The following is a 144,179-nucleotide window of genomic DNA, read 5'->3' on the forward strand; positions in this document are numbered from 1 at the left end:
ATGACTTATTTTTATATATGTTTGCACTTACAGGGATGCATGTAGTAATGGTTAGTAAATATCTTAATAAATAGTCTATATAAACTCACACATTTCTTCTCCAACCAACATCTTTTAAGGAGTTATTAATATGGGAATTCATTATTGCAGGTAGTTACGAAGTACTTACTACATATTTATTAAGTATATGGTGTGAGCTTCTATAAAGTGTGTACTATCTACACCTTATAAAGCATTTACAAATAATACTTAAAAGTTGGAAATACCTAAAGATTCACAAAAGTGTCTGTTATTCAAACAAAGTAAAGACAACAAGTTGGAATATCACACAAAATGCATCAATATTTATTGGTACTTGTCAGAATGAAGAGTATAGATCAGTAAATACTTATCAACAGCAACAACAGATTTTCAAGAAATTTCAAGTAGTACTAACTATAGGAAGTACAAAGTACAAATAAGATCTTTGTTTAAAAATACATCATTTTTAGCATCATAAATAATGAAAAAGCGAGTGTCGTAACTTATTAAAAATGTCATAAATGATATAAAAGACATATAAAAATTTAACATTACATAAAAATAATTGTAAAAAAATAAGCTGAGATATGGCTACAGTACTGCTGCTCATCCTGGTTGTGGCTCGGCTGAAGATTTTACTCCCTGTTAAAAGCGAGTTTTTGCTCCCCACTGTCTCCTGCTGCTTTGTGCAAAATAAAGACATTATACGAAATCTTATAGTTTCCATAGTATGTAGAAGGTTGTTTCTTTAAATTATATAACTTTTACAAACACAGTCATTATAAATTAAACTAATTATGAAATCAAGTTTATTTAATAAGTTCAAAAAGTGGGTTTAAAAGTGATTTTAATTTGATTAAATATTGTTCACAAAGGACCAACTACATTTTATTCTTTATCAGGTTCACCTGTTCAATTAACGCAAATATCTCATCAGCCAATCACGTGACAGCAGATCAACACATGTAGTCGTGTAGACGGGACGAAGACGTCTTGCTGAAGTTCAATCTGAGCAACAGAATGAGAAAAAATAAGATTTTAGAGACTTTGAACGTTGCATGGTTTTCCCACACAACCATCTCCAGGGTTTCCAGAGAAGGTCTGAAGAAGAGAAAATATCCAACAAGCAGCAGATTGTCTGGACCAGAATGTCTGGTTGATGTCAGAGGAGAATGGACAGACTGGTTGGAGATGATGGAAAGACAACAGGAAGTCCAGTAAGAACTGGTTCCAACCAAGATCTGCAGAACATCATCTCTGAACACGTCCAGCCTGGAAGCAGATGGTCTCCAGCAGCAGAAGACCACAGCGGGTTCCCTCCTGTCAGTAAGAACAGGAAACTGAGGCTACAATTCACACAGACTCACCAGAACTGGACAATAGAAGATGGAGAAACGTTGCTGGTCTGATGAGTCTCCAGTTCAGCTCCACATTCACATGGTAGGATCAGAATCTGCTGGAAACATCATGACAACATGGATCCATCCTGCCGTCAGGATCAAGGCTTCAGGCTGCTGCTGGTGTGATGGTGGGGGGAGGTTTTCTTGTCCCACTTTGGTCCCCTTAGTACCAGCATGACATGGTTTAACCAGCACAGCCTACCTGAGTCCTGCTGCTGACCATGTCCATCCCTTTCTGAGCACAGTGGAGCATCTTCTGATGGCGGTTCTGAAGGTAAAAAGGAACTAGAAGGTGGATCTGTACATCATGGTGTTAAGCCGGATGAACATATGCAAAAATACAAAGGAAAAGGTTTTTATTTCTAAGCTGCAAACGTGTTAAAAAACAAAACTATGACACTGAGAAGCTGCAACATGATGAAGAGGAGTTGCTGGCTGGATTCATTACTCAACACACACAGTGACTGGTGCTTTTCTGCTCAACGATCTTCACCACTGTGTGCTGTTGTCTCTGTCTTCCCTCGCCCATTATTTTCTCTCATACACACTGTTCACTGTCAGTACATGGTCTCACACACGGTGTGTATCTGTGTGTGTGTGTGCAGGGTTCGGACCGCTCTTCTGATCATGCTGGCTCTGTGTAAACAGAGGACAAATTGTGCATCCAGTGAAAATTTAATGGCTGAGCGTTGCATTGCTGCAGTTTATCACACGGGAAGCAGGAGTGTGTGTTTGCAGCACAAGGATGATGATGGCGTTGCTGTAATTGTTGGAGGGCAGCGCGGCTGCATCGGTGGGGGTGGACGTGGCTGTGATCATCGCCTTGGCTCGCTAAATGTGCCGTGCTGGTCGGCTCTGCCTGCTGGTTGCATAAGCAGTCTGGGATTCAGTCAGCTGGGGGCCCTGGTTCTGTTTCCACACAGCCTGAAACCTGGTGGCGAAGAGTGCTGGGAGGAAGCAGGGGGGGGCGTTGGAGTGGATTTGTAGTCTACTGAAAGGAACATGGTGTATTTTGTGTGTTTTTGCAGGTGGAAGTAAACAGCTCTGAGGAGAGGTGATGTTAGCGTTTCGTAGGTAAACGCCCCAAAACTGAAGGAAACATGAAACTTCCAGTTTAGTCACAAAAACCAAAGAGCAAATATATGAAGAGGCTTCAGTCCCATGACTGCATGTCAGCCCCCCCAGATATAAAACTAAGGAACAAAGTCTCTCAGCGTCTGCTCAGCATCTGTGCATGATGAAAAATTTAAACAGTCAATTAGTTGAATTGTTAATGAGACGTTTTAAGTGCAATTTGTAAATGAATAACTTACTTTAACACTAATGCAAACAATGACACTCTTCACCTTTTAATTCACCAGATAATCTGCTGCATTTTTTAAAAATTTTTTATCTGAGAATCTTTTAATTTTACTTTTACGGTTAGCCCACCACTAAGTTCATTCATTTGTTATCCAATACGCTTAGTCCGATTAGGGGCCTTGGCGGAGCGGGAGCCGATCCCAGCAGTCTTTGGGTGTGAGATAGGGTACATTCTGGAAAGGTCGCCATCATGTATGTGTGTACAGCCTCATCATGGACATCCGGTTTTTTTGGGGGAAAAAAAGAGACAGATCCAGGTAAGGGTACATCATTGTTGATATCTCTATATATAAAGTGCAGAATTCTAATGTAAGAAGTCTCCTCTATGCTGCTCATGGCCCATACCCAAACAATGTGTTTTAGATTTATGAAGAGATAACAACATTGATGTGCTCTTACCCGATACATTATGAGGCTGTACACACATGCACACACAGCAGAGGGATTTGTAATGTTAATGCTAATATAAGTTGCATTTACTGCAACTAAAAGTGTTCACCGCAACTTTTAAAGCAAATGAAACCACGTAAACATGCATGTCTGAATCATAGACTGTGTATAAAAAGATGGACAGCACCTCCGTGATGTCACCCATAGGTTTCTGAAGAGCTGAATTGAAGCTCGGTGGGCGGTTCCTACCGTCGCCATCTTGGCAGGGGCATGCGTGTCGTCTTACCCGGAAAATACAAATATGGGCAAAGAGGTGGAGCTGAGAGGGGGGCTGTGAACGTCATGGTGGATGATTGACATCGAGTGAACTCCGAGCTTTCTGTAGCTAAGAGCTAACCGAGCTAACCTGGAGATAACAGGAGCTAACCAGCTAACGGAGGTAAGTAGGCTAAAGCTAAGTCACGTTGTTAACCAGCTAAAAACCGCAGTTGTTCTCTGTTCTTCTTGAAGCGGGAGATCGGGTACCTGTCAATCAAAATGACACGCCCCTAAATATGCCAAATTTAGATATAAAATTACTTCGAAACTGAGGAGGTAGAAAAAAAAGATTCACTCCCCCCACAGTTGTCATGAAGGTAAACCTGACTTATTAAACCATAAATGGATTTTTGAACCAGACTGTAAACATGTTTATTTCTGCTGTGAAGTTGGTCTTTTTAACATGGGAGTCTATGGGGATTCGCTCTGTTTTGCAGCCCCTAGTGGATGAAGGGGGAACTGCAGTTTTATGCACTTCCACATAGGCTTCACTTTTAACCCCGGAGGCTCCGTCCATCTTTCATATACGGTCTATGGTCTGTACCAACGAGCTTCTCTCTGTGTCGCGCTGTTGGAGCTTTGCTAGGATTGGAGACCAGAACAGACGTTTGGTTTTTCCTCCAAACCAAACAATAACCTGCAGAACTTCCTTCTTCTTCATGCTGTATCGTAGTTGGAAGACATCTCTTTCTGTTTGGTCACAGGATAGCACGTTTGTAAGGGAATCAACACCCCCGCTTTCAAGCAAACCAGAACGCACTTCTTTGGTTCGCATCGGAATCATGCAAATCCTAGAAGCGGATCACGGTCCGTGGAAGGCGGAGCAACAGCAGCGGTGTGAACGTGCCCTTACCGTCCAGATGTCGGTGTACACGCAGGATGACGGTGAAGGCTGGTTACAGAACTCTGTCAAAGTTCTGTCATCTGGCTGCAAGAACAAAAGTTATTCCTGTTGCAAAACAAGAACACACACATACACACACTAATACACACAGCTGGTCCTGCAGACACCCTCTCCACATGAGGAGCCGACGATCATCCTGACCTGATGATTCACTCAGTGAGTCATCACGTCCAGTGAGTCCAACAATCATACATTATGAGGCTGTACACACATGCACACACAGCAGAGGGATTTGTAATGTTAATGCTAATATAAGTTGCATTTACTGCAACTAAAAGTGTTCACCGCAACTTTTAAAGCAAATGAAACCACGTAAACATGCATGTCTGAACCATAGACTGTATATAAAAAGATGCATATCTATGTATGGTAAACACACACACACAAACACACACACACACACACACACGCAGATTTCCACCGTCAGACCTGACCATCAGTTTAATGTTAGAAATCCTCCATCAGCAGGGCGGAAACCTAAATATCAGTGATGTTAAAGTCACTGAAGTTTGTTTTGCTCGTTGAGCATAAAAACATATGAAGGAATTAAATTAAACAAATATCTGTCATTAAAGAAAGAAATTTCATTAAATTGATATTTATTTCTAAAAATAGTTTACTGTATATGAATAACCCTTAATCAGACTACGTGGAACAGATAATGAATGAATGAATGAATTTAATATAAAAATATGATCTTCTGAATGTACATTTTTTCTGAAATAATAAAAAACTCGGGCTGCACGGTGGAATAGTGATTAACACTGTGGCCTCACAGCAAGAAGGTTCAATCCTCGGCTGGGGAGGGGTTTGGTCAGTGGCCTTTCTGTGTGGAGTTTGCATGTTCTCTCCGTGTATGCGTGGGTTCTCTCCGGGTTCTCTGGCTTCCTCCCACCATCCAGAGACATGCATGTTAGGTTGACTGGTCACCCTAGATTGCCGATAGGAGTGTGTGTGTTTGTTAGAGGTTGTTTGTCTCTGTGTGGCCCTGTGATGGACTGGCGAGCTGTCCAGGGTGCACCCTGCCTTTCGCCCAAAGACAGCTGGGATAGGCTCCAGCTCCCCCGTGACCCTGAATTGGAATAAGCAGTTAGGATAATGAATGAATGAAAGAATAAAAAAAACTCTGCGCATGAAAACAGTGATGCAAAGCGGACGGAGTGTGTGTCCATTATATAAATCAGTTGAACAGCGAGTAGGTGTGTTAATCTGGTTGTGTTTGGAGTGATTAAAAGCTTAATGTTGTTAAACTTCATCCAGAATTCGGCACTTTGTGAGTAAAACCGCAGCACAGTGGAAACACATGGACTCCACATCGCTCCTTATTCAGATTCTTTCCATTTAAACTCAGTTTATCGGACTGGTTTCCACTAATTCCCAGTTTAAATCATCTCAGGATGAACTGATTCAGTAGAATCCAGTTAAAGATTCGGGTTCCATTTATTCTAATCCCGTTCAGACTGAATAAGTTTTATTTTACTGATTCAAAAGTCAGATGAAGATTTTCATAACTTTCACTTTCAGGTTGGATTCACAGCAGGATCGTCCGCTAGACTCGGTGAGATCCAGGACTCGGTTCGATCCGGGACTCGATTTGGTCCGGGACTCGGTTCGGTCCGGGACTCGATTCGGTCCAGGACTCGGTTCGGTCCGGGACTCGGTTCAGTCCGGGACTCGGTTCAATCCAGGACTCGGTTCAGTCCGGGACTCGATTCGGTCCGGGACTCGGTTCGGTCCGGGACTCGGTTCGGTCCGGGACTCGGTTCAATCCAGGATTCGGTTCGGTCCGGGACTCGGTTCGATCCGGGACTCGGTTCGGTCCGGGACTCGGTTCGATCCGGGACTCGGTTCGACCCGGGACTCGGTTCGGTCCGGGACTCGGTTCGATCCGGGACTCGGTTCGGTCCGGGACTCGGTTCGATCCGGGACTCGGTTCGGTCCGGGACTCGGTTCGGTCCGGTACTCGGTTCGATCCGGGACTCGGTTCGGTCCGGGACTCGGTTCGATCCGGGACTCGGTTCGGTCCGGGACTCGGTTCGGTCCGGGACTCGGTTCGGTCCGGGACTCGGTTAGGTCCGGGACTCTGTTCGATCCGGGACTCGGTTCGGTCCGGGACTCGGTTCGGTCCGGGACTCGGTTCGATCCGGGACTCGGTTCGGTCCGGGATTCGGTTCGGTCCGGGACTCGGTTCGGTCCGGGACTCGGTTCGATCCGGGACTCGGTTTGGTCCGGGACTCGGTTCGGTCCGGGACTCGGTTCGGTCCGGGACTCTGTTCGATCCGGGACTCGGTTCGGTCCGGGACTCTGTTCGATCCGGGACTCGGTTCGGTCCGGGACTCGGTTCGATCCGGGACTCGGTTCGATCCGGGACTCGGTTCGGTCCGGGACTCGGTTCGATCCGGGACTCGGTTCGACCCGGGACTCGGTTCGGTCCGGGACTCGGTTCGGTCCGGGACTCGGTTCGATCCGGGACTCGGTTCGGTCCGGGACTCGGTTCGGTCCGGGACTCGGTTCGATCCGGGACTCGGTTCGGTCCGGGACTCGGTTCGGTCCGGGACTCGGTTCGGTCCGGGACTCTGTTCGGTCCGGTACTCGGTTCGGTCCGGGACTCTGTTCGGTCCCGGACTCGGTTCGGTCCGGTACTCGGTTCGGTCCGGGACTCGGTTCGGTCCGGGACTCGGTTCGATCCGGGACTCGGTTTGACCCGGGACTCGGTTCGGTCCGGGACTCGGTTCGGTCCGGGACTCGGTTCGATCCGGGACTCGGTTCGGTCCGGGACTCGGTTCGGTCCGGGACTCGGTTCGATCCGGGACTCGGTTCGGTCCGGGACTCGGTTCGGTCCGGGACTCGGTTCGGTCCGGGACTCTGTTCGGTCCGGTACTCGGTTCGGTCCGGGACTCTGTTCGGTCCCGGACTCGGTTCGGTCCGGTACTCGGTTCGGTCCGGGACTCGGTTCGATCCGGGACTCGGTTTGGTCACAAATGCCACAAGCATCACAAATCCAAACAATGCATTTTAGATTTATTCAGAGGTATCAACATTGATTCGATTTTCACAGCCCTAATAAAAACTTCACATGGTAATAAATGGTAAATATCTGTAAAAAATGTTGGTACTTTTTAATTGACATTCTGTTAAAGGGACAAATAAAGACTACATTTAGGAAATGTATTGTAATGTATCATTGGTTATTTTTTTCACCATTTACTTGCACTTGATGATCATTTTTTTCCCCTAGTTTTTAGCCTGTTTTTTTTTTTTTTTTTTTTACTTATGTAAACATTTAAACTAAATTCTGAGTGTAATATGAACATTTTCTACTTACCTACAGGTTATTAAGACACTTTGGCATCGCTACAAAAAGATACCAAAACGATCCATCAGCTTTAATTTAATGATTTTCTTTACAGCTTTCAAAGTCATTTTACGGAGCTTTTAAAGATAAAGTCCAATTCATTGTAGTCCAGTTAGAGTCCAGTAAAACATGGTCCACTTTTACTGTCTTCATATAAACCAGATGAATAATGAATAATGATCTAAAGAAACGAGCCGTTCATCCTGAGAGACTGGAGACAGTGGAGAGAAAAACCGTCATCAGAACCAGAACCAGGAAGCATCTATCCCAGCTAGTGGGCCGAACCAGTCGTTGAAGGAACTGATCTCTCTCTTGATCCAAAATAGAAAAAAAATCTTACAAATCTTAATTTGTAGCATAGTTGTCAGGTTTTCTGAGACCAGTGTCTTTCGATCTTTAACTTATCAGCGTGTTTCGAACAGACGTCACAAATGAAATGTTTACGTGCATCCTGGACAGCTCGCCGGTCCATCGCAGGGCCCCTTTTGGATTCAGAAAATGTAAATAAATACATTCAGTACAGTTAGTTTCAGTAATACTTTCTCAACAAAACAATAATAATTAATCCACAAACCATCTTAAAGAGTCATCACGTGAGACAGTGATGATCTTTCCAGCTGCTTGTTGTTGAAGCAGAGCTGAAGAAGCCTCTGACTGAAGAACCTGTTGTTAAAGTTAAAGTGTTGTAAAGAGGATGTGTCGTCCATTGTGTTTATAACTTGTGAATTTATTTTGTACCACCAGCTTTAGGGATACATTTCTAGATCCAGCATAAGGTTATTTTCCTTTATATTAGTTTTAATCTTTTAAGACTGAAAACCAGATTATTTACGACTTCCTCCTTGTGTCGTAAAGTTTCAGGTTACATTTCTGTGTACATTGTATATTAACTGAAAATGGTTTTCCTAGGTGCTGCCGAGGCCATGTGGCCATTGATCACAGTGTCACACTGGTTTCACATGCAGTGTTGCCTGAGAGCCTGGAGATCACATGGATGGATCCTCCAGTAGTTTCTGTCCTTGGTTCCTAAATGCACTGGGATTTTCCAGACTGCCTGTATCTTTTTACAATACTATGAATTGTATTTGCTGGACTGAAGTTCTTTGCAGTCTCGCACTGATAAAACCTTTGTAAGTAAGTTTGACACAATGTGTGGCGCTACAACCCAGTCTTTTTTTGGAGAATCTGAGCTTTTAGTATAAAAAGAAATTAAATTAAATGACATTAAACTGATGTACTTTGATGCACAAAACAAATTCAAACATTTTCAAATTTGTGAAACTTTATCATTAAAATAAAGTTGTTTTTAATTTAATCTTTGTTTATTCACAAAGGGGATGAAAAAAATTACCTAATTCAATTTCATATGGGAAATCGTAAATTATCAAATAAAAAATTTTACACTCCGAGTGATAAAATCACTTTTACACGCTATCCTGACACCCAGTCACCACATTTAATCAGCCGACTGGAGAATCTTTCAGAATTTTATTATTTGGAGATTTTATCTGTGATTTTCCATCTTTCATTACATTTTTCTTCCAACTTTTGATGGTGTGTTGCAAATATCAATTTATAAATTGAAAAGCAAAACGACACTGATAAAGACATCTAAAATGAGTTTACTGACACTTTCTAATAAAATACAGTTTGTATGTTCATGGTACGTGGTATATATAGTGATATATACAAATATATATCTATATATCTATATATCTATATATATCTCTCTATATATAGAGATATATAGAGATATATATATTAGGGGTGGGAAAATCAAATTGAAAAAATCGAAAATCTGGATTTTCTTTTGCTTCACAAATAATTTTTTTTGTTAAAAATCTTTTTTTTTCAGATAAATAAAAATAATCCATTATAATTTTTTTGTCATTTTATTGCTATTATTGATCTTTTAACTTGTCTCGTGGGATGAGGCAGCCCCACTTGGGCATTATAGCAGTAGAATGATGGTCTGGCTACTGTGTTGTTTTTTTCCTATTCTAAATCAAGAAAAATGACAAGCAGACAAAAAAAAGTATTACATTTATTTTGTTTATAATCTACAAAAATCAGCAATTTTGAAGAATTGTAAGAATGCGATTTAAATCAAATAGGCACCCAAAAAATCGGAATCGAATCGAAAAGCATAGCATCACAGCCCTTACATATATATATATACATATGTATATATATATATATATATATATATATATATATATATATATATATATATATATATATATATATATATATATATATATATATATATATATATATATATATATATACATACATATAAATATATATATATATATATATATACATACATACATATATATATATATATATATATATATATATATATATATATATATATATACATACATATAAATATATATATATATATATATATACATACATATATATATATATATATATATATATATATATATATATATATATATATATATATATATATATATATATATATAGTGATCCCATTCTCTCTTTATTTACCAAAGCACCCAGGATTATTATTTTATCCTTAGTGTACACATGCACACACAGTGTGCTGCATGCATTCTGCAGTGCTGCTAAAGTCAGCATTTCTGATCTCAGACAGAAACAATCGGTGCTCTGTGCTCCTTGCTTCATGTCCTGTGTGAGTGTTTATCTCATGTGTCAGAGATAAAGTACATCCTCTCTGTGCTCCCATCATCACACACACACACTGACTCATCCCACCTCACCTGCTGCTGGCAGCCTCCTTCCCATTTCTCACATAAAAAAATGATTCCACACCCACCATGTAACACAGAGGCCTGTGGAGGGGATGACGGGGCACTTAAACTGGTATTTTATTCACATAGTTGATGGTTTAATGTGGGATGAAGCTTCCAGTTTGCTTTGTTTCCGTCTGAACGTTGAAGCATCGTCCATGGTGATTGGCAGCAGTATGTGTTGATGATATGGAAGGTGGTGTAAATATGAGCTGGTGGGGTTATGTAATGAGTGTGTGGATGTGTGTGTTGCTGTGTTTCCACCTCATATATCTGGATCTACAGAGCGGGTCAGGACTTGGCAGGTCCGGCCACTCAGGAAGGAGAAAAAAACCAAAGCAATCGCTAAGAATAATCACACTGCAGCAGGGAATGGATCTGCAGGAAAAGACTGTTATTGGCTGGGAGTGTGTGTGTGTGTGTGTTTATGTGTGTGTGGGCTCACAGCATCCCCCCCTTGGCGAGTAGCATTTAGAATTACTTAAGCCTTCACTGCAGATAATTAGCATTTTCAGTGACGATGGCACTGCAGATCCGAGCAGCAGACTGGGAGCTGAACATCACCAGCACTGACCTTGAAAACCAAAAATAAATACCACAAACACATTTACATCCCGTCCATGTTTCGGCATTTTCAGGTTTCCTTCCTTCACTGAAAGATTGTTTGGTGCATGAATGTATACCCACAGACTGGTGGCTACTGTTGTCGTTTGGAATCAGAAACACACATTTGTAGCAGATTCATAGACTTATAGAGTACAAGCCTCGACCTTTTTTATTTTCCCGTTAAAACAAGTGAAGATGTTTATGGTCAAACATGGATGTAAAGACAGTATATGAAGCATAAGAGGGCGCTTAGAGGTCAGTATCCACAGTCGGAACCCTGTTAGACGAGTTGTAGAGGCCATTTATGTTTTCTTTTATAAGAAATGATTGTTATGTAAGTTAAATTATTTTTGTATTATATTTTAATATATTAGGTGATATTACACAGATAGATTTTAATTTAAAGTCTGTTATTTAGCTTTTTGATGAGTGTGAGAACGGTGAGGGGTGATGGTTTTATTTTTTTGGTTGGAAATCAGTGTCAGGTGGTGTGAGACAGGATGAGATCATTTTTAGACCACTTTCAGGCGTTTTGTTGGTTTTTGTTAACTGGAACAGATAAATAATGGTCCACGCTTATTCTTTTTTTTTTTTTTTTTGTTTAAAGAAAAATGAATTATTTATACTTTCTAAATGCTATCCCTTTTTATTTTATTCGGGTTTTGGAAGTGCGTACAAAAACCTGACAGTCCATGCTGCCACCGCCTTTAAAAGAAACGTGGAAAAGGCTGGTACACCAGTCTTCTGTCCTTCCTGTATGCTGCGGCTGCCTGCTAATTCTGATAGCCTTCACCTGGGATCAATTGCTCCTTCAAAACTCTGTTTGCTGCCTCCTGGCTTGGATTGGTCCTACCCGTCATATGCTCATCTCCTCCCTGATCATTGGATGATTGGAGATCCAATCTCAGCTGATTCCACTAATGGCCTGGACTTAAAACAAAACACCTGGAGTCCTTCACTCAATGGCAACCACTGGCTCAGTAGTGGTCTGCCCCAAGCTTGCTGTGGTGTTTGGACGTTGAGCTTTGTTATTTCCAGTGGACATTGATAGAGCAGCATTGTTTTCTCTTGTTTAGTTTTTTTTTTGGAATTGTGAAATCCTGTTGTTTGTGGGTGTGACACTAGGAGTGTTACTGCTGTTAGTTTTGTTGTTATGGTTAAACCGGTGCTGCTTTTGTTTGGGGAAAAAACACTTTATATGCCTGTTTTCCTTTTGCTTTGGCTATTTTGAAGCCTTTTGTGGTTTTTAAGCAGCTCATTCTTACCATATTACCATTTCTGGTCTATTCTTGCCTCATCTCCCCCATTGAACAATAAATCCACTAATGGATTTAGTGGATTGCCACACCTTTGGCAAGGTGTGCGTGTGAACACCTTGCCACAGATCTTTGTTTTGTTCGGCTCAGTTGCCCTAGCAGAGTTTGGGTCGTAACACTGTAGGTCCTGTCCTCCAGCTGTCCTGCAGGTTTTGGATGTTTCCTGCTGCAACTCAATCAGATTAATGTATCAACATGCTTGAGTAGAACTTGTCAACAAGCAGTTGATTAAAGTCGTTTAATTTGAATCAAGTGTGTTGGAGCAGGAAAACATCTAAAACCTGCAGGACTGCAGCCCTCGAGGACCAGAACTGGACTGCTCTAAGTGGTCTATGGGAACAGTTCTCCAGACTTTCTGAAGGACTTTCCAACCTGCTTGCTGTATGTTTCTTCCTTTAGTTCTGTTTATCGTCCAGATAATCCACAACCGTTGCGTTTCCATTTCACACAGAATTACGCAAAAACAAAATATCTCATTAAAAAAAATCGCTAAAGGAAACACCCACATCTCGAAAAATGTCTCAAATATCACTGAAAAGTTTTGACGCTCTCTTGAAGTGGTTCGACATATACATGGCAGAAGTGTAATGGAAACTTTTTTCGCATTTATGTGTCCCTGGACGTAACGTGGGGCGTCGAGACCAGTTCAGATAGCACGTGTGGAACAAACAACAGCAAAATTGAGTTTTAGAAAAGAAAGTGAGGGAGAAAATATTCAAAAAGCCGTAGCAGCAAGTAGAAATGCCCAGAATAGTTCTACGTGGCTAGTCCGCAGTTCTCGTAAACTCGCATCAGATGAACGAGATTTTACGAGAACCGAGGCTGATGTTACTAAACAATGTTCATTGGAAACACCTGCAAATTGCCATTTTTCTCAAAACTTAGAAATATTGCGTTTATTTTGCGACAAAATGTGAAGGAAACGCAGCTACTGTCTCAGTAACGGTGAGGTCGGGGCTCTGGGAAGGATCCGGTAGCGATTGTTTCCAGCTCTGACATGCTTTGACTCCTTCTGATCCTGAAAGACCATTTTCTTTACACCCGGTCATAAAATCTAGGTCTCAATCTCCCTTTTTTAATCACTTCTATGGGGAACTCTGGAGTAAGCCATTTTAATGCTTGAATGACTCATAAGTCAGCAGGTTAATAAATAAAAACACATATTTCCTCTGAAAATGACCAGATGAAGAAATGTTCAGATGCTGTTCTTCAATGCTCAGAAGATTATGAATAAAATGTTTGCTGTGAAAATGAACTGATTTGAAATAAAGAAGCTTTTGATAAAATAAGAAATGTTAATATGTTTCTTCTCGTCTTCTTGCAGTGACGCCAGCTGTTAGCTGCTGCACCTGCCACTGCATCCGTCCGCCATTTTCTTCCCCCCAGTCCGTTATCTGAAGCAGTCCCCAGCATGAGTTCCTCTCCACTGGTTTCTCGAGCCAACATGGACATCCTGGATGAGCTGCAGCTGATTGCTGCCCAAAACCTGGAGAGACTGGAGGTCAACAAGTACTACGAGGTGATCAGGGAGCTGGGCAAGGGCACCTACGGGAAGGTGGACCTGGTCATCCACAAGATCAGAGGTGAGGGGTCGCGTATGTTCAGAGTATACAAGCAACATTATACAAAGCCCAGATCCAACAGGACAGAAAATCTCCTCTGTCTTTTTCTGAAGGAACCAAAATGGCCCTGAAGTTCCTGAAGAAGAAGACGACCAAGCTGAAGTCATTTATTCGGGAGTACAGCATCTCTCTCTACCTGTCCCCCTGCCCCTTCATCATCAACATGTTTGGCATCGCCTTCGAGACAGACGAGTACTACGTTTTCGCACAAGAGTACGCGCTAGCTGGCGATCTCTTCGACATCATTCCCCCACAGGTAGAAAACGACCAAGGACGTTCTGATATTTGGTTTTTACTCAAGCAGCAACCTCTGGCGGTTAAAAGTGAAGCCTGTGTGGAAATGCATAAAACTGCAGTTCCCCTTTCATCCGCTAGGGGCTCCAAAACAGAGCCAATCCCCAAAGACTCCCATGTTAAAAAGACCAACTTCACAGCAGAAATAAACATGTTTACAGCCTGGTTCAAAAATCCATTCTTGGTTTAATAAGGTCATGGTTTACCTTCGTGACAACTGTGGAGGAAGTGGCATCATGTTGGACGATTGACATAGAGGGAACTCTGAGCTTTCTGTAGCTAAGAGCTAACTGAGCTAACCTGGAGCTAACAGAAGCTAACCAGCTAACGGAGGGAAACCGGCTAAAGCTAAGTCACGTTGTTAACCGGCTGAAAACCGTAGTTATTCTACGTTCTTCTGACTTGAAGCAGGAGATCAGATGCCTGTCATTCAAAAGGACACGCCCCTAAATATGCCGAGTTTAGAGCTAAAATTACTTTTAAATGGGCGAGTTAGAAAAAAATCCACTCCCCCCCAAGGTAAACCTGACCTATTAAACCAGGGGTAGGCAACTCTGGTCCCTGAGTGCCACAGTCCTGCAATTGTTAGGAGTTTCCCTGCTGCAACACACCTGGCACACATCAGACCTAATTAGCAGACTTGTGCAGAGCTTGACATCAAACTCTGCACAAGTCTGCTAATAAGCCATTGATTCGAATCAATGTGTTGCAGCAGGGAAACTCCTAACATTTGCAGGACTGTGGCATTCGAGGACCGGAGTTGCCTACCACTGTATTAAACTGAAAATGGATTTTTGAACCAGGCTGTAAACATGTTTATTTCTGCTGTGAAGTTGGTCTTTTGGGACCAGCATGGGAGTCTATGGGGGTTTGCTCTGTTTTGGAGCCCCTAGTGGATGAAGGGGGAACTGCAGTTTTATGCACTTCCGCATAGGCTTCACTTTTAATCAATCAATCAATCAATTAAACTTTTCCAACATAAAATATGTAACTCAAAGCGCTTTACAGTTTGAAATCAGACATTAAGGAAACACACAGACAGACACATTATATAAAAAGATATTTTAGCAGGTAGCTGCTTGGTTGCACCATGTTTTACCAACCGCTTGGCTCTAACATGTCGTCTTCCCGTCCCTAAAGGTTGGTCTTCCTGAAGCAGTCGCAAAGCGATGCGTCCACCAAGTCGCCATTGCTCTGGACTATTTGCACTGTAAGAAGCTGGTCCACAGAGACATCAAGCCTGAAAACATTCTCATTTTCGACCGAGAGTGCCGCAAAGTCAAGCTGTCCGACTTCGGTATGACCCGTCGTGCTGGCTCGCCGGTTAAAAGAGTGAGTAACTTCTCCAAGTTCAAGCTCGGTCCTACTCGCACTGTCACGTCGCCACGCTCACGAGCTTTCTGCGTTCTCCTCCAGGTGAGCGGAACCATCCCCTACACGGCTCCGGAGCTCTGCGACGTGTCCCGTCACGAGGGTTTCTGCGTGGACTACAGCACGGACGTCTGGGCTTTTGGGGTTCTGCTTTTCTGCATGCTGACTGGAAACTTCCCCTGGGAGAAAGCGCTTCCCTCCGATTTATTCTACCAGGAGTTCATCCGCTGGCAGAAGAGGAGGACGAACATGGTGCCGTCGCAGTGGAGGCGCTTCACCGAGCAGGCGCTCCGAATGTTCCGCCGACTGCTCTCGGTGGAGCAGGACCGACGCTGCTCTGTCAAAGAGGTGTTCGGCTACTTCAGCCACTCCTGGATGCTGGACGCAGAAAACAACAACAACAATGGCAACGCAGGAGGTGGAGGTGGTGGGGAGAGGGTTGGCAATGGTGGAGGAGGAGGAGGAGGAGGAGGAGGAGGAGGAGGAGGAGGAGGGAGTCCACGAGGAGATGTGGAAGGCACGATTTCAACGTCTTCATCCGGAGAAGAAGACGAGGAGCTCCTGGTGGAGAGGATGAAGCAGCAGACTCTGTCGCCTCGCTCCCCGATGTCCCCCCACTCTCCCATGTCACCCATGGTGGTGGAGAGGGGGAGCGGCGGCAGTGGGGCCAAAGGAGGGATGATGGAGCAAGGCGGTGGTCACCACTTTGTGTCTGTCTCCACTAACAGCTCCGTGTCGTCCACCAACAGCTACGACCGAATCCCACGAGAAAACAGCTCTCCGGGGGGGCGCATGCTGGTGGCAACGCCCATAGAAATCTGCGTCTGAGCTCCGCAGAACGCCTTCGCGCTACACTTTTATACCTCCCATCCTAGTTGTGCATGCATTGAAAAAGAAGCAGACTAAGTACTAACACGTGTCCCGTTTCGCGTCCAACACACATTCCTCCACGCCGACAGAAGCGCCGTTAAGACTTCAGATGTGTTCGTTGGCAGATCCTGATGTTAAATAGAGAAAAAAAAAATCTTCCTGTCACTAAAACCATCGGGACTGAAAACCAAAACGTACCTTCTAAAGCAATACTTCAGCAAAAAAAGGACAAATGGTGGCAGAGTGAAGCGCAAAGACGCGGAGGATTCGTTGTTTACGGCAACAAGCGCTGGTTTCAAGTGTAACATAAACGTGGAAGTGTGAGTGTGTTGGTGTGTGTTGTGTATGTATGAATCTAACAGAAGTGGATTTCTTTAAGAGTTTTATTATTTATTTCAATCTAAAATGACTACAAACTATTTTTTCTATTGTGTTTTTTTTTTTCTTTTTGTAAAGCAGCTTTCTTTGTTTTCCCTTCGACTGGAAGTTGTGACATGATGTTTCAAAGCGTGAGATGATAAAAAGATGTCAGATTGAAGATGCAGCAACTCCCGGCGCAGTCCTGAGCGACCGAGGGAAGGATTATGATGTCATTATGCTCCAACTACAAAAATTTTGGGGCTCTGAGTAAAATGTAAATGAAGCAGAACATTATTATTTACAAATCTCTTAAACTCATATTTTATTTCCTACAGAACATAAAACAACATAAAGGATGTTTACACAAAGACATTTAAAGATTTCATGGAAAATATGACTTGTGTGGAAAGTATTTGGTCCAAATAAAAAACTTGAGGAGCATTTGACAACTAATCAGATTAACTGGCAAGTGATATGGAATAAAAGGAGCATTTCAGAGAGGCAGAGTCTCTCGGAAGTACAAATCTTCACCAATCTGAGACTAAATGGGTCTAAAAATTCTGGAATAATTTAATTAAAATGTTAGGGTTAGGGTTAGGGTTTGACTTTGAAGATCCCACCATCTGCAGTGTATAATATCAAACAACTCATAGAATCAGAAGGAATCTCTGTGTGAAGAGGACAAGGCGAAAGGTCTGAACTGGATGATCTTTGGCAATAAAAGCAGACATGAGTCTCGACTGGAAATCACTGCAAGGACTCTAGAAAACTTCCAGAAGTTCAGCCTGAAATCCTCACATGCAGGTTAAAGCTCCCTCAAATGTGAACAGGATCCAGAAACACGTCGTATTCTCTGGACCTGAATGCTGAAAAGTAAGGTCTGCTCCCATCCAGACAACGTCTCTTTCAGGGAAGACCTTGCAGATTTCAGCAGGACCATGCTGAACCACATCCTGCATCCATCACAGCAGCAATGGTGGACCAGGAGAACTGGTCTGCTGCAGTCCAGACCTTTCAGTACAAAACATCTGGAGTATCATGAAGGCAAATTCGCAATCAGCTCATATTGTCCATGAAACAGTAAAATGTCTCAGTTTCAATCTTTTTATGTTTATGTACTATTTAGAATAAGATGTGGGTTTATGAGATTTGGAAATAATTTAATTCTGCTTAAATTTTGCCCAACATCCCAACTATTGAAGGAATTGGGGTTGTGTTTATTTTTTACTCCTGAATTTCTGTTTTATTTGTCTTTCTTCCAAAGTTTTTCAGGAAAAAGTCTCCATTGCTTTTGTTATCGTTGTAATTTTTACAGAAAGTTGAACTTTTTTTTTTTTTTTTAAAACCTTTAGCTTAAAAATATCCAAAAAGAGGGAAAGGATCACTTCCAGCTCAGTTTAAAAGAAGAAAATTCATTTAAGAGCCAACTTTTATAAACTGCATGATGAGTAGCTCACACTTCACCAACAATCTGAACTGGCTTTAAAGAAAAAAAAGGACAAAAAGAAATGTAAAATGTGATGTGAATTTTTTTGCAGTAGCACAAATTCTAGCATTTTGTCCGAGAGCGAATACCTGAGTTTTATCTCTTGAGACATCCTAGGGCTAAAAAAAACCCCCCAAAAAACATAAAAAACCTGAACGATAATTAGTTTGTATTCTGTGTGATGTATTTGTACTATTGTTGTGTAATCATCTCACCAACTTAAAAAAAAAATTAAGCATGAAGACAAAGAGCGAGAGGCTTGAGTTTTTATTACAAGTATGATCTGATGAAATTAGCATCTAAAAGGCCTTTAATGCGATGGTGAAGCGTGAAAGTTTTTATTTTTCTACCAAGTTACAAATATTAGCTAGAAAGCTACCCATCCCTTGCAGACGCTTTGTGAATATCTTGGATCATTTTGGAAAAAAAAAAACACAAACAACTGATGCTTTCCAGACATAAACCTGCATGAACGTGTATGTGGTTAAAAAAAAATCTGATGTAAAACCTGCTCAGTGTTTCTTCTGTCACAAGCCGTCGTTCTCAGTAGACGTAGCTTAGCTGCAACGCGTTTCTTTGGTAGTAGCAGTAGCCTTAGCATGGCTGAGGATCAGCTAAACTCAGCTGCACGGAGCATTTTCATCATCTTCCTCAGTAGCTGCAGCCCCCGGATCAGGCAGAATGCAAATGACTACATCTTGTGACAATCTCTGACCTCATCCGCAGCCTTCTGACTCAGAACAAAAGACGGTCCTCATGCAGACATGCTCGAGTTGTTTCCCTGCTAGCCAGCTGCAAGCAGCGCTGGCTCCGCAGCCTTTACGGTGTGTGAGATTGAGCACATGAGATTCACATGAGCCTGTACATGACCTCATCGTGTCATCTGCAGTATTCACCATGAAAACCTTGAATCACTTCAGATCTGGTGATGTCATGCTAACTGCTATGTAGCACTTGTGAGCTGCTTGGTTTTTATGGAGGCTGTGTTAGCATCCTAGCTTCCTCATCTTTGCATCAACTTGTGCTGCTGAATCCAGAGTACTGGAACATGATTAAACTTTCCATCAATGAATTTTACAACCTTTTTTGTTTGAGCAAACAGAACCACGTTAGCTTAATGTTGCAAAGGAGTGCTGTGCTTTTACAGACAGGATGTTTCTGCTTTTCTCTCTCTATCTTTTATTTGAGTTTTTGTGTATCAATTGTGAAGCTAACCCTGATGAATGAAGGTTTAAGAGCTGATTTGTTTTTCTGTTGATGTGAAAGAATGACATTTCAAGCTTCTCTGCCTGATTTGAGTTGCAAATGGTGTTGCTAAGTTTTTACAGTGTAGCTAAACTTTGTCCCAAACAAACCAAAAGAATGAATGTTGGGTGCATGCAACTAGATCCTGACGCCATAGTGGAAACTTTCTCCTCTGTGATGGCGCTAACGTTTGTCCTAAAAGTTACTATTTTTTTTAGTTGCTAGTTGCTCTGAGTGACTCCCAAGAAAGAAAGAGGAAAAAAAAAAAAGCTGAGCGGTATTGAAAAGAATCACATTACCAAACTTGGCAACAGTGGTGGAAGTTTATTCAATCACAAACACAAAACAATGTTGCTTTCTAAATGCTTATTCGTAAAAAAGTGCTAACAGAATACAACAAATTATATTTACGCTCATTTACGTATCTGTTTGCGTAGCTCTCAGCGTCTTCACAGTGAGGGATTCTGGGTAACTTACACCAAACAAACAAAGGTCTAAACAGCTAGCAGCGACATGTTTCAATTGTAATTCTGATTGGTTTATAGTAAATGACGCCATTATCAAACAAATTTTTGTTTAGCATTCCCGTGTTCAACCTCCAATAAAGCCAGTTTGTGAGTATCTGTCGTTATAAATCAGAAAATTACAAACCAATTGCAAAACTTTGAGGATTCCAGACAATTTTGGCGGTAAATCATATATTTACTGAATATTTAACAAACAATCCCGCCTTAATTATCAATTACAACTATTTAACCTTAAAACTCAATGGACTCAAATCCTGTTAGGAATCAATTCATTCAACAATGGACTACAGGAACAGATTTCTTTAATTTCCAGAATATCTGGGTTCTCTAATAATAATAATAATAATGAATTTTATTTATAACGCACTTTACATTTGATACCAAGCTTCAAAGTGTTACAGAGTAAAAAGCAGAATAAAAAGAAACAACAATAAACAACAATAAAATACAGAAAATTAACAATTAAAATCTTTTCCAAAAAGAAAGCTTTTTTGTCCTTTTTAAGAGTCCTTTGTCTGTGGGGCCCTAAGGTGTTACAAAGTCTTTGTTCAGAAAAACAAGGTTACTTTGTCATTTCTGCTTTAAAATTTATTCAGCCAAAACTTCAGCAAACTATAACAAAACAGAATCCACAGGTGACTCTGCTTAGACTGAATGCTGATTGGCTGAAAGTTAACACAACCCAGGAAGCCTCAATAAAAGGATAAAACACCATAAATGCCGTAAACATTCTCAAATGGCGATCCATACATTTAAGAACTTATGAACACTTTCCTGTTTCAGAGTAAAAAGAACAACTGAAACAAACAAAATTGAGCAGCTGCATTTCAAGCTGTTTTGTGTTTTGAGCAGCGCCCCCCTTTGTGGCCGTAATAAGCTATAACATGCAGCCACATGTCAGTTTAGCTCCACTAAACAGAGGTATATTCCAGGAGGAACTTGGAAAAGGAAAGTAAACCTCTGGATAGTTCACATCCTGCACATGATGGCTGAGTCAGTGACATTTTATCAGCTTCTCGTCCATAACATCTAGCATATAGGAGAACTTTAGCTTCTATGAAGCTGAACAACAATGTTTAGGAAACATTAAAACAAGACAAACTAAATGTTTCCATCTGGGGAGGAATGAAACCACCAGAGGATCATCGAGCAATTCGATATGAAGTAACCTGGGATTTGGTTAAATTAGAGAAGATATTTTATTAACACAGAAATATTGACAGTAAACCTATATAAATGATTTGTCACTGAAGATGCAGGGGAAGAGCTAGAGGGGGGACCAAAGGGGCAGTGGCCACCTCTAAAATCTGATTGGACACCTGAGATAACTAACAGGTCCTGCAGATGAAGAATAAAAACATCTTTGCAGACCTGCATGGATAATCTGTATCACTACACCAGTTGATGTGAAGCATAAAGCAGTTTCCTGATTATTGATTACAAATATTAACATCTGGCTTCACATTATAAAAGACATTTTTCCCTGTGCAAGCACAACTACAAATGTTATGTAAAACCAATAACCTGATGTTAGCTAATTTAAACAGGAAGCTAGCAAGACTGCTCTGCGGGTTCATTTCAAAGTAGCTACAGCCTAAAAATGCGAACAGTTTAGTTTTATATCTTATTGTGTAAACAAAGATATAAGAATCAAGAGAGATGTTGAGAATTTTCTGTTTATATTAAGGACACAAATCAGACCCCATGTTAGCAGTTAGCAGTTAGCAGCTAGCAGCGTGAAGCTAGCTACACAAGTTTCTGCGATCAGACACCAGGATCCAGTCGACCACCACCAGACAGTAAACCAGACCTGATCTACCACATCAAGCTCTACCTACTGCACCCAAAACAATTAACTTTCTACGGACCGTAATAAGCTAATTATCTGGATTATCAACATAAATATCTTTTATTTCTCATGTTTCTAATGTGACCACAGTTATAACAGCAGCGGATGTTAGAGATGGATACGCCATCACACCATTTTTCTCTTTTACTACGTGACTTTTACTAGCCCTTCCTCCCTACACACACACACACACACACACACCTCTGAATTCCATGTGTCTAGCTCTGCTACAGTGAGGATGGGATCTCAGAGCTGCTCACAATGTTTTTAGTTGTTGTTAAGCAGCCATAAAGTCACCTGGAAACCTGCTGATGATGCCTGACATGTAATCAGAAACCTTTCCAGTTTAAAGTTTAGTCATTTGCACCTTTTGGTGCCAAAGTTTTATTGATCTATCGAATGACTGCTGGGGTAAAACATGGGTTTGTATGACCTAACTTTGCTTTCTCCTGCTTCCAATCCAAGCTTCTTCATCATCTCTAATGCGACCTGTTGTAAATGGAGCTTCATTGTCTATGTCAGGTGAATTTTTTCCCACAAAACATCATGATTTCAGTAGTTTTAGTCAGTAGATGACCACTAGTTTTGTCTTTGCAATACAGCTGTCTTCCTGTAAGATGAGATTTAGTCAATAAATTGAGAATCCGTGGAGTCATATTTGGATTGTGTCTTTATTATCTTTGTTTTGTTTTATAACAAAATAATCAGAACACAGAGAAGCACAATGCTAAACTAAGACTTTACAGAACTCGGCCATTTAATTTTAGAAAGAGCAAGGACATAATTTAGATATATGCAACTCTGTGAAATAAATGCTTGTGTTATATTCACATACCTACAACAAACATTTAGGAAATCTTACAGTGAGGTTTTTCACAGCCAAGGCCACAGAATAATTTATTTCACCACGTCCAGCAAAGGCCTTGTGAGATTCAGAGCAATAAAAAACTTCTTACATTTAGAAAATAAATATGAACTTTCTGTTTTAAAAAGTGATTCAGTAAAATTTTCATTAGTCCTCTTCGGCTGTTTTATCAGGTCCGACTTTTAGTACAGGTTTGGACCCCTTTTTCCTTCAGAACTGTCTTCATTCTTGTTGTCTGAGATCCAACCAGCTGTTGGAAACGTTCCTCAGAGAGTTCCTCCATGTTGACATGAAGCATCACACAGTTGCTGCACATCATGATGAGAATCTCCCGTTCCACCACATCCCAAAGCTGCTCTGTTGGACTGAGATCTGGTGACTGTGGAGGCCGTTGGAGGACAGTGAACTCATCATCATGATGAAGAAAGCAGCTGGAGATGATGTGAGCTTTGTGACATGGTGCATCATCCTGCTGGAAGTTTCCATCAGAAGATGTTCCACTGTGCTCAGAAAGGGATGGACATGGTCAGCAGCAGGACTCAGGTAGGCTGTGCTGGTTAAACCATGTCATGCTGGTACTAAGGGGACCAAAGTGGGACAAGAAAACCTCCCCCCACCATCACACCAGCAGCAGCCTGAAGCCTTGATCCTGACGGCAGGATGGATCCATGTTGTCATGATGTTTCCAGCAGATTCTGATCCTACCATGTGAACGTGGAGCTGAACTGGAGACTCATCAGACCAGCAACGTTTCTCCATCTTCTATTGTCCAGTTCTGGTGAGTCTGTGTGAATTGTAGCCTCAGTTTCCTGTTCTTACTGACAGGAGGGAACCCGCTGTGGTCTTCTGCTGCTGGAGACCATCTGCTTCCAGGCTGGACGTGTTGTGTGTTCAGAGATGATGTTCTGTAGATCTTGGTTGGAACCAGTGCTTACTGGACTTCTTCTTCTCTTTCCATCATCTCCAACCAGTCTGTCCATTCTCCTCTGACATGAACCAGACATTCTGGTCCAGACAACTGCTGCTTGTTGAATACATTTACTGTAAACTATAAACCCGACTTCAGCCAGTCCTCTTCATCATGACTAAACGTGTTGAGTTGCTGCGATGTGATTGGCTGTTTCCATATTTGACTAAATTGAACAGATGAATCTAAAGAAGTCCCCAGTGAAGCATCTCATTTAGAAATTAGATTACTTAAATCATCCATAAGCCTTTAGAAGAGCTTCATACATGTAGCGTGTTCACCAGACTGCATGCAGTTTTAATCATGTTGCTGTTTTCTTATTGGCACATAAAGCAGCATCTTATTCAACAAATCTGACTCCGACAAACAACACTGAACAAAATATTTAATTCTGACAACAAGCCCTCTGATGCTCCAAGAGGTGAACGAGACAGTACAAAAAGTTTGACAGCAGACGACGACTAGACGGGTTGGCGTCCGAGTCCCAATATTTAACTTTGAAACGCCACAGCACTGACAGATGGAAGAGCTGGAATGTCGGGGTTAGTGTGTACCAGGACAGAAAAACCACATCCTGCTACAAGTGAGGTTAACACAACAACAAACACCTGAACATAAAATGCAAATTATGACAATATCTGAGGTTGAGCCCTGAGATAAACACCAACAGAATTAAACATGAAACATTTTCTACATTTATAAGAAGAATCTGTATTTGGTAGAAGTTGATTGCAAGTAAAAAATAAAAAATAAATGCAGCAAAATTCCGGTTTCACTGCAACCGAATGTAAATAAACAGAAAGGATGGCACACGGAACAGCCGTGGTGTTTCCACACGGAACAGCCGTGATGTTTCCACACGGAACAGCCGTGATGTTTCCACACGGAACAGCCGTGATGTTTCCACACGGACCAGTCAGAGCAGCCGTGGTGTTTCCACACGGAACAGCCGTGATGTTTCCACACGGACCAGTCAGAGCAGCCGTGGTGTTTCCACACGGAACAGCCGTGGTGTTTCCACACGGAACAGCCGTGGTGTTTCCACACGGAGCAGCCGTGGTGTTTCCACACGGAACAGCCGTGATGTTTCCACACGGAACAGCCGTGATGTTTCCACACGGAACAGCCGTGGTGTTTCCACACGGACCAGTCAGAACAGCCGTGATGTTTCCACACGGAGCAGCCGTGGCGTTTCCACACGGAGCGAGCAGAGAGCTCCAGGTCCACCTGCGGATGTCTCCACGTTTCTTTAGTAAAAACAAGGACTGTCAGAAATTAAATCTACAAGTCTGGATTTTCTCTGCAGGTCTGAAAACTTCACAAGTTGACAAATAAACGTATTTTTTACAAGTAGAATCTCAGCCTGCTGTTCAGGCTGAGATCTGAGTGTTTCTGCTGCTGGTGAGCCTTCAGCTGCTTTACTGGGAATCTGACAGACCAGTTGGTCTCACGCTGCCCCTAGTGGTGCTGATGTGGAAGTACACACAGACTGCAGAGACCTTCTCATGTCTCATCAGAATTTTTTTTTTTTACTCTAAGCTAAGCACAGAAATAAGAGCTGCGTCCCTTGTTCAGTCGATCAACTGGGACATTCATCGTCTCCGTGACAGAACCAGTAACTCTGACGTTTTGTCTTTTAAAGAACTGATTTAAAGGCAGAACGGGCAAACGGCGTGGGCGCGGTTCAGCACTCGCAGCCGGATGCAGCAAACCAAAGTGCTTGAAGTTAAACAAAAAGAAAACGTTGCATTCTGACGGCTAGCGACGGCTCCTCTGGAGCGATCGCACCAGCGAGCCGAACGGGTCGGAGCTCGTCAGCTGGACAAGGTAACACTGCCGCCCGAGCCTCATGACCAAATACATTCAAACACACACTGATGGGCTCCTGCCGCCACGTAGGCCAACGCGGTCTGCATGACTCTTCCACGCGGCAGTCCTACATGCGGGGATTAAACGAACCCTGGATGTGACAGAAAAAGAAACCAGAATCTCCTTAAACTTCAACATCAAACTGCTTTTCCAATAACTTACAAATCAAGCAAAAGAAGCAGCTTACACACACACACACACACACTTAAACCTCTGAAACTGATAAAGAAGCCAATAAGTTCAGGAATAAATAAACCAAATATAATCAAATACTTAGAAAAATCTTTAAAAAATTAAATATCTTTGATTGTTATTCATATTTAATCCAAAATGAGAAGAAATCCTGTATAAATAACCACACGACAAATTCAGCGTGGTCCATCCTCAGCCTGGGGGGAGGGTGGGGGGCTTGGCGTTGGCTGACTGGCAGGCTGGACTGGGGAAGGCTTTGGCGACTGGGCTCCTCCCAGTCACAGTGTTGGGGTTAACAGTGCAGTCGAAGAGCAGGAGGTGAACTTAAGGTTTGTTGGTGCTAGCTGTCAGTCAGAAGAATACTGGTCCCCTGTTGCCATGGTAACCAGTGCTGGGAGGGGACTCCTGCAGGATGCTGCACGATAGTCTGAGGACAAAAAAAAAAAAAAAAAAGAAGAAGAAGATAAGTTTATTTATATGGAAATAATGTGAAATGATTCTTCAGGTTGAAACTCCGTCCAGCTCTAAGACCTTCCAGTGACCGAAATGAGTCTTTAGCCATCGTCTCCATGACGACATCCTCACATCCAACATCTCACTTCCTCTGTAGGGAGAGCTGCTCCTGACTGCGGCTTTATGGGCGTGTTTCTATCATGATGGCACTCATGCTGGCGGTGGACTGGTGATACCTGCAGGCTGCTTGTTCTCATGTTTGCTCTGCATTAGCATCACATCCACGTGTGATCACATCTCTCCAGCACCGGCTCGCTTCGCTGGTAGATTTACACTCACTGATAAAACACGTCTTCCTACCAGCAAAACCTTTAACAGCACCCCCCAGAGCACCAGACTCCTTGTAGCTCCGAGGATTTCTAATGCAGAAAGGGAGGCGGGTCCTTGAGTTTTCAGACCGTTAGCAGAAGCAGCTGCTGGTTTGTGAGCAGGACACAGACAACGTTCTGTCCGTCCATCTGTTCCTGGTCCTCTCCATGATGTACTTCATGTATTTTGTCCTTTTATCTGTATTACTGTCTTTTATTTTGGCACGACACCAGGAAGCAGCAATGCTAACATGTAGCGTAGCAACATGGTGGGAAGAAACTCAGCTAAAAGACGCTGCAGAGCATCAGCATTCAACCAAAACACAGTTACAACACCAAGCAGTTTTACATAACCGTCCACGTCAGCCCTTCCCATCATGTCTGCACACTGACAAGGTGTCATGTGAAGGTTTGGTGGTGAAAAGTTTTATTCCAGCTCTGCTGTGACTCCGTCTTTGACATAAATCATGAAGGTCCTGCTGGTTTCCCTGGAGCTGAATGTCCTGCTGGTTTCCATGGAGATGAAGGTCCTGCTGGTTTCCATGGAGATGAAGGTCCTGCTGGTTTCCATGGAGATGAAGGTCCTGCTGGTTTCCAAGGAGATGAAGGTCCTGCTGGTTTCCATGGAGATGAAGGTCCTGCTGGTTTCCACGAAGATGAAGGTCCTGCTGGTTTCCACGGAGATGAATGTCCTGCTGGTTTCCACGGAGATGAATGTACTGCTGGTTTCCATGGAGATGAAGGAGGTTTTATAGTGAAGTATTCTCTTCCTATCATAAACTTTGTTGTAGGTTCTACTTCTTTCAGGATCCTTGTGGCGTTTCTGAGGTGAATGTGGCGTCAGAGTCTCCTGACTCTGATCATTGAAAGCGGTGTACATCTTCATCATCATCATCATCATCTGATGGCCTCCTGAGATGTTTACCTGTGTAACACCTCTCATTAAACACCTGTAAAACTGCTCAGCTTCACTTTTTAATGTCTGATTTTGCACAGTTCCTCAGCAAACATGACTCTACTCATTTCTAGATGAACTGGGATGCTGTCTTCTGGTTCATCTGAAAGTAAACTGGTTTTCTTTCAGGAGGAGAGAACATTTATATTTTCCACTGAGTTCCAGGTGAGTTTACTCTGATAAAGACGTATGTTTTTATCTGACACCTGTGTGTTTTCTCACACATCTCAGCTTTCTGCAGACAGCAGGATCACTGATGCAGCCCTGGTATTTGTGAAGATATAACGTCTGCTGGGTTTTTCGCCTCAGACAGGACAGGAAATTTGGCCTCATTACGGACTGGATGAAACAGTTTTACACATCGTTAGCCGCCTGACGTTTGGAGACCCTGCTGCAGACGTTGCGTATAAACCTGATCGCAGCAGCCTGTCTAAACCAGCTCTGCAGTGACAAACCACACTTGCTGCATAGACTGCAGGGAGGTTCGGCTTTCACACTGAAGACACGCTGAATGACGCAACAGCGGCTTCGTAGGAAAACAAACTGCTTCAGACAAGATTTTATCATCTGAACCAGCTTTCCACACACATCAACACACACCTGCACTTGCTGGAGCAGTGGTTTCTACGCAACAGAGCAGAGGAAGCTCACCTCGCGAGGTTTCTGTTGACTGTCACCTGTCGTCCCACCGGCTCCCTGGAGGTGCTTTGATGGTCTTGTTCTGAGAAAAGGCCAGAGAGGAAATGAGAGAAATCTTCTCCAGACATCTTTAGATCTGCTGAACAGAGGTTTTCTCTCTGCTCACCTTGTGCTTCTTACACTTCATGGAGAAATTCTCTTCGATGAGGACGCAGTCTGCTGGAACAAGAGGAGAAGTTAAAGACGCCACCGTGATTCATCTGACAGGCTCAACCACCCGAACGAGCAAATTCAGGCCTGCTGGAGGAGACGGCAGCCGGCAGACAGACAACATGCTGCTCACACACACACACACACACACACACACACACACACACACACACACACACACACACACACACACACACACACACACACACACACACACACACACACGCTGCTCTATGGGAGTGGAGGGAAACCGAACACACCAGCATGAAGGAATTCTGTGACCCACCTGCCTCCAGAGCACACCTGTAGTGGTATTTGTTGGGACAGCCCTTGAAGAAGCAGCCCAGCGTCGCACCTGGATCGTGGCACGCTGAACACGTCTGGAGACGAGATGAAAAGGAGACGACAGAGATCAACTGGATGCCTCATCTGACGCGTTTACTTCCTGCACAACGTTACTTCCTGCACAACGTTACTTCCAATGGCAGAATAAACGTCCTGAGGTGTCATCAGGAGAGCCGAGCAGGACTGAAGCTCAGCGACTCGCCACCGCCTCACACTTCTACCCAGCACGCACCTGTGTTATTATACTACCAGTCATCTACCACTACTCCATCCTTCCTGACAGAAAAAAACAGTTTTTAGAAGTAAAATGTTCCCTATCCAAAAGTCTTCAAAAACCTTTTGTTTCCATGGAGACAGACGTTCAGAAGTTGTCTTAAACAGCGACTTTCTGAAGGTCTGTCAAGGATTTTATTTTGCTTTTTTCTCGTTTTCAGAGGAATGAAAACCTATTCAGGCATCTTGGTATGAAGCCGTCTGATGTTCACACACACGGGCAAAATGTCCTCACAATGTTGGTCAAATGTCAAGGGTTGGTCCCCACAACGATGCTAAGACAAGTGCGCGCACGCACGCACGCACGCACGCACGCACGCACGCACGCACGCACACACAAACAACATAGCAAAGAAAACAGTTTAAAAGAAGTTTAGCCGGTTTGTTCCCTGCAGACTTTCACAACTTTGTTCCTTTAGTGGCATAAATGATAAATTCCACAGAAAATAAAAGATTTTTTATCATCTGCAAAAAAAAAAAAAAAAAAATCTTTCAACTCCAACATTTTTCTTTGTTCATGACGGATCAATAACATTTCTGTCGAGGATGTTTACGATGTTGTTTAATTTTCCTAACGTTTCCACTCAGGACATCCCAGAAGACACTAATCTCTCCAGAGACCCACAAAAAAAGAATAAGATCAAATTTGACATATTTCAATAATAACGCTTTGATTAATAATAAATCAATAAAGAAGTTTAGTGATAGTTTTATAGAATTATACATTATTTTGAAATATTTTGAGTTTTTTGTTATTAAATAATAAATGAATAAATAAAATCCTTTATGTCTGTGGTTCAAGCTCCAACCTGCAGAAACGTCGCTGATGTTTTGACGCCCCGACATCATGTGTCATAAATGAATAATATCTAAAGCTAAAAGCTCTAACCTGAGCGATATGAACAACCTGCGTGGACAGGATGCCACAGATCAGCAGATAAACTCTGACTTTCCACACGACGACTCAGATTCGCTGCATTTCTGCAGGATGAAATAAAAACGCTCCCCACCGTCGCCACCATCTCGTTTCTTCGTACACAAAAGGAAAAACTGTGCGTCGCGATTTTTTCTTCCATCCTGCAGTTTTAGGTGAAACAGATGGAGCTCCACATGTGGAACGTCTGGATTTCAGCGTCTAATTTCAGCGCTCTCAGATAGGGCTGCTCGATTATGGCAACAATTATAATCACGATTATTATGACTGAAATTGAAATCTCAATTATTTAACAATTATCCTTTTATCTTTAACAACATGAATTTATTTAACATTAAACTGTGGCTTTTAAACAGTGTCTTTAGGATTCCACAAATTTTAGAAAACAAACAACATGAAGCTTTGTCTTGACAAAGTGCAAATACTGATGTAAACTGAATAGATAAATATAAGTAACGATTAAACAACGCTGCGCGTCGTGGTGTTCTCGACTCGCGTCGGGCATTATAACTGTCTTAACACACAGTTACGAGTCGTTTAATCCGCTTATGCCATGGTCCCACACAGTAAAGATTTTATAACAAATTTATATTTCTCTTTTACATTTGCTAAATATACTAAAGTATAGGAACTATTTCATGTTGGCCTGGATGTAGTTTTTATGCCAAATAACCGCTGTCAGGCTGCAGCGCGTTTCTCTCATTCACCTGTTAAAAGACGGCTGATCTGAACCAGCTGATCAATGAATTGCTATGGTAACGCCCCGTAACGGAGGAATATTATAGTGTTTAACTCGTCAAACTACGTGTGCATTTATACGAAAATAATGCGGCCAGTTGTCACTGACAATGGTATAAACTATGTTTAGGTGAACTTCCACAACCTACTGCAGTTATTCTACATCGACCTGCAGCCGGAGCCGACTGAGACTGGCCGCCTGGGAGTGCTTTAGGACGGGAGAGGCTCCCGCTGCTCCTTCCTTACAGTAACTGCAGAACAATATGTGCCTTCAAGTCAGTCGACAAAACACCAGAAAAGTCTCTAATAACTCCAGTAAAAGTTGCTAGATTTGTCGCTTTTAACAAAAAAAGTCTCCAGATTTAGCGAGAAAGTCGTCAAGTTGGCAACAGTGTCTGAATGAAAGCAAAGCGGCTGTGGGAGGAGTTTACAGCACAGCGCTGCAACGCCAGAGACGCTCGATTAGCAGCTGAAGACAGCAGGAGAGGAAACTGTAAAGAGAAAAATAATCACACCTTTTATTTTTATGATCATTGAAAACCCAGATTAATCAGATTAATCACCCAGACCTACTGTCATAAATGTGGATTACGTCTAACTTCCTCGCGCTGCGATCTTTTACCGCTGAAATGTCTCCGAGGGACAAAAACAGACGAGTTCTCAGGTAAACCTGACCTGGTTGACTCTACTTTCCCTCACATGGACCTGTGTTACTCTGCGACGACATTAAAGACCGTATTTACCGTCTCCTGGGCGACCCTGACGGCCTCCTCCAGCCCGTAGACTCGGCCCTTCACCAGGAACACTCCTGCAGACCAGATGCCGCAGTCCTCATGCAGCCAGAACTCACAGGGCTCCAGAGGTAGCACCGGGGGGCTGAACCAGTCCATGTCTGCAGGACCAGCGTCTGACCGAACCCGCTTGGCTGCAGGGCTATCGGTATCGTCCCCTGTCCACCTGCTGCCCCCCACCCGGGCCTTCTGCTGCAGCTGGGCTCCCGGCCGGAGGCCCCACGGCGTGGGAAGGAGGGCGCACTTCCTCCCACGGCCCCTCACGCTGCAGGACGAAGAGTCAGAATCACTGAAATCATCCTCGTCCTCTTTCAGCCCCGACGTCCCGGCTGGCGTTTTAGCTCTCGGCTGGTACCCCTCGGGGTAGTAGGGGCCGTGCAGGTCTCCCAGGTCGATGGCGTTGGCCGACCGTCCACACAGGCAGCAGACGAGGGCGCGCTGGTGCTGGCTGTGGGTGGACACCCGGCCTAGCTGCAAACAGGAAGTGCTGGGGACGACGTTAGAGATGAAGCCGCCGGCGTGCGCCTGCTGCTGCTTCCTGTGTGGCGTCTTCACCTCCACGGGGTAGTTGACGACGGTGCAGCACGCCGGAGGGGCCTGGCAACGCTCCACCCGGATGAAGGGAGAGAACGTGTCCAACCTCGCGTCCCTCTTTTCCTCCTTAAAGTTGGCGTACCTCAACTTGATCTCGGGCTCTTTGGGGGAGAACATGGAGGACGACCGGCTCGGATTGCGTTTCTTCCGCCTCCTTTTGGGCGCCGCCTTCGTCTTGGCAGGACTCTGCGCTTTGCGGGCAGGTGATTTGGTTTTGGTTTGGCTTTTCTTTGGAGACGTCGACGAAGCAGAGAATGTCGACGTATCAACGTCCACTGAGGGTTCAGGTTGAAGTGACAAATCCTGGTGAAGAGCAAACTGCGGACTGGACCGCGACGGCGGTTTCCTCTTTGCCTTCCCGGTCTGCGTCCGGCTTGCTGGTTCCGGCTCTGCCCTCGCAGAGGCAGGGCTGCTGGGCGGCATGCTGTTATGCTTCCTCCTCGCCTTGAGTTTAGCATCAGAGGTAGAGTCTTTGCAGCTGTCAGTGTTACAAGATTTCACCTTTTTATTCACTTTCACAGCTTTCCTTTTGACCTTGCCTCTCCGTTTCCGCACCGTCGCCACGTTCCTCTTCGGAGCAGCGGCGCTGGAATCACGTGCTGCTGATTCAGAAGCTTTTTTATTCGTGATGATGCATCCGGACACGTTGTACCGGCTTGAGTTGATGTTCATGACAATGGCCTCCAGCCGTGTCCCTCTACTGGAACGAACTGGGAGTTTTCTCTCCTTTAGAGTCCTTTCCAGGACCTTTGTGTTCCCGTTCATGTGAGGAATGCCGCTACTTTGCTCATTTTCCACTAAATCATCTGTCAAGTCAGTCAGAGGCTCCAACACGGCCTTCCTTTGATGGGTTCTCGGCTTGTTCTCGTCACTTGAGTCCAACATGGTGGTCCTTTCTGTACTCGAAGTGTCGCACGTCACTTCAGGCGTCTCCAAGAAAGAACTGATTGCGCTGGGAGAGCTGGAGGCCTGAGGGAGGATGAAGACATCCTCCACACCATCCAGTGAGGTAGTGGATGGAGAGACGGGGTCCTCCAGAGGACTCCGATAATCCCTGTTCACTCCAGCGCCGTCAGAGACAGCCACTGGGTGCCGATTCTGAACGAAGACAACCTCCGGCTCCCCTAGCCCATCCTCATCCTCCCTTGTGTCTGGTGAGGAGTTGGCGCTCTCTTCAGAGCTTGTCCGGCTGTCCAGCTCACCATTCTTCAAAGCGCTGCTGTCGTCCTGAGGAAGGTTTTGCCCCGCTTGTGGAGGCTTTTCTACATATTCGTCACAGGAAACCTCTTCGCCGTTAAACCTCAGAGTTTCCTGCATTTGACATGAAGTCACGTCGTCGCTCTCTGGTACAGAGGAGCGAAAAGGTTTAGTCTGTTGTGTAGCAAGATTCAGAGGCTCCTCCGCCTGCTCCAAGTCATGCTGGGTCAATGCATAGGCGGCCTCTCCGAGCCCGTTATCTGTGTCACAGTGAGGGTGGAGTGAAAACCTGCTGATAGCCGGCACGCTGTACAGAGGCCGGTGTTGAGATAGCGAGTCATGAGCGGAGAAAACATGAGACCTGCTCACGTAGGAGAGGGTGACTGTAGTGTGGGAGAAGGCATTGTCTGGTTGAACGTGATCCCCTGATTGAAGCGGGACATCTAAGGAGCCGGTTTCTGAAAACTGCAACGCCGTGTCGGCTGTTTTGGAGTTTGGGTACCAGCCGGGAGCCTTTACCATCCCCAGGGCGTTGAGGGCTGTGGTCTTACTGGTCAGGTCAATCACAGCAGAGATGTTAGACTCGGTGACATCTTCGGGCTGTAGATCATCTGAACTCCCGGGTGGCTGCTCCATAACAACTAGAAATGATGAGAAATAGGAAAATGATGTGTGAATACAAAGTTTCAGAGATTTTTATCACCAACCTCTCCTTCACCAGAGGTGATTTCCTGATAACAAAAGGCTTTTAAAAACTCTTCTGCTATGACTTGTTACTTTGACAGTTGTGTTTATAGTAACTTTAAAGTTTAATTTAATTTTTAATCCTTATTAAATAGTATTTAATTTAATTTAAACCCTCAAGGAGACAGTTTGCACAGCGACCATCCCTGCAGACGTGTACTTGGTTTTCATTTTTAGCTGAAGAACACAGCAAAGGTTACCTGACAATTACTGTTTTATTTTAACGTTATTAAAATGTCTAAAACATCAACTTGTTAGGTTAAACTGATAAAAATTTGTCCAGACTCGGACTTTTTCCTCCCCCTCCCCCCGACCGGCGCCGACAGGTCATGTTAGCTGGTTAGCTTAGCCGCGGCTAACGTTAGCACGCTAGCTAGGCCCTTAACATATAACTGCATTATATATTAAATCGCTTTTATAGAGTTGTCGCTAATGTCGCTTTAAATTAATCAACAAACGTGTCTAAAAGGCTAGAAATAATAAGTAACAACTACTTCTCATTTCGGCCAAGTTTACTTCCCTGAAAATGTGATTATTCTAATAAAATTACAACTTGTACAGTTTAATTACACACCAGCTACTACCGTTCCCACCAACTTTATTGTAGTAACAAGGTGATTTAAAAACTAAATAATTTACCTAAAATATCACTCTTTGTTGTGTTAAATCAATTCCGAATTGAAGACTGACTCTTAACAATACAGAATAAGTAGACTTTAATGGTAGAAAGTGTCTGAATCAAAGATGAACTAGATTTTCGTGAATTGCAGGTTACGTCTATGGAGTCCGGCATGCCTCCACTTGGAGCGGACCGAATCGGGGCAAGGCCCGGCTGGATGAAACAAAGACCGCACGGAGGTAATGCTGTGCGGCTGCTCCAAACTTACCCGGACGTGGGGAAATCGTCGCGTTTTATTAACGTCCACCTAGGAATCCATCTCACCCTGCATTCCCTTCAACAACATCCTTTTTTTTTTTGTTTTGTTGTTGTTGTTTTTTTTTTTTTGTTAAAAGTCCCAATGAAACTACAGTGCAGAGAGCCCTTAATTAAATAAATATCCCCTCACTTTCCAGTAACACACTACTGAGAGCAGCTGTGTCAAGTTCAACGGGACATAATCTGTCACTTCCGGTTATCCATCAAAATAATAGGATTATGAAATAATTATTTATGCTTTTCATCGAATGACATAATACTAAAACGGTATTTTAAAAAAAACAAAACTTTAAACTGTTAAATGAAAATATCTAACTCCTAGTTAAACTTGTCAAATGTTTGAACAGTCTTAAACTAAGCTGGCTAATTTAAAATGACTGTTTGCTGTCATTTGGTGTTGTTGATATCCAGGGCCGAGCCAAAAGGGGGCCTGCGGGGGACACAGCCCCCCCTCATTGAATCTCTTAAGCTTGTTACATGCTCTACAAGAAGCAAGAACTGAGTTCTTGCTCGAGGCTGCAAGAACAAGAAAAAAATTATTTTTTGTCAGGTCCATACATACTCCGCAAGAGCAGGGAGGGATCACTGTGGGGGGCGATGTCTGCTTTTATGTGCGATGAACCTGATTGTTACCTCCATCAAGGAGGTTGTGTTTTTCCCCGCATTTTTGAAGAACTGATTAAATTCTGGTGGTGATCCGTATCACTGTTTGGATCCAGGAATTGTTTAAAAGGATTGTTTTAACATTGTGCTTGGTGGAGGTTTCCACTCTTTTCTAGTTTCATATTTAACGAGCAGCTTTCTCCGTGGCAGGGTCCGAGTGTTTTAATGCCACATGTAAAAATGTTCGTACTTTCTACCACCTCAATCAGCTGTTTTATCAAAACAATCCGTTTTACCTGCAACAGAAAAAATGCGGAAGCAGCAACTCCGCTTCATGCTTTCTCCGTGTTAACCACGCCCACCTCAAATGTCCGACCAATCACGCGATACTTCTCGGAGCCCCGCAAGAAAAAAGTTCTGCCAGCCCAGTGTGTCGAGAACTGTCTTCAAACGCGTCAGCAAGAACAAAATAACGTAATTTTCTTCTCGGAGCCTCGAGAACAAGAAAAAAGTTATCGCTTCTCGTGGAGGATGGAAAAAACTTTAGTCCCAGATTCTACCCTTGTGCACAATGGTTGAAAGCGAATCCGAAATAATTAAAAAAAAACTTTTGATGAATAAACATCATTAACTATTCCTATTATAAATTTTGCTTCAGCTTTTACATTAGATGGCAAATTCATTCATTGTCTGAAACCGCTTAGTCCGATTAAGGGTCGCAGGAAGCTGGAGCCTATCCCAGCAGCCTTCGGGCGAGAGGCAGGGTACACTCTGGACAGCTCGCCAGTCCATCACAGTAGATGCGAAGTTAAAAAAATATTTAAATGTAGTTTTAGAAAAAAGTAAGGAAACTGGTGTTTGAAGGATTTTTTTTTTTTACCTTTTAAAACCTCCCCATAAACCTTTGCATTGGGGTAAAATTCGTTTTCTTTCTTTGTGCAAAGCTAACTTTCAGGACATGCTGAATAAACACAGATTAAAATCAACTGGCCTCAAAATTGCAGTTTTTCCTGTTACCAGCGTCTTCAATCTTTGTTATGGTAGTTAAAGACATGCAGGATAATCCTAAATAAAACAAACATAAATAAAAACCAAACTTATCTTTTACAAATTCTGCCATACCTTTTTTACAAAAACATTTATTTAAATCTGGATATTTATTTTTAAAGACTTCATACGTCATTTACGTGTACCTTTGTTTGCCCCCCACCCTAGAAAAACCATCTGTACCCACCCTGCTTCAGCTGCTTGCTGGCTCATTTCAGGAAACCTCATGTATAAACTGAGCAGTTGTAAAACAGTCAGCTGAGAATCTGAGACATGACAAGTCCAACCCAGATTAGTTCAGCTCAACGCTTTTCTTTTAGTAAATAAACTCGATGGTTGACAGATTTCATTTTGACCAACCCGGTGGATGCAGACATCCATTTGGGCTCTGAACCTCTACAGCAGATCACAAGGCTGAGAATATTACAACAATTCATGTCTAACAGTCATGCTCCGCCTTGGATTTTCAGGGTAATTTCAGCCGTCGTTCCTGTGTGCACATACAGGTGCCTCTTTGTTGTAGTAAAGGTAATCTAGACAATTAAAAAGACCTTAAAGTCCTGGTTGAACTGGTAAATGACCATTGTTACTTGATCCCTGAAAGAAAATAAGAGAAACATACATATTCATCCAGGTGAGGCCTGGAAGTGGAGATTCTTATGGATGTGCATCTGACAAATCTGCAACTGTGTGATGCTTCGTGTCAACTTAAATAAAAGTTTAAACCAGTCAAGACGAAGGAAAGGGTGCAAAAATATTTATTGCTAATAAACCTGTAGTCAGTTGGTGTATATTTGCTTTATATTTACAATAATAGAGTACAGAGGAATGGGAATGTTAAAGAAAAATCCCAACCATTTAAATAAATACAAAGGGACTGCCAATGAACAAGACTACAAACAAACCAACCTGAACGACTCCTATACAGCTGGACCGATGATTGCAGCGAGAAAAGGAAAAAAAACAAAACAAAACTATAGCTTTTCATTTATATATTTAAATTATAGTCAGTGAACGTGTTCATCTGCATTCAGCCGTCACCTTTTCAGATTTTTATAAGGGTTGATCTAGAAGCCGGGCCTGGTGCACGCTTGCTTGTAGTAGCGACGCCTCCATCAGTGCTGTGATACGAGTAGCGGAGACACGACATGCAGCCTCCATGCTGGACTATTTCCTATGGTGTCGCTTATCGGTATGTAGTGTTTAGCCATTGGACATTACATTCACGTCTTTGGCTAGCAACGGTCTAGAGAGTTAAAACAGTAGCTTACACAGTCATAGTTTAGTGTATACACGACAGATGCTCGTTTTAAAAACAGTATTTACAATAAAGACATAGCAAAAATAACAATACAGAATGTCACAGTTGACTGAAGTGCATGGAATGCAAACTCTAGACATGAAAACTTCATACTGTGTTTCTCTTTAACATATGATCCGTGTTTGGTGACCAGTGTGTCGTGTAACTAAATACGTCATTACAGAGTTAAAATATAGTGGGCTTCTAACATGCAGCAAGGTAGGCAGACGTGGTGCGTCGCTGTCAGAACTCCTTAGTGTCTTTGTTTTCAAACAGGTGGAGTCTCTGCTCCGCCGTCAGCCCTTCCTTCAGACTCTGCAGGGACAGAAAACACACCGCAGTTAGGAGACGTTTCTTTTCTCTGTTCTCGCCCTGTAATTATTCATCCAGTGTGGGTATTTGACACACTATATCAGAAAGAAAACCCTTTTACTCTCTTAGTGCTGTGGTGCCCCAAACCGGACAGGTCAAGTGAATCAGTTGGTTAAATAAGTGGTGAACACGTCAACATTTTTCTGAGGAAATATATAAATATACAACAAACACGTTGAGACGCTGTGCAAAATGTAAATAAAGAAAAAATGCAATGATTTAAAAATCTCATTTTATTCTCTGTACAACATAAACATATTAATATTGTGGAACAAGCTGGGAGAAAATCACAAGAAGTGTCCAAATGTCAAAAAGTTTAAGTCACGATACAAAGACATGATAACTGAGGAGTACAGAAATATCATAGAATGAAATATATTACATACATGGTTCTGTTATTATTGTTGATAGAAATGTTGCTATTGTTTTTATTATTGTTATTGGTATTATGACCGCATTGCTCCATTACTGTAACTGTTTATTGTATTCATATAGATTATGACATAAAGGATATTATTAATATTGTTATTTTTATATAGGTATTAATAATATACTGGGTTGCTACTGTTGTATTGCTATGGGTTAATATTGTTGTTATTGATATTGTATTGCTCATCACTGGGGTGGGATTACACATAAGCTCATGCTTCTACCCACTCCTTTTGAACGTTTGTCATCTTTTATTTCTGTTTTGTTTAGTTTTTTTTATTTTTGTTTTTAGATTTCGTTATGTTCAAATAAACTTTTCAATCTAAAAAAAAAAATAGAACATATTTATTTATTTTTGTCTGATGGAAGGAACGCATCTCTAGTGAGTCGGAACAGGACAATTAAAAGTCTGGATAAATAACTGGCACAAATAAATAACTGGAGGAGCATCTAACTGGGTTAACTGGCAACAGGTCAGTAACATGGCTGGGAATGAAATGAGCATTTCAGAGACGCAGAATCCCTCAGATAGACGACGCTTCACCAAGCTGAGACAAACTGGGTCCAATAATTAAGGAATATCAGAAAAATGTTTTAGATTTCGAAGATCCCACCATCTACAGTGTATGATATCATCACAAGATTCAGAGAATTAGAAGGAATCCCTGTAGGCATGGGAAAAGGCAAAAGGTCTAAACAGGACATTTTAAAATGTCCAATTTTTCTTTACTACACTTTCTGCTGTGTCATTCCACTTCAGTACACACAGTTTCCGACATAGTTTGCTTTAGTTTCTATCTATGAATCAATAACTAGGGTTGAAATCCAAATTTAATGACAAACGCAGCGTAATTTATTCATTTCCTGATAAAAATGTTGACTTGCTGACTGCAGAGTTTACCAGATGTGACGTATCCGTGGAAACTAATGTGCAGGAGTGACTTGGATGGTTAGCGTGAAGGACAGCGGGGCGTGTTAAACCCCCTCCGTGGGTGAGTCTGGTTTACCTAAAGGAGAATGGGCAGGAGGCCTCAGCTGCCCTAACTGTCCCAGGGCATGTCACGACTCACAGACTGAGGACAGAAGGGGGGGAAACAAACAAAACACACCGGCATGTGTGCGTTAGACCACTGCGGTGTTTTATTTGCAACAAAAACTCTTCAGACTGCAGTTCAGATGGAGGGGAGCATGGGTCGGCGTGCACTGCTGCATGCAGCGTTGCAGGTGGCCTGTAGATGGCAGCATGGGACTGGGAAGTGAAAGGGGTCTGATCTGACGTGCTGCTGCTTCAGCAGGGACGTAATGGGTGATGGTTGAACTCCTCGCATCCCTCCTCGCCGCCATCTTCACCTACCTTTGACCTCATGTTGCGCTCAGAGCGTTTGGCTGCAGCTGCCGCCATCTTCAGGATGTCAGGGTTACTTTTGGACTTCATGATATCTGTTAGGGAGGGAAAGAAGCGGGTTGAAGTTAAAACAAATCTGTTCCAACGAGGCAGGCGGCGTATTTCTGAGCGCGGTTTCCTACCGTATCCTCCTCGCTCCACATCCTCCAGCGACGGCTCGCCGAGAGCCTCGTGAGCCAGCTGCAGCTGGTCTCTGAGCCGGCCAAGATCCCGCTCCGCTTTGGCCTTGACGATGCTCAGCTCCGTGTAGATGTCCTTGTACTTATCTGTTGCATACTTCTTGTCCTGGAAGCACATTGTTTGGCTCATCAGACACAGAATTCCTCTTTCAGCGTCTAAATCTCGGACAACATGTGAGTGGGACAGTAAAAACTTAGAAGTACTCTTTGGGCGGCCTGGAGCTCGTCTTTGAGGGAGTTGATTTCCTGCTTCAGGTACTGGATCTCAGACTCCTTCACCCTCAGCATCACCTGGATGGGAAGAAGAAAAGGTCAAAATGAAGCAACTTGAAATTGTCATCTCTGAAGATGTTTGGAAAACTGTTATGAATAATATCTTCTTATCTTCAATCTGTTTTAAGACACAGGGTAATCCCTGTTAACAGATCACACTAAAGTGAAGCTGGCAAAATCAAAACCAGATTTGGATCCTAACTGTGATCGTTGTGAAACTGAACCTGCAACATTATCTCATATGCTTTGATCCGGTTCAAAACTAGCACAGTTTTGGTATTTTCATCTTTTTATCTGATGCATTTGGGATTAACATTGTAGCTGAGGCCAACACTGCAGTATTTGGTGTTGCACCACAAATTTTCAGCGGTCAAAAATATGTAAGGGATAATGCCCGACGAGGTGTCCATTATCAGAAATTAATGGACGACGCAGGGGCGTGAACCTTTCTGATAATGGAAACCTCGGAGGTACCATGGTCACTCACAAAGGAAATAATAAAAGATCAATTACTAATGTTGTTTTGGCTTTTAAAATAATGTTTCTCACATGAAAGGGCAGAGCGGACTATTTAATGTCTTGTGTTGTGGCGTTTCCAAGGTAACCGGCTTTGAGAGCACCTGTAGCGCGTTGGGCAGCAGATACTATTGCAACAAATATCGGATAATGCGCCTCAGTCTGCACACTGCAGCCAGGGGTAATTGTGGGGAGTTCAGTGTGTATAAACGTGAGTGTGTCTGTGTGTGTGTGTGTGTGTGTGTGTGTGTGTGTGTGTGCGCATGGCGCGCCGTCAGGTGATCGAGTCTGAAAGATAAAAGACTGTTGAAGGGAAGTGCCGTCCCCCTCCTTTTAACGGATTCCAGTGAAAATATGATTATTTTCTGCCTGAAATGCATATTTCTTCACATCATGAAGGAAATCGGGGAGGATGTTTATCATGTTTATGTGATGTCTGACGTTGTCCGTCCAGATATTCTTTCTGCCAGTTTGTCGCTAACATTTCTGTTGCCACGGTTACCAACTGCTGTTTGAGAACTATTATTAATATTACTTTTTAAATGACAACCTGCAGCCAATCAGAATCAAGTATTCACCCAGATCATGGTATAAAAAGTAGTTATTGCCTTTGCTACACTTCTTGCTTGCAGGCTTGTGCTGCTTAAGTGGAAGGAAAAGCATCCTCCATCTTTTAAATGACGGTTTGTTGATCTTTTCCGTCATTTAACACTGGAGAAAATAAGGTGCTCTCTAAGAGGCTGCGTCAATAAGTTCTTCAATATCTGGCAACCTATTTTAGATCAGATTAAAAAGGTGGATCCTTCACTTATCTGACATGAGTAACTTAATCTTTAAATTATTATTGTTTCTGTCATTTTTTTTCTCTTTATGGTGCGACAGGGTCAGTTTGTTCCAGGGAGTTATATATTAAAAAAGATTACTGTATTGTATTTACAATATTATGTCTAATTTTTCAATTAAAAAAAAATTAAAATAAGCTTTCCTGAGAGGAGGCAGCAGCTTCAGGCCTCAGGCGTGTTTCATTGACTGAACCTTACTTCTAACTCGTACAGCTCCTTTCCTTGTATCGTGGTGTTTGTGTCTCCCAGTCCTTCCTCAGACGTCATGGAGCGCATCTTTGTAATCTCTGCGGCCAGACGGTTGTTCAGCTCCTGAATGCAAACCAAAGAAGAAGACCAGAACATTTTGTTTGTGTTTTTTTTTTCTCAGATTCAGATTGTATTTTATTTTGAACTAAAGAAAAAAAAAGGACTTTTAAAAGAACAAATATTGGTTTCAACAAACAACAAATAAGATTAAAGCCGCAAGCGGCATCCATCGGGTCCAAGCCTCATGCCGAACCCCCACCCCCATCCCACACTGTGGACAATGTTAAAGAGAAAACACTTTTATAAGCCTTTATCTTTGGTGCAGATCAGTTGTATTTCTATGTGGATATACGATTCGCTTTAAATAAAGAAAATGGGAGTAAATGCCAAGATGTATTTGGAGCCAATCGCATGAATCCCCTCAGACTAGTTCGCTCAAATACGATGCGCCCAAATTGGGAAAAAAAAAAAAAAAAAAAAACGGGCAAAAAAATGGTTGTAAACGCAAATATGGCGGACACCCTGTTGCCATGGCAACATGTGTTTCATTAACTTTTTTTACTCGGCTTGAAGTGTTAGACGTGTCTACCAAATTTCGTCGTCCTATGTTAAACTAAATTTGTTTGACCCCATTCTATGTGCCATTTTTGGCGTTTGTAGGGGGCGCTGCCGAGCCATTTTTGCATTGAAGTGTATGCGGACCATAGAATATGGGCTTGAGGTGTGTGCCAAGTTTTGGGCTAAGGGGGTCAAAATTGGGCGAGTTGTGCTTATAAAAATAAACATTTCAACAACAATAAGCTCCTGTTATACTTTGTATAGCCCTAATAAACTTCTTAAGTTTGAAAAAAGGGTTTTGGAAGAAGTTGGGCACTTATCTAGTCCAAAATCCCCTTATCAATGACATCGTAAAATTGTCACAGCATGAAAAATACAGTAATACACATTAAATTCCATTACAATGAACCTTAAACAGCATACAGTCGTAATACACACAATAAATCATAGAATTCAATATACATTGCTTTAAAAAAAAAAAAACCCTATTTGCCTTAACTTTTAATCATCTCATACTTTATCATTTGTTTAAATTTTCCTACTGACTGACATGATTTTATTTTCATGCAGGACAACAGTTTCAGCAGTGTCCCTGTGTGGATATGAGTGTTTCGGTTTGTGCACCTGGTTGTGCGCATTGAGCTCCTGGTTTTCTCTCTGACACTGCCTGAGGGCCTGCCTCTCGGCCTCCAGCGCCTGGGCCAGGTGGGCGTTTTCCAGGCACTTCTGGGAATACTGCTCTGACAGCACCTCGATCTCCCGCTGGAAGGAACACAGCTCCTCCCTGCAACACACGGCAGAGCAGCGCTTAGAGGGGGAAACGCATGGCGTGGCATCAGGAGACATTACCGTCCTGACACGTCGGCACAGACGTCACACACAGCTGCTTCAACAAGCCAAACATCCATCATCTATCATAGTTTATCATATTATTTGTTCATATATAAAGGCCTTGAGACTGAAATCTAACAGACTTTGTGTCCAGAATCTTCCCGTGACGGATCGTAACGAGTCGGACATGTTGGTTCAGCACCGTGGGAAGTTGTAGACTTCTGCATTTCTAACAGGAAGAGACGTCAAACTCACTCGTGCTGTCTTCGAATCTCCTCCATGTCTGCATTCTCTGCGTTGCTGCTGGCCTTGCGAGCCTTGTCCAGCTCCTTCTCCAGCTCTGTTCGGTGGGCGTTTTTCATGGCTTCGATGGCTGAAATGTCAGAAACGAGCAGCTTGGAGACCGGCTCACAACTAGTAGGAATTCCTCACACACAGACATTTTTCCTCTGTTCTGTGTTTACCAGCGATGGTGGCAGCCGTCTCCTCCGCCAGCAGCCTCTCTTTCTCCTCCTGCAGGTTCTCCAGCTCTCTCTGGTGTTTTCTCAGCAGCTCGTCGATCACCTTCTGATGGGACTCCTCCATGGCGGCGAAGCCCCGCTCACAGGTGGCCTGAAAACAGAGATGGAGCGGGGCGGAGCCGTGAGTTTACAGGTCATCTGGACACGGATCAGCAGGTTCTCCTGCTTAAATAAGCCGAACAGGAGGGAATGATCCAAGGCCTCATCTAATTCAAGCCGGTTCATTTATTTCCTCTTAATAAAGTTAGAGGCAAGCTGAGCCTGTGTGAGGACAAACCAGGTTAAAGGGAACGACAGGACACACTACGCTGAAGAAACGAACAATCGGAGAGAACGGTGTACGAAATAACAGCTGCTATTTCCTGTTTACGTCCGAACTACAATGTTTGCTGACACAAATGGGCTTTATGCAGGAGAAAACGCTGCAGGTATCTGAGATGTAAGACAATGTTGAGGCCAGCTTGGTATGGACAGAGAAGAACCCTCCTCTCAGCCTCCCTGTGATCCCTGATCTGTTATGAACTAGCTGCGGTTAATCTCAGCAGCCTGCCACCTCCTCTCCCAGCCCCCCATCTGAGCCTCATCACACAGAGGAGGTCCGCTTTGTTTCCACATGGATAAACTCAGGAAAGACGCTGGAAACAAGCCTTCCCCTCCCCCACCACCACAGAGCAATATGAACTTTCTGCTCCAACAGAAGATCTTTATCCATCTGGTGAACAAATGTCCTGCGTCAGACTGATGACTCAGACTCAAACTTGACTATCTAGTGATCTGATAGGTGTAAGACTCAGTTATCATAAAAACTTAACTACTGAAGGAGAGCCAAAAAAAAATCAATTTCACATGAGAGGAACATTCTCTAAAATCTAATCCAGCTAACTGCTTTTGTAAAGTGTTGAGATATTACATTTATTTTCTATCCCGAAAATTAAACTACTGTAATTTCCAGACTATAGAACAAGTCTGGATAAAGGCTGCACCTGGATATAGGTTGCACCTGTATATAAACTGCACCTGTATATAGGCTGCACCTATATATAGGCTGCACCTATATATAGGCTGCACCTATATATATGCTGCACCTATAACTGCACCTGTATACAGGCCGCACCTGTATATAACCTGCACCTGTATACAGGCCGCACCTGTATATAACCTGCACCTGTATACAGGCCGCACCTGTATATAACCTGCACCTGTATATAGGCCGCACCTGTATATAGGCCGCACCTGTATATAGCCTGCACCTGTATACAGGCCGCACCTGTATATAACCTGCACCTGTATATAGGCCGCACCTGTATACAGGCCGCACCTGTATATAACCTGCACCTGTATACAGGCCGCACCTGTATATAACCTGCACCTGTATACAGGCCGCACCTGTATATAGGTTGCATCTGTATATAGGCTGCACCTTTAGCGAGTGTGAAACTGCTCTATTCTGTCTTCAAAAGCCACATCGATCACCTTGAAGGCTTTATTATATGCATTTCTCTGTTTTTTCTGTGAGGGTGTGCACAAGAAGTGCAAAACGAGTTGTTAGCTCGTAAAAATCTGTACATTAGCTACAACATTGTTTAAGCAACAGGATTCAAATAGTTTGAAAAAAAAAGCCTAGCAGCTTATTGCCTGGGAATTACATTGTGTTTTTTCCTATTAAAGATATAAATAATAAATTAATCTGTGGCTGAAAGCAGGACATTAAAGTCTTGTTTCCACCAAAGTGTCCAGCTCAAGACAGTTTAGTTCATTAAATCCTGATGGCCGTAGCGTTCCCACAGTTAACTGTACCTGATTGGCAGCTTATCAACCAGATAGCAACAGATGCATCAGATATCTAATAGCGAACCTCTATAGACACCTCTGAATGACAACTTGGAAGAATGCGACTGAAACAGAGAATGGTGGAAATTCACCAGGTTGGGTTCTTTTTTCTTGGCATGTGGCTTTAAAAAAAACAAAAAAACCACCATGTATTTAAACATGGCGGTGTTCCTGCGTTGTTCTTAGTGCAGTCGTACAGAAGTGATGATTACTTTGACCTCAACAGCATATCAAGTTTCACCCTCTGAGGAGGGGTAAGACTGGAGTCCCAAAAAAGCTGGATATTCTCACACCCTTTGCTAGTTTTGCCAGACCTGTCCTGTACCACACCAATCATGTTGGTGGATACAAGGAGCCTGGTTTCCACCAAAGGGTCCAGCTCAGGACAGGATGGCTTGATTCAGTCAAGCCTGATCTCCGCTGTGTTTCCACAGCCAATCATACCCAACTACTACCTGCTTTTAAGCTAGATACCAATCGACATGTCAGTTATGTAATAGCCTGATAAAGGAACAAGAACGTCAAGCAAAAACAAGGGAGATGAGTGGTGAACATCTAATGGCTTGTCATTTTTCTTTTTGGTTTATTGCATTAAACAACACTAACATGATTACTTAATTTATTGTTTAAAAACAAGGCACCATTCCCACTTTGTTGTTATTGTAGAATAACATGGAAATAATGATTCTTCCAATCAACTGATGGGTAATTTCAAGGGCCCCTTTAAGGTTGGACTGGTATGACTGGGACACCAAAGGAATGGTCCCAAAAAAGATAAGGTGAGTTTGACTGGGTACTTTGGCACCATTTTTAGTGTTTCCTCAGGCAAGCGCAAAAAACTGCGCACCAAGCCGTCCCGTGCTGTAATGACTTGGACCCCTTGGTGGAAAAGCTGCTTAAGAAGTCAAACAATCTGGAGAGTCAATAAGATGAAACTCAGGTATTTCCCTGGAAGAGAAGACCTTCAGCTTCAACTTTTAAAATCATAAAATTCACAAAACAAAACAACTACAACCCTAAAACCTTTAAGCTGCGTTTGAGCTCACCACAGCTTAAAGGCTCGGTTATGTCTAAACACACTTTCCCACGAACCTCTGGAGTTCGGCCACACAGCAACCTGGACTTGATTGGCAGAAGTTTTAAACCTGGATTGTTTTACTGGGTTTTTATGTGAAGCTAAACCTTCAGCATCAGCAGCATGCTCATCCTCACAAGTGTGGAAACGGTTCTGCTGGAGATACCTTAACTTTCAACTGTATTAAACCTTTTCAATGATCTGTTTGGCAGACTAGACCAAAGGTAAGTGAGAAAATGTGTGATTAAAAGGAATAAAGTGACCCTTTATCAACAGTAATTATTTTCTGGAACAGCATTTTGAGAAAATAATCCAAGTTAAAGTCTAATTTCTAGCTTTTTCCAGGACTTCTGTCAGCAATAAACAGATGATGAGGTCAGTTATTCCACCAACAAGTCATGTTTCAAAACCAACCTGCAGAAATGCAGCAGATAGTTCAGGAAAAAGCTGTTAAGTAGACCAAATATTAAGAATATTTTGTCAAAGAACCAAAATAAAAAGTTATCTTTAACTATTGTTTAGTAAAAGTGGGGCGTTGAGTTAAACTGTTAGTAAGAAAAGCCGAAGAAAATTAGATAAAATGGAAAAATCCGATGAACTTCCGACATGTTGCAAAGGGTCAAATCTTTGAGACTAAATCACAAGGGCTTGGATCTACAGAGGAACTCATTTCTCAGGATTATGGGGTTCAAACTTTAGTATGAACAGAATCTTGAGTCTTTTCTTGACTTCTTAATTCAATCGGAAGTTTTTTTGTGACGACAGTGAAACAAGCAAAATGAGTTCCTCAGCGCACAGCGACAGCAACGGTGACGTAAGCTCTAAAAAGAGGTTAGTTTCCATGCAACACAGAGGAAAAGTAGTTTACGGGACAAAGAGCGAGACAACGGTGAGCGGGGTTAGGGTGGGAAGTAAAGGTGGGGGGAAGGAAGGGGAATCTGGGAATGCCACAAAGGAAAACAAGGCATCACAGATGGGAGGACGGTAAGGACAAGGAGCGCTTCCACCTTCAGGTTTTCCAGGTCTCTCTCGTATTTCAGCCGCAGAGTGGTTACGTCACCCTGCTCTTGGCGCCGCCTCATCTCTTCGGTCATGACTGAGACTTGGGTGAGCAGCTCCTGGATGCGCTCCCTCAGGGTCGGCATCGGGGTGGAGGAAGGATGTGATGCTTCGTGCACGTCTGTTGCGCTCCTGTCTGGGTTTACCGGACTCATCATGCTTCTTAACTCTTCCATTTCCCAATCAAACCTCTCCACGAGGTCTCTCTTCTCCGCCTCGTGCTTCTTCTTCAGGCTCTCCATGCAGCTTGTCAACGCTTCCATCTCTTTAACGTTTTCTTCTGAATGAAGGTGAATTGTCTCGTTGGCATTCGCCACCTCCTCCCTCAGCTTTACGGCCTCCTGCTCGTAACTGTCTTTGACCTGTTGTAGCTCCTTCTTGTGCCTGGCTACCAGGTCTGGTGGTTCTCCTTCCATCAAACTGGCTCCAGACAGCTGATTCTGGAGCTCTACCAGCTTCGACTGGAGTTCACTGGCAAATTCTCTCAATTTAGGACAATTTAGACACTCCAAGCAGCTGGTCTGTACTTCTGTTTGACTCTGCTTTAGCTCCTTTTCATGCTGAGCTTTCAGCCTAATCATCACGTAAGTTGTGAATGCTTCTTTAAGAGATTCAAGCAGATAGTCTTCTGGCCCAACACAAGAGCTGGCTCGTGCCAAAGACCAGAGATCCTCATCTTTGTTAAGCTTCAAACAAGAAGCAATTTGCTTTAAATCACGTGCCTTTGCCTCTAAGGTTTCTCTTAACTGCCTAAAAATCAGAGTATTGGTATTGTCGTCGAGCCAGCTGTACATTGATGTAAAATCCGTCACGTTTGTCTCAGCTTCTGTCTGTAAACAGACCTTCCTATTCAAGAGCAGCAGGTTCTTCTGAGCCAATAACTTCTCCATCAGGTCTGGTTCACACATCTGTCTGCTTTCGTCAGGTTTTGTTTCAGCTATCTGGCTCCAGAACTCCCACTCTATCACAGACCTCATGTCTTTTCCACTCACTGGCTCTTCTTTCAAGGAATCAAATAAAGTGCTTCTTAAACTACTGATCTTCCTCTCTACACCAACATCTACCCTTGCTAACACCTCTAAAACCTTATTAATCGCTTCAGACCTCATCTCAAACTTATCTACTACTTGCTTTAGGAATCCTTTATCATCTACCTGCTTCTGTCCTGCATCAACGTCGCGTCCATCTTTACTTATCTTCATTTCTAACCTCTCTGGCAGCATCGCCGCTCCATTTTCTGCTTCTGCTAACTTCTCCCTGTCGACTTTCTCGATTTCCTGACTCAGTGCAACTAGTTTGCTGTTCCTAGCTTCTAGCTCTCTACAGCGTTTCTCTGCAGACTGCAAGTTCGCCTCAGCCTCCAGAAACTTGGCTTGTGAAGCTTCAAGCAGCTGTCTGAGCTGCTCTTTCGCCGGGTGCGGTTCCTCGTCCTCATAGTCGGCCTGGAAGCCCAGACCTATGAGCGTGGCCTCCTTTAACTGGAGCTTCTTCTCAGTGTCTTTAAGGGTACTGCCGAGCTCCTCTAAGGTAACTAGAGCCTCGTGAAGCCTCAAAGACTTCTCGTTCAGTTCCCTCTCGTAGTACTCCCTGTCGATGGCATTCGCTTGGTTTTCAGCCAGCTCCGCCTTTAGTCTTTTTAGCTCCTCAACGATGAGATGGTGCTGTTTTCCCCCCTGCTGGCTGATGAGTTCGGCTTTCAGTCTGTCGATTTCCCTGTCGGCCTCTGTCAGCTGATTCATTATCTCCTGACATCGCTGCTTCAGGGCGCCGTTTTCACCTGTTAGAAGTTCAACCCTCTGAGAGAGGAGTCCGATCGTCGTGTCGTTTGTCTCAGAGTGGTTTTCCATTTTGGACAAAGGACCATAGAGGCTCTTTAGGCTTTCAAAACTTTGTTTCTGAACTCTTCCCATGATGTCCTCCATGGTGAGAAGACGGGATTCATACTCTCGTATAGTTTCTCCTGCTCTGGCTAAACTCTTCCTTATCATTTCGTTTTCTATCTCCTGTTGGTACTTCCAGCTCTCCAAGAGCTTTTGAAGCTCATGCCTTCCCGTGGTTTCTTGATTGACGCTGTGCAATTTCAACACTCTCCCCAACTCCGCCAGAGTCAGAGGTTTACCAGTCACAAGGTCCTCTAGTTCTTGGATGGCCTCGGCGCTGTCCTGCAGCAAGAAGCTCACAGTTTTCTGGACAGTTTCAGGGGGAGGGGCTTCCTGCGTGGACGTTTTTTGGGGCTCAGAAAGGCTAGCTTCCTTGATGGGGAGGTGAGAAAGCGTGAGGCCAAGCTGTGCCTGCATATTGCGCTTTTTCAGCTCTTGCAGCTTCAGGAGCTCTTTGGTCTCCTGGTACTTCTTTGTTAAACTCTGTGCTTGAGAACTAACCAGTTCGAGCCTCTTCGTCTGGGGCGTCACGTCAGCCTCCAGACCCAAAGGGTGCTCCAGCTTGGAAAAGGGGACCAGACAGTTGGTTAACACACAGCAGGGGTGACACAAAGCTTGCTAATCATTCTCAGCGTTAACTACCAATCACTTCCTGCTATTTAACATAAAAATGTTGAATTTAAATAAACATTCCCACACATTAATCCCAAATAAAACCAAAATAAACAAATTCAGATATAATTTTAAAATTCCTGTCTAGTAAATTGTGTCAATCAAAGCAAAGGAAAGAGATTAAATGTTCTGGGTTAGTAAATCACAACAAAGCATGCACATTAAATGGTTAAATGTTATTTCATGAGGTCAGTAATGCAATATTAGTTTCAGTTGGAAGGTTTACTCAGGAATGGAAGGCATACCAGGTCCTACTAACACACGTTTCTGAAGTTTCTGGTCCAAACTCATGTTTGCACCGATGCAATTCTTCTCTGAGAGGAGATAGTAGTTTGTATTATCCAACTCCAGTCTAATTCTTCAAACATGCTTTCTATAATCAATGTTAGGTCAGTGAAATGGTTCATTAAGACAAAAAAACATCACCGAAATTACAGAGAAAACACTCTGCAGTATGTTGTAATTGCAGCGGTGCCTCCACCTTAAAATCCTTTGAGATATAAAAGTAGTAATTCTGCTTCATTCTGTCAAATCAATCCGAAACATGACATACAGGCACAGAAATGCATCAGACATTCAGTTCAATTTTGTTATACACAGTAACAGGACAGAATAAATATATGAATCTATAAAGACATTAAGAACTGATGCGAATAAACCATGCAAATCATTAGAAAACAAGCCAGGAGGTTATAATTACTCCACGTCGTGCCGAACATTTATACATCTGCAGGTAATATGCCAGTGACTTCCAGGGATTAAATCACTCTAATGTGACTTTTATGATGATCTAAATCAATCAATCTAAATATTAGTGAGGATAAAAAAACAAGACATCTGAAGCGAGTTTAATGAAAACTGAAAATAAATTTAACAGAAAAAATTAAAATGATTTTTTTTCTTCTATATTTTAAAAACAGGTGACAGTAGAGGCGTGATCACATGATCAGGATGTGTCGGCGAAACAGACGAGCAAACAGAGGGATGGATAATAAAAGGGTTGTATTTGTTTTAGACTTTTAGGTAGAGTTGGATTTTTAGTTTGTACAGGTTCAGTTCTCAGTATCTGTAATAACAGCTGCTCTGCTGCATGATTAGTGGTGCAGCAGTGAAAAAGGCCCCCTTCAAGCAGTTTGTTCCTATGTTATGCTCCCAGCGTTGTTTAGACAGTTTAAAGTGGACAAATTAATATTTTAACAAAAAAAATACATTTTTTGTACGAACTGGTGTCCCAACCAGCCACTCTTGGGACTAACTTCCTACATTGATACAGCGAACCTTTAAGTTGAGTACACTAGCAAAACATTGATCGTAACTTTCCCAGCGTCGCTTTCAGCAGCATGATCGATGTTTAAAGCGGATCTATGATACGATTTCTAGTTTTCTGAGCTTTCTACAGTGTTATAGTGTTGAATACCAGCCATTTGAGCGGTGCCGTTTTTTTGTTTTTTTTTAAATCACCAAAACGCATCTTTGAGTTTTCCAGCATGATTTACATTCGGTTTCCATGGCGACGGAAACAATTAGTTTTAGAGTTCTTTCTACTTTGAAATTTTAGTGATGCCCCGGGGGAGGGAGGGACTCTAGGTTGTCCACTTTCACAAGAAGAAAGCCACGCCCACCTTCACTGATCAGTATAACTACTCCTAGCAGTTGACCAATCAGGACAGAGGGCGGAGCTTTCTCTGTTGGCTTGTTTCTGGCAGAGGCTGATCTGAGAGGATCACTACAAAATTAATGAAAGGGTTTGTGAAAAATGCTTGATTATTTCTTGCCCTTCTGGACTTGCATATTAAAATAATTTAAACTGAAATGTGCTAAATAGAGCCACTTTAAACAATTGAAAACCACAATAAAGTATTGATAAATACAACATAGCACTGGATTTCTCAACCCTTGTGGGGAGCTTTAAGGTCCTAGAAAAAGAAGAAAAAAATTATAGATGGATATTTTTCCATGTTTTTTGCTGAAATTGCAAAAACAACTTCAGTATTAATTAAATATATAAAATACAGAATTACTGAGCACCTCGTGTTATCCCAGGCCTTAAAGATGCACTGCGTACCTTTCCGACCTTAAAGACGCATACCGTCCCTTTATGACCTTAAAACTCCAGAATGCAACGTGACGTTTCGCTTCGTACTATAACAAGGAACTGGCTGTTTTGAACACGCAACGCCTCTGATTCAGCAAAGAAACGCAAGAAGATTAAAAGAAAGAAAGAGACAAAACAAGAGCCATTGTCTTCTGCTGGCCGGAGAGAGCTAACAGGTTAGATAGGATGCAACATGGATGCTGAATTAGCTGTCGACAGGGGGAGCGTGACGGGGAAAATGACAGAAGTTCTGCAGCAGTTTGGTTTGGTAAAACCCTGACCTCTGCTCTGTTTCCAAGCCCAACTGTAACTTCATCCGATGGCTGGCGCGTCAGCCGGATGGCAGTATGTTAGCTATGTAATAGCGTGATGTCATAGCTGTGCGACACTTTCCTTGACTCGTAATGAAGAAAAACGCGACATGGAAACGGAGAAGGAGAAAGGTGGACATCCAGCAGTTTGTCTCCTTTCTGCTCAGCTTGTAGCTTTAAACAATAAATCCACGTCGTGGAAAGCGACGAAGAGAAGAATCAAGTTGCCACGGGCAACAGGAAACTCCATTGAAGTGATATAATCCTCTGGTAGTCACGTTAGCAACCACATGACTACAGTTCTTCAGTCAGTCACTGAGTACTGAAACAACCAGCGAGCACCATTCTATACAGACATAAAACGCACGGAGAGGAGATAAACTAGTAGAAGCCAATGTAGAAACAGATTTTTACTGTTTATCACATGCAATGAACTCATGCAAAGGCACATAACTGGAGATTTTCTGTTGTTCGATGTCAGTTTGCTTCATGGTTTTATAACAACATTTTATAACATGGTTTTATAACATGCAAAGAGTGTTACACGATGAAGTGGAAATTACTGCCCAGCTGACAGATTCCTGAAACTTTCCCACTATGGCAGAATGAGGTGAGGACTCACCGGAGAGATGTAACCTGTAGGGATGTCCTGCTCCCTCTCCAGAGCCATCCTCAGCTGGAGCTCCAGCTCCTGCTTGTGCTTGTTGGAGTCGAGCAGCTGCTGGTGGCAGCTCTCCAACTGAGCCTTCAGGTCCTCAATCTGCAGGAGCAGCAGTCAAAATGTTGCAGCCGTTAATCCTTGTGGCTTCACTTCACGACCCTTTATGGTTAACAAAGGCAAAAACAATCCTTTCCCAAAATGGGATCAAAACTTTACAGGTGAATATTTTTCTTTTTTTCCCCCCACAGTCAAGTTCAGTCCAAATCAAAACGATTGAATAAGTAGTAATTCTAACTATTTTAACCCTTGAAACAATGGTTTAATTACATGATGTCACTGTTTTATGTTAACAAATTGACATAATATTGGTTGTTTTCAATATAATACATGTTGAGGCTCATTTTTATTTCCTTTAAGTACATAAACAGTCACTGTCTTCTTACTAGTATGTGACCATAATAATAATAATAATAATAAGTTTCCACCAACAGGTGACGGTCGGGGCACTTTATTTCTCCCACACTAGAAAACTGGGAACGCTACCGAGGAATCCTTCTGTTGAGGAACCAATCTGAGCTGGATTTATACTTGTGCGGCGTTATAGTAATGCTATGATGTTGCAGTTTCTCTACTGTGTTTACTGCAATAACTCAGCAAGAAGCCCCAGAAACCAAAAAACCCATAATCACAAGCAGTCCGGTCATAAATGAGTACCTCTGCGTAACCTTTTGCATAGCACAGCTGCACACCGGGCCTCCACAGACCTACGCAGAGCATATGGTGGTGATGCTATAACAGACCTTATACAAGATGCCACAAGAGTATGAATAAAGCAACAACCTTTGGTGGTACAAAGACCAAAAAGATATGCAGATATGCCAAAAACTGCAGTTCCCCCTTCATCCACTAGGGGCTGCAAAACAGAGCGAATCCCCATAGACTCCCATGTTAAAAAGACCAACTTCACAGCAGAAATAAACATGTTTACAGCCTGGTTCAAAAATCCATTTTCGGTTTAATAGGTCAGGTTTACCTTCATGACAACTGTGGGGGGAGTGAATTTTTTTTTATAACTCCTCTGTTTAGAAGGAATCTCATCTGGAAATTTGGCATAATTAGGGCTGTGTCATTTTAATTAACAGGTACTAAATATAAGTACGATAATACTATAAGTATTATAAGTATATTGATGCAAGAAGGCAGATTGTAGTACAACCGCAGTTTTTAGCCAGGTAACAGCATGTTTTGGCGATACCCCGCCTACCTTCATTAGCTTGTTAGCTTCCTTTAGCTCTGGGTTAGCTCTGTTAGCTCTTAGCTACAGGCAGGTTGGAGTTTGATAGATGTTAATCATCCATCCCCACGTTCTCTGCCCACCTCTAAGCTCTACGTCGGTGCCCATTTTTTGTGTTTTCTAGGAGAGATGGCATGCATGACGCTGCCACGATGGCGATGGAACATGTTATACAGTGGTATAAATCCAGCTTAACCGATCCAGAGGAGGCGGAGTTTGACACTCTACAATCATTGTAAAGTTTATGTTTGACCTGATCAAACATAAAAAGTCACCTCTTCTTTAAGGCTGGGTGATATGATGATATATATCCTTTGGACAACAGAAAATGTCTATCGTTTGAGGCTCTATTGTTTACACCATAGACTGTATATGGTGACGTCACCCATAGGTTTCTGAAGAGCTGAATTGAAGCTCGGTGGGCGGTTCCTACCATCGCCATCTTGGCAGAGGCATGCGTGTCGTCTCGCCCGGAAAGAGGTGGAGCTTCAACAATGGCTGTTTTTTCAACAGGTCCTCTAATGACCTAACACACACACCCATAAAGGATGCTAGGTGGCTGAAAGTTTGCTGGAGTGGGGAGCCCTAACCGGCAAAGAGCCACAGCAGAACGATACACTCTTCATTAAAAAGTGCTTTTACGGCGCCGCAAACACAGCTTTATGTGTTTTACTCATAGACTGTGAATAAAATATGGGCGGAGCCTCTGTGAAGTCACCCGTAAGTTTCTGAAGAGCTGAATTGAAGCTCGGTGGGCAGTTCCTACCATCAACATCTTGGCAGCGGCATGCGTGTTGTCTCGCCCGGTAAATACAAATATGGGCAAAGAGGTGGAGCTGATAGGGGGGCTGTGAGAGTCATGGTGGATGATTGACATCAAGTGAACTCTGAGCTTTCTGTAGCTAAGAGCTAACCGAGCTAACCCGGAGATAACAGGAGCTAACCAGCTAACTGAGGTAAGCAGGCTAAAGCTAAGTCAAGTTGTTAACCGGCTAAAAACCGCGGTTGTTCTACGTTCTTCTGACTTGAAGCGGGAGATCAGGTACCTGTCAATCAAAAGGACACGCCCCTAAATATACCGAACTACCGAACAAATCTTCGGTCAGAGCATAAAAGGCTGATAGAGGAATGTTTTTAACATAAAAGCATCTGATGAAGAAGTTAGCTAGGATGACAACTTTTAGATTGAACACAAGAGTCTGCACATGCACAAGCTATGCTGCAGTTAACTTTATGTACACGGGGAAACATACACTCACTGGTCACTCTAGCAGATCCACCTACTTAACACAAGTGTGTAATCAGCCAATCAGATGGCAGCAGCTTAACACATTCAGCCATGTAGACATGGTGAAGAAGACTTGCTGAAGTTCAATCTGAACATCAGGATGAGGAAGAAATTAGATTGAAGTGACTATGCATGTTGTTGGTCTGAGTATTTACTGGGATTTTCACACACAACCATCTCCAGGATTTACAGCTCGCAGCAGCTGTCTGGACCAGAATGTCTGGTGGATGTCAGAGGTCAGAGGAGAATGGTCAGACTGGTTGGAGATGATGGAAAGACAACAGGAAGTCCAAGAAGAATATCATCTCTGAACCATAGACTGTATATAAAAAGATGGGCGGAGCCTCTGTGACGTCACCCGTAGGTTTCTGAAGAGCTGAATTGAAGCTTGGTGGGCGGTTCCTACCATCGCCATCTTGGCAGGGGCATGCTGTCGTCTCGCCAGGAAAATACATATATGAGCAAAGAGGTGGAGCTGAGAGGGGGGCTGTGAGAGTCATGGTGGATGATTGACATCGAGCGAACTCCAAGCTTTCTGTAGCTAAGAGCTAACCGAGCTAACCCGGAGATAACAGGAGCTAACCAGCTAACGGAGGTAAGCGGGCTAAAGCTAAGTCATGTTGATAAACGGTTAAAACCCGCGGTTGTTCTACGTTCTTCTTACTTGAAGCGGGAGATCGGGTACCTGTCAATCAAAAAGACACGCCTCTAAATTTGCCCAATTTTGAGATTACATTACTTTTAAATGGGGGAGTTTAAAAAAAATTCACTCCCCCCACAGTTGTCATGAAGGTAAACCTGACCTATTAAACCTAAAATGGATTTTTGAACCAGGCTGTAAACATGTTTATTTCTGCTGTGAAGTTGGTCTTTTTAACATGGGAGTCTATAGGGATTCGCTCTGTTTTGCAGCCCCTAGTGGATGAAGTAGGAACTGCCATTTTATGCACTTCTGCATTGGCTTCACTTTTAACCGCTGGAGGTTGCCGCTTGGTTTACACTACGATAAGGTGCTTTACGGCAGTATTTAAGGTCAAGATTCGCTTTTCACTGCAATATATAAACAACCATCGAGAATTTAAAGGGTTAAATAATTAGGATGATTACATTTTTTCTATTAGAACTGAAGTTGATGTGGAAAAAAAACATGAATCTGTAATGTTTTCATAGCAGGTGTTGGGAGAAGCCTTTCCTGTCCTCCCATGACCTGGAAACGGAGGAAATATGTCCCCGTTGTGCTTTTCATCTTTAAAACACAATAAAATTTCACAGTTTTTAAAGAAAATCTTCACATTCGAGATAACAAAACCAAAGGAAACAACAACCTGAAAGGACGATGACGGTTGAAGAGACATTGCTGTCTTACAGTGGAGGAGCTGAACGTACCCCTTGCTTGTAACTCTCCAGCAGCTGCTCCAGCTCCGCCGTCTCTCTGGACTGAACCGAGGCGGGGAGCGGCACCCTCCTCTCCTCTCGGATGGGCGTCTTCTCCACCTGCCGCCAGTGCTCTTCGATCACCTCCTCCACCCTCTGCTGCCTCTCCAAGGAGACGGGCGGTAACGAGTCTGAATGTCCGTCTCCGCTCTCACTGTCCGTCCTCCCTCCTTCTGTCACAGACGTCTGCTCTGAGCTCGTCACGGACCCATACCTTTTCCGCCTCTCCTCTCTCCTCCGACTGCGCTCGAGCTCGCCCATGTCCGCCTGGAGGCTCTCGGCCTCCTGCGCCCGCTGCTGGGCCAGAGCCTGCGCTATGGGCCTGAACTCGGCCCAGTCGAAGGTCTTGGAGCGGCCTTCTCGCCTGCGTTCGCGCGCTCGGCTTTTTATGACGCCTGGAGCAGCAGAATCTCTCTCTACAGACAAGGCTTCTGAGGAGGGAGAGTCCTGGGCCACGTCGGGTCGGACCAAACCCTCCAGAGGTGAGAAGGAGACATGATCCTCGGTGGAGCTGAAAGGAAGAGAAACGAGGAAGGTCTTCGTAAGACTGAAACGTTTCTGTTTAAGGCTCAACTTTCTGTTTAAACACATTCAATAGTTGTCGACTAAAGACTTTCCTTGTAGCAGGAAAGAGAAGCGAAAAACTGTCTGAAGACTCGTTCACCAGCCCCCAAACAGTCGACACACTCAGGTTCATTTCATCAGATCCACCAGTTCATTTACATATTAATACAAATATCTCATCAGCCAATCACATGGCAGCAGCTCAACACATTTAGTCATGATGAAGACGACTTGCTGACGTTCAAACTGAGCGTCAGAAAGAAGAAGAAAGGAGATTTAAGGGAGTTTAAACGTGGTTGTAGGTCTGAGTCCTGCTGCTGACCATGTCCATCCCTTTCTGAGCACAGTGGAGCATCTTCTGATGGAAACTTCCAGCAGGATGATGCACCATGTCACAAAGCTCACATCATCTCCAGCTGCTTTCTTCATCATGATGATGAGTTCACTGTCCTCCAACGGCCTCCACAGTCACCAGATCTCAGTCCAGCAGAGCAGCTTTGGGATGTGGTGGAACTGGAGATTCTCATCATGATGTGCAGCAACTGTTTGATGCTTCATGTCAACATGGAGAAAATCTCTGAGGAACGTTTCCAACAGCTTGTTGGATCTCGGACAACAAGAAAGAAGGCGGTTCTGAAGGAATAAAGGGGTCCAAACTGGTAGTAGACCATGGAGCTGGTGAAGTGGACGGTGTAAATGAAGATTTCTAACAAAGAAAAAGCTAAAAATGAAAGGAGAAAGTTTGACCATGAACTGTAAAATGACCCCTTCTAACAGACTAACAGGATCTGAAGTGATTGGATGTCCTAATAGATGCAAAAAGAAATCCAGTAAAGTCCTGAAAAACAACAAAACTAAATCTACAGAGTATCAGAGATGTGCAGGCAGAACTGAATATGTACAGATGTGCTCATATTTATTCATTAAAGAAGGAAAAAAACAGCTGCCTGTAAAATAAGCTGAAATTGACTAAAGTAATAATAAATAAAATTATTACATTATTTTCTAATTCTGGTTCAATGGAAATATTTTTTTAAAAAAAACCAAACAAATAAGATAATTTATTACATATTCCATCAGTCATAAACTAATATTTAGTTGAACAATCCTTTAATGTTTCCGCTCCAGTCAGGTGTTTTCTGTTCCTCTCAGTCAGACTTCTGCACCTGTTGACAGGTATTTTGTCCCACTGTTCAACAGAAAAGTGCTCTAATTTGTCCAGGACACATTTGTTTGTTTTTTTTCTTTCTTCAACTCAATTAAATGAAAAAACAGTGACTTATATCACTAAATTATATTTTTTGCAAATTTTTAGTTATTGTTCCTTTTTTAGGTCTCCAGTTATTTGAGTGACTGTTGTAAATTCAGCCTTTTCTTTAATGAAAGGGGATGAATACATATGAGCACAACTGTAAATAAAAGCAGAAGGTTGGAAGGAAGTGTGTGAAGCTGCTTTAACGTGGTTTTCTGCCAACCTGGCCACATCAGGAGCGGTGGAGGGTCTGACGTTCTTCATCACTGCCTGGATCCAGTTCCTCCGTATGCCAGCGGTCATGGCCGACAGCGTGTGAACTCCTTCCTGGGTCTGAACGGAAACAACAGGCAGAAAAATCCAAACAGTCAGAAGGTTTCTTTTCACTAAGTGTGTTACAGCACGGCGCATGCTTCTTACATGAATCTGAAAGCCGTAGTTCCTCTGAGCCTGGTATTCGGTCACGCTGTAGCAGGTGGACAGGTTGATCTCACCATCCAAGTCCGATGCCTTAACGCAGAAAAACACAACGTACAGCATTTACATCACAAAGAGGCGTTTACAGGGAAACAGGAAGGAATCTGTGCCTTGAAGCGAGTCAGCTGACCTCCTCTGCGATTGAATCCTTGTAGTATCTCAGACTGTGATCCGTCAGCACGAACCAGTACTTCTTCCACTACAGAAAAGACAGAAAAAGGAGCTGAATGATGCAGCAGTGGTCGCCTGATCACCTGACAGTCACTAAAACCTGCTGAAGACACAGTCGGCCACAGCTTTTGCAGCCTCGGGCTCCACCCTCGCCGTTTCAGTCCATTGAGGCTGAATTATCAAAGCGTAACCACAGCCGTGTGAAGCTGCAGACAGCGGAGCTTTGGGAGTGTTTAGATGCCGTTTGAACCTGTTCCACTTCTTTTTTCTTTCCTCTGAGTTACGTAATGTTGCAGCACGCCACTGCTAACGTTTAGCGTTATGTCTTTAGAAAACGCCCCTAGCGGAACAGCAGCACGCCTCATGTGCAGCGCCGAAGTTTCCAAACGGCGCCAGACAAGCTTATGAAGCTTCTGGGTTCCCGTTACGTTACAGAGCGCGAGGACTTTGTCGCCTTACAGGAAAACTGCAACAAAGCGCAGCAGGAACAGAAACTGGAAAAAGTTTTTACAAAAAACACGACAGTTTCAGTACAGAAAGGATCCGCACAAACACAATGCTTCAGTTTACTCTGCCCATCCTGTTAAACTTTCCCTCTAAGTGTGCAAAGTCGGTCCTTGGCTGCTGTCCTGCAGGTTTTCAATGTGTCCCTGCTCCAACACACCTGGCTTCCATTACATGGATCCAACAGCCTATGAAGTTCTGCACGATGACTGATTAGTTAGACTCAGGTGTGTTGGAGCAGGGATGCATGGAAAATAGGGCTATGACGACATGCTTTTGTCCTGATTTGATTCAGATTTTTTGGGCGCCGATTTGATTTAAATTGCAATTCTCACAATTCTTTGATATTGCTGATTTTTGTAGATTAAAAACAAAAAAAAATGTGTAAAACTTTTTTTTCTTCTTCATTTTTCTTGATTTCAAACAGTAAAAAAAAAACAAAAACAAAAAAAAAACAGCAGGCAGACCATCTGCTGCTGTAATGCCCAAGATGACAAGTTAAATGATCAATAAAAACAATAAAAATGACAAAAATTTCGTAATGGATTAAAATGGTCAAGCGAAAAATGACAATTTTCCATTTGATCCCCCCCCCACACACTCCAAGTTCAATTCCAAGATTATTTAGTCAAATAAAAACTTCTGTGACAACCAGAGTTTCTATATGTTAGTGGATGTTTAACAGTTTAACCTCTGCTGGGCCACTAAACGCCATGAACAACATTATCACACATCAAAGTTGATCATATTTATTTGAAATATGAATTTAATAGCTCTCCAAATGTAATACCACATGTATCAGACCAGTAATCAGTATCAGCGATTCCTAAACTCCAGTGGCCTTTCTGTGTGTGTTCCCTCTCCAGCCAAAGACCTGGATGTGAGGTTAACTGATCACTAAGTTCTCTTTAGAAGTGTGTGTGTGTGTGTGTGTGTGTGTGAATGGTTGTTTGTCTCTGTGTGTGGCCCTGCGATGGACTGGCGACCTGTCCAGGGTGTACCCATCCTCTCGCCTGATTCCAGCTGGCTCCAGTTTTCTCGCGACCCTTAAAGGCAGAGTATGTAAGATTTCAAGGCGATTCTTTCCACCACCAGGTGGCAAACACCAGGTCGTGAGGAAAACCACAAAACTGCTACCTCCACAAACGACCACAGGTTGGCAGTAATGAGTAAAACTCACTCCTCCTCCTTGCCAGCTCCAATGAGGGCAGGAATCGCTTGTGAGCTGTAGCTCAGAGCCGCTCTGCAATAAATGGGCTTATACTCCCCCTACTGGTGGAAAAAAAGTACTTTTTTTTTTTTTACTGGTCAGAAAACATTCAAGAAGGATCTTTGTCATTAATTAAACTTGTAATTTAATAACGCATCAAATATGGACAGACTGGAACCATCATGTTTAAAAAACTAATTATGATTGTAGTAATTTTTTTTAGTTAATTTATTTTGAAAATATTGAAAATCTTACATACTCTACCTTTAACTGGACTAAGTGGTACGGAAAATGATCGGATGGAAAACCATTAGATGGGTTTAACTCCAGTTTAGCTGCACTGGTTAAGCAGGAAGAGGATGATGCACCAGACCTCGCTGGCTGGAGCCCTTTGGTCCATATCATCCTCTGCTTTCCTGTCCAACTGCAGCCAAATAAAGGTCAGTGGAGCCAAAAACAACAGAAAAACTTGCTTTTTTCTGTTGTACAACATGAAAAGTGGGAGTTTCTGGGGAAACATTACTTTCATACTGGTTCCATACCAGAGAAGACAAAACAGCCAGTTAACAGATTTGCCAGATGACAAACTACATGTGATTGTTCTACTGAAACCATTCAGCAGTGGCAGCTGGTCCCAGTCAGGGTGGAATCTGTGATACTAGCTCTGCTGTGTGGGTGTGAACAGTACTGGCGGCTGCTTGTTGAACACCAGAAGAAACTGACTCATAAAAAAGTTTTTATGTAAAGACAAACTGGTGGAGGGAAAAATACCAGTACCTGGCCTTCCTCGTCCAACTTCACCATCCATCCTTTCTTGAAGTTCAGCAAATCCGGCTGAAAAGAAAAAAACCAAAAGAGGAAATCAATCAGAGATCAATGAGCGTGAAGGAGGTTTGAGACGGCTTGATGTGGGAATAAAAACTCGTCTGGCAGCAGATCTTCACTTGTGTTCAACAGAAACACATAAAACAGACTTTTCTGAGGTTTTTCCACCAAACTGGTTCCAAAAGCAGTTCTCTGGTTTTACAGCAGCATGCATGCCGGGATCTTTTCCCACAATCCCACTGGGCTCAGGTTGGCATGAAACCAAGAGATCCTTTAGTGGTAAACATCCAGAGAACTGGATCAAAACATCGTCCATGTCACGGTGGACTGGGAGGACTGGGAGGACAGGAAGTGGGATCTCTGGTTTATCTTCACTGCAAAAACTGAAATCTAAGATTAAAAATCTTAAATTGAGTAGACATATGTTTATTTTTTTAAAGGTAAGATAATTCTTAGTTTTTATGCCAGAGAATTCCTCGTTTTAAGAGTATTTTTGTTTTGGGAAGTCTTGTTGTGTTGGCAGATAATTTATCTTATTTTAAGCAACATTTACCTCCTTTTTGTATAATTTTTTCCTCGTTTTTTAAGGCTGAGTTTTTGCAGTGTAAGAGTTACATGCATCACAGCAGAGTCTCAGCTTGTTTCTCTCTCGTTTGTGTGGAGAAATAAGCAGAAGCTCTGAGGTGAACCATGATGTTTTCATGTTTTTTGGGGGTTTGAACTGTTTATGTGTCAGCACTTTTTAGAGCCTTTTAGCAGAGTTTTCCCAGCATCATGCTGCTATGCTACATGTCAGCACTTCTGCCTCATGGTGTCTGCAAACATTTTTATGTGCTGGAGATGTTTTATGAAGATGAAACGTGGGCGTTTCTGGGGAAACATTGCAGTGTTATGAACACTTTCATGGTGTCTGCAAACGTCTGCAGGACTGCACGTGTCACGCTGCCTGCTGTACAGGAGGCTTTAGTCAAGATGGGGTTAAAGGTGAGACATAAAGACAAAAAGAAAAGTATTTAAAAGCTGACTGATACCCTGGTTTACTGGATCACCAGAAACTCAAGTCTGGAACCACTTTGGTGGGAAAACCCAGAACATGTTGACAGGAAAGGCTCCTAAACGACAACGAGCAGCAGAAAGGATAAAGTCATGCTCATTCAGTCAGCTGGGGGCAGAGGTTGACCCCACCAGTGGATCGGACGAATTTAAGGCCTGACTTGTCGAAATGCGGCCCACGACGTAGGGACAACATCTGACAGATGTGCTGCTGGGCTGAGAACAAAAGTGCTCCATACTGCACGCCGTGGGAACACACACACACACACACACACACACACACACACTCCATGTGAACGGTGACCACAGGAAATAGTGGCGAGTTGTGATATTCTCACACACACACACACACACACACACACACACACACACAAGGAGAGAGGAGTGCTGTATAACCTGGAGAGGAGAGGGAGCAGAGAGGCTGCAGCGCCCCCTGCAGCACGGAGGTTTGTCCAACAACAACCACACCGAGACCAACAGAAATAAAGCAACACACTCATGCTGAGGTTTCTCACTGGTCTCAATCACTAAAACAAAACACAGGAGAGCAGATTAAACAGAACTTTGGGGTTTTTACATGCAAGCCAACAATGCTGCAGTTTGTTGATTAAATCTCCACTGATACGTTTCTCAATGTTTAATTCTCCCATTAGCTAAGCAGATCTGTCCCCTCCCAGCCCCAACAACTGCCTCTGAGCCTGGATCCTGCAGCTTAGCACAACAAGGTGGGCTTTGTCTGCCCCGCCGCACACCGGCATGAACACATGAACACTTTCTATATTCCCACAGGAAGGTCGGAATAGTCCAAACAAATCTCGACCTGTTTGTTTTCTAGCCTGAGCTGTAATCATCGTCAGCTCCTCCAGTCTTAAAGGCTTTTCCGGTAGCGGCGGTGCAGACGCTCAGAGATTAAAGTCTTCACAGCTGCGTCCGTTTTGGTGGCGAGCGTTGTTAAAACCTGAGCAAACGGCGTGTTACGTAACGGCCAACAGCAGCGGAGGATTAGGCTGCGGTGAGGAGCGGAGCGATGATCCGACGCTCCGGCCAGTTTAAGCCTCTGTAATCCCACAGCCAGCTGATTTTTCACCTGCATCGCTACCCGTTACGACTCCAACACGCCGCTGATCAAACATGAGCCGTCGACCTAAACCAGAAAACTTTCTCCACACCGACAAACGTCTCCCAGTACACCAGCATCATAAACCAGTCAGATTCCACTGGTTTCCTCATGAGCTTGTTTAAATGATGAAGTTAATCCTCTTTGTGGGGTTTCTGCTTGAACACAACATTAATAAATGCTACTTGTCTGTAGTTACACGCTGTCTGAACCGTCTGGGTATCAAAGTGAAGCCGATAAGACTTTTTTTTTTTTTAATCAAAGCCTAATTTATTTTTGTATAACAGCCCAGAAACCCATGAACCAGCTGTGGACCAGATCAGTGTGAAGCTTCATGGTGCTGAAGAGAGACAGAGATGTTACTGAGGTTTCAGTAAAACACACGACCAGGCATTTTGTAAAATTTGCCATATTTTGGCATTTGGGTAAAATCCGACACTTCTGGGATCCGTTTGATCCTAAAGTAGCTAAAAAATGGAAGAAAACAAAGCAGGTGTGGACAAACACAGAGGTACAGTAAACACTTTCTGTACGCCTGATGATTCTGGCTTTATCTATTCTATTCTACAGTCATTATCAGGCACTTTTATCCAAAGCGACTTACACATGAGAGTGAGAACAACACAAGCAAGAAATCAAACAGTAGAGGACATCGTAGGAAGGTGCTGGTGGACTGTCCAGCTGGAAGTAGATCCTTCCATGAAGTGCTACAGGCTTGTTTTGTTTGTTTTCTCCCTTCCCACCCCATAAAATCACCTATATTATAATACAAAGAATTAATACCATAAAGTTTGTTGCAAAGAACTGGGCTAAGTTCTCCAACTTTCCAATGAATATATCTAAACTAAGTGTTGAGGTTCTCCTAGAAGAGCTGAGTCTTCCGCTTGCTCTGGTAAACAGGGACTCTGCAGAGCGGACAGAGTTTGGGAGATCATTTCACCATCGTGGCACAACAGAGGAAAAGAGTCTGGTGATTTAGTCCCACGTAGCGGTGGAAACACGAGGCATCTTTCACTGGTGGAACGTAGCTGTGGAGAGGAGTGTAGGTATCTTATCTGGCGGATTTGCAGAAAGTAATCAGGTTTCCTATGAAACCTTGTTAGTGAGGAGGAATGATGAGAAGCTTTGACGTGGACGGTGATGTTCTCATGTTTTTCTGACATTTCATACAACCACTCGGGGTTTGAGCTGAGTTTGGTTTGAGAGCCGATGCTTGGTGGCGTCTTTTAGCCGAGTTTGTCCCAGTCATGTTGCTATGCTACATGTTAGCATTGCTACTTCCTGGTGTCTCTCGTTCAGAAGTGATTAATTAAATAGTTAAATATTGTTTTTTCTTGCATTTAAATATTTGACACATTTATAATGAAAAAACATGTTTAACTGATTAATAATACTTGAATAAATGTACAAAATGTATTTCTAATTTGTTTTTTGTTTTTTTATAACTTATTTAAGTACTAAAATGATATATCATTTACATGTTGAAGTAATCAGTGAAAAATGTATTCATTTTATGTATTTGTTTCCAGTTCTAAGCAAGTGATGACGTGTAAATATTCAGTATCCGACCTGCTCAGCTTTAAGATATTAATGATTATCTGAAATTAGACAGAAGCTAATTAAATAAATAATCAGACACAATCTGACGTTGTCATCACACTGATCACAGTTTGATTTAACACAACGTTTATATTTATAACAAGTCAACAAGGGGAAGGATGCTGCAGAGGAGAATCAGACCAAACCCAGAGCTCATATCAGAACTCACCGTCATGACTGACTCGGTCGTCCGCCGGTCCAAAGACTTGGCTCTCCTCAGAGGAGGCAGGGCGGAGGGAAAGTCCAGACCCTGGTCCACATCATGCCTCTGGTCCTGAACAGAGACACAGAAGTCAAGTCAGACATGTTGGAGTCATTCAGGAAGGAATGAAGGTGATTTATAATCACCATAAATCACCGGGATGACAGATTTATATTTAATTGTGATGTAATATTGAGATGATTTCATCTCCCAGCTCTGAATTTCATCATGTTCAGCATCTTGGAGGTTATTGGTGTTTAAACATTTGTAATTTCCATATAAACAATTATAGAAATATCAGTGTCAAAACAAACTTACTGTGTTTTTATTTGATTTAATTTCTTGTTAACACAAATACCTAATCAGCCAATCACATGGCCAAGAATGAAGGTGGTTACGAAGGAAAAATGGGTCCAAACCGGTACTAAAAGGTGAACCTGACAAAGTGATCGATCAGTGACTAACTTGAACCTTGAACTGAGGAAATATTTGGTGAAAAGATGAGATGAAGATGGAAGAGAAGGAAGGAAAAGACATGAGCAGCATTCCACGGTGGAGACTCGGCATCTAGAGCGGCTGAGTTACAGAGACGCCTCCTCAATGCAGCACATCTGGAGGAATCATAATCATTGTTTTTAGTGGCTGTGTCTGCTCTGACGGCCGCGTTGCAACCAGAACACAACACAGTCGTCCCAGGTGGACGCCACGGATGACGGTGTGAGAAACACAAGCAAGCCTCAAGTCTGTCTGCAAGAACAACAGATTCCTTTTATTCAGAAACAGCTGAACCAAGTCTTCCCATCAGCATTCAGACAAAAAAACCTTTCTGCTGTGGTTCTGAGTGACAAACTAGACCAGAACAGAATGTCAGATTATTGTTCATGTTTATTTCTTACCTTGTTACAAATCCTAAAACTGGTTCTTTTACATCCATCTGTACTTAAAGGGGTGCTATGATGGTAATTGGAGTTTTCTGAGCTTTCTACAGTGTTACAGTGTTGAATCCTCATCAGACATGTGAACGACAGTTTTTTATCACCTAAACGCATGTTTGAGTTTGAGTTTGAGTTCCAGCACGCGCTCCGTTCGGTTTCCATGGCGACGAAAAACGCGTCGTTTTAGAGAGTTTTTTCTACTTGGAAATCCTTGTGACGTCCCAGGGGGTAAGGTTCGGTGATTGGTTACCTTCTACTGGTTAACAAGGGCATGTACAAATACATCAGGCGGGTGGAAAACGTGGGATAAAGTTATTTCCAACGATGGCTGGTGAGTTTACCAAAGAGAGACATCCTGCTGCATTCGTTGCTGTGGGTTGCTGTTTTCCACTTCGTTTTCAGGCTCTGATTCAGGTTCCAACATGTAGGGCTGTATGTTATGTGTTGACATTGTAGTTTGTTTTTTATTGAGTTCATATTAGCCTAATGCTTCTGTTTATGAGATGTTACAATGACGGCGAAAGCAGGTGCGGTGCGCGCTCCCGATGTAGTGCAGTGGCGGGAGGCGGGGCTTAATGCGGAAGAGTCTCAATCCACTCGTTTTGCCCGCAGGCTGATCTGACAGCCTACGGAGAGGGTCGGTCTGAAGTAAATAAAGCCATTTGTGACAATAACTCGATCAATCCCAGCCCTTCTGGGCTCAGAAATAAAATTAAATTAGCCTGAAATGCACATAATAGTTCCACTTTAAATAATCTCATTGAGACTCTGGCATCTGGTTGTATCTTTCACACCCAGTCGTACCGGCACATAGCCGCCGTCTTAACATGAAGGGAGCTGCATTTGTTTTGAGGAGGTTCAGACGTTAATCTGCCAGCGAACTTAAAAACTGGTCAGTTTACATCCTGAAAAAAAAAAGCCCTGAAAAGTCATCCTGTCAACGCTTGTGTCAGAGTTTCTGTCTCACTGTCAGAGCGACTAAACCAGAGATCAAGATGTCCTGGTGGAGATCCCAACCGGTCCAGCCAGTCGAGGGGGTCGTCCAGTAACTGGAGGGTTAGTGGTTCCACTCCCACTTCATCCTGATAAATGCACTTCACCCACCTGGTCTGAACGGGGGGATTAATGATACATGAAAGTAGATCTTGTTTGTTTTCTCTTCTTTCAGTTCTTTAGTTTCAAAGTGAAAAGAAACATTTACAGGATGGTTACCTCTATCCGCTCGTGTTGATCTGTTCGTTCTCCGCAACTTTACGCACTTGACAGAGTTTTTGCTATTTTTCTTGGTCTACCTTAAAGATGCATTACGTGACGTTTTTACCTAAAAACTAGTGTGTTAGATGACACAGTGACATCTATCATGTGCATTTCTACAGCTGCTGCCCAGCAGCGTCCCGAGGCTGAGAAACCAAACTATACAACCTTTTCCTCCGGGACGCTGCATGACGTTGCAGCAGCTTCACTTCACGCTAGAAAACACACCGGCTGTTTTACACACACAACGCTGCTGAATCAGCAAGGAAACACAAGAAAATTAAAAGAGAAATTAAGAGTCATTGGAAGATCGTCTCCTGCTGGCTGGAGAGAGCTAACAGGTCAGGTGGGACGCAGGATGGATGCTGAGTGGATAGGTGGTGCATGACGGGGGAAATGACTAAAGTCCTCTAATGTGTCTTTAATGCTCAAGTATTTGAACTCCTGAGAAATTCAATGTTAATATTTAGTACAGAAGCCTTTGTTTGCAATGACAGAAGTCAAACCAGGTTTGTAGACACTGCAGGAGGAGTTTTGGCCCATTCCACACAGATCTTCTCTAGATCAGTCTGGTTTCTGGGCTGTCGCTGAGAAACACAGAGTTTGACCTCCCTCCAAAGATTTTCTATTGGGTTTAGGTCTGGAGACTGGCATGGCCTCTACAGAACCTTGATATGCTTCTTGCGGCGCCTCTCTGTTATCCTTGCTGTGTGCTTCGGGTCATCGTCATGTTGGAAGACGGAGCCACGACCCATCTAAAATCTCACAATCCACGTCCCCGGTCATCCTCTCCTGATTACTGTGCAGTCGTCCGGTCCCATGTGCAAGAAAACACCCCCAAACCATGATGCTACCAACCCCATGCTTCACAGTAGGGATGATGTTCTTGGGATGGGACTCATCATTCTTCTTCCTCCAAAACGATGAGTGGAATTAAAACCAAAGAGTTCTACTTTGGTCTCATCGGACCACATGACTTTCTCCCATGACCCTCTGGATCATCCAAATGGTCACTGGCAAACTGAAGACGGGCCTGGACATGTGCTGGATTAAGCAGGGGAACCTGCTGTGCCATGCATGGTGTTAAACCATGACGTCTTAGTGTATTACCAGCAGTAACCATGGAAACGGTGGTCCTAGCTCTTCTCAGGTCATTGACCAGCTCCTCTCCTGTAGTTCTGGGCCGATTCCTCATCTTTCTTAGGATCATTGAGACCCCACGAGGTGAGACCTTGCAGGGAGCCCCAGTCCAAAGGAGACTGACAGTCATGTTTAGCTCCTTCCACTTTCTAATAATTGTTCCAACAGTGGATCTTTTTCCACCAAGCTGCTTGGCAATTGTCCCGCAGCCCTTTCCAGGCTGGTGAAGGTCTACATTGTTGTGTCTGGTGTCTTTGGACAGCTCTTTGGTCTTGGCCATGTTAGCAGTTGGAGTCATACTGATTGTTTGGCGTGGAAAGGTGTCTTTTATGCGGCTAACCACCTCTAAAAGGTGCTTCTGATTTAGGATAATAAGTAGAGTGGAGGTGGACCTTTTAAAGGTGGACTAACAGGTCTTTGTGGGTCAGAATTATAGCTGATTGACAGGTATTCAAACACTTATTAGCAGCAGTAACATACAAATAAATTATTTTAAAAAGTCATACAATGTGATTTCCAGATTTTTGTTTTAGATTATGTCTCTCACATTTCAGAGCCTCCATGATTTCTAAATGGGAGAACTTGCAAATACTTGCCTCTGTGCATGTGTGTGTGTAAATAATAAATAGTCTACATTTTAGGTGTGGGACTTAATTAACTGAATTTATGAAAGAAAATAATTTAGTTAAAAAAAATGAACCCATGTAATCTCAGTTTGTGTTCCAAACTATGCAGGACTTTGTCACACACTTATGTGCCTCCCTGTATCTCCTGTGACTGTTGCTGAGCATTTGCAAAAGACGCCATCATTTCTGAACTGCTGCCTAGCAACCAGACTGATTCCGACCAATGGCGAGAGAGAACCCGTTATGCTTGATGGCGAAGTTGTCCAGCAGTTCGATTCAGATCCAGAAGGAGGACTTTGATGGATTTGTGAAAACAGACTGATGTATAAATAATGTGTGTGTTTCTAAATACGTACCGTAGCTGAATAAAGTTGAACCAAACTCACTGTTTTACTTTTGTTTGAGCACCCGCCCAATACCAAATACTACAGCACAGACGCCGCAATCGAAGCAGCTTTATGGTGTTTTCTAAGACTTTAACAATCAGAGTTTCAACGTGCTTCTGAAACGAGTGGAGTTTTTTGAAGCGAGTGGGGAGGGAGGGGCTGGGGTGGGAAAGGGAAGTGTTATCACCAGGGGAACCCCCCCAAAGAATGGAAACTGGAAATGAATACAGCACACACTGCTGACCTCTGACCCACAATCAAAACAAAGGACAGAGTGAGGGAGAGGATGGAGGGACGAGGGTGAAGGGAGGAGGAGGAGGAGCGGGGAGATGGCGGTGGTTCTGTCCTGTCATGTGACGATGTTTAACATCACAGCATCTATTGTAAACTGCAGCACAATGTGGGTTCTGTCGGGTCTGATGCGTACACATTTAAGCCACGTTACCTCTCTGTGGAAGTGTCTGTGCTCGCTCCGGCCCTGTCTGGCTCCACTCGTCCCCGACTCCTCCACCTCCATTTTCTCCTGATTCTCCAGCTCCAAGGCCTCCAGCTTCTCGATCACACCGGAGCGACTGCAGACACAAAGCACACACATTCTCCAGTTCATTTCTCTGCTTCATGACCTGGAACGGCAACGACATCGACCACTTCTGACTCGTGACAGGAATTTATGACGTATCGGAGCAGTTTTCTCTGCTTCCACTGAAATGTGACGAACATCTGGGTCCTTGTAGAGCAGCCAGTCAGATCAGCTCTCCTGCACAGCTCTGGGATCAGCTGCTTCTTACTGGTATTACAGACTGGTTACATTGTGTTTATTTTCTTTAGGAGGGGTTTTTCTTCCCCCTCACATGTAGTCGTCTCAGGATGTGGCGATTCTGTGACTGCTTTACAACCTGTAATCTTAGCTTTATTGGTGACTTTTGCTCATTTATAAACATTAACATTGGTGGTGATTAATAAATAAACACAGAAAATGATACAGAGTTAGTGAAGAGACGAGTTCAAACCCTGGTTTTGTTTCCAGAGTGAAAATACTGCAGAGTTTACAGCCTCATTTAAGCCAAAGGAACAAAGGATGTAAAACCTCTTCCATAAAGAATAAACGACATAAACAGGAAAGACCGTGTTCTTTTTATTCTCCTGGAGCTCAGACGACAAAATATGTCCGTAGAATCTGAGATCTGAGCTGAAATTTAGCTGCAGGAGCAACAGAATGATGTTCAGGGTGAGCTTCATGCAGAAACTGGGCTGTAGCTACTGGGAAGTGGTATAAATGGCTACTTATCTGGAGATTTTCCTCCTGTTGTGTTCACTCTGCAGACAGCTGAGGTGTACAAATAGCTTCAAAAAAATACTGAGTTCTTTACAAACTGCACTCGTCTTACAGCTGTAATGTTTTTGGTAGTTCTTAAAACTTTCCCTCATAAAATGTAGTTTTTATACAATAATAGCTGCAGTTAGTTGCATTTATTACTTATTAGAAAGCTTTTTAGCACAACAGAGACTGTGACTTATCTGTATGGGGATTGGGCCGTATGATGTAAGTGAATGATGACTGGCTGAACAAGTTGGCACAAACAATAAATGTGTAAATGTCAGTCATGGTTTTCACCTCAGCTGCTTAAAAATGGGGCGTCGGAGTCGTCGTTCACTCCAGTTCCAGTTCACGTCGACAGTATTCGCCTTGTGTTGCAAGAAAATTTAACTCTGGAGGCTGAAAACCACCCAAAACTGTGTTACCATGTCAACCAGTCACCAGAATGCAACAAAACCTGTTTTTATGTCCCAGGGGGCTTTTAAAGGCGACCTGGTTCGGCACCAGACTTAGCACCGGTTCTTTGGCTTTCGACTTCATAAGCACCGGCTCCTGGTTCTTAAAACCAGTTCTATCTTGTACCAAGTCTTTGCTGGGCCAGAATTTGGAACCGCTTCACATTGTGTGCACCCGAAGCTGGTTGTGGGGTTATCTGGCCAAAATATGAATGTTGAAATTCATCTTTTTTTTTTTGTTTGTTTTATAAAAGTTTTTTTGAATTTAAAGACAAATCTAATGAAAATAAAATGAAATAAAGTAAATGACAAATTGTTCAAAAGGAATGTGTAGAATCATAAACTAATATATAATCCTACCAAACAATAATAATAGAACAAGTCGGTTTTTGCCGCATGTCTTTATTCTATGTCATAATCATAAAGATTAAAATGATCAATTATGGTGATGGAGTAATGCAGTAATAATAATATTAGTATTACAGCTAATTAGTTTAACAAGTTTTACAGAAGATTTCTGGAGACCAGAGAAATGAGCTGCAACTAACGACCCAAGAGAAACCAACATTTCCAGATCCTGATTTCTGTTCTTGGTGACCAGCCGGCGATGACGCAGCACCGACCCGACTCTTTTGGTTGAAACCAAAACCGGTTCTTTTCTAGCACCGGAGCTGATCCACTTAAGCACTGGTTCTAGCACCAGCACCAGTTCTTATTTGGTCAAAAAGCCCCATCAGTGTCATGGAGTAAACAAGGTCTTAGTCCAGGTTTTAGGTTGTGCTGCTGCTGTTTGGCCTGTGCTTTAAACCCAGTTTATTCCACACTTAATGAGAAACTTTGTCCATTGCAGAGCGGGTTGTGCACGTGACTGGCAACGTGTGTTTAAATGCAACTTTATCAGCTGTTTTATCAAAACAATCCCATTCAGCAGACGCGGCAACTGTCCGACCAACCACACGATACTTCTCGGAGCCCCACAAGAAAAAAGTTTAAGAAGTGTCTTCAACCACGTCCGCGAGAACAAAATGACGTCGTTTTCTTCTCTGGGCCTTGAGAAGAAAAAGGTTCTGGCTTCTCGTAGAGGTAGCAGCAGGCTTTAATCTTAATTAGTAAATTAGTAAAGATTAAATTGTACCGATAAATAAGGTAAAGTTCAGAGGTGAGTGTAGCTTTTTTCTCCTGAAAATCAGCTCCAGAGTTTATCAATTAATGAGTGATTCTGAACATAGAGGAGCTACAGGTCCTGGAGACGACCTGCAGGTTTGGGCTTTTTACTGCTTCCACTGAAACCAGCAAGATACTGTCGAATAAAGACCACTAGAGCCAAATTATACTGGACAAAAACAGACTGGTTTGTTATTAATCATTTATTGGGTGTTTTAAAGTTCCTCACAAGTAAGATTTGGCTTCACATTACCAATCAGACAAAGCACTGAGGATGTATGCTCCTAGAGATTATTGAGTTTACAATTATACTATATGAGCCAAAAATTCACCATCTGAAAAAGAAAAAAGAACCGGAAGATGAGCAAATCTTTCAGCAGGATGGAAAACACTGATCCAGGAGATCTGCAGGATAACAAAAATGGGGAAAAAACACAAATAAACCTGAAGTGAAAGGATAAAACCACACCACACAGCTGGACTTAACTTCTCAGCCAGTAGCTTTTATGCTGTGCTCACGACCTCCTTCAGCAACACACACCCACATCTCATGTTATTAATCATTTATTGGGTGTTTCAAAGTTCCGCACAAGTAAGATTTGGCTGCACTTTACCAATCAGAAAAAGCACTGAGGATGTATATTTACATCACAGACACTAAAATGGTCAAAGTGGGTTTTATTAAAGGACATTCCACCATTAGGAGTTCCTGTGTGGACTCAATAAATGTCAGCTTGTATGAATTTAATGCCAGTAGTTCATGAAAAGTTTGTTGAGAAGTTTCTAAAACGACTGGTTTGGTTTAATCTCACAGCTTGTGACTGTGGAGGCTTCACTATTTACACCGTTTACTTCTAAAAAATCCAGCAAACATTTTAAAAATCACGTCTCCATTTATGGTCTAAGTTTCAGGAAGCTGAGATGTGTTTCTCTGGATGAGCTCATCGACTGAAAATAGTTTGTCTAAAATGAAAACACTACAATCCACAGGAGCAAAGAGCCGATGGCACAACCGCCAACTGTTCAACTCCTGCTAAAAGATTCCTCTAGAAGGAACGAGTCCCGGATCACAGATCCAAGAACGGCCTACGCTCACCGGTGTCCATCTGCAGCCATCTTCCACCCCCCCCGTTCAGACACGCTCCCACACAGGCCTTTTGTTCAGTGACACAGGGATCTGCTTTTCTGAGGGGAAGAGGGCGAGAGCCAGTGGGACATATTGTATTACCCTTTCGGATAAAGCTGCCCTTATTTGGGGACTCTTCTGCTAAAGCTGCTGTCCTTAAAAGGGAATGAAGGAGACGGGAGATGGACAAGGACAGAGTGGGGCCAAACACCCACTGCATGATCTAAAAGCCACGTCTCAGACGGGTCAATGGGAAGATGTCAGAACACATCTGAGAAGCAACACAGACCAGTTTAGAGTTTCCTCTTTTACTGAAACCATTAAAGAAACTACATAAAACTGCAACCATGAACTACATTTGGACCAGAGCTGGGAGATGTGGACTGAGGCTCAGATTCTATTCATATACCGCAACTAAAGCCGCCTTAAAGTCTTTTTATACACAGTTTCATTTTAATAAATGTCGCATCACAATCCTGCAGACTAAAACTATATGAAGTAGTTCAGACTGGCAGAAACAAACCGATGCTTCAACATTAACCATCAACAGCACAATTTATCAGTCTGATGGGAGAATCTTCTTCTTTTAGCTCTTTATATATCCTGTTTACCCATCCACCAGTTTTTTGACCACTTAGTCCACTTAATGGTCACGAAGAACTGGAGCCTTTTCCAGCTATCATCAGGTGAAAGGCAGGTACATCCTGGACAGATCACCGGTCCATCACAGACAGACAACCAACCATTCACACACACTCACTCCCAGGGACAATTTAGAGAAAGCAGTTAACCTAACATTGTATTTCCTATGAGAAATAAGCGTGTGGAGTCCCTGAGAGGTCAGTCCTTGGACCTCTTCTGTACGACTTCTGTTGCTCCCTGTGGGTCACATTTTACAGAACTCCAACAGGGATTATCCCAGTTATGCAGACGATACACAACTTTGTGTCTTTGTCATCAGACAGTTTTGTTTTTCTACAGACAATTTTCTACAGTAAAATAAAGAAAAAATTGATTATTCTGTTTGCTAGCAAAGGGAAAAGGGTCATCGTCGGGGCCGGATTAAAAGTGCACAGGCCCCTGGGCCCTGAGTGTTCCAAGTGCCCCCCTTCCCCACTGCAACATTGTGAAAATTGTGAATGATACACTGTGAAATAACATTTCTAACATCTCTCAGCCAGTGGTACCAATAGCAAAACACTAGACACTGGGGTGCAACTATCTGGCTTTTATGTACATTTTGTTTCATGTCCAAACTGCTGGTGTTGGCCCTACGTGGGCCCCCAGAGGGTGCAGGCCTATGGGTCCGTGCCCATAATGCCCATTGGATGATCCGGCCTTGGTTATTGTTGGGAAACACCTGGAGACCAGGTCTGTAACCTTGGCGTGTTGATAGACTCAGATGTGACTTTCAGCTTCACAAAGAAGGTTTTTACGAGGGCTGTGACGATATGCTTTTGTCCCGATTCAATTCAGATTTTTTTGGGTGCCGATTCAATTTAAATTGCGATTCTCACCATTCTTTTGTAGATTAAAAACAAAACAAAATGTCATTTTTCTTGATTTCAGTTAGGAAAAAACAACAAAGTATCCCGACCATCATTCAGCTGCTATAATGCCCAATAAGACAAGTAAAAAGATCAATAAAAACGATAAAAATGACAAGTTTTATACTGGATTACTCCTATTTATTTGTTTAAAGAATTAGATTTTTTTGGTTAAAAAAAAAAATCTATTTTAAAATTGAGAAGCAAAAAATCCTGATTTTCAATTTCTCGATTTCGATTTTCCCACCCCTAGTTTTTACCATCAGAAACATCAGCAGCATTAAAAGTTTAGTCTCCCAGTAAGACCAGTAGACTGGATTACTGGAACGATCTTTAAACAGACCTTTCTAAAAAGAGCTTTAAACATCTGCAGCTCATCCAGATGCTGCTGCTGGAGCTTTAACTGGGACTGAGAGGTCTGAACACATCACACCAGTTTAACATATTTAAACTGGTTTCCAGTCAGTCTCAGGATAGATTTTAAAACCCTGCTGATGGTTTACAGAATCCCAGAACGGTTTGGGACCAGAATCCATCTGTGACGTTTTCAGATAACATAAACCAAGGAAAGCTTGTCAAGATGGGAACGAGACATTAAAAACAGCCCTCACCAGTATGGAAACTGGTCGACGATGCTCTGCAAGAAATCCAGAAAGGGAAAAAAAGCTGATGATTGTTGCAGCTCACATTTACTCGACTGTAGTTAAACAATGAGGTAAATGTTAAAAAGAGGTTCAGGTTCCAGGTTTGTATGAGAGCATTTGTACACAAGGACTCGCTTCAACCCTCACAGGCCCGAATGGACCACTTCAGTCACGCCTTTATGGGGCAATATGTGGCACTCCACCTATTTTCCCCTCTTCCTTTTCCTCTCAGGCCTGCCAAAGATGGAGGGATCTAAATGGCACAGGAAACGGTCTCACAGAGGAAAGAGATGCCCCCTCCCAACAACATCAAGACGAGATTTGGTTGAAACGTGTAATGTGTGGCGAGCCAGAGAGAGATTCCCTCTTTTACTTACTTTCCATTCAGTATGGAGAATTTAAAAAACAAACCTTAAAAATTACACAAAAATAAATGGATAAAAATCTAAAAAATTTCAATTAAAATCAATGAAATAAGAAATTAAAAAAAAAAAAAAAATCTAAATTATATAAATTATAAAGAAAAAATAGGAAAGATCTGTAACCAAATATCAACGGAACACCCCTAAAATAATAAAAACAATATAAATAAAACAAAAAGGTTAAATTAAAAAATAACCATATAAAATAAAATTTAACAAAAACTTCTAAATAAAATTCTAAATAAAATAGAAAAAAAAGTCTGCTATTTAACCAAATATCCTGGAAACATCCATAAAAAAATAAAAACATTATTAATAAAACAAAAAGGTTAAATGAAAAAAAAAACAAAATAAAATAAAATTTTACAAAAGATTCTAAATAAAATTCTAGATAAAATGGAAAAAACTGATGTCTGTTAAGTAACCAAATATCCTGGAAACACAAAAAAATAAAAACAAAACAAAGTGAAGAAAACAGAATAAAACAACAAGAAAATTAAACAATAAAAACAAAAGCAAATAAAACTAAATAAGAAATAAAATAAAAAAGAACTACATGAAAGATGTCTGTAAACCAAATATCCCAGAAAGACACATAATCTGACTTTATCTTCATTTCATCAAACCAGCCTTTCCTCTTCTTACGTTAACGCCACACCAGCTGTGAAAGTGTATGTGAGAACATCACAAGCTTAGCGTGTCATCACGCCGTGTGTGTGCATGTCCATGCATGTGTGCACACGTCTCCAACAGGATCAGCCAGCAGCTCAAGTATTTTCAGACCAGCGTCTGCGGCACAAAGATCTGTTATTCTCAGAAAACTGGCCAAAGATCTGGTTTATCAGGGCCGATTCACCGCTTCATCTACCAGACAGAAGTTTTATAGTTCCTCCATCCAGGCTTCTATCCGCTAAAATATCAAAACTTCCAATCAATTCAGACGACTTTGACTTAATGTGCATTTATTTTCCACGAAGGGACGGTTCAGGCACTTTATGTTGTTAATTTCCTCCTGCAACTCATTCCATTACCTAATAAATGTTAGAAATAAAGTCAACGCAGAGTAAAAGTTGAGCATCTTGGGGATAAGTTTCCAGACAGAAACAAACAAACCAGGAGAAGTCAGAGTGACTGCATCAGCCTGCCGTTTATTAGCATTAGCATGAGCCTCAGCTAGCTGGCTACGCTGCTACGTCGTCATGATGCAGCAAACTTATTCAACAGTAAACCAGCAAGTCTCCTTATTTCTGCATTCCTGGTTAAAAGTTTTAATACAAAATAAATGTTGTTTACAGATTATTATTCATAGGATTGTGTATTTTAACAACACAGTGTGCTGTGCGGAGTTTGCATGTTGGATGCTGAAGCTTCCTCCCACTCACAAGACATGCGTGTTAATTGCTACACGCTGGGTAATTAGCAGGTTTATTTGGATAAAAGTGTCTGACAAACGACTGTAGAACAGAAAAACAGAATGGTTGTTGTATGAAACGCCGTCTCATGTGAGTGATTATGGAAACTTAATGAGTAGAGAGCGATAAAGGAAGTTTTCCCCTCCGTGACAAACTAATCTTCCATGTTTTGTTTGCCCATTAAAATATTTATCAGGAAAAAAGAAACCATGACTTTTGTTGGATGATAGGAAGTGAACCACTTCTTCATAATAGCCTCCTGAACAGGAGGCAGCATGAAGAGCTTTGCAGGCACCAACTAGCAGCAATGCTAACATGTAGCAGCAACATGACAGCAACCAAGACTCGGCCTCCAAACCAAACACAGTTTAACTCCTTTGCAGGAATTTAGGACTGTAATAACCACATAAACACATCGCTTGGTCCTCAGCTGGAATAGGGTGGATTCTCCTCTCTGGTTCGGGAGTCAGGTCCTGCCTCAAGTGGAGGAGTTTAAATATCTTGGGGTCTTGTTCATGAGTGAGGGAAGGATGGAGCGCGAGATCGACAGACGGATCGGTGCGGCGTCTGCAGTAATTCGGACTCTGCGCCGGTCTGTCGTGGTGAAGAAGGAGCTGAGCCAGAAGGCGAAGCTCTTGATTTACCAGTCGATCTACATTCCTACCCTCACCTATGGTCATGAGCTGTGGGTCGTGACCGAAAGAACGAGATCTCGTATACAGGCGTCTGAAATGAGTTTCCTCCGCAGGGTGGCCGGGCTCTCCCTTAGAGATAGGGTGAGGAGCTCGGTCATCCGGGAGGGGCTCAGAGTAGAGCCGCTGCTCCTCCGCATTGACAGGAACTAGTTGAGGTGGCTCGGGTATCTGGTCAGGATGCCTCCGGACGCCTCCCTGGTGAGGTGTTCCAGGTACGTCCCTCTGGGAGGAGACCCTGGGGAAGACCCAGGACACGCTGGAGGGATTATATCCCCCCCCCCCCCCCCCCCCCCCGAGTTGGCAAATGTAGCTGGGGAGAGGGAGGTCTGGGCTTCCCTGCTTAGGCTGCTGCCCCCGCGACCCGACCCCGGATAAGCGGCGGAGGATGGATGAGCGGACAGACGAATGAAGAACATCGCCGTCCACTACAGAGCGTTCTATCATTTCCAGATAAGGATGCACTTAAATTAAACTCTGGCTGATACAAACACCCAATGTAAGTATCGTCATTATAGCCAATAAACCTTTCAACTCTAATCAGTGACTCTACCTTAGTTTGAAAGGCATCACGAAGGTCCTGCTGGTTTCCATGGAGATGAAGGATGGTTTCAAGTCAAGTATTCACTCTTCCCATTCTAAACTATCTTGGGCTTCACGCCTTTCTAGATCCTTATGGTCAGGTCTTTCCCTGGACTCTCCTGACTCTGATCATTGATCATCATCATCAGCTGATGGCTTCCTGAGAAATTTACCTCCAAAACTCCTCCCTCAAAACATCAGCCATTACTCTTCCTTATGAACTGGGCTTCTGGTTTCACTGACAGTAAAGTGGTTTTCTTTTCCATTATCTCCTGTGTTCCAGGTGAATTTACTCTCACACAGTTACACGTATGTTTAATCGGACACTTCTGTAGCATCTCGAACGTCTCAGCTTTCTGTACAGAGCAGGATCATACATACAGCCCTTGTAGTTGGGAAGATATAATTTATTTTGGGTATGTTGTTTTAGATAAGCAGTAAAAAAAACTCTTTCCTTCAGATGTCTCCATCCAGTCAAATTCAGCACCTTTAAACTTCCTGTATAACACTCCTGTCTTTTTCCAGCATGTAGCTCGTTGATGCTAACAAAACTGCTGTAGCTGGAAAATACAAAGATCTCTCTAAAGCAGGGGGGTCCAAAGTCGGTCCTGGAGGGCCGCATTCCAACAGGTTTTCAATGTATCCCTGCTCCAACACACCTGGCTTCCATTAAATGGATCCAAAAGCCAATGAAGTTCTGCACAATGACTGTTTGAGTCAGGTGTGCTGGAACAGTGATACATGGAAAACCTGCAGGAGTGTGGCCCTCGAGGACCAGAGCTGGATGCTCCTCATCTAAATGGATTTGTGAAAGTTTTCCTTCTCTTTCCAATATCCTTTCATCGTTATGGTCTCTCTCACAGTAAAACTGATTAAAAACATGTTCGCCAATGTGTCTGAAAAGGTCAGGATGTAACAGGAAAGAACACTTAAAGAAGCATCAAAAGATCCACTAAGCCAGTGTTTTTCAACCACTGTGCTGTGGGGCACACTAGTGTACCCTGAGAAATGATCCAATTTTTATCAAATCAAAACTTTATTTGTAGAGCACTTTCACATACCTCAAAGTAACCAAAGTGCTGTACAGGTAAAATAAAATAAATCAACATTAAAAACACTAAAATAAAGACAACAAAATAGTTAAAAAGACTAAATAAGATAGAAAAGACCTAGTGGTCCTACTCTCCGGAGTTAAAAGCCAACATAATTTCACCTGATTTGTCTAAAAAGCAGCTCTGTGTTCATCCAAACAGGCCAAGGACTGCCTGTGAAAGGTCATAAAATTATTTTATTGATCTGATTTCTATTAAAGACACTTTGACAAGATGCACTTTATATTATTTACATTGGCTTTTTTTTTTTTTTTAAATACAGTGTTGGTTTTTGGTGTGCGTGCCCTGTGATTTTGTTTGTGAAAAAAGTGTACCTTGGTTCGACAAAGGTTGAAAAACATTGCACTAAGCAGCCATCTGACTCACGACTGTGAGGACGTTCCGCACCAGTATGGCTGGAACTTGCTTCTTCCAGTTTTTGCTGCTTTCTCTTAACAAAGGAATTGAATTTAAAACCCTGATGTGCGTTTCATGGTCTAAGTGCTAAATGGTCTTTCTGCTATTACATTACAGGAAATCTTATTCTCATATTACACTGTCAGAGACCTGGGATCCTCCGCCCATCCTGGGATCCTGGACTAAGTACTGGGGTGGGGGTGGGAGAGTCTCTCCTGCTGTCTTAAATTTGTTGATTATTTAGGTTTTCCAGCCTTAAAAAAACTCACTGAAAATGATGTCAAATGAGCCGAGACGGGAAGTGGGAGCAGTTAAAGACGAGTCACTGACCTCCTCTCGGGGCTGAGGATGGCCTCTTTCTCCTGCCTCTCGGGGCTCCTGAACCGGCTCCTCTTCTCCGCCTTTCTGGCCTCGGCCTCCAGACGCCGGGAGCGTGGTGGATCATGGTGACCGCCCCTGTGGCTGTCGGTGCTGGTGACCGTGCTGCCGCTGGCGTCTGAGTCCAGAGAGCTGACCGAGCCGCTGATATGGGAGCCGTTTGAGAGCAAGGAGCTGCCGGAAGGGAAGGGGTCACTGGGTGCCGGGGAGTTGCAGCGTGGGACCCCTCCCAAGCTGGAGCAGGAACCCGTCGGGGAGAGTAGGCTGGTAGGGGGCTGAGGCACGAAGCCGTGCAGCGGTACGCTGACTCGCTCCACGTCATCACCGTTCACTGACCCTGCATCAGAGCCCTGGCCGACCGACGCACAGTCACCTGGAAGTAAAAGGAGGGCGGCTTGACTCCCAGATATGAGAGGTCTAAAATAAACAGCTGTTCAATAATCGTAAGAAAACCTCTTATCAATGTTTCTGATCAGAATCAGTCGGTGTGAGCAGGACAGAGTCTGCAGCCGTCTTCCTGCAGCAGACTCACTTTTACCCCCTGCTGAGGCAACATGATGCTCATCAAGTCTTTTATAGGACTCAGTTATTAAATGGTGGGTGAGACTTAATCAAAAAATAATCTAATTAATTAGAGGCTCTGTGATTAATTATGAGACAGTAAACCAGGCGGGATCAGCCAGTTTATTTTAAACAAAGTTTCTGGAGGGGTCGGAAAACTTAAGTATATCGACAAATAGAGGTGGGAAAATCTAATTGAAAAATCGGAAATCAGGATTTTTTTGCTTCACAATTTTAAAATAGATTTTTTTTTGTGGAAAAAAAAGGATTTTTTTCAAACAAATAAAAATAATTTATCATAAAATTTTTGTCATTTTTATTGTTTTTATTGATGTTTTTACTTACAGCAGAATGATGATCTGGCTACTGTGTTGCTTTTTCCTCATCAAAATCAAGAAAAACGTTGAGTAAAATAAAAAAAAGTTTTGTACATTTATTTTGTTTTTAATCTACAAAAATCAGCAATATTGAAGAATTGTGAGAATCACAATTTAAATCGAATTGGCACCCAAAAAGATTGGAATCGACTCGGGAAAAAAGCATATCGTCACAGCCCTTGTAAAAACCTTCGTAGTGACGCTAAAAGTTACATCAGAGTCTATCACTGCCCTAGCGACAAAACAAGTTGTTCAAATGATGACACACTGGTCAGTTTGGACTTCTGCAACATGGGAACTTTTTGAAAACTGCGTCTGATTTTGCTGACTTAAACACTCTTTAGGAGCTGTAGTTGCTCCTCCCTACCTTCAGGGGGCAGCGGTGATCCTGAAGGCTGGTCAGCAGCAGCCCAGACTGCCGCCCCCTCAGCCTCCCTCTGGTTTAGCTCCTCCTGCCAGATGATGGAGCTGGAGTCTGGAACCTTCTCGGCTTCTGGGATACCCGAGCCGGTCACTGCAACCTTGGCCGGACCCGGTTCCTGGACATAAACGCAAAATCGTAAAAACTCAAGAATCCCAGATGGTGGAGAATAACTCTGTAGACGCTTACCTGAGACGTCGCAGGCTCCACTTTACGCTTTTTCTTCTGGTTCTGCTTGTTGGTTCGGGGGTAAACGATCAACTGTTCGCTCCACCTATACCAAGCAGAACATCTCTGATGTTTACGAAGTCGTACCGTGTATTTTAACCAGTAGCACACAAACACGCGAGGACACGTTACCCGTTGATGATCTCCTTATTCTCTCCTCTGATGAAGTACTCCTGCTCAGGCGTGATGATGCACAGCGAATTCTTCTGGCCCGTCTTGGGCTCGGCGTCGATGACGTCCGTGCAGAGGTTCATGTTCACCGTGCCCTGAGGCAGCGTGCTCGGCTAAAACACACAAAACACCACAGATTAACCTCCTTTCCTGCACATAATCAACCTGTAAGATGCGAAGAAAAGGGGAAAACTGGGGTGAAACTGGTTTGTTTTCATCCACCGGTTTGTTTGCACGTCTGATGGGCGAGCGCCCGACTAAACACTGATATCACATTCCAAACAGCTGAGGGAAAACACGCCTCGGTGCTGCTCGCCACTCTCACAGGCCCGTACTGTAGGCGCGCCGTGGAAACGGGTAAATCCTTTCAGCGGCGGCGGACACTGAGTGAAAAGGGGAGATGACAGCAACAGGATGCCAGACTGAAGCTGCTTTGTGCGTGGGATCAGTGAAGAACACGGGGATGGGTGTGTTTTTGTGAAAAGAACCAAGAACCACAGAAAACTGGGCCGGTGTGCCGTTTGTGTTTTCATTTGAACCTGTAGAGTCTTGTTAACGTCACAAGAAGAAACCCTGCAACACACATTTCTTATCAGGCCGCTCCAGATGTTAAACAGGTGTGAGCGCTCCTTCCAGCTCCTTTTTAGGCCACTGAGCACAGACCCAGCTTTATTAAGATCTGCCTGCACACCTCCAAGGGGCTGCCAAATATGGCAGCTACATGGCGTCGTACTGACGAACCCAGACGCTCTGCAGGAATTTCCTCCATCACAACTTGAATAATGAAGTGTAAGACTGAGACGAGAAGGGCAAAGTTCATGTAGGTCTTACAGAGGTGCAGAAAAATCTGATACAGTATAGATCACTGAGTAAAGCCGTTCCTGATCAAACCAGTAAGGAGAGTTAACCAGCATCTGTTCAACAGCTGACTCCATGTTGATCAATAAACAAGCCTTTGTTTTCCTGAGCTGCGATTTAATCAATGAGAAATTCTACAGGACAGCTGGGCTGGAACGAGCAACATTAGAGGGATGCAATAAAAAAATGTATTAAATAAGACAATAATAAACCTAAATAATCCCCAAACTGCGAAACAAAATACCATTCCTAAAAAAAAATTGAATTTACAAGAAATAAAATAAAATGAGACAACAAATAAACTGGAACTAATCACTTCACAAAAAATATTAAATATTCATTCATTCATTCATTTTCATGTAGCTTATTCCAATTCAGGGTTGCGGGGAAGCTGGAGCCTATCCCAGCTGGCTTTGGGCGACAGGCAGGGTACACCCTGGACAGCTCGCCTGTCCATCGCAGGGCCACACACAGAGAGACGAACAACCTCCACGCTCACACTCACTCCTAGGGGCAATTTAGAGTGACCAATTAACCTATCATGCATGTCTTTGGATGGTGGGAGGAAGCCGGAGTACCCGGAGAGAACCCACGCATACACGGGGAGAACATGCAAACTCCACACAGAAAGGCCACTGACCAAACCAGCCAAGGATCGAACCAGCGACCTTCTTGCTGTGAGGCCACAGTGCTAACAACTGCGCCACCGTGCAGCCTAAAATATTAAATATAAAAAGAAAATATAAAAATAAACATAAAGCCTAACGAGAAATATTATTAAAACAAAACCAAACTAAAAACCAAACTGGCTTTTTTTCTACTAAAGGATCTCACACATCATTATTATTGGCTGATATTGAGCTTTCTGATTGAAATCAGCCAATCAGGAATCAGGAGAGCTTCAAATGGAAGCAACAGACCATATTTATGGATAGTTTAATATGTTTTCTTTAAAGTTGTCAAACACAAAATATAACGATTCCAATCAATCAATGAAGCTAAAAAGTCTGTAAGAAGAAATTTATGGGAAGTTTTATAAATTAACTTTTAAGTTTTAATGTAAATTGTTATCAAGGGGAAAATGGAGAAGCGATCAGCACCTCTTATCGGCCATAAGACCGAAGATTTTCTTCATCATCCACAATATGCACCGCTCAGGAATGATGGAAATCAATATGTTGAAATGGTTCATAAATAAAGAGGCCAAACAGATCAATAGGTTTACATTCATACTTTTATTTGAACCTCTTTATGCCTGTTAACTTAAATTTGTGACAAACCACTTTAAGCCTTTGTTAATTTTATTTATTTATTTTTTTTTAACGCCTAAAGTTATTTACAATCATATAAAGACAAAATAAAAAAATCTGAAATACAAAAATTGGAATAAAAGACATTATGATTAAATATTAAATAAATTAATAACAATTAATAACAAAATAAATATCTTTATTAAATGAATAGAAGTGAATGAAAGAAAATGAACTAAATAAATGAATTGGATAAAAAGAAATAAAAGATCAGCAGTAGTTTGTTGTAAATTGATGTAAACAGACATCAGAGTATGAATTTATTCACTTTTCTTTGCTTTTATGTACTCTAATAATTTAATTAGCTATTTTTTATTTGTTACATTTCTAAATTTATTTCACATACATTTGTAGTTTTTCTATTTCAGAGTTTTTCTTTTAGTTATTTTCCTGGTTTTATTTAGTTTTATATAATTGTAAATAGATTCAGGTGCAGAAGCGTTAACAGCATGTTGGGGTTTTTTTTTTTTAGCAGCCTGAACTGTTTTAATATCCAACAAAGCATTTATTAGTATTGATTACATGAATTAAACTTTAACATGTTAACCGGTTTACACAAAACTTCCAACAGGCTGCGTGTCTGAGAGGCGGATTAAACGCATCACATGCAGCCTGCATACGTTAGCATGTAGCTGGTCGACCTTTACTACATGGCTGCAGGTTTTTACTGAACTCTGAGTCCTTCAGGTGGTTTAGAGCTCACTGAAAACAGACAATGTCACATAAAATCATCAGATAGCCGAAGCCGTCTTCTCACAGGACGTCTGAATGTCAGAATAACGGAGAGCTGTTTAGTAAATGAGTTTTGTCTCCACCTATGTTTGATGATGATGATGATGATGATGATGATGAAGATAATGGCGGCTGTGCATGAACTCTCTGATCTCCCTCTCTCACAATAAACGTAGGTTCACACTCCCTCCTGGCATTTCTTTACACAAACAGTGATGATAAAAAGTAAAAATCTGAAATCTACATGGTGCTTCAAACTTTCCAGAATCATGAAGCCGTCTCCTCGTGATCCGTCACATCGGATTCTTACTTCAGTTACTAAAGCTGCGAGCGTTTAGGAGAAACGCCACAACAGTAAAAATAAGAATGAATTAATGTTTCACAACAAGTTCAAAACGTTAAAGTAAAGGTGTTAAAGATACAGACCAGTCCGATTCTGATCCAGTTCAACTCCATTTATACTCTGTCTGTCCAATCAGTGGTAAATAAACCCACCAGTATGCACTTCTGTTCAGTTGTCCAGAGGGTCATAAGAACCAGAACCAGGACCAGGAAGGAAAGCCTCCATTAGAACCAGGAAGGAAAATCTCCATCAGAACCAGAACCAGAAGGATTGCCATTTGACTGAACAACCTTCCAACCCAACAATCTATGTTAGTTTTTAGTGGTGAAGATGCTAGTTTTACTGGGCCATGTGAAACCGATTCAACCGATCGTCTTAAATGATTGTATTCAGAAGGAAAACCATCAGTCAGGACGTTTAATTCAAGTTTATTTTGTTTGGGTTATTCCAGCTGCGTGTGAGGACGATAAGTTGACTTTGATGCAGTAAATAAATGATTAAAAGAAACATTTCTCAACATGTTTATGAGACAAAAAAGCAGCTTCAAAGATGTGATTTAGGGTGCATTCACATCAGGATAGTCCACTAGACCAGGTCCGACCCGGGGACTCAGCTCAGCTGTAAGGGGGTGTATTCATTCAGACTGGGATTGTGTTCACGCTGCACTTTGGTCAAACGCGTCAAACCTTTAAAATAATATATCCCCATTCCCACCAAAGGTGGCGCTGCACTCGTATTTAACAAAGAAAAGGACGAGACTGGCGTGAAGAAGAAAATAGTTTCCTCCTCCTACGACTTAAACATGGAGACAAAAACTATCGCAACTGCAAGCTTACTGCAGAAATACACTGCAACAACGGACGCAGTATGAACAACAGATGAGGCAGAGTAGCCTTAACGCCATCACTATGTATTTACCCACAATGCAATGCTACGCCAAATGCAGGACGAGACTTTTATTGCAGGTCTGCTTCCTGTATTTGGTCTGCTTGAAACAGGCCGAGACCAGCGTTTGTAGGTGGACTGAGTCCGCTTCTTTGGTCCAAATCAGAATTCGTTCGGCAGATTCACATTTCCCCAAACGAAGCGGACTTTCTGAGCAAACGAACTCGGATTCAAACCAAAAAGGCTGATGTGAAAGTGCCATTAAAGCCCCATTATGCTCTCCAATGCACACAAATTGGCCTTTATATGCCTCTTTAACTGCACTAGTGTTGGTAAGAAGCTGTCAATGTGTTAATAGTTTGTTAAGTCCAGTTGCCACTAAAGGATCTGGTTTAGGACAGATTGATTCTGTAAACTGACCATGATCTTACCTGGTACCTGGTGCTTGAACCAGACAGCTACATTCTTACACTGTTCACGCCTTCCTTTAGTTATTACAAAGAAACAGGGAAGGAGACTGGTGGATGTTGCCGAGTTTGTACTCTTTCTTATTGGTTTGTAGCTTTGAAGAAAAAAAATCCACAGTATATTTAAACACTGTCCACTCTGTCATCATCGCTGAGTCTAACAGGAAATGATGATTCTTTCAACCAATCAACAGATAGTGTGTCAAGCTTCACCTTGTACAGTCTGATCAGTAAGTTTGGGACCCCAATAAAACTAGAACAGGTGGGATGGGATGGTCTGGCAGCTTTCTCTGTCTTTGCTTGTAGAAATACAAAAACAAAAAGCGTGTCCTGATTTCGGCATGTTGGTAAAAACAGGACTTTTTTCTCATTCATGAAAAACGAACAAGGAAACGAAAATTACACCAAGTCTTTCACTTCATGCAGATTTGTCTCCAGCTATCCAGCAAAGGTATAATTCATAGACTGTAAATAAAAAGATGGACGTAGCCTCCGTGACGTCACCCGTAGGTTTCTGAAGAGCTGAATTGAAGCTTGGTGGGCGGTTCCTACCATCGCCATGTTGGCAGGGTCATGCATGTCATCTCTCCCAGAAAATACAAATATGGGCAAAGAGGTGGAGCTGAGAGAGGGGGTGTGAGCGTCATGCTGGATGATTGACATCGAGCGAACTCCGAGCTGTCTAAGAGTTTACCGAGCTAACCCGGAGATAACAAGCTAATGGAGGTAAGTGGGCTAAAGCTAAGTCACGTTGTTAAACGGTTAAAAGCCGCGGTTGTTCTACGTTCTTCTGACTTAAAGCGGGAGACCGGGTACCTGTCAATTAAAAGGACACGCCCCTGAATATGTCGAATTTTAAGATTAAATTACTTTTAAACGGGTGAGTTAGAAAAAAATTCACTCCCCCCACAGTTGTCATGAAGGTAAACCTGACCTATTAAACCTAAAATGGATTTTTGAACCAGGTTGTAAACATGTTTATTTCTACTGTGAAGTTGGTCTTTTTAACATGGGAGTCTATGGGGATTTGTTCTGTTTTGGAGCCCCTTGTGGATGAAGGGGGAACTGCAGTTTTATGCACTTCTGCATAGACTTTACTTTTAACCACCGGAGGTTTCATCCATCTTTCATATACGGTCTATGGTCTAAGTAGACACCAAAAACTTCTTATTCTCCTTGTCTGATTTGCCCCAATCTTTCCCGGATTTGACAAGAATTTACCAAGCTTTTTTTCTTTTTTTTTTCTTTCTTTTTTTTTTTTTTTAAGGTAAGTCAAAGCAAATTTAACCTGATATCCGAGTCCTGTGAAAGTCTGCAGGGAGTTTTTGGTGCAATCTAATTTTAGTCAGTGGTCCCTTAAGTCGTCTTCAAAGTCCCAGCAATGAGAATGGACAGCAGGTCTCCTGACTATAAACCATTATAGAAACCAAAGATGAGGACGACACTGATCATTTCATTGTCTGTAGCAAAGGCACTTTGAAGACATAAAAACTTTAACACATTAATTATAATTAATTACAGAAAAATCAACAGTTTTTAATCATGTTAAAAACAGTAAAGCATTTAATAGTGGAACAGTTTCCCAGTGATGCAAAAATTTAGCACTTAAGCGCTGTAAGTTAGCGATTTTTCAGGCCTCTCTAGCAAGTCTACTGAAAGAAAAAGACTATCAACAACTCCAGTGATTTCTTCTGGTGCTATTTAAGACTTTCAGTGAATAACATGAAAGAACGTATCAATAACAGCAGCCCCTCCCCATCTGAAAGATCACACAAGAAGCTGCAGTCGGAGCAGCAGGTGATCTGCTTCATGACCAGACTGAAGCCTCAACAGTCTGCTTTTCTGTCACATATTAATGTCTAATAATGAAGAGTGTAGTCGAAAACATGTAAAAAGGTGAAAGTACTGGAACGTGTTGCAGACTGGAGTTGTTCGTTAAATTACTTTAGGTCTGTTTAGTTTTGGCCATCTGTGTTTTCAGGTTTTTTTTTAAATGTTTTTAAATGTATTTTTGCAGATATTGGTCAAACTTGAGTTTACAATATTAATCTCTTTTTTAATTGTTTGATTTCGTCATCCCTTAAAATCAATTTAAATAAGAAAAATAATTAGAATAATTATTATCAGGGCTGTGACTATATGCTTATGTCCCGATTACATTCTGATTTCTTTGGGTGCTGATTCGATTTAAATTGGGATTCACACAATTCTTTAATATTGCTGATTTGTCAAGATTAAAAACAAACAAAAAAATGTACAAGTACATTTTTTGTACTTGAAAAAATGTCCCAAGAAGACAAGTAAAAATATGAAAATAATAAAAATGATTTTTGAACAAAAAAATCTATTTTAAAATTCTGAAGCAAAAAAATCCTGATCCTCGATTTCCCCATCCCTAATTATTATTAAGTCCCACTCCAAATAAAAACATTAAAACATGGATTTTTTTTTTTTTTTTTTTATATCAAACTGAATTTTGCTTGATCAGACAACTACTGAGCTCTACAAAACAAACGTGGTGTGTATGAACTGAAGCAGATTTGCATTTGTTGTGTTGCTGCTAGGTGGAGCCTGAATGACTGTAGTCCATCTGATCCTGGTGCCGTCAGCGTAAAAAGCAACTTGTTGCTTAGAAACGCCTCAGTGCTGCTGGCACCAAAACAAAGGACACGAATCTGCCAACACTTTGCATTCAAACCCAAATCAATTGTTCTTTTTTTCCACTTGTGCACAACTGGGGCGATTCCATATCCTCCAATTGTGCCTGCCATCCATGGGGCTGACTAATTTTAGCCTTGCAATGAGGGATTATTAAAAGAAATGACTTTCTAAGAGATCTGAGGCTGACATGACATGAGAAAACACTCAACCTAAACAACCCACAGGATATATAAAGTCCTATCCAGTGGGGGAAACAAAGATGACTGTAAGGCAACTTCATTACAGCCAAAGTCAAATTGTAAACTAGCACAAAAAACTTGTAAAACTAACATAAAAAAATAAAAATAAAAAGAATAAGTGGGCCAGTTTTGTAAGTAGGTGGAGTACACCCACTCCATAAAGGATATAAATCCTCCAGGAGGCTTTTACATGCAAAGCCAAAGGCAAGTCTGCCTCAGCGGGCGCTGGAGAGGAGACTGCTGTTTTATATGCTGCATGTTCCTCCACTCGGCGTCCTCCATCAAACTTTACAGAGCCGACTGCGTGGTTGCTCTGCCACTTATTACAGAAAACTACAACAGATGAGCTGCATGGGGTTCCCGCTAAAAACATCCAATAACACACAGAAGAGTCTTTTCTTTTCTAAAACACGATGCAGAGCAGAAACGGCTTCAGTCTCTCATCGTGGTCGCTGACCTTTCTGTCAGGGTGGTCTCTCTTTAGTTTCCATTCTTATGGAAAAACTCTCCCACTTTCAGCTCTTCGTATCGTGTCAGAGTGATGTACTTAAGCATTACTGCTGTGTGATTAGAGTAATTTAGCCTGCCATCGTTGGCAGATGCTGGTGTGTGAGAGGAATGTCTGCGTCTGGGGCACATCTGACGTTTCCTCTGTGGGTTTTAGGGGCTAGCGCTCCCTTTCTTCTGCGCTCAGTGGTCCTGGGGCCGAGAGCGCTATGCAGTTCACCAAATAAGGGCATTGAAGGAGGAATGTTGCTTTAAATGGGAGAGCATCTTTCCCTCTTTTTCTGGCCATAATAGCTCTGCTTTGAAGGACTACCGTTTCAAATAGCCTGCAGGATATTTGGCCGGAATCGCAGGCCGTGTCATCACTTCCTGGACCTTGTTCAACACGTGGATTCAGATGTTTAGAGCATCAATAAAGGCACTAAATTATCCGAGGTGTTGTAATCTTTAGTGTATAAACTTAGAGGGAAGTTAATCAAATGACTCAATATGGATCAATCGTGTGTCGTTGGATCCATCCAATGAAATAACATTTTTTAAAATGGGAAAAAAAATGCAACTTCAGGATTGATAATGAACGGTGAATTGGTGGTTTTTGTGGATACATATGCATTCCCGGTTTAGAGTAAAGACCTGTTTGTGCATGACGCAGAAGACTGATACGCTACGCAGACAGACAGATAGTTTTGTCCGTTTCTTACGTCACTTAAACGTGTCATTTGGTCCGTTTTCAAGCGGCTTAGCCAGCCGTCACTTCAGGCAGAAAACAGAGCAAAACCAGTGGAAATCACACGGGCAGAGCTGAGCTGTGTAGCTGACATGCAACCACCAAAGGGAACAAACCACAGAAGAAGAGAAGCAGTACGATGAGACAGAAACCACCAAATAAACGCAACTTATAATTACTGCCTTCTTCCTGTCCTTCCACCGTGTTTATTTACAATGACGTCATGTTTGATAACATGAGATTAAAAATGTGTGTGAATAACCAGATATTCAACTGGAACATCTACTAGCGTGTGGTGTGCGCCGCGTGACAGCATTTAGGTTAGCGTGGTTGTAGGAACGCAACAACAGCGAACTGTCGCGCCTGTTGGTGGAAACGAGGTTAATGGGATGTTTATCCCTCCACTGATCAGTCAAGCTGCTGCTGCTTTGGTGAATCAATCTCACAGTTGTGAGATTGATTCACCAATGGTTTTGGGTGTGTTGTGATTTTGCCTCTTGGCCAGGACTACTTGGAAAAAGACCTTCGGATCTCAACGGGACCTTCCTGGATAAAGAAAGGCTAAATAAAGATAAATAAATAAATTGCACCAACATGAGTAAATCCTCCAGACTATATGAAAAGTCTGATTAATTTAAACTTTACAGATCATATTCTAAATTTCCATGCATTTCTTTTTTGCCATATCACATTTACACCAGTCTAATAAATCCCTAATCGTACTCGCCCGCTGTGCTGCAATGTTGAAGGGGAGCAAAACACTTCCTGCCCCCTATGAATTTCACACGGCTTCCAGATCACGAGTGAAACCCAGCAGGACGACCCATCCACACTGCAAACCGCATCACATTAAAGCTACGTGACCATGTTGTCATGTGATGAGTATGAGAGCAGAACGTGGCCGTTTACATGCAGATATAAAGACTCCAAAGCAGAGCCGGTCTGCTGGTGAGCAACAACGAAAGTGGAGAAAAAAAACAAAACAAGGAGGAGGTGGATGCGGTTTTTGTAAATCTCTGCCAAACAAAAGCAAAGAGAGGAACAAGATATTTGAACGTAAAGCTAAACTCTGATCTCAAACACGCTTTATCTACCCTCCGAATGCTGGTACGAAGCTCTGGGTAAACACCACTGAGCTTGATGAGATCAAGACCGTTAGCAGGTTGTTATCAGCGCAGGTTTTTTTTTTTTGTTTTGGGAGGGGGGGAGGGGGGGGGGGTGATCCTATCCTCAGGGTCTAGAGCACAAAGCAGCCATTTCCCTGACCCACTTTTCCTGCCTCATCTCGTAGAGCAGATGAAAAGAGCAGAGGACAATGAGGGAGACGGTTTTGGAATCACTGCTACAATAAGAGGAAAACACAACTGCAGAGCAGCTTTGGGTGTCACTGGAAACATATTACACAGTGGAAACACGCCAGTTTCCTCTCATTGTCATCACGTGGAGATTCACCCAGCGCGACTTCAAACGCTCGGCGACTCTCAGACACAAGTCGGCTCATCTCTTTTCCCGTCACTCTCAGGGACAAACCTGCTGAACTAGGAGTTGGAGACCATCCTGAACCGACGCCCACATGTCCTTTAAAACACGTGAAAGTGTGTGTGTGAAAGTGTGTGTGTGTGTGTGTGTGTGTTTCTGATGGGACAGCAAGGTGATGTGTGGCCCCCAGTGTTTGCACACAAGCAGCCTTATCTGCAGCCTGATCAGCCGGTATGGGTTTGGTCACCCGTGTCACATTCCCCTGGCGACGCTCAACCAGCACAAACAGAGGACTGCAGTGGGCAGAGCTGACTTCCAGCCTCTTCAATTCTCACTCTCTCTCTCAGACACATTAGGGGAACGTTTACATCAGCCTTTTTGATCCAAATCTGAGTCTGTTTGCTTGGAAAGTCCGCTTTGTTTGGGGAAATGTGAATGCTCCAAAGAATTTCTGATTCGGATCAAAGACGCGGACTTGGTCCGCTGCAGGAAGCGGACTACCAAGTCACAAAAAAAGTCACTTCCTGCATTTAGCGTAGTGTTGCATTGTGGGTAAATACAAAGCGATGGCGTTAAGGGTCCCCTGCCTTGCCTGGTGTTCATACTGCGTCTATTGTTGCTGTGTATTTCTGACTTGTATAAGACAAAAAATACCAAAACAGCGATGGATTCGTCTCCATGTTTAGATCACAAGTTTTCTTCTTCACGCTGGTCTTCTCCTCTTTTCCTCAATACTGGTGCAGCGCCACCTTTGATGGGAATAGGGATATATTATTGTAAAGGTTTGGCACGTTTGACCAAAGAGCAGTGTGAACACTATATCGGTCTGCATGGATACACCCCCCTACAACTGACCTGAGTCCCCAATCGGACCTGGTCTAGCAGACTATCCTGATGTGAATGCACCCTAAATCACATCTTTGAAGCTGCTTTTTGTTCCATAAACATATTGAGAAATTATTCTTTTACTCGTTTATTTACTGTATCAAAGTGAACTTATTGTCCTCACACGCAGCTGGAACCCAGACGAAATAAACTTGAATTAAACGTCCTGACTGATGTGTTTTCCTTCTGATTACAATCATTTAAGATTATCAGTGGAATCAGTTTGAAGGTTGTGCGAACAATTAATGCTGTTGATAACAGAATTCACAGAAATTGGGTTGGTTTTCTGGAGTGGTCCTTAACTGGTTCAGGTCCTATTAAGAAGGCCGGACTTAATTTGTTACAATCGACAGCTATGAATCTGAGCGAGTGGCCATAACTTGTGGAGTACCTCAGGGGTCAGTCCTTAGACCCTTGATCCTTAGACTTGTATATACTCCCTTTGGGTCAAGAATACAGAACTTTCACACTAATTATCACAGTTATGCAGATGACACGCAATTTTATGATGACCACAGTCCAATAGATTTACTGTGCCAGTGTTTGGAGCAAATAAATGGATGAGAGAATTTTCTACAACTAAACGAAGAAAAAACTGAAATTATTCTGTTTGGTAGCGAAGAGAAGAGGGTCATCGTTGGTAAACACCTGGAGACTCGAGTTTTAAAAACTACCAATTATATCTGCAACCATGGAGTGTTGATATACTGAGATCTGACTTTAAACAGCCACATAAAAACTTCACTAAGAAGCTTTTTACCATCATAAACATTAGTCAGCAAAGTCGGACTTTTGTGACATTAGTCCCAAGATTTGTTTTAAATACAAGGATTCACATTTCCATGAAAAAAATTAAATTAAATTCTGTTTAATTTGTCATTAAGAAAATTAATCAGATCCAACACATGTACAAGAGGCTCTGAAAAGGTTAACCTACAAACAGCATCATATCTAAGGACTGCACAGCGTAAGCTTTTTGTAGTACTGCACTTCATTAGGAGGGTCTATTAAACACAAAAACTCCTCCACTGTGTGTGGGCTGACAGGACAGAGGGATATCTCCACCTAGGCATAAACAGGCCTGTAGGCCAAATGCAAAAACAGAAAAAACTGCTTGGCATCCTGCAGCACAATCCAACAAAACAGCAACATACAAAACACCTGCTAAGCACCAGATTGATAAAACGCGCAATGCAACAGCATCGAGGCACCAAACAACTCGTAACTACCCGAAGCGGACTGCGTTCACCACTCACCGACTCGTCCAGGGCGAAGCGCAGACAGCCATGTTCGTACAGCACGAAGAATCTCCGCTGCCATTTCTGTAAGCAGAAACACGTGCATATTAGGACAGCCTGAGTTTAAAGTTAGTGGTTTAAAGCACAAACACGTCGCTCTTTCTTAATGGAGCGGCAATAATTAAACGTTTATCCTCAATTTCCCTGATTTCACAAGAGCAGCGTGGAGCAGCTTTTTCAGAAATTGAGGGAGGGCACCTTTATAGCAACGTCGTGCTTGTAAAACCATTTTATTGATCTAAAAACACCAGCGTATAACGCACGCTCTTACCCGGGATCTCTGCATCGGATTGTCAAAGTCAGTTCCCTCGGGGGCCAAGCACAGCCATCCGCCATAAATAGGTTTAGCCTGTAAAGGAAAGAGAGGAGGAAGGGGGGGAGAGAAGGGGAAAAACACAAATTTAGGTAATCATTAAAACTGGAGGAGAGTGTGAGCTGAAGGGGGAGGGAATTTAATTGAAAGAAGCCTCTTGGGATCCAGATGTTCCACTGTTCCTGCTGTGTGTTTTGCAGTCACACACAACTAGTTTGTGAGCTTCATGGTGTAATCAAGTCTGCGTGATGACACGCTACAGAACAGATGGGACCAGTGTGACAAAATCACCGTCTGGCGTCACACTCACACACCAACATAGATATATATCACACACACACACACACACACACACACACACACACACACACACACACACACACACACACACACGAGATTTAACTTCTATCATTCCACTATTTCATAGTAAAAGTTCAACATGCATATAAACATAAATCCGGCTCCTATTCGGCAGGAAAATTATTTTTAGAACGGATCTCTGCTTTGCTGTTAACCCCGATCAAACCGGTCAAACACAACTGCTGGAAGCTACAGGAAGCCCATCATTACTAAAGCTGCCTCTGTTATTGCTGTGTGTCACTGCACGCCTGCAATAAATCCATACATGCCTGGTTGAGCCTGTACGGACATGTCTATGAAGGCAGCTCTGATAAGCTGAAGCCATTAAAAGGTTTGTTTGGAGGGGAAACATGTTGACGTTTAGAAAATCAAATCCATCCAGGAATACGACAGCAGATGCATCCTGACGTCCTGCAGCTTGAGGACGGGGCGCAGTGGCGACAAAAAGGTGTCAACAACACACAAAGCAACACTTCAGCGCCTTCTTTCAGCGTGGAGATGCTCCTCCTGTCATTTCCAATCAGATTCACACTTTAAAAACAAAAACACCAAGAGAGAGATGAGTCTGGTGAAATAAATGCAAACTGAGAGACACACATGCAAGGTTGAACGCTGCGGTCTCCGTTTGAGCCGATTTGCTTTGATTCAGGGCAGCATGAGCGCCACGTGTGAACGGAGAAGAAAGTAAAAGTATTGATGTGGACTAAAGCTGACCAGTGTTGCCATGGTAACCCTGCAAACTAAAAGAGGTCTCTAGTGCATCAGTGAAAGGTCTCATGGCAACATCTGTCATGTGTCACCGTGGAGCGCTTGTTCTAAATAACAGGGATTTTAAGGGGAAGGACGAGTCTCTACGGAGACAGGCGTCAACGGGGACTGAACCTAAGCTTGTTACGTACTCCACGAGGAGCGAGAACGTTCTTCTTGTTCTCGAGGACAAAGAATACAAAAAAGAATAGAGTCAACGAGCAAAAGCAGCGTCAAGTGGAGGTGAAAGCTCATGATAAACTCCAGACGCAGACGGTGCAACAGGTATTTACCAATGAAACGTCATCCAGCCATAGTTCCCACAGATGGAAGGAGATCCCTGCTGCCGTTGCCAAGCATGTATGACACATAACTGATGACTGACACTAAATTACACAAACAATTTTATATAGTTATGTATATCGTTATGGGATATATATATATATATATATATATATATATATATATATATATATATATATGAGATTTTGGTCGTATCGCCCGGCGCTAATTGCAGGCATGTGTGACTCCTCTAAATCAATTCTGAGTTACAATAAGCAAGAATAACCGCAGCTATTTGCACGATTACACACACAGACCACACGTTCCTTCAAAAACGTATTAAAGACCAGAAAAGCTCTTAGGTTTGATAAAACACATCACAGCTGCTAAACTACTATTTTTTACATATTCTCCCCCTCAACACATGCAGAATAGTATGTAAACTCGATGTAATAAATATTCATTGTGTAACTAAATGGAGACTTTTTGCACCTCTGAAAGATGCAACCGTCACTGCCCGCTGTTAGCAAATCAGTTTGTACTGTTTTAGCATGTGCAGCGAATTTGTACACGTTTTAGTTCATGCAAACCTTTAGTACAGTGTTTTTCAACCACTGTGCCGTGGCACACTAGTGTGCCGCGAGAGATCATCAGGTGTGACCTGAGAAATTACCCAGTTTCACCTTACTGGTCTAAAAAGCAGCTCTGTGTTCATCCAAACAGGCCGCAGGAAAAGATAATAAAATTCCATCTTCTTATATTTATCGGATTTCTATTCAAGAGGCTTTTACAAGATGGACTTTATATTAATAATATGGACTTTAAAAGGAAAAAAAAAAAACATTTTGGTTTGTGCTTGAAAAAAAAAAAAAAACAACTTGAAAAGCGCTGCTTTAGTCGACCTGAGCCTCAGTGTTAAATAGCTCTGACCACAGATTCAGGGAGAAAACTTAGAATGGACTTCTATTGTCAAGTCTCGGCATCATGATAAAAAAAAAGTTCTTAAATATCTGACTGCATTGTTTTCCTCTTCTCTTTCAGCAGGTTTTTCAGCCAGTTTGGTCCCTCTTTCCTGTCCTCTCCATCTCCAACCAGTCCAGGCAGATAAACCCGGTTCTGCCGGGAAGTTTTTCCTTCCCACTGTCGCTCACCTCAGCCGAAGCTCAGGATGAGGGATTGAAGCAAAGTCGAGATAACGTGCAACCCGTTGCTTTCTTTTTCTGACCGACATGTACAAACCTTGACTGGATCAAAATGAACCGATATGATTGTGCCTGTACAGTCCCTTCAGACGACTGTCGTCGACAGACGCTGAAAGAAGGAAATTATTTCAGAATACAACATAAACTAAAATCTTTAGGTGACGATGACGCGTGAGCACTCAGAACCAGTTTACGCTGGTGAACGCTGACGAAAACAACGTGTTCTGTTTGTGTTGGTGAATCTCTTTAAAAGCTTTTTGGTCTCTCAAAGCAAAAGCTGCTTCTGGTGCAACGTTTAAGCCCTTAGCAAACACATACCGGGGTTTCCTAGCTGTGGGGGAGGGGCTCTGCAACTGACCAGGATAAAACCAACTTTATTCCTGAACAAGAACAACGTTGTCGTTTCTCATGGAGTATTTCACAAGCTTTTTTTTTTCTTTTCAAAATTAGGTTACTTGCAGATCAGGGTCGCATCACACTCTGTGCACAAACACAGAGATATATTTCGTTGTGGCGGCGTGCCACGATCAACATCCATGTTTAACTCCCAACAGTTTTCTTCTTCACGCGGGTCGTGTCCTCTCTTTTGCTAAATACTAGCACAGCGCCACCTTTGGTGGGCATGAGGATATAGTAGGGCTGCTCGATTATGGTAAAAATAATAATCACGATTATTTTGACTGAAATTGAGATTGATTATTTAACATAGTTATCATTTATTTTACATTAAACAGTGGCTTTTGAACAATGTCTTCAACAACATGAAGCTTTGCCTTGACAAAATACTGATGTAAAGTGAAGAGATAAATATAAACTATGTTTAGGTGAACTTCCACAACCTACTGCAGTTATTCTACATTGACCTGCAGCCGGAGCCGACTGAGACTGGCCGCCTGGGAGTGCTTTAGGACGGGAGAGGCTCCCGCTGCTCCTTCCTTACAGTAACTGCAGAACAATATGTGCCTTCAAGTCAGTCGCCAAAACACCAGAAAAGTAACTCCAGTAAAAGTTGCTAGATTTGTCGCTTTTAACAAAAAAAGTCTCCAGATTTAGCGAGAAAGTCGCCAAGTTGGCAACAGTGTCTGAATGAAGCCAAAGCGGCTGTGGGAGGAGTTTACAGCACAGCGCTGCAACGCCAGAGACGCTCGATTAGCAGCTGAAGACAGCAGGAGAGGAAACTGCAGAGAAAATAATAATCACACCCTTTTATTTTTATGATCGTTGAAAACCCAGATCGTAGTTGAGATTAAAATCTGATTAATCGTCCAGCCCTAGGATACATTATTCTAATGCTTTGTTTCATTTGCAGCGTGAACACGACCTCGGTCTGCATGTCTCCTCTACAACTGAGCCGAGTCCCCAATCGGACCGAGTCTAGCGGACTATCCTGATGTGAAAGCACTCTTACATGCAGCGGAGACCTCGTGTGTAAATCACAAGCACCAGATCATCAGTACACCTCTACACAAGTAGGATATTACCTCTGGATAAGACCTGGGAGAACAGGTGTGCTGAAACTGGAGTGCAGACATGGTTTCGTTGCAACGTTTCACCACCCACTGCAGGTCCAGCATGCAGGCCACAGCTCCCAGTCCTATTTGCATTTTCCGTCTGCATGGAGGAATTTTCATTCCTCTGTTATGGAAATGCAACTCAGGGCATGTTCACACTGCTGCTGTTTGGTCCGATCAACTGACCAGGGTCCACTTCCAGGGATAGAACGATCCCTTAGCAATGAACGCCAAACACATTGTGATGGGAAAGCCGGGCGTCTCAGCTCGCGTGCAAACCGACTATCCAGTGGACCAAATAGAAAGCAACTTTTCCAGCTGCAATAAAGTATCAAAAAGAAGGACGTGATGCAGATTATAGTTTGGGTTGGAGGAAAAACGAAGCCAACAGCATGTGTTCATAAAACAAGCACAGGTCCAATTTTACCAACCCAAATCCATTACGATGACCGAACCCAACCCGTTGATATCTTCTCTCAAAACCTGAACCTTAAAATGACACTTTTATATAAAAACCACCGTCTTTTAGTCTGTGATTTTGCTTGAGTTTTATTCATTTGGTTGTGAGAATGCTGCATAAAGCACATTTCATGTTTTGCATGAACACAGGGTCTAAACGGGGTCTGATATAATTCAAAGTAATGCGAATTGATTAGATAATAATAATAAGATAAAATAAGAAACTTGTTTAAAAAAAACAAAACTTAATATCTTATCTTAATTATCGTATCAGTCATTTTAAATCAAGTTTAATTTTCTGCAATGGGAGCCATTCAGGAGCTCTGCAAACGTCTTGTGGATGTCCAAAGATCCCCAACAGTCCCATAAACTATACATTAACTTATATTACTATGGAAATATGTGGTGTCAGGCAGGGCCTGTTAATCTGCATGTGTTGGAGCTCACGCTGTGTTTAGTTTAGATAAGTGATGGCGCCTGGAAAGACGGGAAGGGCATGAAGCATGGAAGCTTCAGTAATGCAGCCTGGTTGTTAATAAGTCATGAAGGGTTAGGTCTGGTGAGGTGAAAATCCCTCCAACACCTGCTCGCATCTGGGTTTGGATGCAAAGGGAAAGTTATGAATCAGCATGGAGGTCTGCGTTGGATCTGACGGGGAACGCAACCGAAGGGTTCCCATGATCATCTTCACTGAGGATGATAAGCGGCACACCTGACTGGCAGCAACAGATCGGATCAATAATCATAAACTAGCCTCATTTCTGGGTTAGTCATTACCTAAACAAGTTGATTAATCTTATCATAATTACAGATATTTTACTGCTGCCATGTTAGATTAGACTTCTAGACAAACATTTAGTAATCTTCTGGTTTTACACAAGTCTTCTGGCAGAAAGGTTACAAACAAGCTGACTCCCTTTCTGTTAACCCTGCAGACGGTTATGTGCTCGGTTCATCCGCGGGACTGGATCGCTGTGTCCGTATCGCTCCGTAAAGCAGCAAACGAATGACTAATCTGGAGAAAAAGCAGCTGCAGTTCATCTTTCTTCTGCAGTAAAAACAGTCACTGAAACTTCAACACAGAACTTTTTTATGCTGCAAACACAAAAACTCTTCATAGTTTCCTGGAAGTCAGATCTTTCAACTATTCGGGAGCTTTAAAAGCGTAAATGTATGTGTTCGACATACGTCGATGGTTTCTGTTACATGCAAAGTGATGCATTCCTATCTGTTCCTGCTCAATCGGCCGAGCCAGAGGGGTGAGGGGGGGTGACTAGCGACACATCTTGTGACCACGCTCTCAGTCTGTGCCAGAGAAAAGCAGGGAAATTAAAATGAAGTAGATGTTCTGTTTTCTCCAGTATTTGCTGCGAGTGATCATCAGACATGTAAATAGAGCAGGAATCAGACTGAAGCAGAGCAGCGGAGACTTAAAACGGACTTCGGGTTCGTCTTCATACCAGGGATGTGAATCTAACAACTAATGATTCAATTCCATTCTGATTTTAAGGGTGACGACTCGATTCAGAATCAATTCTCGATTCATAATCATAACACTTGAGAAACAAAAGGTGCTAACTTCTCAAGTAACTTTATTCTTTTATAAGCTAGAAAGAACTGAGAAATTATTTGGGCCGATTTGATTTAAATCGCAACGCGTACAAAACTTTTTTTTGTTCGTCTTTTTTATTCATTTCAATTAAAAAACCCAGTAGTCAGACCGTCAATCTGCTGCTATAATGCCCGAGAAGACAAGTAGAAAGTCAATAAAAACAATAAAAATGGCAAAAAAAAAAAAAAAGTTGATTTTTTCACAAAAATCCTGATTTTTAAACTTGTGAAGCAAAAATCCTGATTTTTAATTTTCCTGATTCGATTCCCCTCCCCTACTTAAAACAGCCAGAATTTCAGACACATTTTGTCACCAGACAACACAAAGAAAACATATTAGTGAGAGATCTGTTGAGGATTCAGCAGTTTAAAGTAGAAATGCTCTTTCTACGTTGACGGTTTGTGAGAAGAAATTCCTACCCAGAGCAAATAATCTGAAGTACATTGTGTGTAAATCTCCACTTTCAGAGGGGAGGTCCTGCACGTTGCTGTTGCAACAAGCGTAATGTTGTAACACTGTTATTGACTGTATCGACCCCGCTAACATGGGGATGAAGCATGCAATGCTGCTGGAGAAAAATTACAGCTGAGCAAATAGTGGCAGTGTGGAAGCCACAGTCCTCCAACCTGCTGCGGACCGGAGAACATTTATGTTTGCAATGCCACAGCAGAAGTCATGCTGTTGTGTGTGCGCTGATAATTTAAGATCCTAAAAAACAAAAAACATGTCAGATTGAAGACAAACCCAATATATTTATATTACACCTTTGTGTAATATAAAGCAGCTTCTTTGTGAAGGTCCTACTGAACTGGCTGTCCTGTTCTTTGCCTGTTTAGAGGGAAGCAGCGAAAACAACAACAAAGCTTGTTCCATCCTCCACGAGAAGCCAGAACTTTTTTCTTGTTCTCGAGAAAATGACGTCATTTTGTTCTCGCGGACGCGTTTGAAGACAGTTCTCATCACATCGGGCTGGCAGAACTTCTTCTTGCGGGGCTCTGAGAAGTATCGTGTGATTGGTCGGACATTTGAGGTGGGCGTGGTTAACACGAAGAAAAAATGAAGCGGAGTTGCTGCTTCCGTGTTTTTACTGTTGCAGGTAAAACGGATTGTTTTGATAAAACAGCTGATTGAGGTGGTGAGAAAGTAGGAACATTTTTACATGTGGTATTAAAACACTCGGACCCAGCCGCGTGCACGACCCGCCCTGCCGCGGACGAAGCTGCTCGTTAAATATGAAACTAGAAAAGAGCGGAAACCTCCACCAAGCACGATGTTTAAGAATCCTTTTAAACAATTCCTGGATCCAACGGTGATCCGGATCACCACCAAAATTTAATCAGTTTTTCATTTTTACATTTGCAACAACTCTTGAAATATTTATAAAAATCCGTCCGTAACCTTTTAAGTTATCTTAAGCAAAAAGACGCCGGGAAAAACAACCTCCTCGATGGAGGTAACAACCGGGTTCATCGCACATAAAAGCAGACACCGCCCCCCGCAGTGATCCCTCCCCGCTCTCCTGCAGGATGTATGGACCTGATGAAAAAGAAGCTTTTTCATGTACTTGCAGCCTTGTGGAGGATGGAACAAGCTTAACAGTAATAACTGTTCATCCACGTCTGACGGCGAACCGAGTCCCCTCATCGCTTCACACATGTATGTTTTCTGGGAATGTGACGATATGCTTTTGTCCCGATTCAATTCCAATTTTTTGGGTGCTGATTCGATTTAAATTGCGATTCTCACAATTCTTCGATTTTGCTGATTTTTGAAGATTAAAAACAAAAAACAAAAATGTACAAAACTTTTTTTGCTCATTTTTCTTGATTTCAATTAGAAAAAAAACAACACAGTGGCCAGACCATCATTCTGCAGCTCTAACGCGCAGAAGACAAGTTAAAAGATCAATAAAAATAACAAAAATGTCAATTTTATAATGGATTATCTTTATTTATTTCAAATTATTTTTTAATATTTTAACAACAACAACAAAAAAAAAAATCAATTTTAAAATTGTGAAGCAAAACTCCAGATACTCGATTTTTCAATTCAATTTTCCCACAATTTTCCATACAATACTGTGCACTCAACGCTCAGTGCACTTTATTTTGTAGTCCGCTTCCTGTATTTGGTCGGCTTGAAACGGACCAAGACCTGATCTGAATCAGAATTCATTCGCACATTAGAACCACCGGAAACCAAGCGGACCTTCCAGACAGACTAGGATTGAATAAGAAAGGTCGGTGTGAATGTGCCTCTAAGAAGAGCAGCTGAGACACCCCCCCCACAAACCACTCATCCATCCATAAACACAATGTGGGATCAGGACTTTCAGAGCTCAAAATGTCCATTACCTCCCAACCAAAGCAGGTTGACTCTCAAGCTACGGTCTTGTTTTCACTATCTGAGCTTGTGGGTGACAAAAACAAACGCAGCTGGGCGTGACACTGGTAGGGGGAGGGGGAGGGGGGAGGGGTGATCCTGCAAACAAAAGGCTGTCACCGGAAAATGGCATTTGTTGGTGTGAGAGCGTGGACATTAACCCCGGTCCGTCAGGCGGAGATGCAGCCGGTAGTTGCAGCGGGGGTCTGGGCGGTGGGAAACTACACCAGTTTCCCGACCCTGCACTTCCTGTCTCTCCCCGTGACTCCTGCTCCCACTCCTCAGTTTTCTTTATATCCCTGCCTGTCTTTCCGAGTCTCTCCCACGTCTCAGTAAACCTTCCTGCCTCTTCCGTCGCCTCCTCTCCTGAACGCTGTTCTCAGACCGAGAGGCCATCAGGCCCGGGTTGGGGTGAAAACCGTGACAACAGGCTGGGGGGACTGGGGGGGGTAAAAACTCCTTTTGGAGCACACTGTCTGTAATAAAAGAATTTACCCAGGCTCCAGCAGCGGCCCCTCCCCCAGCCCACCCTTTCTTCTTGTAGCGTTCAACAGAATTACTGTTTATACTGGACACTGTGCTTCAGACATGCAGCTCCTTTCCCAACGACAACCATTCGCTTCAGAGCTGAATCTCCAGATCCCTTCAAGCTCCGATTAACTCGCCTTTCATTTAGGACACAAATTCACTTAGTTAAATCACCTATTCATGGTTTTTTAACCCTATTAGACAGCTTTAGTGGAGTTTCTTTTCACCGGGTTATTGAGTTTATCCCCTCAGTCAGCATGTAACAGTTTCTTAACACCGGGAACATTTTTCCAAATCCTTCCCCCCCACCTCATCTCAGACCTGTTGAGCAAGGCTAAAAGTTTCGCACTTTTTATGTGCTGTTACGTAATACTGGTCAGTACAGGCCTGGTGGCGCTAACTGGTTTGAAGACCGTCCAGAATGAGCTCTCAACAAAACCGTTTTTGTGCGACCGAGCTCCCTGCAGACTGTTTGGATAGCTGACAAACTCGAAAAGCCCTACGGGGGACTGGGACGATGGCGAGGAGCTGGGATGGGACACAGCCGAGGCAGCGAAAGGCTTTTTCTGGCTCCAAGTGTTGTGGGAAAAGATTGTGGGCAAGGTCAGAGAGAGATTAGAGGAAGTGATGTAACCATAACCCCTTGATCCAGATCTAAGCATGGGAAGAGTTAAACTGCAGCCAAGCGGGCGTTGAAAATGATACACACTTTAGAAAAGAGAGAGTGTGCACCCCCCCCCCTCACACACACACACTCGCAGAGCACAGGGGAGGATGCTGACGTTGCTGTTTGGTTCTTACACTGCATTCAACGGCCCATCTGGGCCTCATCTGGGATCAATTACAGGATATAACACAGACTAAATAATGATCTGAGAGAGAGACACTGAAAAAGAAAAACATGCGAAAAAGGAGCTGCAATGTTTCTTTGTTGCTCTCCATTCAGATCCAGAGTGGTCCCAGAAGTTAACGTTTGGGGGCAAAACCATCACTAACATGACTTAGATGGAGAAAAGAGAAATAAAGCTGCGAGTATCAAACCCAACTTTCTCCATTGTAGAGCCGTTACTGTAAAAACATGATTGCATCACATGCAAAGTGGATTATCTCTAAATACTTCCCATTAATCCCTCCGAGTCTAACTTGATATTCAGCTGATCAGTTATCTCCTCAATGATCAATACAGTGTTAAAAGGAAAGAGTGAAAGCTTTCAAGCTACAGTGGTGCTGCTGTCAGACATCCAAGCTTGATCAGCTGGTGGTATTTGCGTTCATTATCGTCCTCTTTCCAAACTAAGGCTGCAGTTCCTGAAGAGCATCATAATGCAGCGCTTCTCAAACTTTTTGCAACACTTGTAAAATATTTTGTCAGCCAAGTACCTCCTAACCAAAGCAAAGTACTTTAGGTTCAGAAAAAAACACGAAATACAGCATTTTGTCATTTGTGTTTGACCTTTTAAACTTTAATTTTGTTTTGCACATCTCTACTAACCAGTACTTTATTTTTTTGTTGTCAAGGCGACAGTGGGGTTCAATTCACGTCGAAATGTGGGATTTTTGGGATTTTCGGGAGGAATCAAATTATGTAAATCTAAATGTAAATTCAGTTTATGAATATACACTTCCATTTATTGGAATATATTAAATATTTATATGATATTAGATTTATAATTTTTTATTTAAGGATGTTTTAAAGAAACATCACGTACCCCCTGGAATGCCTTGATGTACCCCCAGGGGTACGCGTACCCCCATTTGAGAAACAGTGATCTAATGGATTCAAACTGAACCATGAAACTGTCTAAAATATTAAAAAATGAAAAATCTTAGCATATTTCTTACCTGGGTCAAGTCCTGGTCAGTCAGGAGATGCAGCTCCCTTGGTTTGAAGCAGTTCTGACATTTACTTTTGTTGAAGAAGTTGGCCTGGAATTTCCTACAGGAGTTTTCTTTTGCGGTAGACATGATACTTTTAGCTTCTTCTTCTTTTTTTTTTTTTTTTTTTTGTTCAAACTCACTGGAGCAAATTTCTTCTCAGCTCCTTTAAATCAGCGGTGGAGTTTTAATCCTTCCCCCCCTATCCCAACCTGGGAAAAGCTGCAGCACTCCGATGCATTTTTAAGTGAATAAAAAGAAAAATAAATGGGGAGGGGGGAGGGGGGGGGGAATTAGTTCAAAAGATCCAGGACGACTTTCAAAGTCAGTTGCAGCCTCCCAATAAATAATTAGCAGCCATCAAGCCAGCCTTCCCATCACCCTGTTAGTGATGAATGCTTTTCAGTCCATGGCCTGCAACCACAAGGTGGCTAATATCCTGTTAGCTCGACAGTGGCTTTCAGGATCAATAACGTGATGGCGTAAAGCACAAAAACAACATTTGCACGCAGTTGCTGCCTTCCAGTTGCGTGCATGTGCGTAAAACAGCTTTCCGTGACAAAGAGGAGACCCAAAGCAAAGCTTGCAGGCGAACAGCAGGCTACTATCCCGTTCGAAGCAGTCGGACCATGCGAGGTTCATCCACTGCTTCGTTTTCTTTTCTTTTCTGGAAAAAAAAAAAAGAAAGAGTCGGTCAAAAAAACGTAAAGGCTTCAGGTGCTTTTATGTCCGGTAAAAACACTGCGTGAAGGGCAGACGCTTTTTGTGCGGTCAAAGAGGAGGAAACGAGTGTTTAGTGTTTGGTTCCATAACTAGCCTGGTTAGCAGCAGCGGTGGCTTTATTTTCTTCTTCTTTCCCAAAGGAGCGGAGTGGGGAGAGAGCCTGGAATTCCGCAAGATCTCGCGATAACTGTGCAACGTCGCCGCCCACAGATGGAGCAGGGTTACTATGGAATCAGATTTGTTTCAGAATCAAAACCAAAACTTTTTAAATAAAAAAAAAAATTAGTAAAATAAATTATCTAAAAATAAAAAAATTATCAATCATCATGAAAACTATTAGGCTTTTATTTGGTAAAATTTAATTTTATTTTTATTTATTTATTTCTTTTTTTTTGTAGTTTCCGCTTCCTCTTTCTCTCTTCTCGCTAATCCCCAAGCAAAACTTTTTAAAGCTCAAGCAAAAAACAACAATTAAAGCCAAAACCTATGGGGCAGCTCCTTCAACTGGAAAGTTGGGGGATCAATTCCAGGCTTCCCCTGACTAAAATGCCCAAGGGTCCTAGGGCAAGACACTGCCCCTCAATGTGCCTATCGGGGTATGAGTGTGTGTATGGATGGGTGAATGTGACAAGCAGTGTAAAGCATTTTGAGTGGTCTTCATGACTAGAAAAGCACTATATAAGGACATGTCCATATATCTTTCTAAAACTTAAGTAAAATAAATGATCTCAAAATAAAAAATTATCAATCATCACGAAAACTATTGGGCTTTTATTTGGTTAAATTGAGTAGTTTTGTTTGTAGTTTCAACTTCCTCTTTCTCTAGTTTGGTTGCGTTTCTGTGGAATCAGATTGTTTCAGAATCTCCAAGCAAATCTTTTTAAAACTCAAGCAAAAAACCACAATAAAAACCAAAACTTTCTAAAAACTTAAGTAAAATAAATTATCTCAAAATAAAACATTATCGATCATCATGAAAACTATTGGGCTTTTATTTGGTTAAATTGAGTAGTTTTGTTTGTAGTTTCCTCTTTCTCTCTTTCTCTCTTCTCTCTATTTTGGTTGCACTACTATGGAATCAGATTTGTTTCAGAATCTCCATGCAAAACTTTTTAAAACTCAAGCAAAAAACCACAAGTAAAACCAAAACTTTCTAAAACTTAAGTAAAATAAATGATCTCAAAATAAAAAATTATCTATCATCATGAAAACTATTATGCTTTTATTTGGTTAAATTGAGTAGTTTTGTTTGTAGTTTCCTTTTCCCTCTTTCTCCCTTCTCGCTATTTTAGTTGCGCTTTACAGTCTTTGGTTTTGATTCACGATTGTTTGGTTTAATTCCTGACACAAACCTTTCATGGGTGGGCTCTTTCAGGGGCACATTCCGATTGGCTGGTGAGTTTTGGAGTGACACAGCTGTAGCCCAATGAGATGTACAAACACTTTCTTAAGAAGTTTATTCTTTCATTCATTCATTTTCCTAACCGCTTAATCCAATTCAGGGTCGCAGGGAAGCTGGAGCCTATCCCAGCAGTCTTTGGGCGAAAGGCAGGGTACACCCTGGACAGCTCCCCAGTCCATCGCAGCTTAGAAAGTTTAAGGAGTTGAAAATTAAAACTACTTTTCATTCTTTGACAAAGAATTTGAAACTGTGGAATTGTTTTTGTTTAATGATCATTTTCTTGATTTGTGTCATGTCATTTTCAAGGAGCGAGGGGGAGTGGAGAGAGAGCGCACGAGCGCCTGGAATTCCACAAGATCTCGCGATAACAGCGCAGTGTCACCACCCATAGATGGAGCAGGGTTACTGTCTCTATTTAAACCCCAACTTCAACTGGAAAGTTTTTTTTTATTATTGCCTACTGTCGATGACATGTAAGTTGTAGACATAGAAAAAAAAAAAGTTTGATTATTTACCACTATATTTTGAGCTAATTTCAATTCAATAAAGGTGCACAAATCAAATCAAACTTTATTTTTATAGCACTTTTCGTGCTTAAAAACAATACAAAGTGCTTTACATAATAAAACAATTTACATCAAAATAGATAAAACACACACACACTTACATCAATAGTCCCCTTACACTCACCTTACAACCACCCACACCCATGCCCCATTGGCAGAGGTGGCAATTCCTCGTCCAGAAAATAAAAGTCCTACCATGTTTATGGATCTACCTGTGCATTTAGAACAGGGATTTTCACTTACAGGCTTGTTTACCTGGCAAATAAACTCTGCTGCCGGACAGGACTTTTACTTTCTTGATTAGGAATTGCCACCTCTGCCCATAAGCCCCTATAACAGTTAAAATAAGACGAATGGCCAGGTACATGTGTACGAGATGTGTACCAGATAAAGAAAAGATATTCTCAGGGTGCATCTACACCTACGACCACCCAGGCCATCCCCATGGAGGCCACTCAGGTCCGGGCAGACAGGACCCACGCCACAACTGTAAGGCTGCAGCGCTGGATCCCAACCACCCAGAAGGGATCCATTTTAATGCTAATTGAAAAAAATGTAGGATTTCATTAATATGAGAGTCAGAGAGTGATCGATTGGTGTTTTTTCTAATAAAAAAGAAAAAATAGATTAAATGAAAATAGCTGAATAGAGTAGATTTTTATATGTAAAAAAAAAAGGGAGTGTGAAAATGTTTGCATAACTCTTCATAGCATGATCAGAAGTGAGGAAAAAAAGGAAAAACAAAAGCAGAAACAAACATACTCACACACTTTATACAGTTAAACAATCTACAATAAAAATAACAACATCAAAGTTACCTACCTACCTAGCTAGTATGATAATTGGTCATTTTCCCAAATAAGCTTTTAATTTCATGGTTTTATACCATAGTCAGTGATAACTCTAATGCCAACTGGTGTGAATGCCAACTTGAATGTTATGGTGCTTTCGATTTGTTCTGCTGTGGAAAATTTGGTTCACTTCAGCTTTATTTTGTATTGTGCCACTTCACGACAATGTCCTCTCAGATCACTTTACAAACACATCCATTTAAACCAGTTCATAATAAATAGCCTGGTTAAGATAAACCAACAGATGCATTAAATCTCGACTACAATCCAATCCCCCATCCTGAGCATACATGAGGCGAAAGGAAAAACAAAAAAAAACTCATAACAGGAAGGGGAAACCTCCAGCAGAACTCAGCTCAGGGAGGGCAGACATCAACATGGACCAGTTGGGATGGAGAGGACAGGAAAAAGAGACCAACATGCACTGCGACTTTTAGCCAGGACGACCTGCAGAAAGATGAGAAATATGTTAAAGATGCCAATAGTTTCATATATTTATACATGGACAATGAGGTGTTGAGAGATGCAGAGAAAAAACACACAATTCAAACTGGAAAAAGAGCAAATTTTGTGACTAAAAATAGGTTTTATTTATTTGTTCTTTTTACCCCAAAAAGGAATACTAAAATGAAATCTACCCTATTCAGAAATGACTGGTGAACACTTAGTGCCTTTAACCAGCTCAAGTTTGAAATATGATAAAATATAATATATATAATATAATATATAATATATATATAATATATAAATATTTAATATATTCCAATAAATATAATATAACTGTCTATAACTGTATTGTAACTGTTTGTCAGTTTTCTGTCGCTCATGTTTGGTAAAGAAATTCAGCAACCTGACTGCTAACTGGAACAAAAAAAAAAAAACCCCAGCCATACTTTAAATTTCCTCCTTTTGTTTTAATTTGCTTTTATCCATCTCAACATTTTCATTTTGGTCCTATATTGTCATTGTGTCTTATATGTACAACGCCTTTTCCCACATGTGTTTGTTTTAATCTTGTTTTATGAATAAAATTATTTAATTTTATGTTTTTTTTAATTGTTTGATAACAATGATAACAATGTAATTAATTTGCCTGAAACAATTTCCTGTCTATAAAACTGTAGTCCACTGCAAACACTTGATCCTTAGCACAAAGTAAAACTGACACTCACATCTGTGGTCCATCCCCTTCATGCTGGCAGCCAGGAAACATGCTTCAGATACTGCACCCTGTATATTAATGGCTGCGTACAGCAGGGGCTATTCTAAGCAGGTTGTTCCAGTGGACAGCAGTGGGTCAGCGACACAGTGGGACAGATCTGCGTGAATGGACCAGGGACACTGGGGGAAGAGAAGGGACTGTATTACCTAACTAATTCCAGGGGAAAAAGCAGCCTCATCAACAACAGCCATTCTTGAAGAGGGATTAGCTCCTTGTCCATGCCGTAAGTGAACCAATAATAACACAGATTACAGGAGTGTGTGTCTGTTTGGTGGTTGCTAGAGACCAGCACACAGAAGCTGACAGGTCTTAGTAATATGTTGGTCCAAGCATGGAGTCGGTTCTCTGGAGTCATCATCAGTTTTGAAACTGGATTAGGTTTTATCTTAGTGTTTTCCAGTGTAAAGCTGGACAAGTAAGGTCATTCATTGCTTATAAATGAGAGGCTCCCTGGTTGCCTCCTCTGGAGTATCCTATAACAGAATCCCCACTGGTGAAATAGTGGAAGACATTCTGTGGTGGCACCATGGCCAGAATATATTTAGCTGTTCTCCTCAAACTCTCTTTACATGGCAAGTGTGTTAGCAAGGCATCCAAAAACAAATCCTTACTTCATGATGTTGAACACTGGAGCTATAAAACTATAGTTTAATGCTGTACAGACAGGAAAATGTTTAATATATTAATCCACGTGAGAAATAGGACCACAGATTAGAACCAAATCATCACACATCTATCATGTTTAAGGCAATATTGTGACAATAAGTGAAAAAGATTTATTCGAATGGTAGTGAAGGACAACAACATACTCATTTCACCAAAGAGAAAATATGGAGCTGAATTAGCAATTAATTAGGTTCTGGACTAAAGGCAGCTTAACAAGCTAACTTGCCATTCTGTTTATGAGATATGACGGTAGAAGTATGGGGTGCAAGCTAATTGGCTTCTGAGCTGCCAATGGAGGTTTTCACATCATAAATGAAGGTCCATGTGAAATGGAGAGCATGGCCGAACATGTTGTTCCAGAGACCAATGTTGTTGCTCTTCTGATTCTGCAATGCCATTACACTTCTTCAAAGCACACACTGACATGGTACAGCAAAGCTCTTTGATCAGTATGAACAAACAGAACAAGTTACAGTAGCAAAACCAAGGCGTGTTCTTTGCAGCATTGCGTTGTGATCTCAAGGGCTAGCAAAGCAGTGGATACAGAACATGTTAAAAGATGTCCAGCTTTCAACTGTTTGTTTCTGCATGCACTTTCAATCTCATTTGCTTTATTGTGATAGTAATAATACTGCGTTCTTTGTATACCTAAAAATCAGATTATGTGTCCTGTCAACCCTAACTTTTCCAAGCCTCAACTTTCTGACACCTCTGCTTTCTCCTCTACAGACCATGGGCCTGCCCTCGGTAATGGTGTTGCCCCTGCTGATAGTCATTGCAGCGGGGGTGTACTACATCTACAATGAAGTCATACAATTCTTGTCCAAGACCCAAGTAAAAAACAAAGTTGTGGTGATCACTGACGCTGTGTCTGGGGTGGGAATGGGTAAATGATCCTGTTTGTAGTCTCAATATTTTATTTTACTTGAATTAACAATGAATTGCTCAAAAATATCACAAAAAGCACTTTCAATGAAATGATCTTAGATGAGAAAGTGGTTTAGATGCCATTTCATAAATGCTATATAATATCATAAAGGACAAGATGAAGAACAATCTTCTAAATATAATCTGTAGTGTTTTAGATCAGCAGAAAGCAAAAAAACACGATGAAGTTAGTGCTGATGAAAGAACTATGTTATGTCTATAAACTTCAAACTAAGATTGAAGCTTAATATTTGAAGATATATTGAATTCAGAAAACAAGTTTACTTTTGCTGGTCACTTTATTGAGTCCACTGCCGAATTCAACCAGCTGTTGGAAACATCCCTGAGAGATTTCCTCCATGTTGACATGAAGCATCACACAGTTGCTGCACATCATGATGAGAATCTCCCGTTCCACCACATCCCAAAGCTGCTCTGTTGGACTGAGATCTGGTGACTGTGGAGGCCGTTGGAGGACAGTGAACTCATCGTCATGATGAAGAAAGCAGCTGGAGATGATGTGAGCTTTGTGACATGGTGCATCATCCTGCTGGAAGTTTCCATCAGAAGATGCTCCACTGTGCTCAGAAAGGGATGGACATGGTCAGCAGCAGGACTCAGGTAGGCTGTGCTGGTTAAACCATGTCATGCTGGTACTAAGGGGACCAAAGTGGGACCAGAAAACCTCCCCCCACCATCACACCAGCAGCAGCCTGAAGCCTTGATCCTGACGGCAGGATGGATCCATGTTGTCATGATGTTTCCAGCAGATTCTGATCCTACCATGTGAATGTGGAGCTGAACTGGAGACTCATCAGACCAGCAACGTTTCTCCATCTTCTATTGTCCAGTTCTGGTGAGTCTGTGTGAATTGTAGCCTCAGTTTCCTGTTCTTACTGACAGGAGGGAACCCGCTGTGGTCTTCTGCTGCTGGAGACCATCTGCTTCCAGGCTGGACGTGTTCAGAGATGATGTTCTGCAGATCTTGGTTGGAACCAGTTCTTACTGGACTTCCTGTTGTCTTTCCATCATCTCCAACCAGTCTGTCCATTCTCCTCTGACATCAACCAGACATTCTGGTCCAGACAACTGCTGCTCGCTGGATATTTTTCTTTTCTTCAGACCCTCTCTGGAAACCCTGGAGATGGTTGTGTATGAAAATCCCAGTATATCAGCCATTTCTAAGCTACTTAGAACAACAATGGTACGTTCAAAGTCACTTAAATCTCCTTTCTTCTTCATTATGATGCTCAGTTTGAACTTCAGCAAGTTGTCCTCACTATGTACATAAATGCATGTATCGTCTTGCTGCCATGTAATTCGCTGATTAAACTTGTGTTAACAATCAGCTGAACAGGTGGACTTAATAAAAGGATCAGTGAGTGTATGTCTTCCCAAAAATTTAAATCAGAGATTAAGGTAATTTAATTAAATTTGATATGAATTACGGTACGTATGAAGTCAGATTTACTTGACTGACTGGCTTCATTTGCAAAGTCTGTACAGAATGTGAATGTAAATTAAAGGTGCATCCTGGCCTGATGTTTCCTGGGATCAGAGCACCACCCTGTAACTGCTGCTTTCCCATTACAGTTCACATGACCTTGGATCATATTCGCTTAATGAGCTTAAAGGTTCTGGTAGATACATGAGTCAATCTAACCACCTTCAAATCAAGCCAAGTTACAAAGTCAGTGGTGTAGCTGCATTTGCAGCACAGCAATATTTTGGGCACTTTCTATATTTCATAAAATCTCAAATGATAGTTTTTAATCAAAGTATCCAACAAGTTTTTGTTCCTTCTGTTCAGAGTGCGCTCATCTTTTCCACAAGGGTGGTGCCAGACTGATCCTATGTGGGCCCAGCTGGGATAAACTGGAGTCTCTGTATGAATCTCTGACTATTGATGCCGACCCCAGAGAGGTAAGGAAATCCCTGTGGACAAACCACACAGCTGCAGACATAAACTTCTCTGCCTGCGTCAGTATAATGTGTAATATTTGGAGTCTTTGGCAGTAAAGTTTCATTTCTAAACAGAGAACAAAGCCCTCACCCCGCCGCAAAACAAAATCACTAGATAGCTAACAGGAAATAACATGTGACAGTGACACGGTCAGTTTCAGTATATCAGGACTTGTCCTTGTTTTTTTTTTGTTTTTTTTTTTTTATCATAATCCTGCTCTGCCTCAAGCTCCCTGATCACCACATCCTCTGGTCAACACAATGGAAGGACATCCTGTCCGACAGCACGCGGTTTTCATCTGCCTTTAATACATACAAGAGTCCATATTTCAAAGCCAGCTGCAAACAACATGAAGTAAATCAATACATGTTTACTACTGGACATGTTTCCCTGCCGAAAGCTCACTTTATCTCTTTGACCTACCTCTGCCTGTCTTTTTCAAGGATTTTATAGGCACCTGTGGCCTTCACCTGAAAGTAGCCTGGCAGGAAAGTGGTTAAATAAGGAGGAAGATGACTCCTAGTTAATGGCTGTGTGGCGCGGCGAGGAACACCAGCCTTTAAAGCACAGAGTGTCCCTTTAACCAGCTTAAAGGCAGAGTATGTAAGATTTCAAGGCGATTCTTTCCACCACCAGGTGGCAGACACCAGGTCGTGAGCAAAACCACAAAACTGCTACCTCCACAAACGACCACAGGTTGGCAGCAATGAGCAAAACTCACCCCTCCTCCTTGCCAGTTCCAATGAGGGCAGGAATCGTTTGTGAGCTGTAGCTCAGAACCGCTCTGCAATAAATGGGCTTATGCTCCCCCTACTGGTGGAAAAAAAGTACTTTTTTTTTTTACTGGTCAGAAAACATTCAAGAAGGGTCTTTGTCATTAATTAAGCTTGTAATTTAATAACGCATCAAATATGGACAGACAGGAACCTACATGTTTAAAAAACTATCTAATTATGATTGTAGTTATTTTTTTAGTTAATTTATTTTGAAAATATTGAGAATCTTATATACTCTACCTTTAACAATCCAGAGTGCAGAATTCATTTTTACATCAATAGCGGTATCTAGGAACTTTTGTGTTTCTAAAAATGCCAAAACAGTGACACACACAAGGGAGACAAGTGCCTGAATATGATTTGTGCATGTTTTGTGGAAGTCCACTAGCATTTAACTGGTTGCAGTTGCATCACACAACAAAAAGAAATGCCATCAATTGATTCCACATAACTTTAAAAGTTTAATAATTCAGATTTAATCTAGATGTTTCCCTTCCATACAATTTTTATGGCAAACCAAATCACCGTCTGTCCAATGTTGTCCAATTCTGGTCCTAAAAGACACATGACTTTTGAAGATTTTCTCAGTGATGTGTCCCATTTGAGTGGCTAATGCAGCATCCATCCTGCATCCTACATGCACTGTGAGATCTCTTCAGACAGGAAAAAACAGTCTTCTATTGAGTGTTGTCTCATCTTTTGCTCTGAGTCAAGTAAAATTTTGCTGCAGGGACAACTTGTAAGGTCCTGTTTCACAACCTCAGGAGGCTGCAAGCAGCAATGGTTTAAGAAATGTGAATGATTATGTCATTCTGCCGTCAAACCAGTCTGGAACAGGGAGTTCTAAGGTCAAAAAGTTACATAGCATTTCTTTAAGGACTACTGTCATCCAGGTTTTATCTGTTTCCTGCTTTGACACGTCTGATGGAAATGAATGCATATTTAAAAAGTTTGTGCAGAACTTGACAAGCTGTTGGGAAGATCCATTTAATTTAAATCCAGGTGAGTTGGAGCAGGTGTGGGTGCAGCAAGGGGATTTGTGTGAAATAATAGTCTACTCTAAGGCTGACAACGACAACTGGGGGAGTTCCATAGTAAATTGAAGTTAACAATAAAGGTTCAAAAGGTGCTGCAAAAGGTTCGCAGCACAGTGGCATAGTGGTATGCAATATAGCCTCACAGCAAAAGGCTTGCTGTTTTGAGCCTTGGCTTGGGGGAAGTTTGAACAGTGGCCTTTCTGTGTGGAATTTGCATGTACTCCCTGTGTATGTGTGTGTTCTTTCTGAATACTCTGGCTTCCTCCCACCCACAAGACCTGCATATTAAGTTAATTGATAACTTATCAAATTCTTTGGATAAGAAGCATCTGACAAATGATTGTGGAATAGAATAAATGCACCTGGATGATATTTTATTAACAACTGTCCTAAAAATATACACAAAGATTAAATCAATCAGTTATGAAAAAAAAAATAAATTAATAAAAGAAAAAAAAAAACTTGACCAACAAACCTGAAGATAACTTATGTGCATGAGCTTAGTGTTGGGATATAGTTGCTGTGTTCGCTTGTGTATATGGCAGTGCTCATCTACATCTGTGTATCTACTTGCTGCAAACAGCGAAAGCATTCTGCCACCAAAATGTTCGATATTGGAGGTTACCACTAGGGGGGAGTAGGTAGGAACAAGACTCTGAAATAGTGAAAAGGTCAGTTCACCAGCAACGTCATTTTGTTTAACAACAATTTACCAGTCTGTCGCTAAATATTAGACATGACAGCTTGCCAATGTTCATTGGATTGGAACAACTATAAAAATGCTGTATAGTTGCGAACAAGGTCCGAGAGGCGCTCTTTGATACTACCTTCCATTGCTTTTACCTCTGATATCGTGTTTATGTTCTTGTTAGCCTGAGTGCCTCCAGCATTCAAATGTATATTGCACCATCATGCACGCAATATGTTAACTTGCCTCAATGAGCAAACGAATGCTGAGAATTTGAGGGCACTATAATGTGGATGCATTGCCAGGAGCGAGTATGCTAGGGCTTATTTATGTAAATGGACCCATCTGTTTCTTTTTTTTTTCTCTCTTTTTTCTCTCTCTGGGCCCATCTGTTTCTAATGCTGTCATGTTGCTGCCATCCTACATGCGTCTTTTATTTTGCCATGGTTGTTAAGTCAGTTCATCCACTAGTGGGCAGTGTTGAGTTCAGAAAAATTAAGCAGGTGCAGACATTTAAAGACCACCAAAGCCCCAGCAGGGGATAATAAACATGACATTTACAATTAGCTGGATTGTCAGGTTACAGCAGCCATGCCAACTGCCGGCATGTAGGAGAATAACCGATAAAACACATTAAGAGGTAAACACCTGCCCTGATATGATGGCATTATGAGAGAGAGTGGGAGGGAGAAAATCCTCCAACACAGGAAATGATCTAAAACCTTAAAGATAGCGTCCTTCAAAAACCAGAATTGGACATCATTCAGTGTTAGTCTGAGGAGGGGGTCTATCTCCTCCAAAAGTTCCTTAAATCAAATCTTCGTTGTCTCTTTGCAATGTCTTGTTTTCGTATAAAAGAAAATCCTGTCTCTCTTCAGACATTTGCTCCAAAGCTGGTGATCCTGGATTTCAGTGATATGGACAGCATGGATGATGTGGTAGCTGAGGTGATGGAGTGTTACGGCTATGTAGATGTGCTGATCTGCAACACCAGTATGAAGCTGAAGGCTCCTGTTCAAAGTGTCTCTCTGGAATTAGATAGAAACATCATGGATATTAACTACTTTGGCCCAAGCAGTCTTGCTAAAGGTATGCATTTTCTCCCCACAAATGGCCTCCAAACAGAACATTAGTAGTTGGTTATTAGCTTACATTAGCTGTTATTGATCTAATCCAAGTGCCATTGTCTCTAAATAATAACAGGTGTGCTTCCGTCAATGGTGACAAGAAGATCTGGACACATCGTACTGGTTAACAGCATCCAGGGAAGACTGGCTGTCCCATTCAGAAGCTCGTGTAAGTTGCCAAATAAATTCATTTTACAAAATTTTACAAAATTGAAGAAAGAATTATCAGCCCTAAAACTAATCACTGTTCCTTAAAACAGCACTTTTTTTTTTTTACAATCTTTCACAATGTTAAAATCACACTCCTCAGTCTCCCCGGTAACGTCTATTCGGGAGTTCGGGAGAGGAGGGTCTGTTGGGTAGTCAAATCTCAGATTGAGGAGGAGCAATGCAGTTTTTGTCCTGGTCGTGAAACAGTGGACCAGCGGACCAGCTCTATTTCTACTTTGGTGTCCTAGAGGGGGCATGGGAGTTTGCCCAACCAGTCTACATGTGCCTTGTGGACTTGGAGAAGGCATTTGACCGTGTCCCCTGGGGGCTCCTGTGGGGGTACTCTGGGAGTATGGGGTACCGGACCCCCTTATCCGAGCTCTCGGGTCCTTGTACAACAGGTGTCAGAGCTTGGTCTGCTTTGCTGGAGGTAAGTCGGATTCGTTTCGGGTGAGGGTTGGACTCTGCCATGGCTGCCCTTTATCACCGATTCTATTCATAACTTATATGGACAGAATATCTAGGTACAGCCGAGGTGTTGAGGGGATCCGGTTTGGTGGCCTCAGGATTGGGTCTCTGCTTTTTGTGGATGATGTGGTCCTGTTGGCGTCATCTGGCCGTGATCTCCAGCTCTTGCTTGTGCGATTTGTTGCCAAGTGTGAAGCGGTGGGATTGGAATCAGCCCCCCCAAATCTGAAACCATGGTCCTCAGCCAGAATAGGGTGGATTGCCCTCTCCGGGTCGGGAGTGAGGTCCTGCTTCAAGTAGAAGAGTTTAAATATCTTAGGGTCTTGTTCACAAGTGAGGGAAGGATGGAACATGAGATCGACAGGCGGATTGGTGCGGTGTAATGCGGACTCTGCACCGATCTGTTATGGTGAAGGAGCTGAGCCAAAAGGCAAAGTCCTCAGTTGTCGATCTATGCTCCTACCCTCACCTATGGTCATGAGCTGTGGGTCGTGACCGAAAGAACGAGATCTCGCAAGCAGCCAGCTGAAATTATTTTCCTCCGCAAGGTGGCCGGGCTCTCCCTCAGAGATAGGGTGAGAAGCTCAGTCTTCTGGGACGAACTCATAGTAGAGACACTGCTACTCCACATCGAGAGGAGCCAGTTAAGGTGGCTCGGGCATCTGGTCAGGATGCCTCCTGGACACCTCCCTGGTGGGGTGTTCTGGGCATGTCCTTGCGGGAGGAGACACCGGGGGAACGCCTTGGGATGCCCCACAGAATTGGTAAATGTGGCTGGGGAGAGGAAAATCTGGGCTTCCCTGCTTCGGCTGCTGACCCCTCGACCCAACCCTGGATAAGCAGTGGAGAATGGATGGATGGATGGAATCTAAAAATAAATTTGCATCCAATTTTATATAATACATGGAGAATAATAGCTATCATAATCTTGGCCCATCCCCTATTTCAACACACACTACTGGCATTCCATAAATTTTCTGACCCTGCTCATCAGATACCAATTCATAAAAAATGCAAAGAAATTTGAACAAAAGTAAAAGTATCAGAAGGATGAATTCATTTATATTTTAAACAGCAGCAGAAATATACCACTTTCAGGGCAGGTAGAGTCAATGCTGCTCTCGGCTGCTGTTGCTGGATTAGCAGCTAGTTTGGTAGACCTGGCAGGATGTTTAACATCCTAGCAGGATGTTAAATACCTGCTAGTTGGCAATGAGCAGTCACTGCCTATGCTTAACATTAATGCTAGCTACTGCCTGCTAGATATACTAGCTAATTGAGTTGTTGGAAAGACTGGCAGCAGCAAGTGCTTCTGGTTAAGCAGATAGTTTGGCATACCTAGCAGCTGTAGCTCAGTGGGCCTTTCACAGCTGGCAGGTGACTGTTAGCAGTTGCTTGCTAGCGTAGCAACAATGCTAGCTATTATCCAGTTCTGCTAGCCATTGTAGGGGTTAGACAGTCTGGCAGCTGATAGTGTTGTTGGTTTAGTAACTACCATAGTTTGGCAGACCTGGTGGCTGTAGCCAACTGGAACTTTAAAATCTGCCAGACAGTTGTTAGTAGATGCTGGTTAGCCTAGCCACAACGCTACCTGCTGATGCTAATGTTGCAACTGAGTAAATATTTGACATTTATACTTCCCTCAGGAGATTGGTGAAGTTTTTTTTTTTTTTTTTTTAAATTTAATTTAATTCTTAGTAAATATTAGTCCTTTTAATGTCTGGGAATACATGTATCTGAGGTTTTTGATCACTTGTAATTAATTTTGTCAAATCAAATATTTACAGACCATAACAGATATTATTAGCACATTGGGGCTACTTTCTATAAAGAAATAGATCCACTTAGAAACAGTTGGTGGGATATTGTAATCATTATACAGAAATATCTTACAAACTATTGAAGGGTTTTTCCTACTTGTATGATGTAACATAGTCAGAAAACAATTATGCTCTGTTCAAAGGAATGACACTTCTTTACAGACTAGTTAAACCTCTTTTGTATTTGTTATAATTAGTATGTTGTGTTTCTTGGCAGATGCTGCCTCTAAACATGCAGCACAGGCTTTCTTTGACTGCCTGCGGGCTGAGGTGGAGGAATATGGAATCATTGTCAGCACCATTAGTCACACCTTCATAAACATGTCTGACCCTCCACCTGTTGAGGAGTCAGCTCCGAAACCAAACGCCCTGGCTGCATGTGAGTAAAGTGTGTTTGAAATGCCTCTTTTATGTTGGTTCCGAGTGAAATCTGAATCTGTCTGTCCTCAAACAGTTATCGCCAGCCAGCTGACACACGGCGTGCGCCCGTCAGTCCTGGCCAATGAGATTATGCAAACGGTGAACAGGAAGAGGAAGGAGGTTGTGTTGGCCCACCCCATCCCCAGAGTGGCCCTCTACCTCCGCTCCCTTTTTCCACCCCTCCTCTTCGCTGTGCTGGCGGCGGGAGTGAAGGACTCGCTGCTGGCTGAGCAAATGCAGTAGGAGGAGAGAACCAGAGATGTGAAATGAAGCGCAGCTCGAATGGAAATGCCAAAGATGATACAGTATGTGCTGAGAGCTCCAGGTTGTTCTGTAATGAGCGATGCCTGCTTATGGGGTAGTTTCTGATTCCATCTGAATACACTGTAAGCTGAAAAATAAAGGATATCATCTAAACATAAGACAAAGAAAGTTTTAAAAGGCATTGCTTACCTGTAATGGCTCCAGATGTGATTAGCATAAATTATGACTGTTTCACATTGTTTCCAAGAAATCCATTAAACAGTAATTACTTTGCTTTAGGGTTTCAATCATTGACATAAAAAAAGAAAAAAAAAACTGGCATCTTTTGTTGTTTGCATCATTATCGAACTGAGTTTAGATGCTGATTTTTGTAATTAGCTTTGATTTGAGAAAATAAATGACCTGTATGGGCATGAGCATGTGGCACAGTGGAACATGCCTGGACTTAAAGGTGCAGCGTGAAACAAAATCAAAGATCATCAGAAAAACAGAATATATTATTAAAAACAGTTTCTATTGGTATCTAATCACATAAAAAACTGTGATTTTTTTATACTCAGACTAATTTCTATTTATTTGCCATATGTACACATACATGGAGGCTGCCAAATTTCTTTCACCATTTTATTACGGTAGCTGTGAGTGGACAAACAACTGTGTGTGTTAAGCTTTAAAGCTGCTGGGCTTTGGTTGATATTGTGCTGTATAAGTTACACAGTAAAAGAACCATAGAAGAAGACAGTACACATCCTGTAGTGCCATCATGGCAGCAGCTTAGACTGCTGGATCTACTCAGACATGAAAATATCTTTTTGTCTGGAAGCATTTTGGCCATTTACAGCCACCGTACATTAACAACTGGGCTTGGTAATTGAAGTCATAACTATGTTCATCTTTCCAGACATGCAGGGATTACAAGTATTACGACTGCAATTTGAGGTACAGAAAGTGTTAAAGTATATTATCATTCATCCTGCCATTTGGTTGGACATTTCTGGAGGAGATTTTGTTCCTGTGCGAGTACAGAACAACTAGTAATGTTATGTAATTTAATTTGAACAGCAGACCAGTAACTTGTTTTAAAATAGCTACAGAATAAAAGTGTGGCCAGTTAAAGATTTATTGTTTTAATTTGTAAAGGAAGATGTAAGAAGTAAGAGATATGGAGATTCTTCTGACTTTTTTGTAAATAAAACAAAAAAAACAAAAAACAAAAATCAGGTTGAGACAGACGTTAGCAGCTAGCAACACAAATAATTGTGATCAGAAACCAGGATCCAGTCTGCTACCACCACCAGACAGTAGACCAGACCAGATCCCTCTACCACATCAAGTTCCACATACTGAACCAAAAACAACCAATTACTGTTTTATGGACCTTAATGAATGTAATCCAGATTGTAAATGTAAAGATTTTTATTTCTATGTCTCAAGTGTGACCACAGTTATCACAGCAGTGGATGTTAGAGAGAGGAACACAACTGTTTCCTTTCTCTTCTTCTGGTGTTTCTGGACCGTTGCAGACAACTTTATAGTGGTGCATTACTGCTACAAACTGGGGGTCAAAACTTATGAATTCTGAACTCAACACTGCTCACTAGTGGATCAACTGGCTTTACAACTATACCAACATTAAATTGTATGAAGTATGAAAACAAAGTATGACAAGGGGTAATATACACGTCCCCATTTACGTACATAAACTCATTTACAGACATGAAAATGAACAATACAGACATTTTCTGTGCAGATCTTCTATCTGAGCACAACAGTATGTCTTATAGCTTGTTCAAATATTTCATGAACTGGAAACTTTATTCTTTTTAAGCTTAAGAGCTTAAAAAAACATGTTCACTGTCATGTTTGGAGCACATGGCTGACCTGACATCTACTTAAAAGACTTGTAAAATGCTTTGAAGCAGGTCAGAGGTCAGAAATGATACCTCCAACTAGGAACAATCAGCCTGATTTTCCACCTCTTTTACAAAGATACATCCAGAGTAAAGAAGCTCCCAAATTAATTTCAGCAAAGTGCTGTTGAAAGGTAAGTCTGGAATAGTATTTCTGATACAATATAAAGGTTTATGTTTTATTTTATAACAATAAAAAGCACATTAATGTTTTTACAACAGTTCTACTGCTTCTTTTGGATGCTGTGTAGTTCACACACCACTAGATGTCACTGCTGAGTTAAAATGACAGAACCTAAACCAGGATTCACCAGATCTAGTCCAGTTGTCCTGCAGTTTTCCTATGTCTCCCTGCTGCAACACACCTGATTCTGATGCATGCTCAGCCGAAGGCTGATGCACAAGCATGAATGAGCCCAATATGCACAACTTTTGGAGAAAGAAAGAATTCATGGGGTGAACAACTCTACTGAGGAAAAAATCCAGCTGAAATTTAACCCAAGAACCAACAAGTAGAAACAAAATGACAAATTAACAACAACATTTTCGTCATTAATAACTTCAGAGTGAACAGATGTGGGAAAGGGTGCCTTTTGAGCAAATCATGGTCTGTGATTCCAAGAAATATTTAGGCGAAAGCAATACTCACTAAAACAGTTGCTTCTAAAGGTTTACAATCAGAAATGTAGAATTACAATCAGAAATGTAGAAAAATATGACATTTTCATTTCATTTTCTGGAGGCAAATAGTTGAAAAGGGAAAAAGAAGGAAACAAGTTTGTGTAAAGATTAACAAAAGGTGGAAAAAACAAATTAATATTTTTTCAAATAGTTCAAATTATGGCAAATATTACACCTGAAAAGATGGTACAGAGCAAAACAGGCTGCCCTTTGCTTTTGTTTATTTATTTACTTTTTTTTTAAAAAACATAAAGTTACATATTTTAATGTACTTTTAGATACGATCACACATTAAGTTTGAAGTAATTTACACATAATTAATTAAGAATGTGAAAAATGTGATAAACTAAATCTATCAATATATCCTTGTAAATTCACACTTACTGGCCACTTTTTTAGTTAACCTGTTATACAGCTGTTAACAAAGCTGGTCAGCAGAAGATGGAGAAACGTTGCTGGTCTGATGAGTCTCCATTTCAGCTCCACATCCACATGGTAGGATCAGAATCTGCATGAAACATCATGCAAACGTGGATCCATCCATTTCTTCATCATGATGATGAGTTCACTGTCCTCCAACGGCCTCCACAGTCACCAGATCTCAGTCCAACAGAGCAGCTTTGGGATGTGGTGGAACGGGAGATTCTCATCATGATGTGCAGCAACTGTGTGATGCTTCATGTCAACATGGAGGAAACCTCTGAGGAATGTTTCCAACAGCTTGTTGGATCTCTGACACCAAGAATGAAGACAGTTCTGGAGGAAAAAGGGTCATGATGTCCATGATGTACTAGACTACTCTGTATCTGATAAAGTGGTTGGTAAGTTTCTGTCTTCATTCATTCATTCATTCATTTTCCGAACCGCTTATTCCAATTCAGGGTCGCGGGGAAGCTGGAGCCTATCCCAGCCGGCTTTGGGCGACAGGCAGGGTACACCCTGGACAGCTCGCCAGTCCATCGCAGAGTTTCTGTCTTGTACTCTGACAAAGTGAAAATGATTGTATTTCCGATATCTGCCCTCCAGATGGCAGCAGTACATACCTAGTTTGGCTCCTAAAGCGTTCGTTTATACACCTGTCAATTTGGATGTGCAGCAAAATGTCCTTTACTTTTTCTGTAAAAACTATATACAGTACCAGACCAAATTTTGGATGTGTGTAGACTCCACATATGTTTGTGTTTGTTTTGTTCTGCAACGTATATATTTTCCAGTAATTCTTGGCCTTGCAGGAAGTATAAATAATCAATGATCAAGACAGTTAATCTTGATCATCATTGTCTTTTCTCTGAAACAAACATATGCCAAGACCTCTTTTGGTGCTTAAAATGTGTTTACACAGATGTGTAATGTTCAGTATATGTGTCATTTATAGATTTAGAGCACTTATCACTTCAGGGCTGGAGGAGAGGAGGTGCTGCCACTTTAGTTAGATCAATGCTCATCAGTGTGCTCTCAGCCTGATGTATATTCTGCTCTTCAACACATCCAAGACATTATATCAGTAACAACTAATCGTAAAAGATGGTTTACTCTCCTGGTAACGATAGAGATGTAAATGTAGATTAAATTCAGCTGATCTGGTCCGAACAGAGGGTGTGTATTTTTGGGTATGCATGGGGAAGAGGCTATATGTGTCAACTCCAGCTGGTACACGGGATGGTGTCCTCCAGGTCACTCTCCTCTGGGGACTTCTGCATCTTTTGTCTCCGGTGCCTCAGGACAGGACCATCCTCTAATGCTCACATGAATAAATGGAGCTCTGTGACATTTCCACATGTCAAACAGGAAAGATTTCCTCAAAGAACCCAGCCGGACTCTCCAAATTGGCATTTTGATCAGACATATTTACATATATATGCCACGCAGAACTGCCAGCTCATGCTGGTTTGCCTGCGTGTGATGGGGGTGCACATATGAATAATTATCTAACAGGAGTTTCCAGAGAGATCATGAGCACGTTGTAACATATCAGCCATTAAACTGTCAGATTTATTACAGCTTAAAGGTAAATCAAAAGGCATGGAGGTGCGCAGCAGCATCTGTGGATCATCTAAGCCTAATAGTTTCTCTCAATCACCCGTCTGGGCTTTCTGGTGAGCAATATGTTGATAAGACGCAAACACGGTGAAGATGATTGTCCTAAAACGATATTCAGGGTGATGCTTCCTCAATCCGAAGCATCACTTATATATGAGAATAACCTCACAGGGATGGCTGTCGCACAGCAATGGTCTTTCTATGAGCGAGGTGATCACCCTTATCAATTTTTAAAGGCCGCGTTATTGACACTAACCTGACTTATGGAGGTTATACAGAGGCCATGGTAATGATTCCCCAAGCCTTCACATAAAACACTGGAGGAGTTGGCTCTCGCGTTGAAATACTGGATAAAAGCAGGTTTTACTGCTCCTTTACTGTAATGTCTTCTTTGTGCGTCTGTTGTTGATATTTGTTGTATTCAACCTGGAACGTAAGCAGCCTCCATGTCACTGAGGTTCACATCATTAAACATAATCATTCCCTTTTACCGTAAACGGCTTTCAAGCTTTCACCGATACGTGTCGACGAAGTTGCAACTGGTCTACAAAGACCAGCAAAAATCCTACAGGTCTGTTTATATATAGCTTTAGTTTATAGATAGCTGTCAGGACTTAGTGTATGTATCATGTTTGTACTCCACAAACTTCTTTTTTCAACATTCATGGCCTTTAAAACAGGAAGAACCGCCTCTTCAAGGATGACTAAAGGCCCATTTATGCTACCCCCCCCCCCCCCAGTCTCTTTTATATTGCTCCTGTTGTTTAGTCAGCTCATCCACTAGGGGGCAGTGCTGAGTTCAGAGTTCACTTCTAGGTTTTGATCCTAGTTTGTAGTGGTAATGCACAGCTATAATTATTTACGACCGCCCAAAAACACCAGAAGAGGCAGAAAAATTAAACTAAAAGGTATTTTGCTTATCTCTTCAACTTCTTTGGCATCTTTTCAAGCAGATTTTTTTGCTTTTATTTCTTGTTCCACTTCTGTGGTTTGTTCACTTTGCTGGTTGTGTGTCAGATATACAACTTAACACTTCCCCTTGCAATTTTTATTTCCACGTGTAGAGTCTGCCAGATAAAAAAATCTCCTTGTATTTATAAAAAAAAAAAAAAAAAAAAAAAAAAAAAATCCTTATCTGTGTACTTACCTTCAGCAAGTCCTAGGATTGCACTCTCCTGGACTGAGATATCTTCTGTGCCACTTTCCCAGTTTGGAGGCGGTAACTGCCTCCAGTACTGTCTTCCTTGATGGTCCAAGAAACATCAACTGACTTAAATAAGCTGTTTTTTTTAGAGGAGAAATTTTCATATCTGTCCATTTACTAACCCCCCAAATAATAAGAAAAATATATAGTGAATTATGCTGGTGTTATTGGTGTAATTATCACGGGGTGTGGTTTTGGCTCAGCCAGAGCCCTGACTGGTGAGGCAGAAGAATTTGGTTAGCCTGGTTCAGGGGAACAGAGCCAGGTGAGTCTGATCAGCACAGCTGCGGTCCTTTCCTAATCAGTTTCTCCTCTTTATATGCCGAAGTCCTGGCTGCCAAAACCCAAAGCCAGCCTGATGCTATCCAGACTCACAATGCTGCATAAAAGTGGGTGCAGGGTAGCTGTACTACTGATTGTGTGCTGGAAGTGTAGGAACCACTGCTTGTGTTGTGGAACACCACATGGATTGTATATGTGTATGCAATGTACGGGCTAGTCTCACATACATGTTGACAAAAACATTGATGGACATGTCTATGATTTGTTCTAATCTATTCTTCATATCAGAATCTGTTCTTCATTAAAAACTTGCCTTTTTTATCTTTAAGGCAGTGACTTCAGGATTTGTCTCCTTACAATAACAGCTGTACATGCTGATATGAACCCCTATTTTTAATTATAAAGCAAAATATGTTAGATTTTTCTTTGTGATGTAGATAGTGGCTAATCATTTAAGCGTTTTCACATAGAACAATTTTACACTATTCAACTGTTATTCCTGTATAAATACATGACAGTTCTTTTATTACTGCTGAACCAATAGGAAAGCTGTGTGTTAGCTGATGTACTGTAAACAGAAAAAGGGAAAAAACCATCAACAAGGGTTTCAAACTTTAAGTATTGTAAGTAGAGTTGAAGCCCTGTGATGGACTGGGGACCTGTCTCTTTCCCAATGGTTGCTGGGATAGACTCCAGCTTCCCAGCGACCCTGACGTGGATCAAGCGGTTAAGGAAATGGATGGATGTAGAGTTGGAGCCTAAACCGAAACAGAGGATGAAAATAAGAGATTGAAGGCTGATACAAAACTTTTCTTTCCTGATGGACTTTTAAAAAAAACCATTTCTGCTCCCTTACATCTGTAAATGGAGACATTAGTTTCAAATGTTATCATGCGATGCCAACCTTGTGCTTCCATGTGTGACATTGCAATAGTTGTAAAGTTCATTTATCCATTAGTGGAGAGTGCTGAGTTCAGAGTTCACCACTGTGTTTTGATTCTATCTATGAAGTTGGAAGGTTTTCTGAGTTTACCTGCAAACCTACTCTGTTTGTTTGTTCCATGTAGCTTCATGGCTCACTGATTAAACTGTTCTGTCAAGAGATAATCGCAGCATCACATCTTGAGATGGGATTTTTTTAGTCATATAAATGCCTTTCTAATCCCTCAGTCTTGTGTGGCTTAAAGATTAAACATATCAAATCTTGAAGGGAAAGTTAGGCTTAATCTCTCATAAATCCCAGTGTGCACCGTTATCTTCTTTCACTTCAGGAATTCTCTTTCACTGATAAAACAGAATAAAACCAGGTTACCTGTTACACATTAGAAACTGTTTTAATATTTATTCTTTTAGTTTTGATCACAAAAACATTATAATATTTTTTTTATAACCCTTAAATCACTAGGGTCCGTGATTTAAACATAAAATTGTTCTTTGGATCGAGATTTGGATTTCATAGAACCCTTTAAAAATATGAGTCGTTAAAGTATCTTGATTTTTTTTTTTTTTTTTTTTTTTTTAAATTTATTTGGTTGTCAAATAAGTAAATTGAATTCTGTGGAACCCCATAATAAATGTCAGGAGCCGATTTGGAAAGATTTAAGCTTCATCTAGCTCAATGATAGAACCAGAATTTTCTGGAAGGTTTTAATTGTTTCAAGAAATATCTGTATTTACACAAAACCACTGAATGCGTTGCAGTAAATAAGCCAGGCCTGTAGTTGCTGGTGTAACACTACCACCGAAATGTAAAGAAAATTATACATGCAGGAGACACAAACCTGTGCAATGTAACGAAGAAGATGGAGAATTCTCCATCTCCACAGGAGGAGAAGATCTGAGGCCTTTTTATGCTAGACACAAGGAGACGGATATACAAACAGTTTTGTCTTGTGTTGTGTGTGTTGGTTGTGCACGTAATTTGGTATGTTTTTAAGGTTTTCATTAATCTGTTCCTTGCTGCAGCAAATGCAGTCCCACCAGAAATCGTGAGGGCGGTGACGAGTTGTATAGCTAACACTTCGCCAGTGAAAGGAACCATCCCAGCAGAAGAAGAAAAGGAAGAAAATGATGCATAAACTGTCACATAAAAACACATGAAGAAGTCAGAATAAGTTGAGAACAACAAAAAACCTTTTGGGTACTTCTTCTACTGTTTCTAGTGTTCTTGAATGGCTGGAAACAACTTTGTAGCAGTGCAAAAGTGTAAGTGAATTCTGGACTCAGCACTACTCAAAAGTGGATAACGGGCTTAATAGCTTTGACAAGGTAAAAGACATATGAGAGGGATGACATACGACAATGTTTGAAACAGATGTACCCATTAACATACATAAGGGCTCTTTGTCGGCCTTAATCTGCCATTGTTGTCGCCGATCTTTGGGTTTGTTCATGCAGGTTAAGGTAGAGGTGGGGCTACGCTATCATCAGTTCAGCAAAACATGGAAAAAAAGCAGGAGTGTGTTTCATACTTTATTTCACACACTGGTCAGACAAAGCTGAAAGGGCTTTGAACCCTTTATAGATGCTGCTTGATTAAGGTGAGAGCAAGTATAGTAGGCAACCTTATGCTGAATCAGTTGCAAAACTAAGAAAAAATGTTGCAAAACTGAATTGTGTTTTGTGTTGGTCTAAAAGTTCACTTGTGCTTGACGCAGAAAATAGATACGCAGGTGGACAAGGAGTTTTGTCTGTTTTCTGTTTGTTACTTGTGTAATTTAGTGTGTTTTCAGGGTCCTTGCGGATCTGTCACATGATGCAGATGACAGGGCAATACCAATGGAAATTGTTGGGGCAATATTGAGTTGTATAGCCCACATGAATCCAGCGAAAAGAACAAATAAGTGAAGAAGAGAAACGAGAAGATGACAAAGAAATCACCAAATAAAAAGTACCAGGAAAAGAGACAGAATAAGCTAATAATGACAAAAGAAATTTTATTGTTCTATTTCTTCTGGTGTTTTTGGATGGTTGTCAACAACTTGATAACTGTAGATTACCGCTACCAACTGGTGTCAAATGACGAAGTGAACGCTGAACTCAGTATTGCCCTCTGGTGGATGAGCACGATGGCAACGTGAAGGACGCATGCAAGTTTGAGGACTGCAATGTATGCAAACGTTTGAAACTGATGCATCCATTTATGTATGTAAGGGAGCATCAATAGGCCTAAAACCATAATCCACTGGTTGTCCTGTTATTCTCTCTACAAAGAGACTTTTCATCCCCAGAAAATCTTCCCCAGTTCACAAGCAAGACAATAATCACCTGTATCTGAACAATGCCCCCCCCTACAGATATTTACATTAGGCCTCTGTTCAGCTACCTTCAAAGCAAAGCCTTGAATTATAACCCCACCATAAAAATAGTTTAAACTTGATTTTGTTCTTGCTTTTGAGGCCAAAGGAACAAGAAAAAAATTCCTTCTTGTCTGGTCCATTCATACTCCATGAGAAGCTTCGTCTGCAATGAGGGAGGGATCACTGTGGGCGGTGATGTCTGCTTTGTGTGCAATTAACCCAGTTACTTCATATTTAAGGACAAACTTTGTGTGCAGCAGGGCGGGTTGTGCATGCAGCTGTGTCTGTGTGTTTTAATGCCACATGTTTGTAACTTTCTCACCCCCACAATCAGCTGGTTTTTTTTGTTTTTAAAAAAAAAACAAAACAAAACTTTTTAGCTGCAACAGCAAAAATGCAAAAGCAGCAATTGTCCACTTCATGCTTTTCCATGTTAACCATGCCCTCCTCAAATTCTATTCTATTCTATTCTACAGTCATTTAGCAGATGCTTTTATCCAAAGCGACTTACATATGAGTGAGAACAACACAAGCACAAAATCAAACAGTAGAGGACATCATAGGAAGATGCATCTGCATCCACTTGGATGCAGATCCTTGCATGAAGTGCTACAGGCTTTTTTTTTTTTTTGTTTACTCCCTTCCCACCATATAATATCATCTATGTTACAATACAAAGAATTAATATAATAAAGTTTGTTGCAAAGAACTGGGCTAAATTTTCCAACTTTCCACTAAATGTAGCTATACTAAGTGTTGAAGTGCTCCTTGAAGAGCTGAGTCTTCAGCTTGCTCTTAAAGTAGACAGGGACTCTGCAGAGCGGACAGAGTTTGGGAGATCATTCCACCATTGTGGCACAACAGAGGAAAAGAGTCTGCTGTCGAGAGGGAGTGTAGGCCTGGATTAGGAAGTGATGTCCAAACAATCATACAATACTTACATACTTACATACAATAGCCCAGCAGGAAATAACTTCTACAAGCCTGATGTGTCGAGAACTGTCTTCAATTACATCCGTAAGAAAAAAAATGTCGTAATTTTCTTCTCTGGGCCTCGAGAACAAGAAAAAAGTTTCTCATGGAGGGCATAACAAGCTTTAGTCATATTCATAATGAACCCCCCAAAATATCTCAAGTTTTACTTATTTGAGTTTTTATAGATCCAGTCAAATAAAAAAAAGAGGTGAGCCTGATAAAACATTAACTGGTAGTTTTAGGTCATGGCTAGGTTTCCAGACATATATATTTATCTTTTGTCCATTAGTATTGGAAAGACAAACAATATGTAGATGGTCTTGTAGATTTCTTCTGGTCCTTTTTATAGATGAGTTGATCATAATTAAAACAACTTTCTGGTTTTGTTGTAGGCATTAGTAATTCCATTTTTCTTTTTCAAAAATAAAAACTTTAAAACAGTTTTACATTTGTGAGCAATTGTTGCTGCAACATTGAGTTCAGTATGTACCTGTATGTTTTCCCTGTGAGTTCTCTCCATGTACTTCAGCTCTCTCAAACTTTAAAAAATGTGAAGGTTGATGATTTTAATTTGACCCTAAAATGTGAGCATGCATGGTTATTTCTGTGATGGTCTGGTAATAAAATAGCACCCCCTCCAGTGTGTGCTGCTGTAGGCTCCATTCAGTCTCCCACCACCCAAAATCAGATCAAATTTATGGACTGATTGATTTCTGCTCTTCTATATAGCTTAAAATAAAATATACTGAGGCAATGTGATTGAGATAAGTTCAGTTCATTTCTCGCATTGGGGGTCAGTGAGGAATGGTAGAATTGTATTGAAATAAGAAAATTTTCTTTTACAACACTTACATACATTCACTTTGATGTAGTACACTGTCTGCACTGTATACTTACTTGTACTTGATGTACTTTAACGACACTTAATGTAAAATGTAAAAAAGAAAAAAAAAAGAAGTAATTTATTGCATAAGGATGGATTATTTGTAAAAAACCACATGTTAGCATATGCCCACATGTCCAAAATCATGGACATGATTACTAAATCCAAAATAAGAGAAAGCTAGCTAATTAGCTGTACCTTGGTTCAGGTGTGAACCCAGTTGTAGCTCTTTATAGACATGTAGTAGCACCTCCAGCAGTTTGCTGTTAGCTGGTAGCTTACAGCAGCATTTGTAGAGAGCTAGCATATTAGCTGTTATAGCATGGTCCAGTCATAACTAGCTAGCTAGCTCAATTCTGGGTTGTAGCTTGGTAGTGCTAAGAACTATTGTAACTTGTAGTTAAAACATTCTAGCATAACTTTTAGCATGCTAGCTAACTGGTGCCTTGTCTTATAGCCATTATGGCAACAACTAATAGCGAATACTAAAAAGTCATTATGAATACTCCAACCAGGAACTAAGGAACAACACTCAGGAAGAGTGTACATATAATACGCCAAAACAACAGTTTAACTTCCTCATTCACTTTAAAAGCTGAACCACTCAAAAAAAAAAGTTTAATTAAGCCTTTTAATTTTGTGAGGGTTATCACACTTGGTTCACTGTTTATTTCTAATAAAGAAAAAAAGTTAAGGTGGGGAGTTGTGGGGGTGTTTAAACTATAACTATTCAGTTTGAACCATAGTTTAATCCAAAATTTCCATTCTGAAGTGTCTTATTGAGCGTGAATTAAAGACGCACATATAATGATTAATATTGCCAGACTGCACAAAAAGTTTTTAAGGAGGTGGAAAGACATTTTTAATATCTTCCATCTCAAAGCATGCTGCTCACATTCTGCATAGATAAATTTGGTGCTAATTAGATTAGTGGTTGCTACGTGCATCACAGAAATTGACCAAAACCAACTGACTTTAGCGGATGCCTCAACACAGAAAGTGAAAGTAAAAATTGTGAATAAATAAATAAATAAATACATAAAGTTGACACAGTTTAACATGATATCAGTGTTTTTTTTTTTGCCACAGCCACCTTGGTGAGCTTCTGGGTATTGAGTTCTGATGAGCCATCCCTGTTTGTGCATATTATATGAGAGCTTTGGGAATCCAAATGCAACAATATTGACACTATGCAATTAGAGTGGGGTCAGTGGGTCTGCTGCTTTTTCACAGGAAGAAAAGCTGGAGCATCACAGGAATCCTGGCTGGGAGAGAGAGTACGCACTGGCACACAAAAGCAAATAAACTTGAACACACATTCACACAAACAGTTCCAATTCTACCCACCCCCACCATTGCACACAGCCTCACACCCTCTCCTGCTCCTCGTCTAAATTAGAGCCGGGTGATAATAGACAGAGGGGGTGGCTAATGAAACAGAAGGGGCACCAGGCAAGAAGGGATTTCTAAAGCCCGCTGTGCCTGGATGCCTTGACCTCGGCTCGGGTCCTCACCCTCTTGGCCTCCTTGGGCCACAACAGTCTGACCCAGCAAGACTTGAAGAGTGACAGATGCTTTTGAGAAGACTTGATTGGATTCTTCCTTGACAGAAGAAAGTACCTCTTCGTGTCCACTTCACAATGCAGAATTAGCATGCGTGTGTGCTGCAGCATACCTATCAACTACAAGAGGATCATATGAATGACTCTTTAATGGCCTAGAATAACGCCAGAGGAAAAAACATATGCAGACGTACATGAAACTTTTAATGTAGTAACACCACACAACCAAGATCATATTACAGAAGCCATTAATCTATTCTGATCCTGGTTATTGCAGTATAGAGATTACAGAAAGCATGACTGCTTGCTACACTGCTACAGAAACCAAGACAATAAACAGCAGCCAGGTGGTCCAAGTAAATTTGATTAACTGATAATCAGAAAGTGTGAACATCCTAATTATATATGTTTTGGTTATTTTCTGACCTGGAGCATTCAGATGTGGTACACAATATCAAGGAGGAAATACATCAACAATGATATGATCTTAGAGAAGATGCTGCCCATCCATCTGTAAAGGGCTATTTAAAGGGGTGCTATTGTGGTATTTGGAGTTTTCTGAGCTTTCTACAGTGTTACAGTGTTGAATCCTCATCAGACATGTGAACGGCATTGTTTTTTTATCACCTAAACGCATGTTTGAGTTTGAGTTTGAGTTCCAGCACGCGCTCCGTTCGGTTTCCATGGCGACGAAAAACGCGTCGTTTTAGAGAGTTTTTTCTACTTGGAAATCCTTGTGACGTCCCGGGGGATAAGGTTCGGTGATTGGTTACCTTCTACTGGTTAACAAGGGCATGTACAAATACATCAGGCGGGTGGAAAACGTGGGATAAAGTTATTTCCAACGATGGCTGGTGAGTTTACCAAAGAGAGACATCCTGCTGCATTCGTTGCTGTGGGTTGCTGTTTTCCACTTCGTTTTCAGGGTTGGATTCAGGTTCCAACATGTAGGGCAGTATGCTATGTGTTGACATTGTATTTTATTTTTTTTATTGAGTTCATATTAGCCTAATCCTTCTGTTTATGAGATGTTACAATGAAGGCGAAAGCAGTTGCGGTGCGCACTCCCGATGTAGTGCAGTGGCGGGAGGTGGGGCTTAATGCGGAAGAGTCTCAATCCACTCGTTTTGCCCGCAGGCTGATCTGACAGCCTTCGGAGAGGGTCGGTCTGAAGTAAATAAAGCCATTTGTGACAATAACTCGATCAATCCCAGCCCTTCTGGGCTCAGAAATAAAATTAAATTAGCCTGAAATGCACATAATAGTTCCACTTTAAAGACCAATATTCTTACAGCCTCCTTTGGCTATTTTTTAGTTTTTTGCAACAGACTCTGAAATTAAGTTAATTTGTCCCCATTTCTTCTTTCTCACAATCCCTGCTACTAAACAATTATAGTTGCTAATGTTTTGTTATTGTATTTAATATAATTGTTATCTATCTTTGCGCTGTTTGTGACGTAATTTTGTTTTCTTAGTTTTCCTGTTTATTATTATGACTGTGCTGCCTTTTTTGCTTAGGCTTGCCAGGTCTTAATTTAAAATAGGTTTTCAATTGGTTTATAAATAAAAGTTTGACTGGTGACATTCAAAACAGCTATGAGCTATGCTAGGAGTGTACATCCCAGTAGGTTCACCCCAAGATCCAACTGTGCAGTACTCAAAGAAACTGAAAAATAGCCAAGTGCTAAATCTCAGACCAGTGGCAGAGATAAACTTTTAGACTTGGGGTGGCCAGTGGATGGGCAAGATTTTATTCGTGAAGACCATATACTAGTGAAACAGTATCATGTAGCACTAGCTTAGTCAGCACAAAGTAACATGAATAATCTTTCATCACTGTTATAGTTTCTCAGCTTCAATGTAAATATAAAAATTCTGATCAGCATAGTTCATTTGTAGTCTCTAAAGACACTAAATTGAAAATGAATATGGTTCCCACATTATCTTAAAACTAACCTAACGCTAGCATATAACTAGATTAGCACTGCTACAAAGCTTCATGCTAACATCAGGCCAGCAGTAGCTGTACTTGCACAGGGACATAATCTTTTCAAGAAATATGGAGAAAAAAGTTCAGAATTCTGTTTTAAATGACTAACTACTTTAAAATGTAATTCACTGGTGCAGTGATACTGGTAATCCATGGAGGTCTGGGAAGTCGTTTCTGGCCTCCTCCGGTGACATGTCAATTCCCCGCTTTGTCCACTTAGATTTCAGAAGTGGCAAGTGCTAACCTGAAGTAAATTTTAATTTCCTTGTCATTTGTTAAAAATATTAACATCTTTCTGCTCATTGCTAGAAGAGATTTAGTCCCTGTGAAAGTACAGCTGCTAGGTTTATGTAAACAGTCATTAAGTGGGGCTGTTTACCTGATGTTAGCATTAGCTACATAGCAGCACTAAGTCTGGCGATGCCTCTAGATCCACCTGTGTCTCAGACTCTCAAGGACTCATTTAGCAAGTTAAATGTTGAAGTTCATGACAATACAATGACTGAGTGTGACGAATTATAGTATATTTGGAAGGACTGCAGGAGGAACCTTCTTCTCTGTGAAAAGAATATGGTGGCATGGCTTAGGCTTGTGTAGTTATATCTGAACACCCTGCAGGACAAAGTTCTTTGGGCTGTAAAATAGAAGAGACAGAGACAAGCAAAAAATTGTTGGATGTTACATCTGTGACAATTATCATACTGTTTTATCCTTAGAGAAACTGAAACAAACAACAACAAACATCTGAAATCATCACCCACAGCACCACATTTAGAGAAAATCAAACAGCATAACAGCACAAACACCTCATATCAACTGTTAAGCACAGCGGTGGAGGGATCATGATCTGGGTTTGCTGTGCAACTACAACACCTGGAGGTCATTGAGTGGACCATGACTTCCTCTGCATACCAATGTATTCTACGGTTAGATGTGTCATCCAACTGGACAATGATCCCAAGTACAAGATCAGATCTATAACAGTTCAGCTGAATCAGAAAAGAATAAAGCTGTTGCAAAGATCTAGTCAAGATTTAGACTTTTAACCTGATTAAAAAGCGGTGCTTGGACTTTGAGCAGCAATATGTGTAAATGAATCACTACAAACCTTAAAAGCTATCAGCTGGTGTACTTTAGCCCAAACAGGTTAGTATTTTGTCTTATTTTTGATTAAATAACTAACAAAAGTCTAATTTGTTGTACAACCTTGTTCATTTGAGTTTGTATTTACCTAATTTAAGACCAAACAAGGATCAGATAATTGTCTGACACTATACTTTATTATATCATGGCTACATTTGTTCTCTTTAAAGAAACCATAGAGAACAAGGAAAAATCTAATTTCAGTTCTTCTATAAATTGCTTATTTTACCCAAGAGGCACAAAGCCCAAAATACACATGATTGGTGGAGTCCATCAATAACAAGAAGCCTCAATACGCTCTGCGGAGCAAAACACAAGTTTATTGTTACCGAGGGAATCATTAAGGCAAAATTGGATGTGTAAAATAAGTCTTCACCAGTAGAACTCATCAGAACTGAAGGTGAAATAGTTTTTATGGGATCCAGATTGCCTGTCATACAGAAATTACACACTGTAGGCTGCTTAACTTTAGCTGATTTATTTCACCTAATCAAAGACTCGAGTGTTTCTCTTCGTCACATCCTTTCACACCTTCCTGTTTCAACTTTGTGTCCTGTCCGTCTTAGCTTGCTGCGGTCCTAAACAGGCCTAGAGGAGGCTGGGTTCAGAGGGGTGGGCGGAAGAGGGGACCCCAGAAGGGAAAAGGGAGAAGATGGGATGGGGAAGGAACCATGCATGGGTTCAGACGCTAGCAGAAGCAAGAAGCCTAATTGTCTGTTATGAAGACTTTTGTTCAGCTGCGCAGGCTGACAGCGATTTCTTTATGTACCCGCTTAAAGGTCCAGTGTGTGCGTGTGTGTATGTATGTCTTTTACATGGCCACTAACGGGTCTCGGATCACTGGTTATGAAAAGAGCGGCTGGTAACCGTTGTGTTTCTCCTGCAGGAACCCAGCCGTTTGATTGGCTGGCTGGAGCTGTGCTGCTGCTGCTGCAGGCAGGATGGGTTATTTTGGATTTGTGAATGGAGGCCATGTGGGCTGTTGGGTAAGCTTTCGCAAACACTTTCAGGGTTTTTATGTATAATGAAGCAAAGGATGTGAACATATGCTTTAGTAACAAACTCAAAGGGAATAAATTGATACTATAATAGTATGATTTGGCAAGTTTTCAGTAGTGGATTTAGCTCAAATTCTAGATAACACAGTGCATGCTTTGCCATTCCTTGAGCCTTTACTTCCCCAGTTAGAGCTTATAAAATCCTTCACTGTGTGCCACCGAGGCTCATATACACTACTAGTCAAAAGTTTGGCCGCACTTTCTCATAAAATCAAATGGAAAAGTGTGCCTAAACTTTTGACTGGTAGTGTAAATGCGTAAAACAAGGAGGAGGCTGTCTCTGAGGATTTGAAGGGCTTTATAAATCACTGGATGCTTTATATGGTCCACCTGTCCAATGACCTATTAACACAGATATGCAATTAGCCAATCACACCGCAGCATCTCAATATATTCAGTCATGTAGACATCATGGAGACGACTTGCTGAAGTTCAATCTGAGCATCAGAATGAGGAAGAAAGGAGATTTAGGTGACTTTTCACACACAACCACCTCCAGGGTTTCCAGAGAAGGTCTGAAGAAGCGAAAATATCCAGCAAGCAGCAGATGTCTGGACCAGAATGTCTGGTTCATGTCAGAGGAGAATGGACAGACTGGTTGGAGATGATGGAAAGACAACAGGAAGTCCAGTTAGAACTGGTTCCAACAAAGATATGCAGAACATCATCTCTGAACACACAACACGTCCAGCCTGGAAGCAGATGGTCTCCTGCAGCAGAAGACCACAGCGGGTTCCCTCCTGTCAGTAAGAACAGGAAACTGAGGCTACAATTCACACAGACTCACCAGAACTGGACAATAGAAGATGGAGAAACGTTGCTGGTCTGATGAGTCTCCAGTTCAGCTCCACATTCACATGGTAGGATCAGAATCTGCTGGAAACATCATGACAACATGGATCCATCCTGCCGTCAGGATCAAGGCTTCAGGCTGCTGCTGGTGTGATGGTGGGGGGAGGTTTTCTTGTCCCACTTTGGTCCCCTTAGTACCAGCATGACATGGTTTAACCAGCACAGCCTACCTGAGTCCTGCTGCTGACCATGTCCATCCCTTTCTGAGCACAGTGGAGCATCTTCTGATGGAAACTTCCAGCAGGATGATGCACCATGTCACAAAGCTCACATCATCTCCAGCTGCTTTCTTCATCATGATGATGAGTTCACTGTCCTCCAACGGCCTCCACAGTCACCAGATCTCAGTCCAACAGAGCAGCGTTGGGACGTGGTGGAACGGGAGATTCTCATCATGATGTGCAGCAACTGTGTGATGCTTCATGTCAACATGGAGGAAATCTCTGAGGAACGTTTCCAACATGTTTTTGAACACATATGAAGACAATTCTGAAGGAAAAAGGTGTCAAGTTGGAGCTGATAAAGTGGAAGATGAGTTTATGTGTGTACTTACAGTGACAGTTACAGTATTTCTGGTTTTTATGTGTCACATGGGTGCTATAACACCAGTAACTACCAGCTTCAGTTACAGACTGGGAATAATTTTCTGTAATCATTTCTCTGCTGAACCACAGTGTTTTTCTCTCTGAGTATCTGATCTTGTTGATTTCTCATGTGCAACAAGTACAGATTTACAATATTTGCAGTATTTTTGTCAAAAGCATAAAAAATTATCAGTGTAATTCTCAATAATCTCGATTGTAAAAGTCATTGTATGGCAACATGATTTACCGCTAGTGTTTTACTCACCTGTTCACTCAGTTTTTTTTCCCATAATATCCTGCTTTTTATACATTACATGCAACTTTCAGAAAAAACAAACAAAAAACTCGCTGTTGCAGCTTTTGTACTTGGGTTTTTGGGTTTTTGTGTTGCTGTGACCCTTCAGGGCCACCGTATGTCCCTGTGTATCTCAGTATAATATTTGAATAATTTCAATCATTGATTTAGCTCCTTATTGAAAGAACTGACTCCGTAAACAAAAACCTTTCCTTCAGTCTGTCTTATATCACTTAAAACGATTATTTCTTTTCCCTTTTTCAAATGTTTTTGAGATATTGATTGCTTAACTTTTCTAAAGATTATCTCCAGGACATTTTATTCAACTAGATGGTTATGCTTTAATAAGTCTAACTTCAATAATGGACTGGATGTCTCTCTAGCTGCTCTGTAAAATAAATAGAAGGTTAACAGATATATTATATTTAGTTCAGCACAATCGGTCAGATCTGGAACAAACAAAGAGTTCTACAAAAGAGCTTTATTGTCCAATTAATCCTTAACTTCATGTGCCATTGTGATTGTTTTAGTTAATTTTGTTTTGTGGATCCAAATGAAAACAAACAAACAAAACATTAATATGTGGCTTCATTTGGATGCTTCTACATGCAGAAACAGATTTCTATCAGGCTGTGGGGATTCAGACGGTAAAGCTTTTATTAACACACAGCTGCCGAGTCTTGACTGTGAAACTTACCTGATGCTAACAGTGTCAACATATTAGCATGTGATGAATTTAGGACTGTGATCGGTCCTGATGGAGGTCCGGCTAGCAGTGGCCCAGAGGACGTTGGTAAAAGCCGTGATGGACTCTGGGGGATTTGAGGATCGATATAGAAACGGCTGGCTGTGATCGCTTGTGTTCAGCTGAAGTAATGGCAAACAGTTCTGGTCTCTGAGGGAGTATTAGAGTATGTACATAACAACGAGGCTGCTTTGAGTATCTGAGATAAGCCCTGAGCAGATAAACTAGGAACATCAGAGAATTATTAACAAGGTTTAGAAAATATATTTTCCAGAAGACACGACTGCTAACACTTAGAAGTGAAAAATGATGTTAGATTGGAACTTTGTGATGATATTAAATTTTTTTTTAGTCAAATATTAGTAAATAACAAGCTTAGATAAAGGGTTTGTTTTCACAGTTTTACATGAAATCTAAAAGAACTGCAAGGTGCTTAAACTTCCGCCTCTGAGAGTGTTTCATACGGGGAGGAATGAGCTCATGTCTGTGATCATATAAAAGCTAAAACTGTTTTTTGAAAAACAAACAATGCATTGATGCCAAAACATAAATTCTTCAGACAACAATATTTGTGACTACAAATTATTACTAAACAGAAGTAAAATTAAACTGTATTAAAGCTGGGATATGTAATCTTGCTCAGACATTTTTTTTTACTCTGTGTGAAGTGGTTCCTCATCCTGATAGTAGTCTGTGAACATGTATCAAGTTGTTCATTTCTTATATTTTGTAAGGTTTTTCTCCTGGCTCCCCTCCTCCCCCTCCCGCAGTGTATACCTGATAGCCACACCCTGCATATAAATAGCTTGTTAGGATGAAAATACAAAGTAGTGAAGAAGAAACTCAGAAGGCAAATATGGCTAAGAAAATGCAGGAAGGATTTCCCCGACTCGGCTCGGTTTATTTGCCTCCTCCCGGTAAACAGCCGAGAAAGAGAAAATTGTTGGTGGAAAAAGCTGTAAACTAGAAAAGCACTCGGGGAGTGCAAACCTCTCCCAGAGCATTTAAAAAATTCCTGGATCAAAACATCCAAACATTAAATGTTAGAAAATAAAAACACATAAATTAAAATAAAAAAGAAAAGCAACAGAAAGAACCTTAGATAAACTATTAAAAACATATTCAAGTTGAAAAATTCTTGTGTGAAAGAAATTTATGCATAGTTGGACATTTTAAATAAAAAATAGTGAAATGCAGCTGAGAACTGGAAGGTCTTTGTCCTGGATATTTCAGCTGCTCTGAGGTTTTCCGGGAGTTTCTTCCAGACGTGTGGAGGATAGAAGCTGAATGCAGCTTCTCCGTTTGTAAAAGACCAGATCCAGATCACCTGAGAGATCTGGTAGGTTCTTACTGGGTCAAAAGGTCTCTGATATAGGTTGGTCCTGAACCATTCAGAACTTTAAATCCTCTGACGGTCAGGACGTGTAAAGACCTCAGAACTGAACTGATATGGTCCACTTTCATGGTCTTAGTGACGACTCGAGTACCAGAGTTCTGAATGAACTACAGGTGCAGCTAAAGGAGATAACCAGCTAACGGAGGTAAGCGGGCTAAAGCTAAGTCATGTTGTTAACTGGCTAAAAATCGCGGTTGTTCTGCGTTCTTCTTACTTGAAGCGGGAGATTGGGCACCTGTCAATCAAAAGGACACACCCTTTAATATGCCGAATTTCAAGATGAATTTACTTTATAA

General features: G+C 41.9%; 4 protein-coding genes across 10 annotated transcripts; 2 read left to right on the top strand and 2 right to left on the bottom strand.

The window, feature by feature from the left end:
* Positions 1–13,863: 13,863 nt before the first annotated feature.
* On the top strand, positions 13,864–16,567 carry bsk146 (brain specific kinase 146; the record flags this gene model as incomplete). 3 transcript variants are annotated; one of them, XM_079260468.1, is made up of 5 exons in its annotated part: positions 13,864–14,035; positions 14,128–14,330; positions 15,509–15,700; positions 15,785–16,166; positions 16,257–16,567. In XM_079260468.1, the coding sequence occupies 5 exons, from the start codon at positions 13,864–13,866 to the stop codon at positions 16,565–16,567; spliced, it is 1,260 nt and encodes a 419-aa protein (XP_079116594.1). The 3 variants fall into 3 exon arrangements, with proteins under 3 accessions (XP_079116594.1, XP_079116595.1, XP_079116593.1); XM_079260469.1 differs by having other exon boundaries at positions 15,785–16,157; XM_079260467.1 differs by having other exon boundaries at positions 15,785–16,567.
* Positions 16,568–24,442: 7,875 nt separating this feature from the next.
* On the bottom strand, positions 24,443–35,266 carry LOC306771806 (uncharacterized protein). Of its 2 annotated transcripts, none has more exons than XM_079261126.1 (6): positions 35,098–35,266; positions 31,628–34,107; positions 28,881–28,974; positions 28,551–28,600; positions 28,397–28,466; positions 24,443–26,396 (listed from the first exon to the last, which is right to left on the bottom strand). In XM_079261126.1, the coding sequence occupies exons 2-5, from the start codon at positions 34,100–34,102 to the stop codon at positions 28,419–28,421; spliced, it is 2,667 nt and encodes an 888-aa protein (XP_079117252.1). In that variant the 5' UTR covers positions 34,103–34,107; positions 35,098–35,266; the 3' UTR covers positions 24,443–26,396; positions 28,397–28,418. The 2 variants fall into 2 exon arrangements, with proteins under 2 accessions (XP_079117252.1, XP_079117251.1); XM_079261125.1 differs by having other exon boundaries at positions 28,551–28,603.
* Positions 35,267–37,547: 2,281 nt separating this feature from the next.
* Positions 37,548–108,697, bottom strand: LOC306771250 (myosin phosphatase Rho interacting protein). 4 transcript variants are annotated; one of them, XM_079260374.1, is made up of 25 exons: positions 107,822–108,697; positions 96,855–96,932; positions 96,542–96,607; positions 84,154–84,305; positions 83,983–84,067; positions 83,740–83,911; positions 82,387–82,807; positions 71,632–71,758; positions 66,813–66,917; positions 62,827–62,883; positions 60,295–60,363; positions 60,108–60,197; positions 59,911–60,020; positions 57,824–58,382; positions 53,817–53,954; positions 48,185–50,677; positions 44,216–44,363; positions 44,007–44,124; positions 43,545–43,704; positions 42,312–42,425; positions 40,687–40,773; positions 40,426–40,588; positions 40,253–40,338; positions 39,906–39,971; positions 37,548–38,412 (listed from the first exon to the last, which is right to left on the bottom strand). In XM_079260374.1, exons 1-24 carry the CDS (start codon positions 107,942–107,944, stop codon positions 39,939–39,941), a joined length of 5,754 nt encoding a protein of 1,917 aa, XP_079116500.1. In that variant the 5' UTR covers positions 107,945–108,697; the 3' UTR covers positions 37,548–38,412; positions 39,906–39,938. The 4 variants fall into 4 exon arrangements, with proteins under 4 accessions (XP_079116500.1, XP_079116501.1, XP_079116499.1 ...); XM_079260375.1 differs by lacking the exon at positions 39,906–39,971 and having other exon boundaries at positions 50,618–50,677; XM_079260373.1 differs by lacking the exon at positions 39,906–39,971.
* A 3,946-nt stretch (positions 108,698–112,643) lies between these two features.
* On the top strand, positions 112,644–123,258 carry dhrs7cb (dehydrogenase/reductase (SDR family) member 7Cb). The gene is made up of 7 exons (XM_079260902.1): positions 112,644–112,841; positions 114,014–114,170; positions 116,022–116,134; positions 119,554–119,764; positions 119,879–119,971; positions 122,518–122,679; positions 122,755–123,258. Exons 2-7 carry the CDS (start codon positions 114,017–114,019, stop codon positions 122,961–122,963), a joined length of 942 nt encoding a protein of 313 aa, XP_079117028.1. The 5' UTR covers positions 112,644–112,841; positions 114,014–114,016; the 3' UTR covers positions 122,964–123,258.
* The last annotated feature ends 20,921 nt before the right edge of the window (positions 123,259–144,179 follow it).

Source organism: Telmatherina bonti, assembly GCF_933228915.1.
Source record: "Telmatherina bonti genome assembly, chromosome: 21".
Taxonomy (NCBI): Eukaryota; Metazoa; Chordata; class Actinopteri; order Atheriniformes; family Telmatherinidae; genus Telmatherina; species Telmatherina bonti.

What these genes read in the sequence shown, in the direction of transcription:
- LOC306771806 (XM_079261125.1), bottom strand. Translation starts at nt 34,102, where the DNA reads ATGGAGCAGCCACCCGGGAGTTCAGATGATCTACAGCCCGAAGATGTC. An exon ending in CAGGTGTGCTCTGGAGGCAG is followed by an intron (nt 28,604 to 28,880) that starts GTGGGTCACAGA and finishes CTCTTGTTCCAG; the next exon opens with CAGACTGCGTCCTCATCGAA. An exon ending in TGAAGTGTAAGAAGCACAAG is followed by an intron (nt 28,467 to 28,550) that starts GTGAGCAGAGAG and finishes GCCTTTTCTCAG; the next exon opens with AACAAGACCATCAAAGCACC.
- LOC306771250 (XM_079260373.1), bottom strand. Translation starts at nt 107,944, where the DNA reads ATGTCTACCGCAAAAGAAAACTCCTGTAGGAAATTCCAGGCCAACTTC. An exon ending in CTGACCAGGACTTGACCCAG is followed by an intron (nt 96,933 to 107,821) that starts GTAAGAAATATG and finishes TTTCCTTTACAG; the next exon opens with GCTAAACCTATTTATGGCGG. An exon ending in TGTGGAGCGAGGAGGATACG is followed by an intron (nt 40,339 to 40,425) that starts GTAGGAAACCGC and finishes CCTCCCTAACAG; the next exon opens with ATATCATGAAGTCCAAAAGT.
- dhrs7cb (XM_079260902.1), top strand. Translation starts at nt 114,017, where the DNA reads ATGGGCCTGCCCTCGGTAATGGTGTTGCCCCTGCTGATAGTCATTGCA. An exon ending in TGTGTCTGGGGTGGGAATGG is followed by an intron (nt 114,171 to 116,021) that starts GTAAATGATCCT and finishes CCTTCTGTTCAG; the next exon opens with AGTGCGCTCATCTTTTCCAC. An exon ending in ACCAAACGCCCTGGCTGCAT is followed by an intron (nt 122,680 to 122,754) that starts GTGAGTAAAGTG and finishes GTCCTCAAACAG; the next exon opens with TTATCGCCAGCCAGCTGACA.